The sequence below is a fragment of the Podarcis melisellensis genome (genome assembly GCF_964234715.1).
Source record: "Podarcis melisellensis genome assembly, chromosome: 6".
NCBI classification, from domain to species: domain Eukaryota; kingdom Metazoa; phylum Chordata; class Lepidosauria; order Squamata; family Lacertidae; genus Podarcis; species Podarcis melisellensis.
The window spans coordinates 21,728,757-21,848,740 of record NC_138538.1 but is presented as its reverse complement, the minus strand read 5'-3'; the positions used below and the strand labels follow the sequence as shown (position 1 = coordinate 21,848,740).

Here is a 119,984-nt window from a genome sequence, read left to right as displayed (position 1 = left end):
AGTTAAAGAAGAGGTAGGGTTTTGTCTTTTTTTTTATTAAAAAAAAGGATCGCAAGTGCTTTGAAACGATCCTTCTGTATTTTTTTTATTTCATTTCATTTCATTTTATTTATTTTTATTTTTTTAAAAGCAGAAAAAGAAACTGGCCAAAGGGCAATTCAGGAAAGACTCCTCCAGGGCACTTTTATTGTGTTTGCTCGTCTTTGTACTTCGCACCTTTAAAAAGTTAATTTAAGGGCAGGGTTGGATATGTTGTCCGGATTCTGCCGCAGGGCTTTGAAACATGACCTAAGGCTTTTAATGTAATCATGCAATATGCACGGACTCAATAGGTCTTATGCAAAAGGAAGCTTCTCTTGTTACATTAAGGCTCAGTGCTTGTTTTCATTACCCCTTAAAGCATTCTTCTCCACCCCATTTGTTTTGGACCACAACTCCAGAACATCTGGTCCATCAGATTGTGGGGTGAAACATCTGAAGTCAGTGGAAGACCTACAATTCTGGGTCCCTGAAGCATGGGCGTAGCCAGGATTTATGTTGGGGTGGGGGCAGAACCTCAATTAGTTAAGTATTTTTATTTATTTATTTACTTGACCCCCTTGGCAACGCCCATGCCCTGAAGCTTGAACTGTTATGGGGGGGGGGCCTTCGCAACCAGCAACAAGGTCTGAGTAGCCACTGTTATCTTCAATTGGGCCTCCCCATGTCAGGTCACCACAGTTTATTTCTTTTTTAAATTAACTACTACATTTCAGATTGTATTGGATTACCTCATATTACATGAAGCACATTTTACAAAATACTCTTTTTTCTGGTTTTTCCTAGCAACATATTCAAGTACAGTTTCATCATATGAGAGCTTTCCTGCGATGTCATTTTCTAGAGACAATATACATAAAGAATTTAAGCACTCTTTAGCAGAACAGCCAACTTACCGTGACATCCCACCTTTGCAACATCTGTGCTACTGACTCTCAATCGTCGGGGTTGTTGAACGATATACAACCGAAAAATAATCAGTTTGATTTTGTTAAGTGATGTGGACAGTGGATTAAGGGCCTTGAAGCTTAAGCTTCCTTAGACAGGGCTGCCATGCATCCGGAATTTCCCGGACATAGATGGTATTTTGCTGCCGGAAACAGTGTCTGGGCGGAAATTATAGGAAAATCCAGACGTGTTGTAAGTGTAGAATTTGCTCCCCCCCCCCCCAAAAAAGAAGCAGCAGCTCAACAATTCCCCCCTCCAAAAGGGGAAAAAAATCTCAACAACTTGGTTTTCACTTTTTGAAATATGGCAATCCTACCTTAGTTTCATACAGTCATACCTTGGGTTGCTAATGTGATCCGTGCGGGAGGCACGTTCGCAACCCGCAGCGTTCACAACCTGCAGTGCTGCATCTGCTCATGTGCATGACGCAATTCGGCACTTCTGCACATGCGCGTGACGTCATTTTGTGATTCTGCGCATGCTCGAGCGCTGAAACCCAAAAGTAACCCATTCCGATACTTCCAGGTTTGGCATGGTCCTCAACCCAAAAATGTGCAACCTGCAGCGTTTGCAGCCCGAGGTATGATGGTAGTAGATTCAGCCCTGTCTGGAGAGCATCATGGGTGGCAACGCCAGCTGTAATCTGTTCCAGTTAGTTCACTTAAAACATTTGACCAGCAGAGGGTGCCAAATGCACGTCACAAATTGAAGCAGAGCTGCAAATGCGAACAATTCTCATACAGTATATAGTGGTACCTCAGGTTAAGTACTTAATTCGTTCCGGAGGTCCGTTCTTAACCTGAAACTGTTCTTAACCTGAAGCACCACTTTAGCTAATTGGGCCTCCTGCTGCCGCCACACGATTTCTGTTCTCATCCTGAAGCAAAGTTCTTAACCCAAGGTACTATTTCTGGGTTAGCGGAGTCTGTAACCTGAAGCATATGCAACCTGAAGCGTATGTAACCCGAAGTACCACTGTAGACTTACTTCTTCCTGTAGGATAGATTTAAATTCGCTTTTAGGCTAATCTAAAATAATGAATGACACCATAATGGCAGGCCTAGAAGTAACCCAGAGGCCTGAAGAGCATAACGTAAAAATGGTGTTTAGTAGAGCTGGCCGATCCTCCGTTTCATTGTCTGTAACTGGTATGGCGTTTACATCACGATAACCGGTTTCAGACTTTTTGAGCTGCCGATACACTGCGGCTCCCCAGCTGCTGCCAGCTCAGCACACTTCCTTCTCCCTGCCTGCCTGCACTGTGATGGCGGCAGCCAGGGAGCTGCAATGTATCGGCAGCTCAATTCACCTTCGTCCAACCAGGCAGGCTGCATCTTTCCTCTTGGGGCAGTGGCCACTCCAGGAGGAAAGAAGCAGCCCACCAAACAGATGCATAGAGAACATGCTTCTCAGGCTCTGAGGCTTGACTGCCGCTTGCTTGCCTTCACCCGGGAGGAAAGACTGCATCTTTCCACCCAGAGCGCCTGACCGCCCCAGAAGGAAAGTTGAAGCCTGCCTGCTTAGGCAAAGGCAGACACCTTTGAGGGAGGCCTGATGCATTTCTGGCTGGAGGGGCGTCAATAAATCCTTGAAATGCTCAGCTGAGGAGAGGGAAACCTCTCGTCCCCCAGCTGAGCGAAGTTCTGGTGCTGTGCTCCCCTGTATTCGCTGTGGCAGGGAATCGTAGAATGGCAGAAGTGGAAAGGACCACGAGGGCAACAATGCAGGAATATTTTTTTGCTCAGTGTGGGACTCGAACCCAGAACCATGAGAATAAGAGCCCTGTGCTCTACCAGCTGAGCCATAGAAGATATTTGATGGGAGGGGGAAAACTGGCGCAATCCAGATTGATTGTTGTGGGGGTACTTTGTGATTTTTAAAAGGAGGACTCTCAGATACACACATGCACTTTGCGAGCAATGCTACAGGAGAGGGGTCTTAACTGTGTTTGATGAATGCGGTGGTTACGGAATACAGCGGTCCCTCAGGTTACATATGCTTAAGGTAACAGACTCCGCTAACCCAGAAATAGTGCTTCAGGTTAAGAACTTTGCTTCAGGATGAGAACAGAAATTGTGCTCCGGTGGCACGGCGACAGCAGGAGGCCCCATTAGCTAAAGTGGTGCTTCAGGTTAAGAACAATTTCAGGTTAAGTACGGACCTCCAGAACGAATTAAGTACTTAACCTGAGGTATCGAGGGCAGAAATGCGATTGTGTGTATGTGATGGCAAACTTTTTTTTGTGGCAGCAGGTCAGCAGCACTGAGCGCTGGGGGAGAGAGTCCTTTTTGGGAGTCCTCCTGATGTTCCCCGAAGGAGCAATGTGCATGATGGTCGTCTGCTAATCACACATTGACTTGTGAACCTTCTGAGTCAGCAGTCAGCAGCTCTGCTTAGTGTGGTGTGGCAAATGGTGTCCTTGAGGTCTTCTGATGCTGCCCTGGAAACCAGACAGGATCCTAAACGTTTCCAAAACATGGCAGCAGCACTCTGCAGTTTCAGACTCCTTCACTGACCGCAAAAAAGTAATCATAAACACCAGGACAGAACTGAAGCCTGACTCCGCAGAAGCGCCACCGCCTCCTCTTAAATAAACAGGAGCATTAATGGGGTTTGGCTGAGTTGCTTTGATTAATTTTTGAACTCAGGCAGACGATTTGGACTTTTTCCTTGGGTGAAATTTTATCACCAAGGTCAGCTTTCTTATATATAAAAAACCCCCTCAAAATATACTTGTAAATACATTCAAATGATCTTCTGTCTGGTCCCAAAGTAATCACATTTCATTCCATCAGTAAAGACATCCTGTTAAAACATCCATAAAACGTTCAATTACTTTAAACAGATTTGTTTTCTTTTTCCCTGCCACCAAGGTAAATTCAAGCATCTGAACACAATCCATTTAAATCCACGGGGCTTGAAAACCTGGGTGTGCACATTTTAGGAGAGGCAAGCCAGTCGTTGGTGTGTTCAGCATCATAATTTGCACACCTGATACCCACAAATCACATACAGAATGTGCCAGTCCCCTTGCCAGTCCCCATTTATTATTAACATTAAATCTCCTGTCAGTCCTTTCACCTACAGCTCTCAGGTCAGCTTACAACTATTTAAAATTCAGAATCAAAAAGAATTTAAAACAGATTAGTCACAGAAATGGAGTGGCCCTTTTTATTTATCATGGTTGTTTATTTCATTTATGGATTGCCTGCAATAAGGCATCCCAAAGTGATTTACGATACAATAAAAGTGTGCAGGTCACAATTGCACGTACAAAACGACTGGGCAATCTCCAGTGCACTTGTGCTGTTCGCTTGAGGATTTATACTTGTGCAACAGAACTTCCCATCACCACTCTCCTCCCTTTGCGCCTGCCCCAAATCTGCTCTGGAGGAGGGGGGAAGCCCAGAACAGATTTATGGGGTGTATCGTATGTGGAGACCAGGGAAAGCTCCTGTGAGCAAGCGTGACTTCTTCCACTAACAGAAAGAATAATAGATTTAAAGTCTCGTGCTCTACCAATTGAGCTATTCCAACTGAGCAAGGGTTACCTAGCGCTCCATTGTTTACAACCCAATTAGAATATTTGCATAAATAAGTGTGTGTGTGTATCTGTAGCACATTTACAACACCACCACCACCACACATATAAAATCAATTTAGTTCCAATACAAATGACGACTAGAACAATTCCTAGTTTCTTTTATTGGGCTAAGAATTGGCTATTTCTCTCTCATTCCATCTGACAAAATTTCATGAATTCAAAAGTCCATGGGCCACTTCATTTACCTGAGCCACCAGGCGGTACCATCCTATGGATGCTATGATGATCTTAAATACAGAGCAAGGCTATAGACACACCACATGTTTAAAGTGCATTCTTCCACCCAAACTATCATGGGAAATGTAATTTGTTAAGGGTGTTTGGAATTGTAGCTCTGTGGGTAAACTACAGTTTCCAGGATTTAGGGAGGTGCCTCAAAAGTATGGAATATTCAATACCAAATATTATAACGAGAATTATCTTAGTTACAGAAAACCCTGGAAGGCTGCCACCAAACTCAAGCCAATTCTGAGCCTCGACCTGCCCACCTTAGGAAACAAGAATTCAGGACTGGCCCCTTCGCTCTCTGCAATGCATGCTGATTATCTTTATTGCTGGACTTGTTATGTTTGTTCAGTTTTGAGATTAAATATCTTCCCCAGGCTTTCTCTGTTTGAAGATATGCCCAGCTTTCAAATCAACCACCTCCCTATGGTCGTAAAAGGTTTTATTGCTAATGGTGGAGAAGCTTTTGTTTTGTTTTTTAATGAAGAAATGAAAACGGAAGATAATTTTCCCAGGCTGAGAACCTGACGTGAGTCAAGAAGTGAAGACCATTACATGGAGCCCATTAAATATAAACCAACTCTGGCTGCCCTTCGTTTACAGCGCCATTCATCCATATGTCCCAGGGCTGATGTACAGCTCAGAACGGTGAGCTATATTTTATAAAGGCCTGGCAACAGAACATGAGCGGGAAAGATTTAGAATGGGAAGCTCCCAGAATCACATCCATCCTGGCAGGTCATAAAACAGTGCTTTCAGCCCTAGCAAATGAATTTGGCACAACTGGAAAGATGGTTGTAGCTCAGTGGTGGAGCACATGTTCTGCATCCAAAAGGTCCTGGGGTTCAGTCCCTGGTCTTTCCATTTGAGGCTGGGGGAAATGGATGCCTGAAATGTAGGTAAGCCATTGCAAGTGAGTGTCAACAGTGCTCGGACTTGCTTTGCACACCAAGTGATCCATGCAGGGTGCAAGTGCCGAGAACTATAATGGCCCATAGACAAAGGGGCTATAATGAGCCATAGACAAGAGCATGGATTAAATAAGGCCACAACTTTTTTGGTAACAGGTTAAGTGTGGCCCAGAGCAAGGATCCATCAATCAGGCGATTCGCCTGGTGGGATAACTGGAGGAATTGGCAGCACCTTCTGGGGCTGAAAACGAAGTGTCCATCAACAGTAGCACTTCAGTTGGGTGTACACGAAACGTTGCCTATGTTTCCTGCAGTCTGAAGCAGTGCTAGATATGAAAGCTAGGAGCTAAATCAATGGTGCCTTAAACCTAAGTTATGGGTGCAGCAATGGAATGTCTAGGCACGCTTTCTTATATATAGCAAGAATTCAAAGCTGAAAATGAATAAACTGCAGCTAAAATATTATGTCTATTTTTTACATGGTCTAGTCCAGGGCCGGATTTAGGTTTGATGAGGACCTAAGCTAGTGAAGGTAATGGGGCCCTTTATATGTCCAGCTGTCCTTTGTCAACAACAAATTGTTGCTGTTTTTTGTGTTGAATATATGCTATATGGTAATTTATGGACCTAATAGGTATCTAAAGCCATTTACACGTAACAAAATAATGTATTTTATCAAAATAATTGTAGAACTGAAATACAATTAAGAAGGAAGTATATTAATAGTGGGAAATTTTGGGGGTCCCCAAGAGAATGGTGCCCCAAACTATAGCTTGTTTAGCTTATAAGTAAATCCAGCACTGGTCCTACCCCTGCCCACCTCCCAAATATTTTTAAGAGGGTCTCTCTTCCAGTTTCCAGAGAGTAGCTGGAAGTGGTGAAGCAGAAAAAAGGTCCTCCTTTCCTTCCACTCTGCAGTTTTAATCAGAAATCTTTGGCGCAGTACTGTGCCCAGAGCTCAGAAATTGCTTGCACTAACGAATTTCCCTGTCACAAAATGCGCCTAGAACAATGGGAGTTTAGAACACTGGATTGAAGTGATATAATTTCTTCCACCTCATTCTGTTCCATTCTGTTCCACAGCCACAGTAAGGCTGTGTAGACGCAATAAATTTAAAACACATTCAAAGCACACACACACAGACACACACACACACAATTCTTGGGAACCATAGTTTACCCCTCAGAGCTACAATCCCCAGCACCCTTAACAATCTGCACTTCCTAGGATTCTTTGTGTTCATGGGGCGGGGAGGGGAATGTCCTCTGAATGTGCTTTAAAGGTATGGCATGTCCACAGTGCAATTTTTCTAGAAAAAGAGGTGCCGGAACTCACCACGAACACCTCTTCTGTTCTCTTACAATGGCAACGGTGCCCACCTGAGAGGTGCCGGAACTGAGTTCCGGCGAGTTCCGTCTGGAAAAAAGCCCTCCATATAAACAGGTTTCAGATATGGAAGTAGACTGGAGCTGGATTCATGGGTGCAGAGGTGGCCCATCCCTTGCAAATGATAGTTTTGGCCAGCAGCTTTAAACAAATCTAATCCACAAGCTGCTTGGCATGAAGAGCCCATTTTAGTTCTCCAATATTTTATGGCCTACTGCTGTAGCATCAGAGACCAAAACGCAGAGTGTAGGAAAACATCTCGTGAAAGAAGCCACAAACACAGCGCTGACAGTTCTTCAGCCCAAAGGCCTCCACAGGCAAACCTAAACACTGCCAGCCTCTGTTTTTACAGTGTTGTCTTGCAATCACATTAATGTTTGGCTTCTTCTTCTCCAAAAGGCAGACCATTTTTATTTTTTTTGCCCTCTGCAAAAACTGGACCTAACAAAACACATCTGGTGAGAGAATGTGCTGTTGAGCTAATGACTTTCCTTCTGCAGTAATTTGCAGAGTGTCAATTGACTTGTTCCCAAGGTTTCCTGGAAGGATTATTAGTTAAAAGGATTGGGGGAGGGGGGGTTAAGTTGAACCAAAATGAACATGTCTTTATTGTCAGCAAAAACGTGTTCCGGTTCTTTTTTCTTTCCATGGTGTCATTTCCAAGAAGCAGATTGCATTGTATTTCAGAAAATGCCTCCTAGCTTCAAATACTTAGGTAAAGGTAAATGGACCCCTGACCATTAGGTCCAGTTGTGGCTGACTCTGAGGTTGCAGCGCTCATCTCGCTTTATTGGCTGAGGGAGCCGGCGTACAGCTTCCGGGTCATGTGGCCAGCATGACTAAGCTGCTTCTGGCGAACCAGAGCAGTGCACGGAAACGCCGTTTACCTTCCCGCCGGAGTGGTACCTATTTATCTACTTGCACTTTGCCGTGCTTTCGAACTGCTAGGTTGGCAGGAGCAGGGACGGAACAACGGGAGCTTACCCCGTCACAGGGATTCAAACCGCCAACCTTATGATCGGCAAGTCCGAGGCTCTGGTTTAACCCACAGCGCCACCTGCGTCTTCAAATATTTAATGTCACATAAACAAAGTTGCTTAGGACAAAGGGATCCTTCTTCACAAAATACATCATCCTGAAACTAGGTATCAGAATCATCATGTTGTACATATGGACACTCACAGATCTTACAGATGGAACTGAAATGTATCAAAAGACCTTTGTTGACATGGAGCTCTTAGGACTTGGCAGTTAGGGAATGTCAGATAATTCTGACAGAAACAGGGGTGGAAATTGCTGCTGTTTGCTTATTTGTCTCATGTCCAGAATGGAAATCAATCCAGTGACTATGACTGGCATTTGCTGCTGTTTGTTCTTAATCCAGAATTGAGGACACAACCCAATTTGCACGGCATTTCCGTTGCACTGAAATGAATGGTAAGGGATAACATAATAATGCAACTAATTAACAAATTCATTCACGGAAATTCTTTCCACAGCGGACAGCAAGACAAATAATGTTATTTGACGTGCTTTCGAACTGCTAGGTTGGCAGGAGCTGGGACCGAACAACGGGAGCTCACCCCGTCGTGGGGATTCAAACCGCCGACCTTCTGATCGGCAAGTCCTAGGTTCTGTGGTCTAACCCACAGCGCCACCCATGTCCCGATAGCGGAGGTAGAGCATAGCTATTGTGATTATAAGTCACAAATAGCCTTATGTACATTTCATCATAGCTGCAAGCTTTAAGTAAATTCTGTGGTGTTCTATGTGAACTCACCCTTAGGTTCAGAAAGTAGCCATGCCCTATCACCCTTGTAGAACTCTGACGGGTCCTTTGCATCTCCCAAGGAATCCTGGGAACTGTAATTTGGTGAGCCAACGTGAAAGATCTCTAACCCCAGGGTACTGATTTGTCAGTGTCAATATGCCCTATAAATAAGGTCTGTGGTTTAACAGAAGTCAGCGTTATTATATATGACGGTGCTGCTGCTGCTGCTGCTGCTTGCAGCGTACACACCCACAACAAAGCTGGGAATCTTGTGCTGTGATTTTATGGGCCTGAGTTTTGATTTGCAGTCCTAGCCACAGTGTTTACTCTTGAAGGTGAGTCTCACCTTTCCATAAATATGAGTTAGACAGGAGCTCCAAAACTCATGCACAGAACTTCCTCCTTAGCGTGGTTCCTCGGAAAGGAGGGAACACCCCCCTTTTCTTCTCTTTTTTACAGAAGGCAGCCCATTGTCACCAAACGAACTGTACAAAAATTGAACTGCATTCAACCTTGAAGGAACTGAGCAGGCTGGCCCACGTAAATGCCTGTCTCAGCACTGCCACGTCTCTGGGCTGTCCCCAAAGCCTCTCAGTTTTATGGCCATCAGGCCTTGGAATAGGTGTGGGTTTTTATAGCAGTAATAGCTGGTGGATTTTTTTAAAAAGCATAATATATGGGGTTATAAAATGCTCTCAGCGGCACCATATTCCACGAAGAAGTTTTAAACGATCATAGAGGTGGTGGAGAAAGTTCTGAAGCCTTTTAGAGGAGCTCACCCAGGAATACTTAAGGGAGAAAAGGAAGAAACGCTGTTCACGTCACAGTAGTGTATAATCCTAAACACCATGAGTGCAATCTAGGTGAAATATTACAACTCATAAATTTCCATGCAGGGTTCCCCGATTTCCCACTGAAATCAGAGAGACTTAAGTGCTTAACTTGACCTGTGCTGTGCCTCATTTTCTCTGATAGGGAATTTTTATGGATTGCTGTATATATGTGATTAGGGACGCGGGTGGCGCTGTGGGTTAAACCACAGAGCCTAGGACTTGCCGATCAGAAGGTCAGTGGTTCAAATCCCTGCGACGGGGTGAGCTCCCATTGCTCGGTCCCTGCTTCTGCCAACCTAGCAGTTCAAAAGCACGTCAAAGTGCAAATAGATAAATAGGTACCACTCCGGTGGGAAGGTAAACGGCGTTTCCGTGTGCTGCTCTGGTTTGCAAGAAGTGGCTTAGTCATGGTGGCCACATGACCCGGAAGCTGTACGCCGGCTCCCTCAGCCAATAAAGCGAGATGAGCGCCACAACCCCAGAGTCAGCCACGACTGGACCTAATGGTCAGGGGTCCCTTTACCTTTTTATATATATGATTGCTATTCAAAGAAGCTAAAGGACAAATGATATCAAATGGCAGTGGTCCTTTTAGAGAGAGAAATGCTATCCCTGGTAAATGGAAGCGGAGAGATGAGAGTGGGGATCCTTAAAACGTACTTGAACGCTTCAGGGTTGTGGGTGGGTGGGTGGAGCCACTGAGGGGGACAACTTGGAGCCAGGAATTATGGGAAGGGCTATGGTCTCCCTCTTTGCCCGCTGCTTCTCCATTCCTGATTGCACACATACCTGAAAGTGGCTTGTCTTCTTCAAGAATGCTTATGGTCACGTCCACACCAGACATTTAAAGTACCATGATTCCACTTTAAACGGTAATGGATTTCTCCTTGAGAATTCTGGGAGTTTGTTAAGTGTACTGAGAGTTGTTAGGAGGCTCTTACTCCCCACAAAGAGCTACAGGTTTCCTATGAAGAGGGATGGAGTGTTAAAACACTCTGCAGTTCTGGGAGGGGAATAGGGAGTCCCCTTACGCCTGCCAGCACCTCTAAGGGACTACAGTTCCCCGAAGAGGTACTTTTAAATATCTGTCCTGAATCTTCCAACATTAATCTTCATTGGATGGATGGTCACCAATTCTAGTGAGAGGGAGGAAAACTCTTCTCTGTCTACTTGATAGTTTCATCAACTTCACCTCTTACCTTTCTCTTAACTATGAAGTCACAAACAAATGCTGTAGCCTTTTCCCCAAAAGGGAGTTGCTTCATTCTGGACCTAAGTTGAAAATGGACCCCCACCACCCCATTTGCATGCCGCTTCACTGGGGTGCCCCTATTCCTTAATGCTTTAGCCCCCATGTTGAGGCTAAGGGGTCATTCCGTTTCTTGAAGAGGTCATCCTTCCAACCGTTCATGCCCAGAAAGACAACCAACTCCACATGCAGCCCCTCTGTTCCTTTTCAGACATCTCCAGTGAAATTGTAGTCACTGCTGGATCCTTCTGGAGCACCAATGGCTGCTAGTCTCTCACGGGCAAACTCTCAGTAGCAGTAGGACCATGCTGGTCAGTGATGCTTTGTCCTTGTAAATTTGCTCCCTTAACCACCACGTCTGCATCTCTCTTCTGTGGTTCAGTGCACATGTTTTGCCATGTCCGACCGACGGCACACAGAGGTCTTGTGATTGGCGAGGAGGGGGTGAAAACTGTTTACAACCTTTCCTAATCTTCCCTGCGTTTCTTCACTTTTACAACCGGTAACAAATTAACTTTCACTTTATCTTCCTTTTGTGCTTTGTTGGCTCTATCCTGCCTTGGCGTCATCCACTTAACCCAACCAGCTATGCGAAGGATTAAGGCAGGCACAAAACCTACTTGGCTCAGGTTAGTGGTCCCACAGGACGGGTGCTTCTGTCTCAGCCATGGAAGAACAGACGTCCTTGGAAAGGGACACTATCTCATCACTTTTATATCCCACTTCTCTTCAAGCGAGCTGAAGGTGGCATGCTAGGAGGCTTTCCAGGCGATCTGATCCAGGCCCAGGCCATCTGCCGAGCCCAGTCAATGCTTTTAGACCATTCCCTGGTGCCTCAAAGGTAGAACCCACCAGTGTGTTCCAGGATCTCAGCTATAATGAAGAATAAAAATACAGTGGTACCTCAGGTTATGAACTTCGTTCTGGAGGTCCGTTCTTAACCTGAAACTGTTCTGAGGTACCACTTTAGCTAATGGAGCTTCCTGCTGCCGCTGCACCACCGCAGCGTGATTTCTGTTCTCATCCTGAGGTAAAGTTCTTAATCCGAGAGACTACTTCCTTGTTAGCCGAGTCTGTAACCCGAAGTGTTTGTAACCCGAGGTGTTTGTAACCTGAGGTACCACTGTATCTTGTCACACCAAGAACCCTCCTAGGTTGCCCCGTTCTAAGAAACAACAGAGGCGAGGCTGGCCCTACCATTAAACAGAGTGAGGAGGCTGCCTCAGGTGGCAGACACTGGGGTGTGGCCGCAAAGTGTTGGGAGGACGCAGCTGTGTGTGCCGTGCATGGCCCTTGCCTGCTGCCCTTGGGTACAGTGGAGGATGCTGTCCTGATGCAACATACAGAAGAGCTGCCATCTAGTGCTTTGTGAGAGCCAGTGTGGTGTAGTGGTTAAGAGCAATAGACTCGTAATCTGGGGAACCGGGTTCGCGTCTCCGCTCCTCCACATGCAGCTGCTGGGTAACCTTGGGCCAGTCACACTTCTCTGAAGTCTCTCAGCCCCACTCACCTCACAGAGTGTTTGTTGTGGGGGAGGAAGGGAAAGCATAATGTAAGCCGCTTTGAGACTCCTTCAGGTAGTGATAAAGTGGGATATCAAATCCAAACTCTTCTTCTTCTTCTCAAACAGGAAATGCCTGAGCAAATGCATGATTGATCCATGTCTGGGTTGGTCTGTAGCACCCATGGCTGAATGCACTTCCATGCAAAATTGTGGGAGGGGGAGAAGGAGGTGTACTATTTCCTGGCCTTCTCCCCGATATAAACAGTTGGGGGACAGTCAGTCATATGGGGCCTACCGCACAAAGTGGTGGAGTCCAGATCCAAGTTGACTGCCTCTGCTGCTGATTTTGAGAGTCAGGCCACAGAAAAAGCTTTCCCATTTCCATGAAAGGGAGAGAAAAGGGAAATGTCCATTCTAAGATGACATCTACTGGCTATGGTTTATTGAGGTGTATTCAATAGGGTTTTTTGGGGGGGCAGGAAGTATTCCCTAATTTAATTGTGGGAGCACCGCTTTCTTCGGAACCATAAATCTGCCTATAATTTTTGCGCACTTATCCTGAAAACCTCTGAGCTCACGGGATGCACCTCTGGTATTTTGTAGCCTTTTAGCAACACCGCATCCTTACACATACAGATTGACCTGGGAACAAGCCCTGTTGAAAATGGAACTTGCTTCTGAGTAGACAGGTATAGGGTTGTGTGTTAAAGATCTGTCTGTCTGTCTATCTATAGCTACATGTCTCTTGTCTTTCTGGTCTAAATCCACTGATTTACTCAGACCTTCCAAGTGTCTTAATTTTCCAGGGGCAGTCCTGGATTTACAGAAGCCGTCCCGGTTTCTAATTTGATCCTGGAACGGCTTGCTTTTCCTTAGGCTGTCCCTGTTTTCGTCACAGAAATGTTGGAGGGTATGGTGTTTTGCAACCCTCTAGCCAAGGAGATAACTACAAATTTAGAAGACATCTGAAGGCAGCCCTGTATAGGGAAGTTTTTTAAAAAAAAATGTTTAATGTTTTATACTGTTTCTATATATGTTGGAAGCCACTCAGAGTGGCTGGGCCAACCCAGTCAGATGAGTGGGATATAAATAAAAAATATTATAAATCTTAATAATATTATTATTCTTAAATAGGATGTCCCTATTTTCATCAGAGAAATGTTGGAGGATATGTTTACTTACTGCACTACATTGGCTCACAATTTTGGGGGGGGGCGGCGGCGTGGGAGAGGCAGGGAATCAATGTAAAAAGTTTCATGTTACGACACCTATCTGTGAAAGGTTAGAAAACATTTTGTATTTATTTTTCTTTAAAACACTAATAAAAGAAATACAGCCCTCTCTTTTCCATTGGAAGGCAGTAGTCAACAAACATTAATGTACCATACTAAAAGATTTCTGGCATGTAGTAAATCTACACCCCAAATACCTTCTTCCAACTATCCCTACGTATAGGAAATGTTGCTGCAGCTGGAAAAACAATCCTGTAATTTACACTATTCACATTCAATTTTGCAATTACAAATAATCAATATGATTTACACAATAATTTAGGGGGGTATGATTTGATCCATCATTACAATAAATTACATAGCATAACACAGTCGTGTCTGGCAAACGTTAGAATACTTTGACACCCGAGGTCTGCTGGCAGGGTGTATATTTTTGCATATGAAGTAAAGGGACCAATCCCTAAGCAGATGTAAATGAGATGACCTCAGTTAATATCCACTGGTCCGTTTATTCCAGTCAAGGATCCTGACTGAAGTCTCTCATTTTTTTGGCAGTTAGAACTATTCTTACAAGGAGACTACTCCACAGCATTCAAAACACAGCTAATATTTTCCCCGAACTATAATTCCAGTTCTTGAATTCAAAGGGATGGCACTCGCTTATTATCTACCTTCTACAGCAGTGTCTTTCCAACTCTTCCAAGGAACCCCATGATACTTTGACAAAAAAATATGCAGTGATGAACATAACTTCCACGAAAGAGGGATGGCACCTTTGGTCATAGCTCAGTGGCTTGGGCCCATGCTATGCAATCACACAGAGAGGTCTCAACTTCAATCTTTGGCACTGTCATCTTAAAGAATCTCAGAAGCAGCTGCAGAAAAGCAATGTCATTACTTCACCCCTTCTGATCTTTCCCTGTCCTGCACATCGGAGGTGGATATAGGGCATGTTCTCAATTCACATAGGGTGATAGGCACAGTAAGGTCTAGTCTGTGGTGAGGAATCTCCAATTTGCGGGGCAGTACAGTGGCACCTCAGGTTAAGTACTTAATTCGTTCCGGAGGTCCGTACTTAACCTGAAACTGTTCTTAACCTGAAGCACCACTTTAGCTAATGGGGCCTCCTGTTGCTGCCGTGCCACTGGAGCCCGATTTCTGTTCTCATCCTGAAGCAAAGTTCTTAACCTGAAGCACTATTTCTGGGTTAGCGGAGTCTGTAACCTGACGCGTATGTAACCTGAGGTACCACTGTATTCGGCCTCCAGGAGTTAAACTTTGGTCTGTGAGACTACTTTTAAAAAACCACATCCACCTCCCAATCAGCTGGCACCACTCTGATGAGGGGTAACACCCAAGGCTTTTTTCAGCCAAACTCAGTTCCGGCACCTCTCAGGTGGGTGCCATTGCCATGATAAGAGAACAAGGGAGGCATTCATAGTGAGTTCCAGCACTTTTCCCCCCTAGAAAAATAGCACTGGTGAAATTAGCTAGAAAGTGCAGGGGGTGTTGGTTTTAGGAACTGCTGCAAGACTGAAATCCTTCTCAGTTTGGTCGCCTGCAGACCAGAGGTTCAAAGCAAAAAGGCTTTCAAATAGCCTCAAACAGTGCTTTAAAGCCCCAACAGTTCAGGCTAGTGTGTACCCTATTTGATCTCAGTTTGCACCCTAGGGAGTTTCCTGATTCTTCAAACCCTCTGCAATACACAGGGATTCAGTGGCAGATGTACAGAGAGTTCCTTAGCAGAAGGGGTTCCCCAAAGACAGAAAATCTGAAATCCACCAATGAGTATATATCACAAACAGTTCTATTTCCCAGTCAATGCCCTTTTTGGAAAGTTGATCTTTCTTTTCTCAGCCATGGCATGTGATAATGAAGCAGATGATCAGCAGAGAGCGCTGTGCTCATCCTTCCAAGGGAACAGAGGAAGGTAACCTTTTATTGAGTTCAGGTCACTGGTCAATCTGCTTCAGTATTGTCTACACTGGCCGACAGCCGTTCTCCAAGCTTTCAGATATGTATCATTTCCATGTCTACCTGGGGAAGTTATGGATGTGCTCTCCCACTGAGCTACATAAGTTCAGCCCCAACATTTGAAGATTATTATGGGCTGCCTGCATTCTGGACACATTAAATTGGATGTTTCTTCTGTAAAATTAAGGGACATGTCAGTATCTATGAGGGTTTCAGCAAGAGAAAGCAGATGAGGGCAGGACATCATTGGATAATGAATATTGAATTTGGACTCTGGGAAAGGTTCTGGTTTACAACTTCTTTCTCAAATCCAACACTTCAGAATATCTGTACACTCAGGCCTTTTTCTCAGCAGGAACTTGCAGGAACTCAGTTCCGGCACCTCTCAGGTGGGCGTCATTGCCATTATAAGAGAACAAGGGGGGAGTTCATGGTGAGTTCTGGCACCTCTTTTTCTAGAAAAATAGCACTCTGTACACGTTTGGAGATGGTTATCCCAAGATAAACTTTACTCTGGTCTGCACGTACTCCAAGGAATCCAAATAAGTTTCAGACACCCTTCCTTGCTAGCTGCCTTGGCTCCTAACCTTGAGAGGCATCATATCTGGTGTTGCAGAACGAGACTTTAATTATTCTGTTTCCATTAACTTTCTCTGGCTGGAACAGTTTCCAGCTGAGGACTCAGGACAGACAAGGACACGGAGTGCAGTCTATTCCCTGGTGCACCATGAGAGATGGAGAGAAAATGGAGACTCTGGCAATGATATGCAGCCACACAGAACAGAAGTCAGAAAAACAGCTGAAGGAAGAAACTTAATCCTGGATGTTGAGAATAAGGCATTCAATAGAGGAGGCTCTGTTATCTGCATGGCAGGCAGAAGTTCAACAGATGAACACCATACCACATACAATAGTAAGGCAAAGAGCCTTCTCTGTGGTGGCACCTTCCTCACCTTGGAGATTAGGCAGGTACCAAGTGTCAGATGCTTCCAGCATGCTTTTAAAAGTCATTGATTTGCTCAGGCATTTCCAGACTATTATTGCCAGTTTTTAGATTTTAGCACCTTGTTCGTCAAACTCACAGATGACACCAAATTGAGAGGGGTAGCTAATGCTGCAGAAGACAGAATCATAATTCAAAATAACCTTAACAGATTGGAGAACTGGGCTCAAGCTAACAAAATGAATTCCAATAGGGATCAATGTAAGGTTCTGCACTTAGGCAGGAAGAACCAGATATAGGATGGGGGACACCTGGCTTACTAGCAGTATGTGTGAAAAGGACCTAGGGGTCTTGGTGGACCACAAGCTTAACATGAGTCAACAGTGGGATGCAGCAGCAAAAAACCCTAATGCTATTCTAGGTTGCGTCAACAGAAGTATAGTGTCCAGATTAAGGGAAGTAATATTCTGCCTTGGTCAGACCACACCTGGAATTCAGTGTCCAATTCTGGGCACAATTTAAGAAGGATGTTGACAAGCTGGAACGTGTGCAGAGGGCAACCAAGATGATCAAGGGTCTGGAAACCAAGCCTTATGAGGAGCGCTTGAAGGAGCTAGGTATATTTAGGTTAAGAGGAGACTGAGAGGAGATATGATAGCCAACTTCAAATATCTTAAGAGCTGTTACATGGAAGAGGGAACAAGCTTGTTTTCTCCTGCTCTGGGGGGGTTGGACTCGAACCAATGGCTTCAAGTTACAAGAAAGGATATTCCAACTAAACACCAGGAAGAACTTTCTGGCAGTAAGAGCTGTTCAGCAGTGGAACGGTCTCCCCTGGGAAGTTGTGGACTCTCCATCCTTGGAGGTTTTTAAGCAGAGGTTGGATGGCCATCTGTCATGGATGCTTCAGGTGAGATTCCTGCATTGCAGGGGGTTGGACTAGATGACCCTTGGGGTCCCTTCCAACTCTACGATTCTATGATATTATTTGACTGATATATTTTATTACTACGTTATCTTTTGTGGTTGTCAATTGCTTTGGTACTCTCTGGAGTGAAATACCATGAAGAAATAGTTCTATAAAATAAATATTTTCAGCAGCCACCCTGGGCCATTTCACATGAGTGTTTCTGAGATGGAACAAGCACCACAAGCCACCAATGTGGTATCTGCATGCACTAGTGTGTCCACCAGAACTTCCTATGGTGTTTTTGGAAGGCCTCAGTGAATATCCCCTCAAAAATCCAGGACACAAAGGACCGTTTGCTCTTCCTGCCTCTCCTACATCGAACACACACCATTAAACATGGCCACATTTCATTGGATGCCGGGACTAGTCACCCACCCTCCCACTTGTTTGAAATTTAAGAGACTGCAAAGGACTTCCCTCTGTGTCCGAGTGTGGCAATGGCAGATGGAGGTGCATTTTTTCCATTGATGGGGCAGGGACAACATCACATTACTTTGTGGCTCTGCCACTTTTTCTGTTCTTTTAGCTGTGGGTGCCACTTTGTGTGACATTTCACACCCTTGTGAATTTTGCAATCGGCACCCACAGCGCTTTCTCAAAATTCCCAGTGTGCTCACTAGCACCAAAAGGCTGGCAACTCTTAAGTTTCCTTTAACGAATTTGTAATCTCACCCTATAGTTTACCACATAAACACTGGGCAGGGGAAGTCACTTCATGGGGATTCTTGCATCTCTGAAATTGTCCTATGGATGAGGCCTGCCTTCTCCAAGAAACAGGTAATTTTACTCATCAGAGAAGAATTCAACTATTGTTATGCTTATCCTGAGATAAAAGAGAGGCAAATCACGAGCCCCTGATCTTTTCAGTAGCCTTTGATTCTCTTTCAACTTCAGTTTCTTACTTGCTCCTTGAATGTGCTAAATGAATCAGTCTGAGCAAAAATCAGGGCTTCTTAACTGAGAATAACTGATGGTGTAAACATGCCCCCGGGGTGTGGTTCAGTGTGCAGATAATGACATTTCTCAGCTGTGTTTTAAATGCCAAGGAAATTCCACAGTAGTCAACATACAGTGGTACCTCAGGTTAAGAACTTAATTCGTTCTAGAGGTCTGTTCTTAACCTGAAACTGTTCTTAACCTCAGGTACCACTTTAGCTAATGGGGCCTCCTGCTGCCACGCAATTTCTGTTCTCATCCTGAAGCAAAGTTCTTAACCCAAGGTACTATTTCTGGGTTAGCAGAGTCTGTAACCTGAAGCACCTGTAACCTGAAGCGTCTGTAACCCGAGGTACCACTGTATATCACATGTGATGTCGGCGTGACTTTGGCCTAACTGCTTAGATTGAATTAAAAAATTATCCTCACACAGAACGAGTCCAAGCCCTCATGCTTGCTGAGGTAAAATTTTAAAATGGGAAAGTAAGTTAATTTCCTTTTGACATCTCATCGGATCTACGGCATTTTTAAAATATTGTCAGCTGCATATTCACTGGAATGAGGTCCCCAATCCTTGTGTTGAGGGAAGGATCGATGACTCAGTGGCAGAGCACATGCCTTGCATTCAGAGGGTCTCAGGTCCAATTCCCAACATCTCTAATTAAAAGGGTCTCTAGCTGTGGGATTGGGAAAGATGTCTGCATCAGGCTTGCAGCATAATACTAGGCTGGAGAGGCCAATGGTCTGACTCTGTATACGGCAGTCTATGTTGTGTTCCTATGAGCTGCCACACACAGGGGGTGCATCAAGATGGCTGCCACTCACAACTGGGAATACTACCCAAGGGGCACGGCAGCAAGGGCTTAAGATCAGGTACAAACTTTGCATCTAGAGGAGATGGTTTGCATCACAGTGCAGTCACAGTGCACTTGGCCCATGCTGACCTGGCTTATCAACCTTCTTGGCAGCGCCTAGGAGAAAGGTTCGCTAGTGCCAGCCCTGAACCTGCGTCACCTTCAGATCTTCCCCTCATTTGTTCTCCATAATTCCCAACAACGTAGCACCTGGAATCATTATGAATAGGGACGAGAAATGGACGAGACCGGTAGTAGGTCGCTTGATTAGGAGATTCACTGAAGCAGAGGAATCTGGCATCATTAATGCAACTGAATTATCTCTTGAATGAAGGATGACATTGAAATCGACATTTGTGTAGCACTTCCACATACAGGCATCCCCTCAAATAAAGGGACCCTTGGCACTGTTGCAGCAAGAAGGCAAATCTTACAGTCTCAACAAGGACTAGACAAATTCAAGGAGGACTACTTTATCAGACATGGGACCTCCATGTGCAGAGACAATGCGCATGAGTAGCAAGTGAGGAAAAGAAGAGCAGAGTCAAGAGAAGACCATCCACTTTCATGCATCACTTGTGAGTCCAAGAGGCATCTGGCTGACTGTTTGAAGGAGAGAATGCTGGACTGGATGGATCTTGGTCTGATCCAGCAAGCCAATGCTTTGTTCAAACAAGCTGCTACTTCCTCATAGAAATCACCAGTCACCAGGTGGAAAAAGCACCACCAACTACTTTGGCCACTGAATTTTGTTTATTTCTGAAGATCACCAGAAGCATCTTGTCCTGGCCCCTGCTTCTGCTACTGCCCCAAGGCAGTGAGTGGAACTGTGGAGAAGGCAATAAAGAGTCTGTACTTCTGCAACATCCGGGTCAAACTTTCTGCCTCTTCTGTAGTGTGGACCACCATGCCTGCTTGGGATTGTCACGAGAGGGCTTGTAGCTATTTAGAGTTCTTGCAGTGAAGGTGTTCACCCCACCCTTTCATTCAGATGCCTTTTTTAAATAAAAAAAGTTAAGATTTGAAGTGAAATAAACACAATAACATTGTGTAACTCAGTGGCAGTGATGAAACAAGCATGTCAGTGCAATAGTCGGCTACGGATCTGAAATTTGGGATCTGGCTCTATAGGATAAAGACTTCCACCAAGGCTAGTTCATTCATTCTGCAACGCTTGGGTGCAGATGTTCTCCACAGCCACATGAAGAGTCAGCTTTGGGAAGATGGCTTTCTCCCCATCCAATTTCCAAATAACAATTTGATGCGTTTGTGCCCTGGGATGCCTCTGTGAATAGTCAACCTCCAGAGTGATCAAAACGGGAATGAGAAAGGCTTTGTCTCCCTCATCATGGTCTTTGTGGCATCTGATACATTCATTTGGCTGGATGCTAGATGACCTCTTGCTTCGTGATGGCGGGTTGAGGGATTGAACTAGGCTGCTTGGCCACAGTTGCAATGGCCCCAGGAAGCAGTTTGTATTGTTCAGCTCCTGAGCCAGCGGGTGGGGAAGGCTGGGGAGTTTCAGGAGTGGCTGTAGAAAGAAAAAATTGATGTTTTATATTATATATAAAAGGCATTGTACAGGATCAGTTAGAGTATAAAGGATCACATCAAAAGAAGGTTAACAGTGCAACCCAATGCATGTTTACTTAGAGGTAAATTCTACCAGGTTCAATAGCATTTTCAAAAGTCTTTTCTTTACTTTTGATTAGATGTACATGCCAAATGTTGTTATGTACCTGTGCACTCAGGTAGCCTCTTTAAAAGTGGGGAAATAAAACATTACTCCCTTCTGCTCTTGTCCGATCAATATTAGAATGCTTTCCTTTTAAATATTTCTTCTTCTTTGAAGGCTGTGTGTTCTCCCTCTTCACGTACTCATGTAATCATGTATACCATCCTATGGGGTTTTATTGTGTTTTCTAAAAAGTCTGACTGAGGCTCCTTCCTCTTCCTTTCCTACTGGTGTTAGGGAGAGCAGAGCATTATGGGAGATGTTGCTCCCAGTACTCCAGCAAACTGATAAATCTGCATACTATCTCCACTTACTCAGAACACACACTAGAGAGCTGGTTCTCTTGTGCAGGAATACTCACACAGCTGCCCGTTGTGCATCTGAGCAGGCATTGTGTTGGCCACAATCACGTTTGTCCCCAGGTTCTCCTGGATCAGGTGTGGGTGAAGAGCATGGTGATGAGCGTGAGGAGTGTCACTCAATGACCCTAAATTATATATATTATTCTAAGTATTGCATAATATATGGATATAGGTCTTCTTTTTTAGGAAATAAAAATGCAGTAAAATGGTTACATGCAAAATTCGATGAAACAGAGAATGCAGCGCAAAGCAATACATAGTGTAACGATACCAGTTCCAAAGCGGCTCAAAAAACCAACAACCCAGCCAGTTTAATTGATTAAAAACCTGAGAAAATAATATAGGTGTGTTTCTTTTAACCACCTGACTACAGTGGTACCTCAGGTTAAGAACTTAATTCGTTCTGGAGGTCTGTTGTTAACCTGAAACTGTTCTTAACCTGAGACACCACTTTAGCTAATGGGGCCTCCTGCTGCCACCGCGCCGCCACCATGTGATTTCTGTTCTCATCCTGAAGCAAAGTTCTTAACCCAAGCTACTTTTTCTCAGTTAGCAGAGTCTGTAACCTGAAGCATCTGTAACCTGAAGCGTCTGTAACCTGAGGTACCACTGTATATTATATGAAGCAGGCACCAGGCAAATGTCACTTTACATGCTGTAAAAACAATGGCAGTCTGTATAGGTTCTCCACAGCCAGGTCTGTGAGGCTGGTGGGAGAGCTTTGATTTGGTGGGAGATTGTGACCTCTGAAATGGAGACTCAGCAGATGAGGGTTGCTTAACCTGTCTATCCCCTCTACTGCTATTCCCCTGCAACTCCTCGCCCACTTTGTTTTGAATCATGTCCATCCTCAGCACTTTGGCAGACCCAGTTCCCTACAGTACATCCAGCTTGTCCCTAACTGAGTTAAATGCACAGGATCCCTGTACTAAATGGAATTGGGCAACACAAAATGCTTGGATTTTCCAAAGATCCTGAAGCCTGTTAAAGAGAGGTCCAGTAAGCAGATCAGGATGGATGTTCGTTGTCATATAACGGCCTCATAAATTGATTGTGACCAATGCTCCATAAAAACCGGACGTATAACCACCGTGTAAGTTTTGTGTATGCTAATCAGGATAGATGCTGAATAAGATGGTCATCTGGAGGAGCCCCTGAAATTCAATAGCCAAAAGACCCCGCTTCCTGTAGGGTCAACACTCACCTCCTAGCAGCATCTCCTGCAGAAGGTTGTCGATCTTGGCCATGCCAAAGAGCTTGACGAACTGGATCTGCTCAATCATCTGCCAAGTGATGCTCTGGAGGGTGGGCAAGAGGAGGAGGAGTTCCCCAAAGCGTCCCCGTGAATCATACTGCCGGTCATTGATGTAATCTTCCAGGCTGACCTGAACTTGGTACCGCATTCGCTTGATCTTGATGGGGTCGCTCAGCCCTTTAGCATCTGGGGAAAACCGTAAGAAATTACGGACTATGGCATTTCTCAAGAAAGATGCAGTTTCAAGTGGGCCAGTCTGGGTGGTCTCCTGAAGTTCCTTACTTTGCTCAAACTCCACTGGGGAAGGTGTGCCAGTTTCATTCCTCATCCTGCACTAACACAGACTTTGCATGAGTTCCGATTGTGTAAGAGCAAATAGAGGGACGCTGCGACAACTCTGGCTTATGAAACAGGGTGAACAAATGCAACACAGGACACCTGTGCCTCAACTAGTTATCTATCATCCTTACCTAGTCCCATTTTAGAGCCATCCAAGATGGCAGCCATCACTACATAGTCCAGATTTTAACTATATGTTGTGTGAAGAATTATTTCCTTTTGCCTGTCCTGAATTTCTCCCATTCAGCTTTGCCAGATGTTCTGTGTTCTAGGAGAAAAACACACACCTCTCTATTCCCTTTCTCTACTTCCCTCACCTGCACTCATGTTGTTGGGAACCTTACTGAATGGTTCTTATTCGTGAATAAACATTATAGGAGGAACTTGGCAACGAGGAAGGGCATTGCTAGACAATACAGTCCTATATTCTGCGGAACCTTCATTTAAATTTTGTTCCCCACACATTGTAGAAAAGCAATTCCCCAGCCGTGTTAAAGGGGTTGGGGCATGGAAGCAGCCTCAGATGCCTCTTCCAAGGTCCTGAAAAATTCGGCACCTACCTGGATCAAAGAAGATGATGGCTTTCAAACATGCGTATTCGTTTTCGTCAATCTGCAGCTCTTGGAACGTGAGCACTAGCTCATCCAGGATGCGTACAGCCACACGGCTGATCTCCAGCAACTCCGGACAATTACGGGGGATTATGTGGTCATTTCCTGCAGGAGAATTGTTTGTTTTAATTAAAACCCAATTCTATCAAAAATCGTCACTGTTCACTATTTGTAATCCACAACCCATTCTTCTTCTTCTTCTTCTTCTTCTTCTTCTTCTTCTTCTTCTTCTTCCTCTTCCTCTTCCTCTTCCTCTTCTTTCGATTTATATCCTACCCTTCCTCCCAAAGGAGCCTTGGGTGGCATACATAGCAATAATAAAACATTTTTAAAAAACCAAAAGAAATTTCAAAACATTCTAAAAACACTTTAAAACATTCTCAGCCAGCATCTCAGGGTTTCCAGGAAGAGTGTATTTCAGCCATCAAGTGCCTGGGTAAATAAAATATCTCACTAGAGAGGGTTTTGCACAAACAGAACCACTACTGAAAAGGCCCTACACAGGTCACTGCCAATTAGTGACGGCAACATCCACAAGGCCTTGCCTGCCAATTGTACCATCCAAGATGTCTGGAATTGGAGAAGGAATTTGTTGAGCTATGACATTTTTGTACTGCACCACTATTTTCTTTCAGAGGACAAAGAAGCAGAAGTAGAAAATTGGTTCCCCAGTCCACAAAAAGGGTGCTCAGATTCAAAGAGGGCAGGACTTCTGCACCTTTGCCAGTAGTGTAGAAAAGGGAGCTTCAACAGATGTAACTGGCATGATACGGAACTTCTGCACTGTTTCTGAAAATACAGGAGCCCTGACTTCTTTTGTATCCGGCCATCCTGATTTTTGCTTCCTCTCCCACTGCCCAAAAATGACTCGGTGATATACTTAGGAGGAGTAGCAGCATGTTTTAAGTCTAAACTGGATCCTAAACATGTTTCTCATCAGCAATTCCACTCTATAAATGGCTTGCGTTGAGCAAATGGATTTTCTACTTCCAAAACCCACCCAAAACATTTTTTTAAAGTTGGATGGGGCCTGAGGTGGTGGGGAGAGTCAGTTTTCAGCCAGTTCAGTCTTTGTAAAGTCCCACTGCTGCAACGCTGTGTTGCTTTGTGGGGGGTAGCTCAGGCTGGAGACAGAGGGGAGATGGTTCTCTATTTTCCAGAGCTGAAGGCAGGAGAAAGGAACTGCAACTCAAAATGTCTACCTATGTCCCACTTTTACCTCTGGTGAAAAGTTCTTACAAAGTTGGACAAAGGAGTGATGCCTTTTGCAGCACACATTCAGCTCTTAAATCACCCTGCCTAAATATACCCTCATGTTATAATGTTTGCTTACAGAACTGTAGAGATAACTGAAAGTCATCAAATCAGGCGTTGGGAACCTTTTTGCACTCGAGGGCCACGCTCCCTTTTAGGGGGCCGCATCCCAGTGTTGGATGGGGTCAGAGGCAACAGTGGGCATAGCAACAAATGTGCCCCTTACACCTTTGTGTACAGTAGGCTAGTTTCCACACACACACACACACACACACACACACACACATCCAAGCAAGCAAGAAGCATTATCAGAGTTCAATGACACATTCCAGCCTGGCAAAAACATCCAAGGGGGCGGTACAAAGCAGGGCTGGAGAGGGGTGTGACTCAGGAGGGTGTATGGCCTGGGAAAGGTCCCAAGGGCCAAACAGGGAGGGCATTTGGCCCCTGAAACTCAGGTCTCCCACCCCTGCGGTAGGTGACAAGGAAACCTGACAGATTACCGTATTTTTCTGTGTATAAGACTATATTTTTTCCCTAAATTTTTGAAGTTTAAAATAATGGGCCGTCTTATACACAGACAGTGCATTTTCTTATTTTGAGTCCCAAAACTCAAATAGGGGGTGTCTTATACACGGGGGCATGTTATACATGGAAAAATACAGTACATTGCCTGCTTCCTTCCAACCCCCCCCCAGGCTGAAAAAAAGCAATACAATACAGTATTTTTAACAGGAGGAGATGGGAGGCATGTTGTTATACGAGGCACTTTTACCTAGGAGTAAGATGTCTTTGTACACCATCGACCTCTTAGCGGCTCCCAGTAGCAGGTGCTCCCCTGCATGGGCCCGTAGCAAAGCCACCTGGAGGAACAAAGGCCTATTATTAGAGGGCTGATGCAAGAGGAGGGCAGATGGCAGGGCAGAGGGAGACAGAGAGATGATCACCTACAGAAGAAGAGCGCAGAAATTGCAGCTTGCTGAACTACTCCTTTGAAGACCACATGATTGAAAGGATCACAATATAAGCCGGGCATCTATGACCCATATGGAAATTTGTTTTCTGTGAGCGGGAACACGACACGGAGGAATAGCAATTCCTGTGGAACTTGCAGTCATCTTAGCTCCTTCCCCTTTCTCTGCTGATGTTTGCCTACACAAGCATCCCAGGCATCACTTACAACAGTAGGCTGGTGAGCACTTCCTATAAATTCCCATATGGGAAGTACTCACCCTTCTGTTTTTCAGGAACTGGCACAGTATGTCTCATGTTCAACAGGATATGGGGGGGGGGCTCTAAATTGCTTGGTAACGTGGCTTGATCTTTCATCAGCTTCTGGGGACTAGTTGTTGTTGGCACCCGTCTGTCTTGATAGACAATGGAGTGCACCTCCAGGGGTGAAGTCAATCTGCTGCATTAGCAGCACTGAAGTGCCCTCCCCTGGGCGTAAGCCTGGGCAGTGTGTATGGAGATCCTACGCTGCCTAGATGACAAGACACCCACACCCCACCTCACTGATATGGTCCAAAGGAAAGCAGAGCAATACGTTTGGAACCAGCTTGGTTGCAGGAGTTGCCGGAAGGAGGCGTACATGGCGCCATCCAACCGTCTTACGGACTCTACTCCGGATTTGTGTAGGGCTTACTCCTTAGCCTTTTCTGCCCGCAAAGCAGTGGAGGTTGAAGACTAACATAACAATGATAGATAGCCACCTTCCTCACTCAGTGCTAGGATGTTTGGGGACCAGAGTTCTCAGAGCAGGAATAACTGGTTGGAACAAAGGCCCCCGGAACAGAGCAGCAGGCAGATGCGTAAGTGAGAGGTGCTCAACCACCCCCTTTGCAAGCTTGTTCCCATGGTCCAGGGAACCTGAGCCTATTGCAGAGGGGGAAATAATGTTCTGTTGAGCCCTACGCTGATCCTACGCTGAGGGCACACATGTGCAAAGGTGAAGGTGGATTGTGCCTAGTTCGTAAACAAGTAAAATAATGCTGGCCCTCCAATCCAGAGGTTGGGATCCAGCGACATTAGGGCTCTCTAAGGGAGCCATAAGGTCGCTCAAATGGCCACATGTTGGACTACTTTCCCCAAGTCTAGCATTGTAATTAATTTCTCTGCTGACTGTGGACATCTTGCTGTGATGAGCAACCTGTGGTTGTTGTTTTTCTCTTAAACCCTCTACTTTTGCTCTGTTGTTAATGATTGCATTCTGTCACTTTATGCCCTTCAGTGATCCTCAAGAATGTTCTGTATCTCCTGTCCCACTTCTGTTTTTTAAAAGAAGAAATCTGTGGAAACTAAGGTTAATACTAAGACGCAGTGTGGCATGGATGCTTCTTAATGTCCAACCGGGACTTCAGCTGTGCAGCAAACAACCACTAAACATTAACCAAAGGATTTGGGAAAGGGTGTCTTTATAGGGATGGGCCCATCTGTATACACTGAACAAACATGAAGAAATATCTTGCGATGAAAGAGCTGGAGGAAAGAGGAGAGAACATTATTTTCTGGAGGTTTAGATCTCACCACTGGGAAGGAACGAACTTAAGGAAAGGAAACCTGTCCAAACAGAGTTCTGATTTAAAGGTACCCTGATGTTAAATGGACACAGCTTTCAAAACAAAATGGGGGCCCCTATCAACCCACTTTGCTCTGCTGTGCAACTGTAAATGCAGGCGCCGCTGGCAGTAAGGACGTAATCCTTGCAGCCCAAATACTCGACAATGTCTGCTTGCCTCACAGCTTGTTTGCACCAGTCATTTTCAAGGGCTGGTTCTGCATTAGTTCAGCTTTGACGTGCATGCAGCCCCCGTGAGTCACAGTTCATAAGTATTTTATCAACTTAGGTTGTACAATAGCTGCACCCTTTCCTGGACACGGATAACTCCGCCACAGTCATTCACAATGGGCCTTGCACTGAATTATTAGAAATGGAACAGGAAAACCAACGTTTAGTTTCAGCTAGGATAAATAGGACTCACCTGATCATCTAGAGGAAGCTCACAGAAGGCCGGGATGTACTTGGCCCACTCCACTAGCACTAGCAACTGCTGCTTCATGGACTCGCAGACGTCTGCAATATTCGCGATCTTCTTCCCTCTGATATCACCATTGATCACTGAAATTGGTGACGATGATATCTGCAGGGGGGAGAAAGAGGTTTTACCTAACATTGCTCAGAGGGAGAGGTAAGCTGTAAGGAAGCTGCACAAACGACCAAATAATAATCGTAATCTGTGCGACAAATTTATGTGAGAAACTGTAACACCTTTCTTTTTTGCTGTAGAGTTTGCTATGTTTTTGCTGCAGAATTGCAAAGGCTCTTGCCCTCTAACCAAGGTCAAATCCGTTCTCCATCAAATACCATGATCCACAAACAAGGTAGGTTTTAGATTTCCTCTCCCCCACCTCCCTATTTCTTCAAAATACTCTGCTAGCTAGCCTTGTGGCCAGCAAATAAGAGATGGAAAGGTGGGATGAGGAAGCCGTGGCCTGCATGGCCAAGGTGGATGACAGGTGGTTGAAGTTGAAGTCTAGCCAATATCTGGAAGGTCACATCCCTGCTCTAATGCTAAACCCATTTAAACTGAAATGCCGCTGCATTCATCTGTTTGGGATTTGGCTCCGGTTGCAACATCTTAAAGCCAAATGTTCTTGGAGTACTTCTAGATGGTCCTAAAGGGAAGTTCACACAGAAATGTTTCTCAGTTGATGAGCACAGCACGGCATCCAGTGATGATGTGTGTTGTGTTTGTGAAATGGCTGCTGAAGATTGCAGACAGAGCCTGCATAACATTTGTTTGCATCACTGATACACAATGCTTCCCAGCAGAGGCAGTTCACATTCAGCAGGGAACCAGTTGAGCCATAACTGCTACAGTGATGAGCTATAAAGTCATGCACATGATGTACAGATCTGCTTTTATGATGGGAACCAGAAGTGCAATTCAAGTTCTAGACGGATGCTTTGGGCTATGCTTCCTCCCTGTTGGGTGCCTTCCAATCCTGGCTAGCCCTGAGCAGCAAATACCCAGATACGAGCCAATATAGTTCAGTATTTAGAGCAGGGGTGGGTAGAATTCAGGATTGCACAATCTGCTTTGGTTTTCCCTAGAGCTCTGAGATCCATCAGCCAATGAGAGAAAGAAGGGAGCTGAGTGACAGAGAAAGCACTGTGCAAAGTGGCCATCAGGGGAGTGTGAACGTGCATCTTCTGACAGATACATTAAAAAGTGCTGAGTATCAATCTCAGTGAAGAAGAATGCCCTTTTTCAATGTGTCTGCTTGCAACAAAGAAGTCTGCCTGCATGCATGGTTTGCAACCCCTGCAAAACACTCTGAAATCCAAGCCATCCTCCCCAGGCAACTGTTCTCTTCCTGTCAGCTATTTCATTTGCTTGTTCTCTCCTCCTTCCTTGCTCTCTCAAGACCATATTTGTGCTATTCCTTTTCCCATGTTAATGCAAAGTTCCCAGCTCCGTTTGGAAAAAAAATGTGGCTCCGAAACGACCTAGAAAGCAATCCCCGGTATCACCTTAATCTTTCCCAAGCAGTTTTATCTGCTGCAATCTTGGCAACTCTAGAAATGTCATCAAATAAGCAATGCTTTACGATGCGATGCAATACGATAATCTTTATTGTCATTGTCCCATACAGAACAACGAAACTGAAAAATCTACATCAGACATTCAAAAAACCAACAAGCCTGCTATCCCAGCCTGGTTAGCCCCCTCAAAACTCTGATACCCCATAATTAATACAATATACTCCCACAGAGACTACCTTACACTGCGTTTAAAACGGAAACCGCATTTGAATAGAAACTATTTCTCAGGTGGCTATACCTAGTCTTTATAACCCTGTACCTTCTTCCAGAAGGCAGAAGCTGAAAAAGATCATTTCTGGGGTGCGCACTGTCCTGCACTATTTCTGCAGCTTTCTTATGGCACCTGGAAGCATAGATTTGATCCAAGGTGGGAAGAGTGCACCCAATTATTCTCTCTTACAGTCTTTACAACAAACAAAAACCTGGCTGTTTAGTATAGTGAACCTGCAAGATTTAATACAATAATACTGATCCTGGATGACCCCGGGCCAATGGGGAAGAAGTCCCTCATCGGTATCTGCCCAGTTTGGGGGCCTTTCCTAGAGTTCATATTTTCGGTGCAGTCAATGCACAGTTGTTATTTGTTTCACACAAGCTAAGCACCTTCCTTCTCTTGAGGCGGCACTTCTGTTACATTTTCTCGGACTTCACAGGGCAGCATTTCGCACCTTGGAAGCTGCTGACAGCATATGCGATGCTATGACTGAGATGGGAAACGTGGTTGTATGAGTACTGTGTTGATCTGTTGGGTATTCCCTCTGTCATCTGCAATCCATCAAACTGGAAGCTGTCCGGCAGAGACTAATCTGTGCAACTCAATACTTTTTTTATTAAGAAGTAAACTCAACTGCAGGCATAGGCAAACCTGGCCCTCCAGATGTTTTGAGACTACAATTCCCATCATCCCTGACCACTGGTCCTGCTAGCTCGGGATCATGGGAGTTGTAGTCCCAAAACATCTGGAGGGCCTAGTTTGCCTATGCCTGCTCAAGTGTATGCAGTGGTGCTTATTCCCAAATAAATGTACACAGTACTGCAGCCCAAGAGGCTTATGATGCCTGAAAGTGGCTTTCAATTTACAGGTGTCTGTCGAAGAGACCACAGGCTCCTCCAGACAACCTCTTTATTCAGCATTCATCCAGATTTGCTTGCACAAAGCTTACATCAGCTTTCTCAGCACTCCATATGTTTTGAGACTACAATTCCCATCATCCCTGACCACTGGTCCTGCTAGGTAGGGATCCTGGGAGTTGTAGGCCAAAAACATCTGGAGGGCTGAGTTTGAGGAAGCCTGGCTTACATGGTGACTAGACTACATCTGGCCTTTATAGAGCACTCATTCCAATTTTATGGGGAGGTTATATAACAATGAGCATTCATCCTGATTTGTTTGCAGGGTGTTTTTACATCTTGCCATTAATCATTCATTCATCCCACAGTTTCCCATGTATTTCCACTCCACTTTCCCAACCAGAAAAGTCTCATTTTTGAAAGCAGGTTTGTTCTGCTGGGGCAACAGAGCCCTTTAATCCACTTTAACTGTGTGATACTAACATCTGGGTATGTGTTTGAATCCGTCCCACAAAATACTGGTGGTCTGGAGGCAGCCCCCAAACTGGAAAGAAGACTAAAATGATTATTATTTCACTACATTATAAAATAAAAGACGTACCTGTTGTGAGAGAACTTCTGCTTGCAGTAAAACGTTAATGGAAGGCAAGCTGCTGTCTTCGTAGCTGGATCTCCGAGTACTGATTCGGTCGCGTTCGTTCTGTACAGCTGCAAACCCAAAACAAACCAAAAACGATGCCAAAAATGAAAATGCAAAACACTTCAAATTACTATCAGAAGCACAAGACAAAGCAAGAAGCTGTCATCACCTCATACATTTTTGTCATTGCTTTTATACAACATAATAACATTTTAATACAACATAATAACATAACAATTGGTAGAGAATAAGACTCTTCATCTCAGGGTTGAGTCCCACATTCAGCAAAAGATTCCTGCATTGCAGAGGGTTGGACTAGATGATCCTGGTGATCCCTTCCAGCTCTACAATTCCATGATTCTAGATTTTAATTTCTGTAGTTTGGAAAAGTGCAAAGGAAAGCAGGGGGTGATGGTGGCGATGCCATCCTCTGCCCTATCCCAAGAGCGATTTAAAGTGGGTAAAAGTAAAAGAATGGAATATATGTATGAAACATCCAGATAAATGCATGCCCTTATTCTAAGGAAGTCAACTCAATGGGAATTGTCTTCAGATATTTGAGTTCTTAGTTTAAAAGAGCTCTCTTCATGCTGCACGCTATGTTATAAACTCCTGCCATCTCCAGGCTACGGTCAATTTCAAGCCATGCATTTAATCCACATGGTACCCCAACCAAAGAATCGTGGGGACCATAGTTTACCCCTCACAGAGCTACATCGCCCTTAAGAAACTGCAGTTCCCAGGACTCTTTGGGGAAAGCCATGTTCTTTAAATGTGGATGTGACCATAGTTGGCTTTCTTTCCTAAATCAATCAACTCCAAGCACCACTTCCTTTGTAAGTGTTCCAAAATGTTTTGATCATTTTAAGCGCACCAGGGAACTGTGTTCTAGGATCTTTTAAGACACGTAGTCCACTTGCGACTTCCTGGGAGGTTAGCCAAGTTTGCCGAGTCATGGAGTTGCCTAAACTATCCCCTATGATAACTCCACAATTAATGGAGATACCAAACAATATCTGATTGTTACTGGTACACCTGTGCCTCTCCAGATTTATTTCCTAGTCATATCATTCTGCTTGATAATACGGCTATAATGAGGCTGTGCTGAAATTAAAACCCTGCAGTCAGCGGCTGTTAACAGAGGCGCTCAAGGTTACGCCATGCGTTATCGGGATCCACGCAGCTCTGTCACGGCATGATGTATTCTGAATGTTTACTCAGTATTTAGCTGGTCACGGACCTAATGTAACTTCTATTGAATATTAACAGGCAAATACAAGTTGAGTAGGCACTCCAGAGAGAAAAGAGAAAATTCCCCAGTCCTTTGCACAAACCACAGTAATGCTCGAACCCACTGATGCAACTATAATAACTAATGTTGTGGAAGGAACATGAATCTCCAGGGTTTGGGGTTAATGACATTAGTCTGTTGCAGCAAAAGTGACAAGAGAGCCTCCTGGCACCTTTAAGACAAGACAGATTTATTCCAGCCTAACCATTTTATGGACTGGGGCCCAATCTAAAGCACAAAAGCCATGCCAAAAAAAAGTATCTTGTGGCTTGTGAAAGAACTAACGTATTTATTACGGCATAAGCTTTTGCAAGACGGAGCCCCCTTTATCAGGTGCGTTTGGGCCAGAATCATAACAAAATAAAAAGAGCCCTGTTGGGGCAGACCGAAGACTAACTAGTTCAGCATCCTGTTTCTTGTAGCGGGCAACCAAATGTCTTTGGTGAGGCCACAAGGAGGACATGCGAGGAACAGCAGTCTCCTACTATTGCTCCACAATGGTTGGTAGGAAGAAGCATAAAGGTAAAGGGACCCCTGACCATTCGGTCCAGTCGTGGCCGACTCTGGGGTTGCGGCACTCATCTCGCTTTATTGGCCAAGGGAGCTGGCGTACATGTCATGTGGCCAGCATGACTAAGCCGCTTCTGGCGAACCAGAGCAGCGCACGGAAACGCCATTTACCTTCCCACCAGAGCAGTACCTATTTCTCTACTTGCACTTTTACGTGCTTTTGAACTGCTAGGTTGGCAGGAGCAGGGACTGAGCAACAGGAGCTCACCCCGTCATGGGGATTCGAACCTGCCGACCTTCTGATCGGCAAGTCCTAGGCTCTGTGGTTTAACCCACAGCGCCACCCGCATCCCCAGGAAGAAGCATAGAGTCGTCCTTTTAAAGCATCTAAGATGGACTTCATTGCATTTCGTGGGAGCAAATTCTACATCTGAACTATGCACTGTGTGAAGAAGTAGTTTCTTTCTTCCATTCCTAATCTGTTGTCAACCGCGCTGTGATCTTCAGATGAAGGGCAGTATTAAAAATTTAATAAATAATGAAAAATTATACTTGGAACTTTTTATATAGTAGATATCAAATGTTCAAACCACTTTGTCTGCACCATATTAGTAATTCTCACAATAGTCCACTTCCTCTCGAGAATTGAGTTGATATATGTCCCAAAATATTGCATGCTCCCCACCCCGCATCCTCAGAAGTTGACAAAGGTTGAAACAGTGATTTGGGGAGCTTCTATTGGAATTGCATAACAATCCCTTCAGGTGCGAATTGGCATGTGTGTTATTGTCTCAGTTGGTTTGGAGGCTCAGTTTGGAATATGCTGGATGATGGTTGTGAGCAGGGAAATAGGTTTCCCTAACCTTGAAGAAAACTATTCATTTGCTGATTAATAGTTGTTGAATAGGTCAAATGCTAGTGTAGCATCAAGGAGAAAAACTGCTATCTTGCCTTCAGGTTTTGTTGAAAACTGAGCAGCAGCTGGCACAGCAAATGGTCTGAGAACACCTGGTGCTGCAGCACTGCAGAAGTTAAGCAGCTGTGGGACTGCAAAGACGTGTAGGGAAAGGAGTAGGCATTTGTTTCATAACCCAGTGGCCTACATGGCTGGTTTACAGACTACGATGCCTGCAGTTTGGGCACACAATAAGAGGAAAGCTGCAGTCAGTGACACACAAAGAGACCTCACCTTCTTTCTTCATTCCTGCTCGAAAACATTTCTTTAGCCTGCAGTATCGACATTGGTTTCTTTTGTCCTTGTCTACAACACACTGCCTGTTAAACCTGGTAGGGGTGGGGTGGAGAGAGGAAGGAGACAGAATCATGAGTTTAAAAGGGAAACACCATTCAGAGTCTTAAGAGGGTGAGTTGAATTAGACGCTATAATTGCCCGAGTACTGATCAGCACCCCAAGGAATGAATAAGCAGGAAAACTATAGTGACTCTGGGCTCATCAACACTTTGGCTTGAACTGAATTTTGATCATAAAGGGACCCCTGGCCATTAGGTCCAGTTGTGGCCGACTCTGGAGTTGTGGCGCTCATCTCGCTTTATTGGCCGAGGGAGCCGGTGTACAGCTTCCAGGTCATGTGGCCAGCATGACTAAGCCGCTTCTGGCGAACCAGAGCAGCACATGGAAACTTCAAAACAAAAAAAACTTTGTTTTCAGTGTGTATCTGAAGAAGTGTGCATGCACACGAAAGCTCATACCAAGAACTAACTTAGTTGGTCTTTAAGGTGCTACTGGAAGGAATTTTTTTTGTTTTGACTATGGCAGACCAACACGGCTACCTATCTGTAACATGGAAACTTCGTTTATCTTCCCGCTGGAGCGGTACCTATTTATCTACTTGCACTTTGATCTGCTTTCGAACTGCTAGGTTGGCAGGAGCAGGGACCGAGCAATGGGAGCTCACCCCGTCAAGGGGATTCGAACTGCCGACCTTCTGATCGGCAAGCCCTAGGCTCTGTGGTTTAACCCACAGCGCTACCCGTGTCATACCCTGTACTGATTAATTCCCCGGGATCTGAGAACTTTTCTCATTGTTCCGTGGCTGTGCCTTGCTAAAATCAGATATTGCGTGCCAGTAGAGGGCCTGCCCCCCACACTCACAGCAAAAAGGGAGGGATAAAATAAATGGACAAGACAACCGTCTGGGATTGAAAATGGTCATAACTTTATTGATTTCAGATATAGGGAGTCTTGGCAGAGGCACTGGGCGTGTATCCCTCTCAGCCCCCCGCCCCCAGCTGCTTGGTCTGAGACATGACAGGCTCTATTTGGGGGTTGATCCATTCCAAAACGCAAGTTTAAGTGGATGGGCCCCAAGTGCTGAGGGAAGCTCTATGGCCCAGTAGCCCTATGCAACTGGCTTTTTGGACAGAGACGTCCCTCCAGACCCCTCTAACAGGGTACCCTGTTATCGTCGCCACAGAGGAAAAAGGGAAGTGCAGGGGAAATTCCTTCCTGGCCCCAAATATGAAGACCGTCAAAAGACCACAGCGAAGCCCTCCTAGCTGAAAAGGAATTGGTTAAAGCAGCAAACAACTGGAATGAAGGGAGGGAGAAGGGTGGGTGACACTCCTGGCTGACTGGATGAGGAGGGCAGGGTCGGCCAGGAATTACAGTTGCCGAGCAGACCTGAGTGAAGCCTGCCTCCCTCAGGTCTGTTCATCAAGCCACACGTCCCCTAAGGCTACTGCAGTTTCGCTCATTTGAACCAGCGGGTTTGGCGGGAACCTGTGAGCCTCCAATGGCGGCCGAGGGAGACGTGCAGCACTCAAAATGGCGCGTCAGCATCCGAGCAGCCGGGCCACAAGCACCGGTCACCGAGGAAGTATGGTAAGTGGCCATTACCCGCTGAATTGGATCTTATCGCATGTGCAAAAAACCCAAGACAATCCCTGCTCCAAAGCATGAAACTTACTAGACCAAGAGTTACCAGGACTTAGGAATCACCCACACGTCTGCTTTCCCTGCTGCTTTCCCCCTGGGGAAAACTGCTGCTTACCAAGGAATCAATTAACTGGGTTTTCTCCTGATTGATACTTGCTCTGATTTAGCGCTAAAAAGAGGGTTTTCTGGGAGAAAACAGCAGGGTGAAGGGAAAACTGCTTGGACCCAGGTCTAGAAAGCACAGGACAAGCAGAAGTGTGGGCAAGCCCTGACTCTGAAGCGATTCCTCCGCTGCAATTTTGTGGAGTGCTCAACACATGTACAAAAAGCAGCATATTAATGCACATAAAAGGGTAACTGGAATGATAGGGGACAGGCAGGGAGAAAAAAACAGTAAGGTCAAGTAGGACAGGTTACAACCTAAGGAATGAGCCTGTCCCTTTAAATGTTTGGAGAAAGTGAGAGGTAATGTAGATCCAGCTGCTACTGCCTCTATTCTTCACCAGTCCCTTCAGCTATCTTCCTCTTTTTCTCCTGCCCTAATGAGCAGGACTCCACTACCTTCTACTGCAAAGAAGAGAGAAGTGGGAATAAAGGACAGAGGGGGGAACTGGGCATGAACACCAGGAATTAAGGCTGCAATGCTGCATCCACACATACTGACAGGTCTCTGCTTTACTGTCTGGTCGCTTTTTTTGCCCTGACACTTTACCCGTGAAAACCTGCTCTTTAACACTGAATCGGAACAAATGGCAATTCGAGTTTCTGTAGATTTCTGTCTGCTCCAGTTCAGCAGTACAGAGTGTTTTTTCACAGGGAAAGCGCAATGGCAAAAAACAAGAACACTAGGACACAGTGCTTTAAAGCGCCTAGAAATACACCACAAAAAGAAGTCTGGATGAGCCCTTTTTTCCAAGGAAATGTGTGGGATTGCTCTGTCTCTTGCCTTCCAGTTCCTTGTAGCACTTATAGGTAAGTTCTCATTCCCTAGGTTATAACCTGTCAACCCAAGCTGGGCTGTCTCACATATTTTAAGGATCTATCAGGTAACATCCCGCTGCCCCCACCTTCCCCCCTTTACCTGCAGGAATACATGTGATTCTTTCTGACGCTTCTCCTGAAAAACCCTTTGCAGCCGTCACAGCTGGAGGCCCCATAGTGTTTCCCCGTTGCACGATCTCCACAAATGGCACACAATGCACTGGCCCCGATGCTGTTGGACGCATTGAGGTTTGCTGCTTCAGAAGGGGAGGTGTCTGTTCAAAGGGGAGACAGGGAGGGCAACTGTGAAACAATTGGGAATGGGTTCAGATCGAAGCAGGAAATTACAAGGGCAGGCCTGACAAAAAGCATTATTATCCCAACTGGGCAGGCGGTTCAGGCTGACAGAGCAACTTGCCTTGGGCTGCTTGATGAGCAGAGGTGACATCTTAATCCAAGTTCAATCTTTGAAGCCCGCTTTTCCTTCCAAAGGGAAGCCCATAGCATACCAAAATAAATACAACAATACCAAAAATCAATACGATAATATCAGGCAGCAAACCAAACGAAAAGCAATGCTGTAACAAGGCATAAATAAAATTTCAATTCAGTATCCATGGCAGTGGTTCTCAAACCTTTTTTTTCTCTGGGCCACACTTTCAGAATAAAAATTTGCTTGCGCCGCACCTGATTTTTAATTGATGAGAAATGCATTGGAAAACAAAAAGAATCAACTCCTAGCAGCGCTTGATTTATAACATAGAATGCAACTACTTTATAATATGATCGTGGGACATCCAGAAAATACAAAGCAATGCTGCTACGTAAGTACATGAATCATTCCCAAAATATAATATTGATTGTCTTCACTCTTCCTGCCGCACATGCCATCCTCTCTTGCCACACCAGTGTGGCACAACACACCCTTTGAGAGCCAAATCAAGGAATCAGATCAACTGAATCCCTGCAATATGGACATTTCATATTAGTCCTCTTATCCTTGCCTCTGTCCTTCTTCCCTTCCCCTAATTGTCTCTCTCACTGTCAAAACATATGACTGTAATGTCCTTGGGGCAGGGCCCTTTTATTTTTATTCAGCACTGAAAAACACCACATATATTGGTGGTGCTAGATACACACGAGTGCCAATACTCCCAATAATTTACTCCTTCTGGGACCAATACTTCTCACTAGCTTTGAGTTGGCAGTTCCATTATGATGGCTAACCCAACACTCACTCCCTTCTGTACAGATTTGTTATGGCATATTGGGCTCTTCCAGAAGATTCAAAACCCATTCATTTTCCCTTGACTACTGTTCTTGAGCTCCTGCTGATCTAGTATCAATAGGTTGTGATGCCATCCCTGTGGCATGGAAAGGGGAGGCGGCCCTAGCTCCTTGGGGGGGGGATATTTGCCTGTCTCCCCACCCACAACAGCTCATGCAATTTTACATCTGTTTACCAATAAGCATCAGGATGGTGAAGATGCAATTGAAGACGGCAGGCAACAGAGGAAGTTAGGGAGGGTTTAGCTGTGTTACGGTAAAATCTGGGTGCGAGGCTGCTCTGCCACCCAGCTCGTTGGACTAAGTCCGCAGGTCCCTGCGAAGGAAAATGAGCTCAGCCGGAGACAGGAGCAAGCTGCAGAAGATCCAAGTTTATTGCGCAACAGGTTCAAGGCGAGATTGAACAGCGAGAAAGGGGTGACATGAACTTTTGAAACTTCCCTCCATGCCCCAGAATACAGTGCAAAACACATCCCAGTTACATCATGAATACATTAAGAAGAGGTTGGGTTACACAGATTACATTAAGAGGTTGGGTTACACAGGTTTAACATATGGAGGAGGGAGGGGGGAATATGCAGAGCTGGAGATATGCGCAGATAAGCACACCCTGAGTACCGGTGATGAGAAGACAATGGTCCATGTACTGGCATTGCATGGAGGAAAGGCTTGGCAGTGTGATTTGACAGGATTAGGGTCTTGACACCTTGCTTGAGGGATTATGGAGGACAGGGGAGGTGTCATGGAGTCCTAGAGAAATTGAGCAAATTGGCACGCTGATTTTCTATGAATTTTACAGATTTTAGTCCCTTTTGACATTGACAAATGGAAATATGGATATATTGGATATATTGTAGCGAAGAAGAAGGTGAAGAAGACATGCCCCCGCCCTTCCATATCAGCTGGCAAAACTGAAATCCTGATAGCCAGCTCCATTACATCTGAACTCTTTAATCTAGAAATTAAGCAACTGATTTCACCAAGTAATCTAATAATACAGTACTGGTACCTTTACCTTTTTACCAGGAAAATACAGAAAGATAAAGAGGTTTGTATAATAAATCATAACATTTCCTCTATTTCCAAGACACTACCCCACAAAACAAACACGCACAGCTTTGTGCCATTTTATTGTTTTGCTAGCATATAATGCATGTTGTATTTATTTGTATGAAACATAATATTTAAAAATATGATATCTAAATGTTAAATAAACATGTCTTCTAGGTGATAGGAAGCTGCACATTTTGAAATTAAAGTTTTTTACAATCTCGCCACTCCATGGCCATCTACGGGAAAAGTTATGTCTTCATGTAATGCATAACAACCAGGGTCCTTATTTTTATCCAACAAACACTGCAGGGGTCAAAGGAGGCTCTGAAATGGTTCAAATGATTTCTGTTACTGGACCAACATTTCTGATAGGGAAGCAAGCTTGCGAGGGCCACAAAACTAACTTCTCGCCTGAACAGCAGCTTTGTACAACTTGAGAGCTTGCTGCCATAACAATATCATTTGCCTGTTGTGATGCGTTGTATGAATTAGTTGAGATACTTGGTACTGCGGCAATTCCACCCCCCCACCTCCAAAAAAAAACCCTTCTCTCAAAAAATTTACAACGAGGCTTAGTTTTCTAGCCTGAAAGAGGTTAAGATATGAGCTATTTGCTGATGGGAAGTTTTCAGGCTTCTGCCGGATAAGTTAAGCCAGGAAAAGACAGACTTCAGTCTAGTGGGACTTAGAGCCCCTGAGTAGTCCCTGAGCAAAGGATTTGTTGTAAGTACTGGAACTAAGCTGACCTCACACAAAAACCCATTCCTAGTTACCCCAAGCTTTGTTCATCCCAGCAGCCTAATTTAGAGTGTGCACATCATTTTGTTGTTGTTAGAATTCGGACTGACTGACAGAAATTCCTGCCAGCCTGCTGCAAACTACCTGGAGATCAAATTGTAGATCCCAATATAACTTCTGCCCACCCTGACTTAGGCTGTTCTTGGAAAATCATTTCTGAAGCATGTTGGGAGCCACTTTCCTCAAGGCTTGGGTCTTGATCCAGCCTTGCTAGCTTGATCAGAGCTGTTTTATTATTTATATTTCTAAGATGTTACTGGAGTCTTCCTTACAAAGTCTAGAGAAATATGGCTTGTTGTAGTGCCACATGAAGCAGGCAGAACATCCCCAGAAGATTTAAGAGTGCAAGGAGATTCATATTTCTTCACTACAGGGGGTTGGACTAGATGACCCTGAGGATCCCTTTCAACTCGACAATTCTAAGATTCGTTTATTCTATGATACGGGAGCAGGTGGTCCCCAAAGCAATGAAGAGGGAGCACCATCTGCATGTGTCAGGAAGAAAAGGAGGCCTATTCATTTTCATGAATAGTGGTCACTGGAAGTGCTCACTGGAAGGACAGATCGTGAAGTTGAGGCTCCAATACTTTGGCCACCTCATGAGAAGAGAAGACTCCCTGGAAAAGATCCTGATGTTGGGAAAGATGGAGGGCACAAGGAGAAGGGGACGACAGAGGACGAGATGGTTGGATAGTGTTCTCAAAGCTACCAACATGAGTTTGACCAAACTGCGGGAGGCAGTGAAAGACAGGAGTGCCTGGCATGCTCTGGTCCATGGGGTCATGAAGAGTCGGACACGACTAAACGACTAAACAACAACAACAACAAATTCATTTTCATCCTAATTCTTAATTCCAGCCTGCAATGAATCTGAACAGCGCTTGCGGCCGTTGCTGTTGTGACTGGAAACCGTATTAATCTTGTTTTAGAGCTCCAACATACTCAAACACACATGCACACTTCTCTTTGTGCTTCTAATGAAGCAGATCTCACAGTCCTCAAAAGTTTATGTCACAGTAAATCTGCTTGTCGATGTCACAAGGTACTTTGTTGCTTCTAATTACATCAGTTTCCTGGGGGGTGGGGAATCCACATAACTGAGAGGGATGGCAGAGGGGTGGGGTGGTCGAAAATAACTAGAATCAAGTTCACTTCTGAAAGAAAGTTCAGAAACAAACAAGTGAGCAAGCTCCCTGGCTGTTGGTGCATTACTGCGAGAAAGAGAAGGTTTGTGCTGCACTGCTTTCCTATTCTTAAAAACACAACTCCATAGAATTTTGGAATTGGGAAGGGACCTTGGATGCCACCTAATCCAGCTGATCAGTGCAGGAATCTTGGAAGCACAGCAGCAGCTGTAACAACAACAACAACAACAACTAGCTCCATGGTGGGTGGAGGTCTGTGGGTGAGGAGAGGACTGATTTCTTTACCGTAGCCACCTTGCAAAAGCGGCCTCTGACAGTCACACCCAAATGTCAAAATGTATTTTGGAGAAACCTGCAAAAGTTTAACCAGAGACCATGCTCTTGTGCTTCATGCTTCCTGGGGGTGGGAAATGAACATACGTAATAGAAGCTCACTGTATGACTGCTTTTAGTTGTCTGAGAAGCTGGTCTGCACACAGTCCTTAAAACACAGTTTTTTCCATCACTACAGATGGACAAGTCAGTCAAGTTCAGTTTCTCTCACTTTTTGTAAAAAAAAAATCCCAAAACTCCTGTACATATTTCTCCAAATACACCCATCTTTGCAATATTTTTTCTGCAATATAATGCATTTTAATATGTTATTTTAACTAATGCTTTCCCCTTATATATGCAATTCTGTACACACAGAGGACAGCATCTCAAAACACAAAAAAGTGTGAATTTCAAAGGACAGGATGTCTTTTGGTTTGTGTGCAAATTAGGTAGGTTTGCAGAAAACCAAGTTTCTCCCCCACCCTTACTGGTTGTACGCCATTAGCTTGTAATATGACATTAAGGGCAAGGGTTAGGAATGCAGAATTTTGGAAAATATAAGAATGTTGAAAATTAGGGGCATAGGACAAGAAGAGAAAATTTAGCATTTAATTTAAAGAGAGTGCAAAGCTCTGTTGTTTTTTTAAAGGATGGATGGCATGTCTTTGCCTACACTGGAATTTTGCTAGGATTGCATAATTTATCATACAGCAGCTTTCTCTGCTGGGTTTTAGAGGGAGCATTTAGAAATGGCTAAGACACCCAAACTAAGAAAACCCTGTTGGTTATCGCTGAGTGGAAACTGCAGGACAGTAATTTTCTGCGAAACATAAAAATAAGTCGTTTGTATATGATGCCTTTAAAATGCATTGTAAACTGCTTGGAGGTTCTCCCACCTCCTAAAATATAAGTGCTATATATGATATTGTCTAAGGAAGTAAGTATTTTGAGAAACTTCCTAACCGGCAGACGTGGTTGGCAGTGAAACAGCCTCAGGCAGTGGTGTGCTCTCTGTTTAATCAGAGGCTAGATGGACACCTGTCAGGGACACCATAGCTGCATCCTGCATTGTAGTTCTTGCACTGAGTGGGGGTTTGCCTTCATGAGCTCTGTGGTCCCTTTCAACTCTGATCCTGCAACAGGGGTGGGGAACAAATAGGAAGTGTGAGGATCAAGATCCCAGTAAGGGGATAGGCAGGGCTGGCACAGGGATTCTGCACTGCTGGTTATGCCACTGCCACACCACCCAGGGCCAGACTTAGGTTTGATGAGGCCCTAAGCTACTGAAGGTAATGGGGCCCTTTATATGTCCAGCTGTCCTTTGTCAACAACAAATTGTAGCTGTTTTTTGTGTTGAATATATGCTATATGATAATTTATGGACCTAATAGGTCCATAAAGCCATTTGCACATATCAAATAGGAACCTATACAACACAAAGCACTGTTGCTGTGTGTAGGTTTTATTTTATTTGTTTTTTTATCTTATATTTTGGAACTGTACATCCAGTTTCTTTTCCCTTTATTTTTTTTTTTGGGGGGGGGGCCAAGAGAGTGGGGCCCTAAGCTATAGTTTGTTTAGCTTATATGTAAATCCGGCACTGCACCCACCCACTTCCTCCTCTTCTTCTCCCCCACTAACAACAACGCTCCTTCTCCCCCCTCTCTTTTTCTCTCCCTCCCTCCACCCCCAGCTTTCTTATCCTTCTGCCATTGGTTTAACACAGGTGTGAAGAACCCGTGACCCTTCAGGCGCTGCTAAACTACAACTCCCATCATCCCAGACCATTCGTCATGCAGGCTGGGGCTGATGGGAGTTGGAGTCCAGCAAGCTCTGGCAGGGCACAAGTAGCTCATCCTATTTTACAATATCCCACAGTATTATGTACAGGTTTGAATTGGCTCATGGCAATTAAATTTCACGCAGCAACTGGGGGGAAAGATGCTCCAGTATAATGTTGTTGTCCCAAACAGGGTTGGGTTATATTCCAAGGCTATGATATATTATTGTACATTTCAATAATTTACGGTATATTCCACCCTCAGAAGTAAAAATATAAAATAAAAAATCCATGATAATATTGCCACCTTCCCAGTGTTAAGACAATCAAAAATAAAATGTTTTTAAAAAAAGACAACCAGGGAAATATTCAATGCACGCACTATAGAGGAGACCTGTATGCATATTCAGAGAATTGGTATTGTGCTTATTAAATAATGACAAGTGTGAAGTATGAAATCCTTTCTCCTTGTAAAATCACTCAGTAAAGACCTAATAGGTCTTTAAGAAAATTTGAGTAGAGAAGATATCTTTCTGAATTTCAGAATCAATGTAAGGCATGCTTCTGAATTACACTAAGATTAGCCATTAGCCTGTTTAGAGAATCCACGAGTAAACATGCCAAAACACAAATCTTGGATCTTGTGAACAAAAACAAATCCCCAAACATTTTAGGAGTGGAATAAGCTAATGACTCCTATGGGCTAAAGCAGCTGAAGGAAGCAGAAATGTCAGCCTGCAGTACTTCTTCATTCCTTGCTATAAAACATGCTGAAGTTGTTTGCAGTTTGAAAAGCTGCAAGGCTATTATTTTGGCCTCACAGTCTATGCACACACTGGCATTTTCCACCGTGAAATGTGACTGGCAAAACACCCCAAAAGGCTACATACACACTTGACAAGGTAATCCAGGAATTTGTGAGGTATCTTACGCATTTGATCCGTGAGGAAGGAAGTTTCTGGATCAAATTTGGCCTCGGCCACAAAATCATTAGGTGCACTTCAGCCAGACAATGTTTATTAGCTCCAGCCCTGCTACCTGCAATATGGGAATAATAATCTGGGCCAACGGTGCAGCACTGCTCTAAGGATGAGCTCTTTGGCCTCTCAAAAAGCGCTGGATATAAACAGCAAATATTATTATGTGAAATAAGCACACAGTGGCCCATCTCTATAGCACAATTCTGTGTAAATGTACTTGCAATTAAGTTCTAATGTGTTCTGTGGGGCTTACTCCCCGGTTTGTGTGCATAGGATTGAAGTAGCAGATTTTTCCAATCCTTCCTGAATTCTGAACCAATATCCCTCTAAGTCAGTAGTTCCCAACCTTTTTTTGGCCATGCCCCACCTAAGCATCTCTAAAATCCTGATGCCCCCTCCCCCCGGGACATTTTATTCAAAAAGTGAACACCTATTCATGTGGAGGAAGCCTAAAAGGCCATTACCTATTAATAACTCACTCTCAAATCCCCCCCATTCAAATTGCCCCCCTGCACTGGCAACATGAAGAAATGTATTTGGCATAAAGACAAATTCTGTTCCTAATGAGTCCTTGTACCGCAGAAGTGCCTCTAGGCAGGAAAACTATACTGCATTATCTAATCACATCCCTTCGAAGCCAATCCCTCCAGGAGACAATCACAGACACGAGTTGGAAGGGATGCCGATGCAGGAGCCCTGCTGCCAAGTTCTTTCCGATTCTAAATTATATTTTTTCTTAGAATTTAAACCTCTTTGTTTGGGTCCTACACTCCGGAGCAATGACCTAGCTCTCTGCTTTGTTCCCTTCCCCCTATATGCTCACTATTCATGCAACCTTCTGGGGTTCTTTCTATGCCTTCCTCTGACAGATATGTCATATGGGAGAAAACCCGTAATACTCTACAAGATTTCTACGCCGCACCCATCCCTGGAAAAGTTACCCGGTTCGAGCTAAGCACTGGTCAAACACTGGTCAAACAAAATCTTGCCATAAACAGGCAGGGAGTCTGGAGAAGAGCCTCCGCCGACAGGGAAGGTTTTCCTTGGGACAACAAGGAAACAGACATGCAGTGAAGCCTCCACACCATCTGGCCGCCGCTGCCTGTTTGCAAATGCGCCTCTGAAGGTCAGCTGTCCCTTGCCCAAAATTTAACAGAGAAGAGCAAAGTTCCGAGTCGGACTTACCGTTGCCTATTGCCAAGACTTGCATGTTCTCAAACTCCAGAGTCGTGTATGCCGGGTCTAAAGCCGCACTATAATCTGCCATCTCCATGTCTATCAGGGCTTTGGAAAGGCGCATTATCATCAGCAAACACAGGCCAGATTGCAGTGATTCTGCAGCCAGAGGTTATTGGCCCCTCAACCTCTCCAACTGATTTTGCCGGCGTCCCCTATCTGTTGGCCTTTATTTCAAATATTTCTCTGAAAGGATCTGCTGAGCTTCAAGGCCTATACAACCCAGAGGGGTGGAGGCAGGAGGCAAGGGGGGTTAATCTTTAATCATCTCACTGGTGCGGACTGCTCTGCTCAGCTTCTTCTGTCTTCCTCTCTCACTTCAATTTTGTTTATTATTTCTTATTTGTCAACGGCACAATGCTGTTCAGGTTTGAGACAGGTGTAATAGGTATGCAAGTGATCTATGCCAACCTTTCTCAGGGTCTTCTGTACCTCATGCCCAGCTGTTAGGATTACCCAGTGCTATTTTTCTAGAAAAAGAAACTCGCCACGAACACTTCTCTTGTTCTTTTATAATGGCACCTCTACCTGAGAGGTGCCAGAACTGAGTTCCAGCTGGGGAAAAAGCCCAGGGATTACCTTACTTGTAGTTAACGTGCCAAAGAATTGGACGAACGGATCTGGAATATTAAAAAAGCACCGATTTCTCTATTCCTAGCTTGCCGCCATTTCACCAATCTAACCCTTTCTTCTCTCACGCCCTGTTGTCTCTCTGTTTGGTGAAGGTCGGCAGAATTGTAATTCCTGCTCTGTCATACACGGGCCTTTCGTTTTACTTCCCTATAAAACGATGTTTTACAGGCTGTGACTTCACTGTAAACAACTCCCACCCCATGGCATTTTTTTACCACACATCTTTCAGGGCCAAGCGAGCCCTGAAATGTCAAAGTGGGCTCTCTCCATATTCCATCATGTGATGATACTTCGCTTCGACAAGTAAGATCTTCCTTGTGGTCCCCTCCCACAGGTACTGTTTAGCATTGGGGCCAAATGGCATGTGACACTCAAAATCTACGATCGGATTGCTCAATGTCTTTTTTAGAAGCTTGGAAGCTCCTGTGAGAGGCTTGGAGCAGCAGTGCTGGGGAGGGGGCTCTGCTTAGCCCTCCCCCCTGTGCCATTTTCCTGATTGAAATTCTATCCACCCTCCTCAACCTGACTGCTAATAGCCTTGGCAGGTACAGTGCAGACACCTGCACTTTTACTCCAACCTATCAACAGCCGATTCAGATTCCAATAAATATGCACAGAAGTTGAGTTGTCTACATACGAACATGTGTTTTCTATCATGCAGGGAAACACAGGTTTTGAATATTGGGGTGGGGGCAGGTTATGCCAAAAGAAACTAGAAAGCCCACGCAGTGCGGTATTGGACTAGGACGATCTGGATGCAAATAATTGTTCTGTAATATTACCTATCTGCACCATTGCTCACTTCAGAAGCATAATCACTGCATTGATTGTGAAAAGCAAATGAATAAGACCTTTGGCTATTTGGCTTGATCACTATCAAACCATGACCTCTTCTGCAATTGTACCCAAAGTAGCCTTTACAGACCCTCCAAGTGTCCCTGTTTTAGAGAGAAGTCCCTGTTTTAGAGAAGTCGTCCTGGTTTCTGATTTGATTCCGGAATGTCCCGCTTTTCCTTAGGATGTCCCTGTTTTCATTGAAAAAATGTTGGCGGGTATAATGTCATCCAACCCCTGAGCCATCTGAAGCTAAACCTGTATAGGGTAGGTTGTTTTTTTAATGTTTAATGTTTTATTATGTTTTTATATATGTTGGAAGCCGCCCAGAGTGGCTGGGACAACCCTGTAAGATGTGTGGGGTATAAATAGTAATATTATCCTTATGGAATGGGATGTCCCTATTTTCATTGGAGAAATGTTGGCGGGTATGCCTTTATGCCCCATTTAATGTTTGTGGATATTATGCTGCTTATGCATCATTGATTTGACATTCAAATGCTTATTCCTGCATTTGGGGCAGAATCAACAACTACTAGATTTGTACATGTTCTTTCTCAGACTCATAAGACGAGACCCTGTTTTACATGTTTGGATCGTCTATATTTATGCTTTATTTGCTTTTATGTGTTTTTATACTGTTTTTCTGTTTTAGTTGTGCTTTTTAAATATTTTAATTATTATGGGCTGGATTTAACTAACTGATGCCACTAGGACCTCCACTAGTGCAACAGGATTCCTCTTGCACTGACAGAGCAATCTCCTTTGCACTACGTTAAATTCCTATCATATTGTTTGTTTTTTAGACAGTACACAATGTAGAGATGTTGTCCTAACCCAAAAAATAATAATTAAGTGGTATATAAATGATTTTAAATAAATAAAATTTCTCTCAGAGTCTTCACCACTCAAATCAATCTACCGTACATTCCCATGTATAAGACAAGGTTTGTTTCCTTAAAAATAATTCAAAAAAGTGGGGGCTGTCTTATACATGGGTAGTGCATAGGGTGGACGTTTGATTGGTTGCTGCTGCGGCTGTCAGCAACTATTGTGTGTGTTATTGGTTGCGGCGTCAATGAGTGGTGTTGATTGGCCGACGCTGCGGCAATTGGTCGGGCTGACAAGGGGACAGATGGGAGACAGATTTTGCCATGTGTGCGGGTGAGCGATTTTCGGCATTCCCCACCCTAAAAAAAGCTCAGCAACCCTCGGTAATACCCCCCCCCCAAAGCTCAACAACTGAGCAATCCTCCACAAAAAAGCTCAACTTACCGTATTTTTTGCCCCATAGGGCGCACCGGCCCATAGGACGCACCTAGTTGTTTTTTTGGGGGGGAATTTATTTCCCCCCCAGGCGCGGGGCTGGGGCGGGGGATGCCCGAGCTTCCCCCTACCCCAGCCCCCAGAACAGGCTGCTATCCGCAAGCCTAGGGAGCCCGGCGGGAAGTTGCGCTGGTCTCCCCAGGCTTGCGGATATCTGTCCCCTGAGCTTGTGGGGCTGGAGCTGGGGAGAAGCATGCTTCTCCCAGCGCCAGCCTCCAAACCAGGTCGGGGAACAGCGGGATGGCGGCGTTGCGCCTCCCCGCTGTCCCCCAAGCTTGTGGGGCTGGCGCTGGGGAGAAGCGCACCGACCCCTCTCGCTCTCCAGGCTTCAACGAAAGCCTGCATTCACCCCATAGGACGCACACACATTTCCCCTTCATTTTTGGAGGGGGGGAAGTGCATCCTATAGGGCAAAAAATACAGTACTATTTTCCATCACCCCTTATTTTCCTAAATTTCAGTCCCCCAAAATAGGAAGCGTCTTATACATGGGGGCATCTTATAGATGGAAAAGTACAGTACATATATTTTAGTTAGAGCTATCCAAAGTCCCATTAAAGGCATTCACAGTTTCTTCGCACAGCTGACTGGCCTTGTGCACAAGTTTCTGATTAGCAAGTATGGAGGGAACCCCAAAATTAATTGCCCTTTCTCTGCTACTTGTTTTCATCTCAAGCTTGGAGAGATATCATTATATGCAGTGAGTTGGTTTTCAGTGGCCTCAACTGGGGAGGACTTTTATGACCCACTGGAAATTCTGTTGTGTAACCACCACAGATTAATAACTGTAAATCAATTTATTGTTTAACAGCATCAGCTGAATTGCACTGAAAAGCCAGTAATAATTAATGATTATGGCAGTTTTGTTTATTTTTTTGCAACCATTTTTATGATTTAGTTTCCATGGAATAAATTAATGACCCTGAACTAGTTTTCAGCAACTCTTTGCTAGGTAAACCAGCCACTGATTTAAATCCTTGGATAAATCTGGTTTCCCAAGGGGTATTCTCCAACCTAACAGCCCCCCAGTTACTGACACCGACTCAAATGAATAACATGGCAGGACAAGTGGCAGTGGCCCTGAGATTGGGGAGGGGGCAGTGAAAGAATCTGAAAAAGCAGCCATATACTAAATGGAGAGATTCTACCACCTACATCTGTTTGAAATACAAGTTGGTTGGTCTGGGACCGTGACACATATTTAGGGAACAAAGCCCCACCTAGAAATCTGATGGGGTCAGGTCTGAGACATTATGCTGCAAACCTCTACCTATTCTCAACCTCTATCTATGTGTAAGTAAACCATATATCGTATTGGCCCGAATATAAGCCGCACCTGCAAATAAATTGCCCCTTTACAATTGAAGGGTAAAAGAAAAAAAGACAATACCCAGGCTGCTTCCAGGGTGGGGGGGTGGGAGCTGTGCCGCTTTTCCAGTAGCATAAGGTCTCGAATACACATTAAGCCGCACTTTAACTTTTCAGGGTCTGAATTGGGGGGGGGGAGTGTGGCTTATATTTGGGCCAATAAGGTAACACAACATGCCAGTGGCTCTCCAGTAAAAAGGTAAAGGACCCCTGACTGTTAGGTCCAGTCGCGGATGACTCTGGGCACTCATCTCACTTTACTGGCTGAGGGAGCCGGCGTACAGTTTCTGGGTCATGTGGCCAAAGGAAACCAAGCCTAGGTAGCCTTCGAACCCTGAACACGTCTCACCATTTGAAGAAAATGTGTTTGCATAGCACTTGTGTGTAGTGATATATTGGATGCAAACAAACTAAGTGAGTTGCTTTCAGTTAGCCACAACTGAGATCGATGGGACAGGTTAATCAAGACTTAGGTCCTGTTGATTTCAGTGAGAACTATGGACAACTAACGTAATCTGGATCCAAACCATGGGCTGGATGAAGTAGCTCATGGTTTTCAATGAGAACAGGAAGCCTATGATTCAAGGTGAGGGTCCTCCCACACCCAGACATCCTTTTTATTGGGCATTCAAGAATACTTCTGCTCATAGTGCCATTTGGAAGGTTCTAGGCCAGGGGTTGTCAACCTGGTCCCTACCCCCCCTAGTGGGCGTTTCAGGAATCTAGGTGGGTGGTAGGGAGTTGTAAGGCGCAAGCTGAATCCTCCTTCCATCAAGCACTGGTGGGCGGTAAGGAAATTTTACCATCCAGAAAGGTGCATTAGTGGGCGGTAGGTATAAAAAGGTTGACTACCCCTGTTCTAAGGGACACGGGTGGCACTGTGGGTTAAACCACAGAGGCTAGGACTTGCCGATCAGAAGGTCGCGGTTCAAATCCCCGCGACGGGGTGAGCTCATGTTGCTTGGTCCCTGCTCCTGCCAACCTAGCAGTTTGAAAGCACGTCAAAGTGCAAGTAGATAAATAGGTACCGCTCTGGCGGGAAGGTAAACGGCGTTTCCGTGTGCTGCTCTGGTTCGCTAGAAGCTGCATAGTCATGCTGGCCACATGACCCAGAAGCTCGGCCAATAAAGTGAGATGAACGCCGCAACCCCAGAGTCGGTCACGACTGGACCTAATGGTCAGGGGTCCCTTTACCTTTACCCCTGTTCTAGGCAAACCTACTTTCAACACTGTTTATGCACAAAAGTACCACAAGGGATAAGCAGCTTGGTTTCCAACCAGTGCATGTTCCATAACTTCACACAAATGTTCTGTTATTATCCGCCCCCCACATTTTCGTTGGGCCATAGTGAAAAGAGTGCCCCTCCAGACAGCAACAATGCAGAAACATTAAGAACATAAGAAGAGCCTGCTGGATCAGACCAATCTAGTCCAGCATCCTATTCTCACAGTGGCCAACCAGATGCCTGTGGGGAACCAGTGAGCAAGATTCAAGCACAAGAGCACTCTCTGCTCCTGTGGTTTTCGGCAGCTGGTTTTCGAAAGCATTGCTTTCCCCAACTGTGGATGAGGCAGAGCGCAGCCATAAATAGCCCTCTCCTCCATGAATTTGTCTCAGCTTCTTTTAAAGCCATCCAGGATGTGGCCATCATCACTGTGTCCTGGGGAACTGAGTTCCATTGTATATGCACTACCTGGAAAAGTGCTTTCTTTTCCCTGTCCTGAATCTTCTAACATTCATCTCTGTTGGATGCCCTTGAGTTCTAGTGTTATGAGAGAGGGAGGAAAAAGCTTCCCCACGTCCAGTTTCTCCATGCCACACAAACTTTTATAAAGTTCTGTCATGTCACCTTGCCTTTTCTCCAAATGAAAATGTCCCAAACACTGCAACCTGTCTTCATAAGGGAGTCACTGCACTCCCTTGATCATTGGGGGAGCATCACAAAACCACCAATAAAGCAGAATGATGTGTTGACGGTCTAGTATAAATCCACCACGAATGCACTACTATTGTGACAATGGCATGTTGCAGAATACGCCAGCAAAGTAAACAAACAAACAATGGAGCGCAGACTGCCCATGGGAACCACACACAAAGCACAAACATAAGCTACACTCTTACCACGGTCACATATTTCTTGAATGTAGTTCCTAAACTAAAAGCAGCAATACTGAGAGGCCTGGTTAAGAATTACTATCTTCCTCGTGGGGGGAATTAAACAGAATAGCACTGCATGGCCCCTGAGAATGCAGGTCATTTGGAACAAACCAATGCTTTCCGATGGCTATTTACATGGATCATTTTAATACCACGCACTCTATGTGCACTTAATGAGTATGCAAGACTATTGCACAGTTAGGAAGTTCCTGTGTTCGTGTGTTCCACCCATCCATGTGACCTCACTGAGAAGATAAGAGCCTTGCTGGATCAGACTAAGGCTAGGGCTCCTTTCCTTCTCTCCAGGTGCTGATATTCAGGGGCATATACTGTCTCTAGAAGTTCACAACAACAACAACAACTTTATTATTTATATGCCACCCATCTGACTGGGTTGCCCCAGCCACTCTGGGGGGCTTCCAGAAAAATATAAAAACACCACAAAACATCGAGCATTAAAAACTTCCCTATACAGGACTGCCTTCAGATGTACAGTGGTACCTCGGGTTACAGACGCTTCAGGTTACAGACACTTTCCGCTAACCCAGAAATAGTACCTCGGGTTAATAGTACCTCTGCTTCAGGTTGAGAACAGAAGTCGTGCGACGGTGGCACAGCAGCAGCGGGAGGCTCCATTAGCTAAAGTGGTGCTTCAGGTTAAGAACAGTTTCAGGCTAACAGCGGACCTCTGGAATGAATTAAGTTCTTAACCCGAGGTACCACTGTATTCTAAAGGTTTATCTCTTTGACATCTGGTGGGAGGGCGTTCCACAGGCAGGCGCTAATACCGAGAAGGCCCTCTGCCTGGTTCCTTGTAACCTCACTTCACTCAGTGAGAGAACTGCTAGAAGGCCCCCTGACCTGGACCACCTGGCCACTGTGGTTGGTGCAATTGCAGCGCACCATGGTTGCACAAATCATGACTTCTGCCTCTCTGTTGGTGATGGCATCTGGTGGGTGACTATCAAGGACATAAAGGTTGCTCCTTGAAATAACACGGCCAGGTTATTTCCCCTTCAGCTAGGAGCCTGCTAAGCCAATAATTCATTTGCTTGCTAGAAAGGAACAATGGAGTACAAGATGGTCAGGGAAGTGGAGAAAGAGCTTTAGCAGCCCCATTGAGGGATCTTCCACCTCAATCTGGGCTCGGATAGAGTGATCCCTATGATTAGATAAACGCGTACAGACATCAAGTTAAATATGTGCAGGATTTGCCGTAGTGTCTAGTACAATATCGTAAACCTCCGGCCTATTTTGCTCCGTTCAGCAAAACAAGCCTTTTGCTCAAATAAACTCCTTACGAAGGAAAGCAAAAATAGCTTCTTCACCCCTACAAGGTCTGCGGGAACCAGCTCCGGAAGGATTAAGGATGCTAGAAATAGCAAACGAAAGAAGTGTATGCACAAGGGTATCGGGGTGGGGCGTTTCTTAAGGGGAACAGAACGATTAAATACCTGGAAATTGCCAAAGGGCCATATTTAGCCTTTCTCCTTTAGTGCTGATGACTCAGATGTATTATTGCTAGTGTTTTCAGCCTAGCTTCCAGGGAACAGGCAACTTTCCAGAAGTGGAGGCTGCTGGATTAGTGGGAGGGGGGCACAGTGTCCACCAACCTCATATTGTCCTCAGTGACCCCCCAACCCATCCACCTTCTTACTTAGAACCAGTCCATTGGGGGGCAAAGCCTGCCAGCTTCCCCTTCCTTAGTTGTTGCTCTTGTAGAGCTCAGCAGGGAGGGAGACAAAACTAGAACTGGTTGGCTCTGACACCACCTACTGTTGGTCTCCCTGCCTTCCACACTACCAGGTGCAGCGGGGCACCAACCAGTTAACTTTTCTCAGCACTATGAGGCAGTTTGATGCAGGAACATGATCCTCTGCTCCCATACTATGGAAGGGAGCACATAGCTGTACCTTTGTTCTCCACTCAAAACAATAACAACACGGGAGACATGCATTGTCTCTGATCTAGATGGAAATGTGAACAATGCATTTCTACAGAGTGGGTAAATGGCTGCTGATCTATAGCCTTGCCTGTGTTTAGTTGTGGTGTGTGCAGTGACATTACAAGTTCTGGTACCAAATAGAGACAGGACAGGAACATGGCTTAGGTCACCTCCCAGAAAGAATCTTGGGAACTGCAGCTTGTTAAGAGTGCTGTGGTTCTGGTGGTAGTAAACTACAGTTCCCAGGGTTCTTAGGGGAAGTCGTGTGCTTTAAATGTATGGCGTGAATGTGACCTCGGAAGAAGTTCACAATTCAGTAGGAAGACAGTGAGCAAAGCTGTTTCCGGAGGCCCTGCGCTCTCCTCAAGATTTTGAAATTTTAACTACCATATACAGTGGTACCTCAAGTTACATATGCTTCAGGTTACAGACTCCGCTAACCTAGAAATATTACCTCGGGTTAAGAACTTTGCTTCAGGATGAGAACAGAAATCGTGCTCCAGCGGCGCTGCGGCAGCAGGAGGCCCCATTAGCTAAAGTGGTGCTTCAGGTTAAGAACAGTTTCAGGTTAAGAACAGACTTCTGGAACGAATTAAGTTCTTAACCTGAGGAACCACTGTATGGAGTTTCCAGACACAGTTTTTAACTGATAGGAAATGGCAGGTCACCCAACTGGGGGTGGGGGACACAGGAAGCGTCCTTGGGAGAAGAAAGAAGCATTTCACTTGCTTTTAAAATGCAGTATTTAAAGCTGTCTACCACCAACACTTTAAAAGGGGCAAGACAAATTCATGGAGGAAAGTTCTACCAATGACTATGAGCCATGGCAATGTCTGTACAGAACTTCTGTATGCTGCCACTGAATATCCAGCTGTTGTGGAGCAACATCAGCACTGAATGGGGTCTTTGTACTTCTGCTTTGTGGGCTTCTTTGAGGCACTTGGTTCACCATTATGGAAAGCAGGAATATTGCATTACATAGACCTTTGGTTTGACCCAGCAGGGATCTTTTAATGTTCTAATGCAGGGGTAGCCAACTTGGTGCCCTCTAGATGTTGTTAGACTACACCTTCCATCCTCCCTGACCATTAGCTATGCTGGCTAGGACTGACTGGAGTCCAATAACTTCTCGAGGATGCCACGTTGGCTAACCCATTTCTAATGGAAGTCTTGCCATGCAAACTACATGGGCAATGTGAAAGTGGGAGAACTGACCCTTTTCACTAAGGTGGGTGTTGGAGTCTGCTTCAGAGGCATTTGGGAGAAGTTCGTGTCACTCCTGATGTTCCATAAAGAGGCCTTCCTTGCATTTAAAATCATTTGGATTTTCTCTTGCTTCTGCAGAGATGAATGTTTAAGTGTACATGTGCAAAAGCTGCCTATTTGAGGCTATTCAGTCTTCTGTTTACTATCCCATGTGGTAAGCCAGTTTGGGCAGGAGTACCTGAGTTACAAGAATCACGCCAGCACAATCATCTCAAACCGTCCCTTCTGCTTTTTCACACACACACACCCCCTTTGAAATTTCAAATTCCAGTTTGTGGACAAAGTCCTATCTATCTGAGAATATAGATCTCCGACCACTGACCAAACTCCATTCCAAGCAACTACCTAGTTATGCTTCTCCCCAGGCTCTGACATTCAGTGCTTGGAGCTGCAGGAAAGGTTTGAGAACCAGCTATTCATGCCTGAGCAGCTGTGCACCTTTGAAGAGTGGATCTGGGGGCCCATTTTTTGTGGCTATGGAAGAGGATAACCTTCTGATCACCAGTAACCAACCAGGTAGGAAGATCCTTGTCGCCTGTAGTTCCAAAAAGCCTCTAATTCAAAGGAAAGAGCCGAAAGCGTCTATTGTGCTTGAAGTATTCATTTTGGGCCACTGGTTAAGATTAAAAAAGGAAAACAATGTAGAAGGGTTTGGCTACTGAAAGCCAAAGAGATAGGAAGGAAGGAACTCCAGTTGGAGACATTTGATGTAGTTAACAGATAACTCTCCAGAACAGCTTTCTCGCTCTCATCCCTTCTGATTCTCCCCAGATTAGTTCAAACTTACTTTTGTGCTAATCATTTCTCGGCCTGTTTATCTTGCATTAAAAAATTAACAGAGAATAGTTTACTGCATGACTTGCTAACAACTGCAAGAAATGGCACACAAAGCTGCCAGGCTGAATTCTGAGCCCTTGTGCAAGATCTTGCTTTGGATCTAGGCACCTAAGTTTTCCAAAGTTTTTAAAAAGAATGATTATTCCCACCCCTCTAAAGTCAATATTTTGTTCCTGCCCCTTTTCCATGACCTGAGTATATATTTGCTCTCCGGCTGTTTCCAAATGAAGCAGATAAAGCCCGCAAAGGCTTGTATTTTGTCAGACATTAGTAAACAGGGATCTTCTTTCCACACCATCAAATCCCGTTTGCCTTTTGCCTGAATTCATGTCTTAAATGATTACAGAGCAGTTCCCCCCCTTCCCCCACGTGTTAATAACCACCCCTGTGGAATTCAGCTGAATCAGAAGGATGAAGCACATTTATGGATTACTAGCCAACTGGAAGAAAAGGAAAAAGCAGCAGATATAGGTACATCCATGCTGCAGCTCAGAAAGGGGTCAGGTATGCAACTGGTGCAGAACCCGGGCAAACAGTTCAGGCAAACAGAGGCTTCAACCGCACTGGTTTTTCACATGACAGACAAGCAGCGCCAGCCCAGCAGAACAAGTTCACTCACCTCAGGCAGCTGCTCTTCAGTGTTATGAAAGGGCAGCAAATCGTTAGTTGTTGGATTCACTTTATTGCATTTTTACTCCCAGGGTGCTAAAACAACTTGATTAGCCTTGGGTGACATGCACCATGACTATGACACTTCCTGTTTTGTTCCCGGCAGCAAAATATCTTTGGCTTGTCTTACAGATAGGAGCCACTGCAAGGCCAGTGTAGACTCCTCTACAATTTTTATGCCTGGCTTCCAAATGCTAGTGAAAATGCATGTAGAAAATATAGGTCCACCTTTCCTGGTGATGTTCTGGATTAGTACTCCCAAAGCTGAACCAAGAACTCGGGAATCTGTTCTATTGATGTGCCTAAAATCAGAGAGCACACACAGGAGGTCCCTTTGCACCCCCAAAATATTTGAGGGGTCCGGGAGTCCCCAAATTTGATGGGTATTGCCATTTAAATGGTGTGTGCGTGCCACGTTATGCGATCGATTATGTGGGGCGGAGCTTACCTGCCCTCCCCCAGTTTTATTAAAGTTGGCACCCCTGCACACACACACCCCACACACCCTGCCAATGCATTTCCTGCATAGACCTTCCTCTATCAGAAACAAGCAAGGCTACCAACTTTTTATCTAGCAGGGCTCCTGTGACTAAAACAACTGCATGACAAGCAGGAAATCAGCAAGCAAAGCTTTCCCTTTCACTGCAGGGTTGCCTCCAGGCTGTCAGCATTTTGCAGGGGGGAGTGAAATGAATACCCGGCAATTTAGGTTTGCACAATTCAAGTAGATTCCATCTGTCGCCCTAGTGCAACAAATCCCCTTAGAAATAAATGATGGAAATAAATGATGGGGATATGCACTGAAAAAATTGGGAGGGGGGAATCAATGATTAATAAGTCAGGATGCATATTCATTGTCAAATAACTTCCCTGAAAACAAACAAATCAGAATAAATGCTCAAGAAAGACCGGACATAATCTAACCACTGCATAAGCTTTGTGCAAGCAAATCAGGATTGAATGCTCACTCAGTAGGTCATCTGGAGGAACCCTGTTAGAAAAAAGCTTCACCAAGTAAATGTTGTGCTTGTCATGTAGTTGTTGAAGAGCAGCCCTGCTAGATAAAAAAAAGAAAACAGCTGGCAGCCATGAGATGGAATCCCCTCCCCTTCTATACTCCATTTCAATGCAAGGTCAACTCGAAAAAGTAAGGAAATATTTAAGTGTAAATGCATTTCTGATACATGGGACATTAGTTGGTTGCTGGAAACTTGTGGGGAATCCACAGTCAATTATCCTGACGTGGAATTGGATTTGCATAGCCATTTGACTATGTACACAAACAGCAAAATCACCATACTTTACTCATACGGTCATTTTCTATGGGAAGGATGAAATCACTATTCACAGTCAGCCCCGACAGCTGAGTTGCTGCTGCTTAGCAGGAGGGAGAGTGGCGAGTTCAGTGTGGCGCAAACGGAGCGCTCCTGCTGGTGTGTTTTCACTATGCTGACCTCCCACTAAGCAGCGACTCAACTGTCAGGATGTAAAGTGAGCATTGCTAGCTCACAAAACCATCTGTTACTGAGTGTGTCGGCTATGGGGGCTTCCATGCTGTTTCTAGCTGGGATTCTGATGCAAAATTAGCATTTGTTCTATTTGTTCTTTAGATGTCTGTTTGCACTCTACCTGCTCTGTTTTTATGGTGATAAATATTACAAAAGACATGGTAAATCTACGATGCTCATTTCATCCAAAAGAACTCTCTACTTGAGGAAGACAAATATTTTGGAAGCTTAAGGCATGGCCACATGCATCATCTAACTACAATAACTAGGTAAAGGTAAAGGGACCCCTGACCATTAGGTCCAGTTGTGGCCGACTCTGGGGTTGCGGTGCTCATCTCGCTTTATTGGCCGAGGGAGCCGGCGTACAGCTTCCAGGTCATGTGGCCAGCATGACTAAGCTGCTTCTGGCGAACCAGAGCAGCACACCGAAACGCTGTTTACCTTCCCGCCAGAGCAGTACCTATTTATCTACTTGCACTTTGACGTGCCTTTGAACTGCTAGGTTGGCAGGAGCAGGGACCGAGCAACAGGAGCTCACCCCGTCGCGGGGATTTGAACCGCCGACCTTACGATTGGCAAGTCCTAGGCTCTGTGGTTTAACCCACAGCGCCACCCGCGTCCCTAACTACAATAATATAATATAAAATAACTACAGCAACCCTATAAGGCAGGAGTGAGGAGCCTGTTTGGCTTGGTGGACCAGAGCTTTCTCTCGCCACCCACACTGATGACATCAGGTGATTGATAGGTAGGGCTCACCTGTCATTATCGACTCACGGGGTGGAGGGAGGGACCTAATTCGCCACTTTGTTCCACACAGGGAACATGCTGGGAAAGCAGCTCCCAACAGGATCAAACTCTTGGGTTGTCAGTTGATGAATGAAGACTTCCACCCTGCTTCTGCAGGGGTAGGGTTGCCGTATTTCAAAAAGTAAAAACCAGGACACTCCAAAAGTTGACTTGCCTAAGTTCCAGGACAAAGCACCATCAATTCCACCTTTGAAATCCCAGTAACGTCCAGAAAAACCTGGGCGTATGGCAGCCCAATGCAGGTGACAGTTTTGCCAGCACCAAGTGGAAGGTGCATCATTCTGTTATCACCCTGCATTTTAGATGGAGGTGAGAGAGACCGGCTTGATGAAGGCTGCATAGCATATCCCCTCCCCGCAACATTTCAAGAGGGAAAATTGGGGCAACCCCCCAACACTGTCGCTCACCCACTTCCCCCCTACTATCATTGTCCTCTGGCCTTCACCGTTGCCGCCTCAGGAGATGCTGTGCTGGTCCGCACAGCCTAGGGGAAGACACAGCCGCCGTCTCTGCTGCTGGCCCCAGCTTCCAGAAGTGCCGCAGCAGAAGGAGGAAGAAAAGTAGCAGGGGCAAGTTTATTCCCCCCCCCCCGCCCGCTTTTTTCAGTGTTAACTCACTGACTCGTGCCACAGTGTGGAACCAAAAACCACCTGTCTTTTGGCCCTGCGTTCTGGCGTGGCCAGAGGACAGGAGCCAAAACAGGACATCCCCGGATTGGAATTAAAAGCTGCTAGGGCAGCTTTTATAAATTTGGGGTGTCCCGCTTGGAGGGCATAGCATAGTGAGTTCATTGCAAATGAGAGATTTGAATCTGACGCTTCCCGATTTGTAGCTCAGCCTCTTAGCCATTACATTACACGCCAGCTCTTGCCTCAGTTGTATTAAGGCTTGAATAAATGAAAATCCTTGGGTAAATTAAATTAAACATCACCCATCTTCTTCAAATAGATGAAAATGGTGTTGTGGTAAGGAGAGAGACCACACTGAACCAATTAATCAGTTTGGTAATTGGCCCGGGCAGCGTATTCGGGAATGGAGCACTGACTCCTTGTGTGATAGTGATTCCCCACCCCCCACCCTTCAGGTCATATGACTGGTCACTATCCTCTGACATAGTTGTTTGTTCCAGTGTTGAGTTCCTGTGCATTATCTGCTGATCTAGCCTTGGCTGTCTAGACCAATTCTTTCTAGGAGATTCCTGTTTACCTGAAGAGATGTGGTGTTTGCATCTCTTATAAGCAGGTGACCAAGGAAGTGTCAGTGCTACCACAATGACCTTAGCACTGTTTCTTGCAGAGGTTACAACGGCATTGCAAACTTAAACCAGTTTTATGCCTCTTTGACCATCACTGTTTGCTGAAAGTAGGGTTGCCAACTTGTGATTTCATCCTCGTTTTCTAAAATACTGATAATGACTTCTCTGGGCTCCTTCAGAGCACAATGCAAATTGAAATATTAATAACAGTAATAATGTCTGCAGGGTCTGGGTTTCTGTAAATAGTTCTCTCATTTTGATGACAGTCTGGTTTTTTCATTAGAGACCATAATGCTCAGCTGCCATTAGTTATAACTAAAAAAAAAATTCATGCACAGAAAGACCAAGAGTAATTTTAGATTTTAGCTGAAAGCCATGTGTGGAGAACCTGAATTCTGCCACCAAATATACAGCCTTCCCCATAAAATTTGATTTATAGGCCTTTTATAAATCTCATCTGAATCCTTTCTTTCTTGAACTGTTCTGTTTGGAAGTTCGTATAAACACACAAAAGATGCCCTTTTTGGCTGTTCATTACATTATCAGAATCAGCCTACGAAGGGGAACTAAAACATCCTCAAAGTGCTGGACGTAATCAAAGGCCCAGAAATAAACAAACACTACCTGAGAAAGGAGAAAGAACGGGAAGTGTCAACCTTGAAAAATATAGGCCCCATTCACACATCACTGTAAGCCATTGTTAATTCTTAATGGTTTATCCTGGAAATGCACAGTGCTGTTTTCTAGAAAAAGAGGTGCCGGAACTCACCATGAACACCTCCCTTGTTCTCTTATAATGGCAATGGCCCCACCTGAGAGCTGCTGGAACTGAATTCCAGTGATTTCCAGCTGGAAAAAAAGCTGGAAATGCAGATGGCTTCTGATCTCCTCGCCTTTAGCCAGCAGGAGCAGCAAACCACAACTGATGACTTAGCATTTCGTCTGAACCAGAGATTGTAGTTTGCTTTACTCAGACAAACCATGATCAGGAAGCCAAGATGAAACGTTGGCTTTGCATCATGGTTTGCTTGCAGCGAAACAAACCACAACCCATGGTTTAGTCATAACGGTATTCAGGAGTGGGGCATTGTTCATGCTGCTTAGAGGGAGGTGAACAAAGTGGGAGCCATCCTTGGTTCTATGGGAAACCATCAACTATGGTTTACTGCAGGGCAGGAGAAGCTCACCTAGTGGGGCTGAGCTTACAGCAATAGCCTCCTGGCAGCAGCAGTAGCATTGCTGTCATTTCTCAGCAGGAGTGAGGCGGCAGCAAAGTTGGGGTTCCACTGGCAGGAGTTCCAGATTGGCTCCGCCAGAGCATTGAAGAGCCCCCAACCTCACTGCCTCCTTGGTGCCCCCTCTCCCAGTAATCAGCAGCAATGCTGCTGCTAGGAGATTACTGCTGCTATTACTTCCCCCCACTGGGGAAGCAGCTCTTGCACCGGGGTAGCCAACATGGTGCCTTCCACATATTTTGGAATTGAACCCCCATCATCCCGTCCTGGGATGTTGCCTGGTCTCCTTTGTACTGCCCAGGACCCCTGGGAAGAAGGGCAGGACAGAGATCTAATAAGATGAATCTCAAATCCTTGGCCATGCTACCTGGGGCTGATGGAAGTTGTGGTCCACATTGGCTATCCCTGGTTTACCATGAGATAAGGTGGTCATTGTGAACAAGCTGAGTAGCAAACCATCTTTTACAATGGATACACCTTTTCAACACTGCCTTTCAAACAGCTTATTAATGCTCCATTACAGAATTTTGTAATAACGATTACAGAAGTACCGTATTTTTCGCCCTATAAGACGCACCAGACTACAAGACGCACCTAGTTTTTGGAGGAGGAAAACAAGGGAAAAAAATATTCTGAATCTCAGAAGCCAGAACAAGCAGTGATCCCTCTTGCTGTTCTGGCTTCTGGGATAGCTGTGCAGCCTGCATTCACTCCATAAGACGCACACACATTTCCCCTTACTTTTTAGGAGGGAAAAAGTGAGTCTTATAGAGCAAAAATTACAGTATCTTTGATATGGCTACCTTCTTGCTCAGTTACAAGAAGATTTAAATATTCTCTGGTGGCACGTAAATAATAATACTCCTGGTCCCCCCCCCCCACTGAAAAAGTGAAACTGCCAGGCTGATTGCAGCTAATGTCACCCAAACCTTTATTTCCAGGGACAGAAGGCCAATGTTGAAATCCCTGTGTTCAGATATTTCATCCAAGCAATTCATTCCTCTCTTAGCCTATCCACCCAATAAAGTTTTGGTAGGGGAAAAGAGGAAGGGGATTTGAGGGGTCATGGAGTGTGGACAGATATAGTGTAGGTTAGGCCACAGAAAAACAGAGGATCAAGTACAGGCACCCAAAAAACACCCAATATACCCCACAAAAAAGGCAGCTCCACAGACTGATACAATCCCCAATGCATTTCAACAGAACCCTTTGTCAATAGAAAATTTCTGTATAAACAAGAACAAAACGATGCTTCCCGGTTTGGGGGGAAATGGCCGTGGCTTATTTCCAATCCAAATCTGACAGGAGCCAAATTGTGGGCCGTGGGCAGGAGTCTCCCCTCACTAACTGCAATGCATCTGTAAAAGGGCCAGTGTGATTACAAATCATTTTGGAACTCTATGAAATTGTTAGCCCTGGGCCGAAGTAAGCCTGCGGGACTTCAACCATCATTAACCTCCAATGTGGAAGAATAGTGAAGGCCGAAATAATTATATGTTTATTTCACTGAAGACAGCCCCTTCCTCTGAAGCATTGGCATATGCTGTGAAGTTGTTTAATCTACTTATTTTTCCGGTTTTCTTTCCAGGGTTGCATGGAGGCCGGGATGGTAGATTAAAACCTTCTACCTCTTCTAACTACCGGTAATCACACAGGTGTGAATGAGCTATCCAAACAACTTGCAGGGGGGAAAAAGCCCACGTAACCCAAAGCTGCTGAGCCATCTTGAATGAAAGAGCATGTTAGTAGCATAGTATTTTGATCATTCACCACTTGGTTCTCCCAGAAACCATCCTTAGTTAATGCCCCGTTCTGCCATAAAATAATTAAATTATATTACAACCATAAAGTGCATAATTTAAGTCAACCAAGCATTTCAACAAATTGGAATATAGTGGCAAGCTGAAGCCATGAACCTTTATAAATCAATCATCAACTGATAAACGCAGCAATGATTAACTCCCAGAACTGGTGTCCCCAAAGTTGGTTTATTGAAAACATGCTGAGGGCGGATGATATTGGGTAAGTTAATTGCGGGAGGGAGAACGTTGGCGGGGCATAAACCTAGCATGTGTTTGACGTGATCTGGCGGGGGGGGGGGAAGCCTAGTGTGAACTGTCCAGAGATCTCCAGTGTTTCTCCTTCTTCTTGCATGAGAATAGTCACTATTACTTGGCATCTCTTACACAGCCTTCCCTGACATTACTCAGCAGTGTGGTAGCTACAACATCAGCACAGTCCCTTCCTGTACAACTAGGGTGCCATCAAAACCTCTGGATCATGTGGAAAGTGCAACTCCAAAAACTGGAGCACCATTCCCATAGGAAACCGACTCCCTCATGGTGTTCCGGAGCTTCTAAACAGTGTGGGAAGCAGTCATGCCGTCGTAGTGGCTCCCTCTACCCTCAGGGAATTGCTGTTGCTCAGTAGTAGAGCATCTCAAATTCAATTAGAGCTGATTCAATGGTGCTGATAATGCCAAAGTTGTAGGTTCAGTCCCCGTAAGGGACAGCTATATATTTCTGCATTGCAGCGGGTTGGACTAAATGATCCTCAGGGTCCCTTACAACTCTGCAATTCTGTTATTCTACTTGGAACACTAGCACAACAGGCAGAGGTTTAGGTTCAGCTAGACTTATTACCCCTGGGGTCTCTGTTTTCAAACTGCAGGAATGAAACATAAGAGATTATTTAAATATGTAGCCTGAAGCAACTATACCATATGGATATTCTAAATGTGTTTCTCTTCCCTTAGGGCATGCCAGCACATGATTCATTCTGAGGATGATGTGCTAGAATGAAATCCTTACACTCTGTAGGTACGAAAGGAAATTATTACCAGATTGTTACGGGATGCGCAGCCGATGTAGGCCACAGAATTTGGATCCTGAGTCATAAGAGCAAAGGATTACCTGATCTTTCTAGGGATGTGCCCTGTATTTTTGGATTGTACGCTATGCCAAAAGCACTAAAGAGCAGGAAGGCATCAGCAAGAGATATGTCATGGAATCGGACCATGGAAAGGAAATTCATTTAAAGAGACAGCTACATAGGGTTTTTTTTGTTATTTAAATGAAGGCTCTGGTTCTAAATTTGCAATATTTGGGGTGCATGGGTGGATAACACGTTTGCCCTGAGGACTCACTCATGAAGCCTCTCAGCAGCCTTGCACAAAAGCTGCTGCCATGGGAATACCTCTTACAGAAGAGGTAAGTTTAGATCTACTCCCATGTGGTTTGGGTTCTCGTCCCACTCAATTGAAACTTTCTAAAAGCTGAGAATTCAGTCACATCCATTATACAAGCAATGATAGCTTTAGGGCAAAGAGAAGATGCTTGTTTCAGTGAGCAGTTCGAAGGGGGTTCTGGGAGATAGAGACAAAATGGGTGAGTAGCTTCTCCACAGTTCCAGGAACCTCAAACATCTAGAAGAATCTGAAGGCCAAATGGGTTATTGTGATATGTTGGCTTCAGAGAATGTTTGCCCAGAAATTACCGGACAATAAAGGAGCAAAGAAAACTTCCTGCTAATCAGGTTTGAAAACTCAAGAGTACTAATCCTCACAAAAAAAAAAGCACCAGGCTTGACTCTTCTTTGATAAGTTTAAAGCTGTTAACATGTTTGAAAAAACAATGAATCTGGGTGCTGTTTTCTCCTATGGGGAGGGGGCTTTGAGAGGGAACCCCTCCGGGTGTTTCCACATGTAGCATTAAAATGCAAAACATTCCCATGCACTAAATATTTGGGGGCATGTGTGAATGTTGCTGATGTGGGTGGAGAATGAAATTTTAAACTGAAAGATACATTCTAACCAATCAAGATTTTACTTTCACATTTCAGATTCTGGGAGCCTTTCAGTGACACGCACGGAAGTTAGATGTACAACTTCAGGCAACCATTTGCGCAATTTGCTTGGTTAAACTCTGGCAACACTTGAAGGAGGGAAAAACACCCAGTAATACTTTTTCATCCCCAAACAGGCTGATGGTCAAAATTAAAGTCCTAGTAGGACCCAGTACCTGGTGTTTCCTGAAGGAAATCATAGCCATTCATGTTCCAGATGGACCTGATGGTTCTCCAAAGAGAGAAAGAGAGAGCTAGAGGAGCCTCACACCCCGAGAGGGACTTCTGCCCAGCAAGCAGCATAGGGGTTCTGAGCAGGGAGCCATGTTCTGTCTGACTAAGCAAAAGAGAAGCCAGCTGGAGTGTGGGCTGCAGGGCTAAGATAATCCCCTTAATGCCAGTCACAATGAGATTTGATTGGAGGCAGGAGTTCATGCTGTGGAGTTTAAGGAGTGCTGCTGAGTGCTGGAACAGGTTTCGTAAGGTAGCCCCAAGAGCTGTGCTACTGTGGCCATGTCCCATGACCATCCTGTGCTGAACAGACCACGTTTCCAAAGTGGCTGCTGCTGAATATGCACTCGCGTCTGCATGTGATTCGTGTGGAGTCAAAGAGTTTAAATGTAATAAATACATAGCATGTCTGCAGCACTTTATCTCAGAGAACATCCACACCAAACGTTTAAAGCATAGGGTTTCTCCCAACGAATTTGGGTCTGTTAAGGGTGCTGGGAAGGTTAGCTCTGTGAGAGGTAAACTTCAGTTCCCGGGATTCTTGCAGGGGGAGGCATGTGATTTAAATGTCTGGAGTGGATGTGGCCAGTTATATTTACATACCTTCCAACATTTCTCTGATGAAAATAGGGATGTCCTATTCAATAAAACCAAGAAGTTTATTATTTATACCCCACCCATCTGGCTGGGTTGCTCCAGCCACTCTGGGCAGTTTCCAATATATAAAAAAACATGCTAAAACATTAAACTTTTTTTTTTAAAAAAACAACAACTTCCCTATACAGGGCTGCCTCCAGATGTCTTCTAAAGGTTGTATAGTTACTTATCTGCTTGGCTCAGGGGTTGCATAACTCCATACCCTCCAACCTTTCTCCAATGACAATAGGGACATCCTAAGGAAAAGTGAAGGGATGTGGGTGGCGCTGTGGGTTAAACCACAGAGCCTAGGACTAGCTGATCAGAAGGTCAGTGGTTCAAATCCCCGTGACGGGGTGAGCTCCTGTTGCTTAGTCCCTGCTCCTGCCAACCTAGCAGTTCAAAAGCCCGTCAAAGTGCAAGTAGATAAATAGGTACTGCTCCGGCGGGAAGGTAAATGACGTTTCCGTGCGCTGCTCTGGTTCGCCAGAAGCGGCTTAGTCATGCTGGCCACATGACCCGGAAGCTCTACGCTGGCTCCCTCGGCCAATAAAGCGAGATGAGCGCCGCAACCCCAGAGTCGGTCATAACTGGACCTAATGGTCAGGGGTCCCTTTACCTTTAAGGAAAAGTGGGATGTTCTGGGATCAAATCAGAAACCAGGATGGCTTCTGTAAATCTGGGACTAGAAAATAGGAACACTTGGAAGGTCTGATACTGCTGTTTGCATGTTCAGTAGGTGTGCAAAGCCACTCTGTTGTTTGCACATAAAGGCTTCTCACATGCTGGCAGAATGAGTTGCAGGTGAGGGAGCTAGACTGTGCAGCTGAATTGCACTGATGCAAAAGGATGCTCTGTTGTGAAAATGGCTTAACTGGTGTGTCTTTTAAGGGTTGGGCTTATTTCAAATCCACATCCGTAAGGTTTCCCAGGGCCCACTGCAACCACACTGTATATTATTGTTCCTAGTTTCCCATCCCAAATGCTTTTTGACAAGGGGAAGAATTTGACTTGCGTCTCTCGGGCATCAGCACTTCCAGTTTTTGATGATATACAACAATACCGAGAGCAGATAAGGCAGTTCCTTTCTCGCTTACTGGAAAGCTTTCTGCTGGCATGGAGATGGAGATATGCCACCCAAGCCAAACACTTCCTTGCAGGTGTACATGCAGGTGGGGGTGCCATGGAAGTTTTTAAGCAAAGGCTGGATGGCCATCAGCCATGGATGCTTTAGTTTAGTTGCTATTCCTGCATTGCAGGGGGTTGGACTAGATGACCTATGGGGTCCCTTCCAACTCTACAATTTCTTGATTCTATGAACCCTCTTTTTGCACAAGCAAGCTGCAGTCTGCAGAAAGGAGAATTGAACGCTGTTGGAGTGTAATGATTTGGAAATCAATAAAATGTGGCTTCTGTGCAAGGGGATGAATTGATACTCCAGAAGGTGTGAAAAAGGAATTATTCGACTGAAGACACCAACAGTGCAAACTTATGCGCACCTAGTCAAAAGTCAATCCAATTGAGTTTAATGGGGCATGCTCCCAGCAGGTATATGGGTCTATGACAGCAGCCCAACACCACAGTTCTTTAAATCCCTATTCAACAGTAAGTCTCACTGAATTCAGTGGGGCTGCTCCCAGGTAGATATATGCACATTCCATGAAGCCACATTGCACTAAATGGGACTTACTTCCCAGTAGGCATGCATAGGATTTTACTGTAAGGCTGCAATGCTTTGCACACTTACCCAGGAGTAAAGGTAAAGGGCCCCCTGACCATTAGGTCCAGTCGTGACCGACTCTGGGGTTGCGGCACTCATCTTGCTTTATTGGCCGAGGGAGCGGCATACAGCATCCAGGTCATGTGGCCATCATGACTAAGCCACTTCTGGTGAACCAGAGCAGCGTACAGAAACGCCGTTTACCTCCCCGCCGGAGTGGTACCTATTTATCTACTTGCACTTTGACGTGCTTTCGAACGTTAGGTTGGCAGGAGCAGGGACTGAGCAACGGGAGCTCACCCCGTCGCGGGGATTTGAACTGCCGACCTTCTGATCGGCAAGTCCTAGGCTCTGTGGTTTAACCCATAGCGTCACCTGCATCCAGGAGTAAGCCCTATTAAACATACTCAACTCACGTACAAAGAGGTAAATCCCGCTGAACACAACGTGGCTTCCTTCTGAGTTAACATTTAGAATTGCAGGCAGAAAACTCTTCTTATTCCAGTATGAGCTATGTAACTATGCAAATGCAATTACATTTTTAATATTAGAGTTACTATTTTGCAGTTACCCATGAGTGTGCTTTATTGTATTGTGATTTTATGTTTTACTGTTGCAGAAAGATGGGATAGACATTTTAATAAATAAGGAGTGCAGAAATCCATGGATATTAGTAGGCATGGTCCTTGCCAAATGTATGCAAATATTCATTTAACGTGCCTATTGGCAGGAATATGTTTTAAGTTAAATGCTACTAAAAAGTAGCTGCTAGGGTTCCTCTCTCAGCTTCCTTTTGTTGACTTCTCATCGCCCCCTAGTGACAAGTCATTGAATCCAAGTAACTTTCCCTTTTCCATGAAAGGCGACTTCAAACTGCAGGTACAATACAGAGCCACCCCACAGTTGCCTCTTATAATAAACTCAGGGATGTACAAAATATGCACAGATATGTCAGGTGCGAAGATGGTCTGCAAGCATGTGAGACTCAATATAGTTCTGAGTCTTTCCTGCTTGTTGCTCACATTTTTATGGCGAACATAGCAGGTTTTTTAAAAGTAAATCCTTAATAGCATGCGTGTTATAAGTGTGTGGTTTTTTCCACTGGATGCCCATGCACAAAAAGCATAAACAAGCTGCTGTCAAGTCCTACTTATTAGTGTTATAAAGTAGCCATGAATTTGCAACCGTAAAGCCTCTTACACTCGCCTTGAGCTGCTGTGATGTCATGGAATGTTCACAAGTATTTAAAGTGCTCAGGAAACAATCTGTTGGAATATTCATTGTCCATTTTGAGGAAGGAAAGGGAATGCCAGTTTTGCCTGGGGAGATTATTTGTGGGCCATGGGGAGGATAGCAAAGAGCCCCCAGACAGTAAAGAATCTAAAAAGTCATTGAGTGGTGCTGAATTTTACATATAAATTTTAAATGGCCAGCCAATTCTTTGGCTACAGACTGGTACAACACATTCAGTACTGCTGTTAATTAAGTTTAGTTTTTTTCTGTGAACGCAGGAAGCTGCCAGTGCCCTTTTTCACATGTAACGCTTAGCCAAAGCATGGCTCAGCGAATGTTCAGGCTCCCACAGTGGAGATTGTGACTGCTTTACTCCTCCTCTGGTCATTCTACTTCTGCACTGAACTCAGCCATGCTTTGGCTTAGCGTGTTGTCTGAACTTGGCTCTCTCAAACAAACCACAAACTATAAGCCAGGGGTGGGCAACCTAAAGCCCATGGGCCACAAGCAGCCCACAGGGGTCGTTTAACTGGCCCACAAGCCGCCCCCAAACCAAGCCACCCACTCAGCAAGTCCCCCACATGCTGCACTAAACTGGCGCAGCGTGGCACGGGGACTCACTTCCGCAGACGCCGGAAATCGCGGGTGCGCGCAATCTCGCTCACTGAGGGATCTCCACTGGAGTGAACTGGTCCAGGCAAGGTAAACCTTGCCAACCCCTGCTATAAGCGATAAGACACGCCTTGTTTATGGCTTGTGGTTTGTCTGGCGAGAGTTAAACCACAAACCCGGGTTCAGATGCCAAACCATGGCTTCACACAGTGCAGCACAGCAGCAGAGCCACCAGAGAGGAGCAAAACAACCGTTATTTCCTCTCTGGGAACCCACATGTTTGCTCCTTCACATTAAGCTATGGTTTGGATTTACGTTACACGTAAACCGGGCCAAATGCTGTCAACTGCTTGATAGTGACACATGGATTTTGAAATAGGTTAGAGCAGTTCTACTTGCCTTAATCTTAAATGATCTCCAAAACTGAAAAGGTGAGCAGATATAACTCTCTCAAAACACACTGGGAATAATGTCTTTTCTTACACAGGTGACTGCTTTTTCCTGTATATATATATTTTTTTACAGTTGTGATGTCTCTCTCTCTCTTGGAGTACCGTCTGCTGTTATGACTCTCAAACGCTCAAGAGAATCAATGCCGTCACCAACAAAGCCAGTCCCAGCTATGAGGCAGGGTGAGGTAGTTGCCTCATGAGGTGGAAGCTGAAAAGAGAGTGCTCCTGCGGGAGCCCCACCTGCCCTGCCAACTTTGCTGCCAGCAGAGAAGTGGAAGATAGCGCTGGATGGCTCCATCATTGGTGCTGCTCTGCAGGAACCACTGCACAACCCAGGTAAGGAAGACTGCAGAAGGGCTGCATGTTCCCATGTTAGCAGAAGGGGACACACTGCCCCCTGTTCACCAAGAAAGGAGAAGTTCAGGTTTGACCTGAACTTAACCTGGTGAGACTACCATTATTATTATTATTATTATTATTATTATTATTATTATTATTATTATTATTATTATTATTATGGCCTTTGTCTAAAGATCTCAGGGCAGTGTTCAACACATTACGAAACATTCATAATAAAAACCTGTCCATTAGTCTGGAGTCCCAATGGATATTGGAGGTTTAAAAGGTAAAGGGACCCATGATCATTAGGTCCAGTCGTGACCGACTCTGGGGTTGTGGTGCTCATCTCACTTTATTGGCCGAGGGAGCCAGCGTACAGCTTCTGGGTCATGTGGCCAGCATGACTAAGCAGCTTCTGACGAACCAGAGCAGCACACGGAAATGCCGTTTACCTTCCCGCCGGAGCGGTACCTATTTATCTACTTGCCCTTTGCTGTGCTTTCGAACTGCTAGGTTGGCAGGAGCTGGGCCTGAACAACGGGAGCTCACCCCGTCATGGGGATTCGAACCGCCAAACTTCTGATCGGCAAGTCCTAGGCTCTGTGGTTTAACCCACAGCGCCACCCGCATCCCTATTGGAGGTTTACTGCTCTGCAAAGATTTCTTCCCCCAGCCAGCAGAAGTAAAATCAATTATGCAAACACACACACAAAAACAACAACCCACAAATAAGCTGAACACCTCATTTAGATCACAGAGATGGGCTTTTCTTGGTAAAGAATTTTGGTTTTCCCTCTCCACACATCACTGAATAGCTCCAAACTGCCATTTTCTCTTACATCCTCTGCATCCCAATTCAGGAAAGCAGTTTTGAAAACGGACCAAGGAAGAAAGGGGATTTACGGACCATGAGACTATTCACCTCAGGGTCATGGGTTCGAGTTCCACGTCGGGCAAAAGATTCCTGCATTGCAGGGAGCTGGACTAGATGACCCTCGTGTTCCCTTCCAACTCTGCAATTCCACGATTCTATGGGACATCATTCCTCCTCTTTAATTGGCCTTGCCTTTTCAAAGTGTATTCCAACTGACAACCACTGCCATGGAGTATATTTGCTGCGGGAAGAGATTGCAGCTACACCCAGCGAGACATGCAAGGCACTCAGACATGACACGTGCTCACAAATCTCTTGCCGTGGAGCTATAATTTTCCAAAGACTGTAAGCAGAAGCTGGTGACTGATTAGCAAATGCACATGGAGTCAGTCTTGGGAGGAAGGAGGCTGGTAGGCCCCAGCCGACAGTCTCCATTAGGAGCTTGGGGCTTTGAGCCATAAACCCGGTGAACCAATCTGTGGCGGGTGTCATTTATGTGTCGGCAAACACTCTTAGCGAGGTCTAGTTATTGATTTGGACAGTATAAAAAGGCTGTTGTGCCACTTGTTCAGGTTTGCGCAGGTTTTATGACTCTTGTTCTGAGGAGTGTCAATCTGTTTGGTTTTGCCTTATTCGCTCAGGTCTCTTGTTGACATTGGCTGAGCTAAGTGGTGTGTATCCACGCCACTCCAGGAAGCCAAATGTTTGGCTGCCTTGTGCTCTGCCTCTGCTCCTCCATCCTCCCAATTCCTTGGAGGTTACCTACTGTGTGACACACCCAATCCCCAACCTCAGGTTTTCTGGGCGGAAGGTGGGTGAAAGGTACATTTTCCTTCAGAGTATGAAATGGTTACTCATTCTAGGCATTCAACCAATGATAACTGATCAATGGAAGAAACAGAGGCTTTATTAGACCCAGGACATGGAACATCAGGATGGCAAAATCCCGGGAGAGAAGCAAGGTCAGCAGCAGCAGTGAGCCAAAAGAAGGAAGGGGAGAAGCAAGGCAAGGCAGAGACTAGGGAGGGGAGCATTTACTCACAGATTTTTTCTGACCTGTGAATAGCATGACTACTTTTTAGTAGTTTCTCAGGATTTGAGCGTCTGTGAGCAGGGTAAAATATTTGCCCATTTGGAGAGATGGCAGAGGGCATTGCCCTCACTCTGAACTGGCTTCATGGTGTCATAAAGTCAAATCTGTTTGATTCAAGTAGGTAGTTGTGTTGGTCTGAAGTAGTCGAAATAAATTAAATTGATTCTAGTTAAAGGCTCTTCCTAAAAACCTAAAAACTCCCTAAAAAGAATCAAGTCTTCAAAAAAGTTATATGATCTAAGAAAGTCTTTAAAAGAAGCCTTCCAAAAGAGTTTTAAAATTATAATGTAGCACCTTAGAGACCAACTGAGTAGTTTTAGGTATGAGCTTTCGTGTGCATGCTGAAGAGTCTTTTTAACTATCTTCTAAAAGAATTGTTTTAATCAAATCTGTTTGGTTATGTGGTGTCGGTACAGCAAAAGAACTGCACTGATTGGTAAACAAAGAGACAAAGAGTAAAGAGAGGTGAAAAAAGGAAAAAGGGAGGGGATGAGAAGGTGCTGTCAAGGCATATTTTGGAACCCCTGAGAACCCACATTTTCACATGTGAACATACAGTACGGTCCTAGCAGAGACTGAGTAAAGAGAAAACAGGTGCTGGACAGGACCAGGATCAGCAAAAGCATCTCCTCATTACTCAGAGACAAGACAGCAACCCTGATGTGAACACTTTTTGTTGATGCTAGACCTTGCAAGATGACCTGCTATGGTCTGCTGATACTGCACAAGAGGCTTTTTTTACTGGTCTGACTAGCTACCCTGCAGAACTTGGCGGAGGGGCACGGCACAGAGTGACTTCTTCCCTGGCCATCCTCCAGTTTCACGTTAAAGTGATTCAAACCCTAACAGAATGGCTGTTTTGCTGGGAATCTTAGGTGAGATACCCATATAGTGGAAGTTGCCCCCAGTTCCAGTCACCACACAGAGGCAGCTTAAGTTCCCAAATAGTTTACTGCTGCAGAAGAACAGGCTTCAGTATTCCAGTTCTGGATGTTGATATATACAAACAGCTTGTAGGCTTTGGAGATACAGATGTATGTATATACAAGTACAAAACATTTCATAGAATCTTAGAGTTGGAAGGGACACTAGGGGTTATCTAGTCTAGGGGTCAGCAACCTAAGGCCCATGGGCCAGAAGCACCCCGCAGAGGTCATTTGACCAGCCAACGAGCCACCCCCGAATCGAGCTGCCAGCTCTCGCGCTGCACTAAACCGGCACAGCACAGCGCAGGGATTCACTCCCGTGGTGCCGAAAAGCGCATCTGTGCGCTTGATCATCTTGGTTGCCCTCCTCTGCACACGTTCCAGCTTGTCAACATCCATCTTAAATTGTGGTGCCCAGAACTCGACACAGTATTCCAATTGTGGTCTGACTATGGCAGAATACAGTGGTACTGTTACTCTATTACTTCCCTTGATCCTGGACACTATACTTCTGTTGATGCAGCCTAGAATAGCATTAGCTTTTTTGCTGCTGCATCACACTGTTGACTCATGTTAAGCTTGTGGTCCACCAAGACCCCTAGATCCTTTTCACATGTACTGCAAGTAAGTCAGTTGGAAGGGACCCTGTTGCTCCAGCAATTCAAGACGCAACACACACTTCAACTCATGGATTGACCCTAACACATAGACAAAGAACCCGGCACACTAATGAACTGAAGTGCCTTCATCACTTATATAGTCGGCACTGGCTGTTGCCCCATAGCAACTGGCTTGGCTCACATGCACCTGTTGGCTCCTCTCATACATGGGACCATTTGTGCTCATGAAGGAAACCCTTTCCTCCATGTCCAGTTCCTCCAGGGGTCAGCAAACCTTTTCAGCAGGGGGACTGTCCAGTGTCCCTCAGACCTTGTGGGGGGCCAGGCTATATTTTGAAAAAAAGAAGTACAAATTCCTCTGCCCCACAAATAACCCAGAGATGCATTTTAAATAAAAACACACATTCTACTCATGTAAAAACACCAGGCAGGCCCCACAAATAACCCAGAGATGCATTTTAAATAAAAAGACACATTCTACGCATGTAAAAACACGATGATTCCTGGACTGTCCGCGGGCCGGATTTAGAAGGCGATTGGGCCAGATTCGGCCCCCGGGCCTTAGTTTGCCTACCCATGCTCCAGTCTATTTGACAGCCCTTAGTGGTTTTTGCAATTATACAGATGAACTCTTTCAACTGTTGATAAAGGGGACCTTTCTATGCCAGCTTCATCATCGTGCACCCAATCAGTTGCTCAAAAGAATTGGTATCTTGGATTAGGCTGGAGGTCCATGAAAACGCAGTGCCAGACGAGCTTGCAAGCAGGACAGGACAGATATAGCCATCTCCCATTACTGTCGCCAGCATCTCACACTCCGAGAAATAAGTTGGACCTGCGACAATTTGCTGTGGTGTTCAGTTCTTTGTTCATTGTGCCAACCCATCAGCCATGCCATCTGCAGGATACTCCGTTCTTTCCACCCTCTCTTCTAGTTATTCAACACTACTCAGTAAGCATTTGTTGGCCACTGAGCATGCTTAGTCCTCACTGACCTTATTGAGGGCCACCATCTGAGTGACAGACTTGTTCATCTGACGGACCTCCTTTTGCTTGTTCTTTTCTTCCTTTTATCCCTATTTTCACTTTTAACTCTTGTATAGCTGTGGCCTGTTGGCTTTGCTAATAAAGTTTTGATTTGAGCCTCACTGACCTTTTTGGGGCTAGCCCATCCTTTAAGGTTTCCCCGAAGCCTGCTGATGCCTCTCTCTTGTGCTTGGGTGGTGCTGTTTGGGCTACCTAAGGATCTGTATATGGAGATGAGTTTGCTATTAGCCTAAATCATGATACTATTTCTGAAGATGAGAGGCTCAGTTGTAGTGGTCAAGACTTTGATAGGCATATCCTATTTGAATTTGTCTCATCTGAGAGAATGACATCCACAGCAATGGCCACAACATCATCCTATGTCCCCCAACACTACATCAAACAGGGAGATTTTGACATGAGGGAAGTGTTTTGAAACAAACCACATCCCATGTGGATTCTGATGTGGTACAGTCCTGTGAAAGGATTGTACCATGTGGAGCACCACATATTTGAATGAGCAGAAATAGAAGTGAAATAATAAATGGGAGGAGGGACTGCAAAGAGAATTAACTACACAGTAAATACAAGTTTTCTGATATATGCCTCTCTCACTAAACGTAGTACCTTAACACTGCAGCAGCTCTTATAATTTCTTCAAGATACTGATCTTGCACACTTTATCGCTACACCAAGCTCTCTGTGCTTGGCAGATGCATTGTTGCTGCACTGATAAACATCTGCAGTTAAGGATCAATTGTATCATTGGTTTTCAAAAGGACCCTTCCTAACAGGGTCACCATTTGTTTTGAAGTTCCCAAAATTACTGAGTACTATAAAGGAGCTATCCTTCCTGTGCCATTTGTGTATGTACCTGTGGATTAACCTGCAGCAGGCACTGTATAAGGACTTTATTGACAATCGCTGTGGGATTAGCAGCGTTTACCCAGCGCTTGGGTTGTGGCAAGTGGGAAGGACATGTCTAATCCCCATCTCCTTGTGTTGCTTGCTCTCTTTCCCTGAAGCATGCAGATTACTGCTGAAAACCACAAGGTGTGAGAGACGCTGAAGACAACATGGTGGGATTTGTCCTCATTGTTTATGTCCCCCTCCACCCAAAGCATTTGAATAGCTTGCAAATCCTGTGATAGCCTTGCAAAATCCACAATGCCACCGCCAAGCAGCGACACCCACACACCCCACAACAACAAAAGTTACTAGGCCAAGAACATTTTACTTTAGGATTTGCTCCTGGCAAACAAGCCAGGCAACTCTTTTGCCGCTAACAAACCAGCATCTCTCCTGGGTAGGGCAGTCATTTGATTACACCATTGCTTCCCCACACATCCATTTGAAAGTCAACTCACACTTGTTACTCTGCAGCAAAGCATGTTGAGCAGTGAATGTGGTTGAGTTATGCGCTAGATACATGGCAAAGGCATCCTTTGATCCCTTTCATAATGGATCCAGTCCGTCCATGATCCCAGAATACCAACGTAGTTGTGTGAATTAGCTGGGGATAGAGAGTGAGAACGGCAAAAGTGATGAACATATGATTCTGCCTTCAGAATATGAGAAGAGCTGAATCAGACCAAGGATGTATCTAGACCAACATCTGTTTTCTCATAGCGGCAGATTAGATGGCTGTGAGAAGCCCACTTGCCCTCTTCCACTGTTTCTCCCCAGCAACACGTAGTCTAAATCATACCCTCCTTGTCCATCAAGCTTGGTATTGCCATCTCCTCTGACTTGCAGTGACTCTTTGGGTTCATCTGAGATTCTTTCAGCTGGAGTTGCTGAGGATTGAACTTGGGACCTTATTGGTGAAAAGCACATGCTCTGCCACTGAGTTATTGCTCTTCTTCATATGGGTTTTTGGTGTTAACATGGGTTTTATGGTCTGTTGCTGCTGCTGCTTTGCATCCTGGGGCAATTAGCAATGTCTGTCTTGCAGCTGCTCAGAAATTGGTTCCTCAATAGCACTCTGAAGAGTTCAGCCTGACATTAGCTCATGCAGAACAGAGAGGTTCCTTAATCCTTTTCCAAATTCCGCTGGGCTTTAGGACTTATGGAGTCCCTGAATCCATCCTCTGTTTTCCTTCGTCTTATGTTTGGATAACTTTGTAACCTAGCTATTTAGAAGGACTGCCCTTCCCTCTGCCAACAGGCGGTTGCTCTTCTGCATTTGCTCCCATTTCCTCTTTGTTGTTTCCTCCCTCTAAATCTTTAGACTCTGCTAGACTTGGCAGGCTTTTTCTCGTGGCCAACATTTAAACAAGAAAAGTCTGGGGAGGAGAGCGCACCCTTTGTTTAATCACTTAAAACAGATGGGGAAGACGTGGCTGGCTGGTGGCGCGCAAAGCAGTCGTTCTTCCCCAATCCAGCGGATAGAAATGACAGCTGCCGCCTGAAGAGAGCATATTTCCATCTGGGGTGGCAGCTAGATTCAGAACATGCACCTTAAACATACAAGTGTCCTGATTTTCCAGGGACAGTCCCGGAATTATGAAAGCCATCCTGGCTTCTGATTTTACCCTGGAATGTCCCTTTTCCCCCTGCCAGTGCTGCCACCGCCAAACTCATGGAGGAAGATGTGCTTGTTCTGAACGGCAACAGCAGTGAGGGAGCATCCCATTGCCTCTCCATGGCTGCTGCTTCCGGTCTCCTCACTTGGGCAGCTTTTAGCAGCTGCTGGAGCGCAGGTGAGGAGGAGGCGAGGCTGCCACAACCATTGCCCAGTCCTGTGTGCCATGTCAGCTCTGAGGGGCAGACAGAGGTCGTGAAGAAAGTGGGAGCAGAGTGGAGCGCAAGGAGTCTTTTTTTAATGCTTTGTGCATCTGGATCTAACCTTGTCCCTTTCTAAAATTTATTTTTTTGGTGTGTGTTTTTCTTTTCGTAAACCAAAGAATAAAATTAAATAAAATTGGGACTGAGGGATTTTCTCAGGACAGTGAAAGGCATATGTGGTGTGTCCCATTGGTGAAGTGGTGGTAGAAATGATCAGAGGAAGGGGACAAAAAAGGGGGCGGGGTCAAGGAGCATCAGTTGGGGGGAATGAGAAATGTTCCTATTTTCATCTGAGGAATTTTGGAGGGTATGACTTAAAGAGGTGTGCAGAATGCATGACTACAGCAGGTGCAGTTTCCTCCCCCATGCAGTGCACTGAGTGAAAAATCCACATGTGCAAAACCTTTCCCTTCCACGCACCCCCTAAAGCTACAGTAACTCAGCCCGAAATTGAGCCAGCTCTTTGCTCCATGGGCCACCCCTTTCCTCTCCTGCAATCCAGGTTTAGAGCCAGTTCGGAAACCGGTGATGATACCACTTAATAAATGGTGCTTCAGCCCCAGCAAATCATTTTTATGTTGGAAGCTGGCGGACAGCTGCTTCCTTTAATTCAAACAGAAGTGGACATGGTGACCTGACCATTTATTATTTCACAGATCATTCAGGTGTTTGCAGCAGCCACTGCCAAATGGACTTAAAAACAAGGCTGGTGCTCACTGTCAGAATGTGTCTATAACTGAGGATCCATTCCACTCATATAAAATGCATGCAATGTTAAAGTCCGCAGGCCCTGACACGTTCAGTTGACAGAGACTTCCTGCTACCTGATGTAAAATTCCTCTGCCTGGTCACCTAGATGCAATTAACCACTCCTGTATTGGAGTCTGGTCTGTTAACCCCTTTTTGTCTTCACATCCTAATTTGAGGGAATCAACAGTAGCATACAGCTGACATTCAGTTGTTGCTGCTTTGTTATATTGGTAGCGTCTCATATATTTATTGGTTTTGCTAATTTAGTGAACGTTGCTCTAGCTTAACTTAAGCCCATTAATTTTGATGGTTCAACTGTGAGTAGAATTTAGATGGAGATTTGGTTTCTGTGCTGGGCAGGGAAGAAGGGGTTTCTCCTTCCCTCACTAGGGATGGATAAATCTGTCAGTTTTGGTTTCTCCCAATTTTTCATTTTTCCACTATTTAGTTCTTCACATTTCCACATCATGATGCAATTTTTAAGCAATTACAGTATCCTGAAAATTAATCAGCTTTTTAGTGCACGCTTCTTTCAATATTCACTTTTTTAATGAAATGGTTCCTAATGCACATATTTTTGCCAGCATTTCCCTCTAATATACTACATTTTTAATGTTATTTTTCATTGTTGTTATATGTGCTTTTATGCAGTTTCCTTTAATCCGTGCATTTTTGTAAACATTTGGTTGGAGAACTGCATTGAAAAATTCAGAAAGGTGTGAATTTTGAGGGAAAGATGCATTCCTGTTCACATATTGTTTGGGGACGTGCGAATTAGGTAGATTTGCATAGAAATGTGAACCAAACCTAATTTCTCTCCCAACCAGCATAAAAGAGCAGTGGAGTAGCAGAGGATGGACAGAATATTCCATCGCTCTTCCAACCAACCAACCAGCCACTCAACTCACCTAAATGAAATACATCTGGTGATCAGCCGAGTGGTTTAAAAGAAGACCGACTCCTTATAGGCATCTTAACAGGCTGAATAAAGCAGTATTGCAAATAAAAAATTCATAATTCAAACCTATGCTGAGTGATCAATGCAAGCTTTCGTCATAGCTAAGTATAACTGAAGATAAAATGCTTATGCATTAACAGAACATGGGGTTTATAGCACTAAATATCAGGAAGTCTCTCTGTAAAGTACAGTGGTACCTCTGGATGTGAACGGGATCCGTTCCGGAGCCCCATTCACATCCTGAGCAGAACGCAACCCGCGCCTGCACGCGTGTGCAGGTCGCGATTCACCGCTTATGCGCATCTGTGTGACATCATTTTGAACATATGTGCGAGCAGCAAAACCCGGAAGTAACCCATTCCATTACTTCCGGGTCGCCGTGGAACACAACCTGAAAACTCTCAACCTGAAGCTACTTTAACCCGAGGTATGACTGTATATGCATTCACAAAATGCTGGGGATGACTTTGCCTACAGGTTTGCCAGAACTTTTAACGTCTTTGTGTCCCTACACCTCTGTAACAAGACTGTTGAGATCTACAGCAGACATGACCTTTTGAACCCATGGGAGGTGTGACTTTTTAATCAGCCTATGCTAACTTCCACCTGCGTTGCGCCAGACTGAGTTGGTTGTGTACATGTCATTGCTGATACCATCCCCTGAATTCGGTGGAAGTCAGATTTGGGTGCTGGGTTGCAGCCGTAGCTTTTCCAAGTGGTTGCAATCTGGTATCAAAACTGAATCTGTGCTCTTAAGCATGCAATAAGCATGTGTGTGATCACCATCTTAACCTATGGCAGCATGAGTGAAAGCGAGGGCTGGCTAACAAAACAAAACAAAAAAAACCACAGCTGCTGCAGGAAAGCACGATCAAATTAATATGGATCAGGCAATGCCTATTGTTGAAGTAAGGGGTTTTTTTTGCATTGCACAGAACTCAGTCTCCAGCTGGAGGTCTGGATGCTTTAACTGTGGTCTGCCTACTGTAATGTTATGGTGAATTCAAAATAACACTCCATCCATATATAATCTTGTGTATATTTCTTTTAGCTCGTCACAACAATCACCCTTAAATCCTCAGAAAATTATCTTTAAAACTTTGGGAGCCAGTATGGCGTCCTGGAGAGTGCTGGACCAGAACTGGGGCGACCCAGGATCAAATCCACACCCACAAAGCTGGGTGATATTAATCCCATCACTGTAGCTCATCATAATTTACTTCATAAAGTTGCTGTGGAAATTAAAAGGGAGAGGGAAAAGAATCATGCATACTACCTTGACCTCCTTGAAGGAAAGATCATGACCAGCTTGTCGTTATAAGAACTAGTGTGTAACTTAAAAATAAGTGCCTGGGTTTGCTTGTTTCCTCCTCCTTCCTCCTCCTTTTTCCTTTTGTGTGGTGTCTTTTAGATTGTAAAATTTGTATGCAGTAACTATTTTGTTTTTATTGATCTTATGTTAAGGTCACTACCATGGGTGATCTGTGGTTGAAGTGTTTCTATACTCAAGACTGGAAATAAAGAAAAGTGTGCATCTGTGGGAAAAACATGCAAGAGTCAATTTTGAAATACCTAGAGGTTTTTTCTGCACTTTCCCTTAAGAGATATTCTTTGTTAGGGGTAACCTGGCCAGGCATCAGACGCTTAGTTTCTCAGGCCCTCAAGTTTCAGGACCCAATGAACCAACTGCTCTTTTGGGTGTGTTGAATTTTTCAACAATCAAATTCCCCAAATGAGGGGTGCTAAAAAGTTGTAGCATGTCTTGGGAATTCAAAACATAATTTGGTTAAATTAATGTAGTTTAGTTATATTAAAATTTGACTAAAATTGCATAGAAACTGTTAAAAATTATTTTGAAGTACTCACAGTTGTATTAGATCATATTTCCTTATTTCTTTAGCATTACCTGATATTTTCAGAAGGTAAAACTAAAAATCTTTGTTTTCCGAAAGTAGCTTATGTGCTTCTTCATCAAACATAGACTTACCAAGCTAAATGCTGTCCAGCTACAAAAATAATATCAGATTTGAATTCCTCACACCCCAAACCGTATTTTTAAGACCAGTTTCAATCCATCTGATAAAAGGGATCTTCACCTAGATTACAGTCTGGTATGAGCTGCAAACACAGGATGATGTCTGCAGACATAGGAAAATATGCTGAGAGAATATTATGCATGTGTTGTATTTGAAACAAACCCATCAGCTCCACAATGTTGGTAGATGCTTTCTAGCTCATGGATATATGACTGAGCCCTAGATGGGTGTTTATATTTTACCACCACTAAAAATATTTTCCATGCATACAAATATGGGGATCGCCAACTCGGTTCTGCAAAATGCAATTGGGGGAGCGGGACTTTGGCCCAAGGCCCTGAGAACACTTCATGCCCCTCCAGAAAGTATCCCTAATTGAAGATATCTACTGAAAGGTTTCTACCTTTATGCTGACAGAACTTACAAAGGAGTCTTAGAGCTATCTCACTAGATCCCTACAAAAAACCAGCTGCCTCCCATTCATGAACTAAACTTGCGTCAACTAAGATATCTTTTGGCATTACTATGTTCAGCCACTCTGCAAAGCTTTGTGAGTGATGGGTTTGGGTCAAGTCCTTCTGTTTAGTATCAATTTCAACTCTTCCCTTGGAAACCTCATTTCTCTCTCACGCATCAGACTACACAAAGAACGAGGAAAGAGCCTCCTTTTCCGGTTTGCATGTTAAAGGCTCTCCCAGGCCATCCGTTTGAATCAGGCCATTTCAGCCTGAAAACTTTTGCTCACACACATAATCGAAAAGAGAGAGGTTGTTTTCTCTTTTTTAGGAAGGGTAACTTCTGACTGAAGACGACACAATAACCTGAGGGGAAGCACGTTACAATGAAACACACCGCGTGGTTAAAGCGTTTAGAGACTGTGGGGGGCGGAATAAGGCTCCCCAGATCGACAATGTGTGACTGGCATGCCCTCATCATACACAACGCTGCCCATAATCTCTCAGCTTCTCTTAAGGCTCTCTCTCATCAGCAACAAGGAAAGAAGATGGTAACCTGCGTACTCACCATATGGCGCCTCCATCTTCGCACTTAGCTGTGTGATTACATTGACCATTTCTCATCAGTATAATTCTGGAGAAAACAGAGAAAGTGTAAAATTACAAGAAAAGCTGGGTGAAGGAGGCGGGCGGAAGGGTGAGCAAACCTGCCTCCTCTGTTATCTTATTGATTCACTTAATCAGGCCTAATGTGGGTGGAGATGTTAAATAGTAACCAAGCTCATATGGAAACCAACCTGCAAGGTGCTGTCTGCCACGGTAGCTATAGTAACTGCTTCCAAGCTTGAAACTCAAACATGACTTTATGGCACACTTTTGGGACTCCTACCGACACCTAGTTTCAGGCCTTGGGTGACCCCATTGCCGGGCGATTACTTTCCTTCTTATTCCTCCAAGACGAGGCTAAAGGGAAGTAGCCCCGGAGCCTGGCAAGGTAGAGAACTCTCCTTTGGGAGCTGTGAACTAGGTCAGTTTCACAGCTGCAGAGACACGGGGCATTTATTGCCCTCGCCAAGCAAACACAGAGAACAAAGGCTTTGTGTCTGTGCGTGCACGCGCTTGAGGCCCTGCACGCCATCATTGTTGATGTGCTGTGCGTACATACCCAGGTGTACATTTGATTATATGTAAAAGCATAGAGGGTTGTGTATTAATTCATGGCAGCGCACATGTACATTGTAAACAGAGAGATCTGGGTGTGTAGTAAATGTGTGTGGTTGAGGATAGGCATTTCTAAGGACCGGGGCTTATGTGTAGGTGTATGTACATTCTATATATATTTATTTTAAAGTATATTTACTCAGGCTCCCGAAGGAGTCTGCATCAAAACATTTAAGAAATGCAAATGACACACATGTACCAAAAAATAATAATACCCCCCCCCCAGTAAACTATAGCAGCAGGGGAAATAATTTAAACACGAGAATAAAAATGTCTTTGTGTGGTTCCGAAATGATAGCAATGTTGGTGCCAAGCAAATAAAACAAAAGTTAAATCCCAAAGGAATGCCAAATGGTTAGGGCAGTCACAACTGTGGATTAGCTAAGTCCTGGGGATGCTTTTGCACTGACAGTTATACACAGATTTACTGGTGGAACTCTGGATACACATTTATTGTTGTATATTCCATACTTGACAAGTCGTGTTCCTGGTGTTAAATTATTCCCAGTGGAAGATTCAATTTGAGTATACTGCTTTTATTTTGGGGGGTGCAAGAAAAATACGGCATAGATGACAATTTGTTCTCTCCTACAGGGCAAACAAGTTTGGGTAAAGGTGGCCATTTAGTGTGTCACCAAAAAAGAGGAAATGCATCACCCCCCCCCAAAAAAGTCAAAGATTTACATAAAATTTGTATATGCTGATCTATAAAATGTGTATAAAATGTGGGGAGTGCCTGGCACTGCCTAGGAATGACTAGAAACCAAAAAATATTGTGATTTTTAAATGGATATGGCAATTTATGAGTTTGAACCCATCATGCCAAGCATTGGGCAAAGTCATGCCGAAGTCATGTTTCGGTTCACCATCTTGATTCAAAATGGTGCCTGGCATCCAAACATCAATGGAGACAGCTGTCCCCACCTCAGGAACCCTTCTGCTGAGTTTGACGACAATATCTCTGGAGGCAGCCGAACCTACGCCAAAGTCATGTTTCAGTTTGCCATCTTGATTCAAAATGGTACCCGACATCCAAATGTCAACAATGACTGCCACCCACAACTCATGCCGAGTTTGGCGGCGATATCTTGTGAGGTGACAAAACTTTGCGAGAACAGACAGGCCAACAGGCGGACCACTTACCAAAATATATAGTAGATAAGAATTTGGAAATTATTACTACAAATCAAATATAAGTGCTATACATCTTGTGAAAGTTGGGAAGTCTGTAACTCATGTGCTGCATCCCTCCCCTCTGCCTCTGACCCTCCACCTGCATCCGGTTCCTGTTGGGTTCCCTACAGGGGAATGTAGCCCTTTTGCTGAAAATGGTCCCCCTACGACATTTTTCATGGTGTGCCCTCTCTGGTACCAGTACAGATTATGGGTGGTCTTTAAATATTTTTAATAATAAACAAGCACATATATCAATTACGGCTGAGATAGAAACACAATAGTGAGGCCTGAGGAGATTATGATGATGCCTCCTCAGCTGTTGCTGTTGGTTATGGACTACTTGTGACATCACAAAAGCCTGAGTGGATATAAAGGTGGGCCTGTTCCTCTACCCTAGCAGAACACAGCAGACAACAGCTGTGACCTTCAGCACTGCCTGGTCTTCTTCCACTTGAAGAACAAGAAGTGGCAGATGGACAGAGGCAGTGGAGTGCTATGGAGTGACAGTAAGGCAAGCTTACGTCCTGAGCAGGATCGTAGCTTGAAGAAGATGGCTGATACCCACAATTGGAAGCTGGCTTATGTCTAGTAATGGACCTAGCAGAAGCTGGCAAATGTTGGTAGGTAGAAGCCGGTGGAGTTCACATTAGTGAACCAGCGGGTGCCACAAGGTTGAAGCAGGCTGACGTTGTGGATGTAAGCTGGTTGACATTCATCATTTGAAGCTGGTTGACAAGAAGCCGGTGGATATCTGTGGGGCGTAAATGTGAATGGAGAGTGAAAGATGAGTGAATATGTCCATTGGCATTCTTCATGGATGTTGGCAGATGTCTGCTTGTGTATATGAATGGGAGGTTTCAAACGTGGTTCAGGCGAATGTAGGGGGGAAGTGGGGCACATTGATACACGGGGCACATTGATACGCTAACAATATTTCAATATCGAGATTTCTTTTAAAATAATTTTTATTAAGTATGTGATAGGAATTTTATGGTCTTAGATATATGGCAATGTTCATAACCACACATACATAGATCAACACAGGAAGGCCAACCTGGAACCATTTTGATTCTTAAACTGACCAAATGTTTTCTCTGCAAGGTCAAACTGGAAAAGTCTCCCCATTGTCTCTTTCCTCACAAATCCTGTCTTAAGGACACATTTAAGATATGAATAAGGTGTGAGCCTGTGACCTGGCCCAGGAAATAAGTATTTTACCACTACAAAAGAATGGCCAGGCTCCCCAGGAAATCCAATCAAGTAACCTGCCAGACAAGAGATAAACAAGGACAAGAGAAAAACATTTAAATTTCTGTGATGTAGGTGGGATGTATCTGAGGGGTGGTTTTAGGTTACACCCCTTCTGTGATGTATGCATAATGTTTCTAGGGGTGGTCGTGATCTAGAGGATGGGAATTTCAAAAGTCTTTATAAGCCCTTGCACAGCATTCTTGGGGGTCCTCTGCCTCCTGCGTGTGAGGGGAGCACCCTGTTGCAACAGATCAATAAAGATCAAGCTTACTAGCTGCTTTGCTTCTCAATATTCTCTGGTTGGCCTGTTATTTTCTCCTACTAATAGGGAACCTATGTAAGGACTCTATATGGGCTCTTGGATACCCCATAAGGGAAAAGGGCATATTTTTATTTACAACAAGTACAAATTAGAAAACATACATATTTACAACAAAGGAAAATACAAAAGAAAAAGAAAATACATATAACCAAGGGGAAAAAATTAGAGAATACTTTGTCTCTTTTCATTTTTACAGTTATTTATACCTCTATAAAATGCTATTCACAATAAAGGAGTGAAATGAAAGATAAGATATCAGAAAAAAAGGAAAAAAGAACAAAGAAAAAATAAAGAAGTAAAATAAAAATATCATAGGTGAAAACTTTTAAAAGTAGATAAGTATTCACTATACATAGCCATTTCCCATCTATATTTATATTCAATTGTATAATTTCATCTTGTCCTTATCTACCTTAAATAAAGTGTTGTTTTTTAAAAAAAATGTTATTTGTGTCGCGACCTCACTAAAACATGTGTGAGTACAACAGTTGTGACCACGCCGACCGCCAGTTAGCCATTGGTGTTTGACAAGAGTAGGTGTGTTTTCAGCGCAGCCAACTAAAAAATTACGTGAAATGTAAGAGTGCTCCAACGCTGTTTTACGTCATTTAGTTAAGATTTAAAAATACCGAAGGTAAGTTATTCCACTCTGTAATCAGGATTACACGTGATTTTTAAATAAATTCAGTGGATTTATTAATAATTGTTAGTATTTTTGAAAATGTCCATTGGGACACTTTGATACACTGAGACACGGGGCACATTAATACATATAAAAGTGCCCTGCTAGTATACAATAGTGCCCCAATATACAAGTTTGCATGAAATCTCTAAACCCATTTAATTTGAAAAGAAAAAAAAATCTGTTGTTTACTATGTGGCCAAAGTCATTTCTAAATATAATATGGCCGATTATCAAGTGTCATATCTCAGGAAAAAAACAGGATTTTGTATGTTTGTCTTCCCCATTGTAGAAGATAAGGCAAGCGTTGATTTCAAGGATGTTGTTTTGCTGTTGCCAAAACCAAATTTCCCAAAGGGCACATCTCGAACATCATCTCTTTATACTTTTTCTATTGACTTAAGTGGATATAATAATGTGCAACAGAAGCTAAAGGTTAAGTAATTATCTTATTTTTTTTATAAGCATTTTGTTTAAATTACTAATCTTTGACTACCTAATGTGAGTTCTTATACTTTTTAAGTTTTTCCAAAGTTTTTTTTAAAATGGATAGGTGTTTGAGGAAAGATAATATAAGTTTTGATGCTTTGTTAAGAAAACCTGCCATAAAGTCTATGATATGTGTGAAACACTGTTAGTTTTGATATGTAATTTTGATTTTAAATAACAAATTGTAAGGCTGATTATGGTCTCTCACAATAATTTTTTTTATTAAACTTTTGCAAAAAATAACCATTCTCATACAATTGACACTTTGTATCAAAGTGCCCTGTCCAATGTATCAAAGTGCCCCGTAGGTGGGGCAGAATGATACAAACCCCTTTTTTTACTGAAGTTCATTATATTCTCATTATCTTCTAACTTTAATGGTTCTTTTGATTGGTATTATAATATTGATTAGTTATGACATGCATCAAGCAAAAAAATTTATTATTTGACTCATTTTTGTTTCATAAAATATGACGTTGAATTTTTCTGTTTCAATCTGCCCCACTTCCCCCTATGTGAATGTGATGTGTGAAAGGAAACTGGTAGATATTTTTGAATAGATGACACCTGTGGAAGTTTGCAAGCTGAAGTTAGTGGTTGATGTTGCCAGGAAGAAGCTGGTGAAGGTGACTGGGTGATGCTGTCAGATAACCCTCATTTTGTGTTTGGAGATGTCTGAAGTCAGTGAAGCTTTCTCAAGACCACACATAAAAACACTGAAGAGAATCACAGGGCTTTCTGAAGTGAGATAGGCTTTCATTCTCCTAAGTACATCTACCTGTACTGTCCATTCTTCAAGAACAGATAATGGAAGGTCAAATATATGAGTTTATGGGATGACCCCCCCCCCCATTAGTACACATGAAGCATGGGCTGTAAATATTGTTAATAATAAACTAATGGCTGAGGTGCCCCCACAATTGTCAGGCCTAGGGAGGCTGCGCTGATGTCTCCCCAGCTGTTGCCATTAGCAACAGACTGCCTCTGATGTCACAAAAGGACATGGCAGCTGGGGAGAAAGGCAGTTATTAGGCAAAGCAGGGAGGATGGCAAGAGCCCAGTAGAAGGAAAATCAGGGTTGGCTCCTTCCTGTCTACTTGAGTTGCCAACTTTTTGCTCTCTCTGGACTCCTGTGCCTGTCACACCTAAGGTAAAGGTAAAGGGACCCCTGACCATTAGGTCCAGTCATGACCAACTCTGGGGTTGCGGCGCTCATCTCGCTTTACTGGCCGAGGGAGTTTCCGGGTCATGTGGCCAGCATGACTAAGCCACTTCTGGCGAACCAGAGCAGCGCACGGAAATGCTGTTTACCTTCCCGTCAGAGCGGTACCTATTTATCTACTTACACTTTGATGTGCTTTCGAACTGCTAGGTTGGCAGGAGCAGGGACCAAGCAACGGGAGCTCACCCCATTGTGGGGATTCGAACCGCCGACCTTCTGATCAGCAAGTCCTAGCTCTGTGGTTTAACCCAAAGCGCCACCTGCATACCTTGCCTGTCACACCTACATAGCTGTAAAAAATCAAACAAACCCTAATTTTTGTTACCGAAGCCAAATAAACATCTTAGGACCCCATGGGTTTTAAAAGTTATATTTTAGTTGAAAGAAGCCTGCTGGATCTTGTAAGGTGTTCACTTCAGGATCAATGTGAACTTTTATTTATGTATTTAATATAATCTAATACAGATCTGGTTTGTAGAGCCAAAAAGTGTTCACACACACACACCGACAATTGGTTCCATGGTCAAACTGCTCTCAGCATCAATAAGTTTCTCCTAATGTTGAACCCAAATCTACCCTCCTGTAAATAAAGCCCATTAGGTTTAGTCCCACTTTCTGTGTTGTATCTTGTCTATGCAACATCTCTTTGGGAATTTAAAGAATGCAATTAAGTCCACCACTCCACATAGGACTTACTTTTTAGATACCCCTGACTATCATCATTGCCATCCTCTGAACACTTTCCATTTTGTCCATATCATTTTTGAAATACATTGCCCAGAACTGAATGAGAGTACTCCAGAAGAAGTCTGACCAGTGCAGACTGAATTGGAACTATTATTTCTCTTGACTTGGAAACTATGGTTCCATTAGCAAAGCCTGCAATCCATTAGTCTTTTCCTTGCAGCCTCATTGCACTGCTGACTCATGTTCAGCTTGTGATCATATGTCTTATGAATGAAGGTACCTGCTTGCAGTTGGTGTATAGGATTATTGAGCTACATTTTCAAATAAAGAAGAAATATGCAAGTGCTTTGGGAACCAAAGAATTTATTGCAGTCTTGTGAAGAAGAAGAGGCCTACTTATGGAAGAATGAATGGGATGTTTACAGTAGAGATTTGAACATACAGAGAGATTTGAGCACCCTGTTTCCTTAACCATCCCCACAAAGTGGGGCCAGAGTTATGCCAGCCCCATAGTTTTTATAGTAATGCCATCCCACTGATCGCTTTCTGAGTTGTTTAACAGAATAACCAAAGAAAGAGGCTTTAGTCAACATTTGCTAAAGAAACTTTGACTATAGTAAAAGCTTTGGGAGAAGGCAATAATCAAATTTAACAATTATGATGGTTACATAGACAGGGAAGATTTAATCAGATATGAAAATATGCTAACAGTAGGAGGAATAAATTATGAGAGCATCACAATTGCTTTAGAACTAGTCAGGAAACTGGATGAGGGACGCTGTGAAAATGGTTCATGTGGTGCCTAAATCAGGGTGAAGGACCTGTGGCCCTCCTGATGTTGGACTAGTATTCCTGACCATTGGCCATTTTGGCCGGGGCTGATGGGAGTTTGATAACATGGAAGGGTGTGTGTGTACTACAGGGCCTAGATAGTGGTGAGTTGGGGTCAAAAACCACCTATTTTACCCAGTGTTAGAAACTGAGATATGAAAGCTAGGAGCTAAATGGCACCTTAAACCTAGGTTATGGGTGCAACAAGGGAATGTCTAGGCGCGCTTTTTTATAACGAGAATACAAAGCTGAAAATGAATGAACTGCAGCTAAAATATTATGTCCATTTTTCACATGGTCTAGTCCTCATCTGAAGACTGCGAAAAGAAAAGAAAGAAAGAAAGAAAGAAAGATAAAAGCCATACTTCCAGTCTTCTGAGAGTGGCTGGAAGTGGGGAGGCAGAAAAAGATCCTCCTTTCATTCCACTCTGCAGTTTTAATCTGAAATCTTAGGCGTAGTACTGTGCACTAATGAAATTCCCTGTGACAAAAGGTGCCTAGAACAGTGGGAGTTTCCAACACTGCTTTTACCTTGAAAATGTGCTGATTTGTTTTCTAGCTGCAAACTGAGAGAAGCAGCACCAGAGCAATTAGTTGTTTTGACATAAACAAAAACTGAGAAGCCTTAAAATGGGCTTCCATGTGGTGGCTAAAATGTAAAAAATAATAATGGTAAGAACACACAAATACAGCAAAGTTTAAGAACCTCTTCCCTATAGAAAACTATTGCAAATGCAGGCCCTTTATATATATATATAGATACCTGTATATAGTCATGAGAAGAAATATACTTGAAACTTTATTAATCTATGGGAGAGGTTCCAAATGAAAGGGAAAGAGCAGCAGCCAAAGACTTCATGTGCATAAATAATCAACTTATTTTACAATTTGCTGTACACTGTGCCACGCTTCTGCACTTCTGTCATTTCCAGAGGATCTGTGCTGGCGCTCAGAGCCCACATGCCTGGTTCAGAACCAGCTCACTTTGTTGGATTTGAGTCCTGAGTAACACATGTTGTTGCTGCAGGTTCCTCCGTAACTAGGTGGGCAGGCTGAGCAAGGTCTCCCCATTTTGTAAGGTGCTTCTCCTACCCAGTTTCCCCTGGAAAGAGAAAAAGAGACATGAGGCTTGTTTGTTTCATTGCTGGACACTTGGATGTCACACGTCACTCTTAGCACACCCTCCCAAAGGGCTGCCTACCCACCATACACCCGGCTATCTATTATGTTCTTATGCTTGTTTCGTTATTCAGTTGACTAAGAGTTACCTGATCTCTGAGGAGTCCACCTGCAGCTCATAAAAAGAGCCCTAATCAGACCAAAAGTTCTCCTCATCCAGCATTCTGTTCCTACAGTGGCCAACCAGATACCCCTAGGGACCCAAGCACCAAAGTGTTGAGGCTCCAGCCCTCTTCCTTTGTTGATGCCCAGATTCAAAGAGGTAAACTGCCTCTGATTTTGGAGGTAGCATATAGCCATCATAACTAGTAGCCACCACTGATAGACCTCACTCAACATTAATTTGTCCTATCTCCTTTTAAAGCCCTCTAACACAGCTACTACGGTAAGTTCCATAAATGAATTATGTTTCTGCATGAATCACTGATCTGCGCATGCCTAGAAGAGGAAGCCTAGACTAATAACTGAAGCAACAGAGAGTCATGTCTGGGGGTAACTGAACCTGCTGCATTCAGGTAGGTAGCCGTGTTGGCCTGGCACAGTTGAAATAAATAAATAAATAAATTGTCCAGTAGCACCTTAGAGACCAACTAAATTTGTTCAGGGTATAAGCTTTCATGTGCACAAACACTTCTTTAGATACAGTCATACCTTGGGTTGCGCGTTTTTGGGTTGTGTACCATGCAAAATCCAGAAGTACTGGAACAGGTTACTTCTGGGTCTTGGCGCATGCGCAGAAGCGCCAAATCACAACCTGCGCATGCTCAGACATGGTGCTGTGGGTTGTGAATGCTGAGGGTTGCAAACATGCCTCCCACACAGATCACGTTTGCAACCCGAGCATCCACTGTACACTGAAATAGAAGTCACCAGACCTTTATATATAGTGGGAGTGTGGGGTGGGGTATTTCTCAGAAGGGTAGTAGGAGATGGGTGATAGACTCAATGCGTATGGTAAATCTGTTGACGACTGTGTGGCGTTTGCCCTCCTAGGTGTGTGACATCATACTGGGTCATAAGGAAAGGGTTAACTAAGTGTAAAATGATTAACCAATAGGAACCCAAGGGGAGGAGTTAGAGTTGTTAAGAAGGCAGTCTGGAGTTAGAGAAGGGAGAGGGAGGATGTCTGTGGGTTGGGCTAGTTTGATGTGAGAAAGTCTGTTAAGAGGAGTCAGTTAAACAGTTGGGAAAATCAGTTAGAAGGTATAGGCCAGTAAAGAAACTAAGGTTAAGAAACTGACAAGAAAAAATTATCTGAAACCATAAACTTGTTAGTGCTTATAAAATAAACTTGTTTATTTGGTTTAATGTTAACAACTGTCTGGACTCAATGTGTACCCGAGAGAAACGGGTTGGTGGTGGGGGGAAGCGATCACAGTGGTGGCACAGGGAGCAATAGACCGTCAAACGTCCAGGGACCCTGTGCGACCACAATTAGTCCTACAGGAAAAAGCAAGGGATAGTATGCAGATGACCAAAATCAGGGGTCGGCAAGGTTTACCTTGCCTGGGCTGGTTCAATCCAGTGGAGATCCCTCCTTGGCCAGATCATGAGTGCGCCCGCCCGCAATTTCCGGCACCTGAGCTTGCACAGACACAATTTCCGGCACCTGAGCTTGCACAGACACAATTCCCGGCACCGCAGAAGTGAGTCCCCATGCTGTGCTGTGCCGGTTTAGCGCAGTGTGCGGAGACTCGTCGAGTGGGTGGCTCAGTTCGGGTGAGGCTCGGGGGCTGGTTAAACGACCCCCGTGGGCTGCTTGTGGCCCATGGGCCTTAGGTTGCCTACCCCTGACCAAGATGAACCTGTTGCATGTCTGTATCAGAAATGGTGCAGACACACAGCAGCATTTACCCAGATTGACTTGAAGGAAGCACAACAATAAATCAGGCAGAGATGCTGTGATCAGCCAACTCTGGGGAAGGCTGCATTATCTAATGTCCTGTATCTGGTGCACAATTTGGAAATTTGGGCTTTAGGGTAAATTAATGTGCACAGACATCTACCCAGCTATACCAAAGAACATACTACGTATCCCTCCTTGTATTGAAATAATGCCTCAATGGGTATCTCTTTAAATTAAAAGAACCTTTGGGAACCTTTTTCAAAGAGGAGTGGCAAGGGGAGCGGCGATTCACCCTTTCTCCTCTGGCCAGCTCTTCCTATCCAATATTGCACGTCACGAATTGCTTCTACACATACCCCCCACCCCACCATTGGAACTCTCGTGTGAAGTTTCAGTTTCTCTATACCAGAGATGGGGAGATTGTAGCCCTCCAGTTGTTGCTGGACTACAACTCCCATCATCTGTGACCGATGACCATGAGGGCTGGGGCTGTTGAGAGTTGGAGTCCAACAGCATCTGGAGAGCAGCGCATTTGCCAGCCCTGCACTAGACAGTTCATCAGAAAATGGCCCGCAGTCCACCAGTGGACTTTCTGTCCTAGGTAGCTTTCCAGCTTTCCACCTCTACTCTGCCCCAAAGTTGCTGTGTTTTCCAGGATGAACCCCCTGCCCCAGTTTACTTACTTGATGGCATAATTGCACACTAAGTAGATTGCTCGGGGCCATGTGCTGCCCCACACATTGATGTTGGTGCACGTATGGAGGGCACAGCCAATTCGGTTGCTAGAAGCCCACACCATCTGTTTGAGACACATTAAACCAGTTATTATTTTTCTTTTCTTTTTTAAAAAAAATAATTTTTATTAAGTTTCTTACAGATATAACACACATCACAACAAAAGAAAAACAGGGGGGGAAACAAAAGGAGAAAAAAAGACAAGATCACAAATATAAACAAAAAATAAAACAAAACCAAGGAACCGGTAAATACCTAAACAACCTAAGCAACACAAATTAATTAATTATTTAGACTTCTATCCTGATAAACATATTTTGGGCTTCCTCTGAGACCTCCCATCTGAATTTCCTTGTAATTAAAATGTAGCAGTTTTCTGATATCATTTTTTAAAAAACACAGTATTCCAAGTAAAGTAAAATTTCTTAACTTTCCTTAAGGTTCTAAATCTTATTTATTTAATTAACTCTTAATTTCATCCTAGGCCTATTTATGTACTTTCAAGTAATTTCTAATTTTTAATATCACAGAGAATATTTGTCCTTGTTAGGGCACACCCATGACTATGGGATTTTGCCTTAAGTATATGAAGGCATGGTCTACCAATGGCTAAAGGATTTAAGTGTCAGAGCTGCATGTGTGTCACTCAGGCTTCACTAGCTTGGTGCCTTCCATATGTTTTAGACTACAGCTCCCATAAGCCCCATGCAAAACATCTGGAGGATGCAAAGGCTTGTGTAGCTGGACAGTCTGTAGCAGACTGCATTAAGAGAGAAAGAGTTAAAGACCACCCCAAACCAGGGTCCCAACTGTCCTGCATCTGCAGGTTTCTTTTTGAAAGCCACTCACAAAATTGCTAATTGCATGAATGTAGATATAAAGCTGCCTTATACTGAATCAAAACATTGGTCCATCCAGCTAAGTATTGTCCACACTGACAGCAGATCTCTAGGGTTTCAGACAGGGAATCCTTCCCAGCCCCAAAGCAGATGTGCTACCCCTAAGCAGCTGAATATAATTCTTAATTTTTTAAGAAGCAGGTGTTCTTTTTTTCCTTCTTCCTCTTCTTTCTAGTCTGCCTCCTGTCTCTTCGCTGCCATTTCTCCAGACACAACACACTGGAAATGAGACAGATCAACTTTCAGGAAAATGGAGAAAAAGGTGTCTAGGAACCAGACAGACACCCAGACAAATATGTGGGGCTGGGTATTTCCAGAGACAAGAGCAGAACGTTCTGAAGCTGTGAGGAACACTGTTCATTATGGGTTGGAAATGCTTTGCCGCAGACCAGGTGGGAGAAGGCGGTTTTCCACCTTGGGCTGGCCACTCATACTTGGGGATGAGCAAATGAAGGAGATGTATTCACCGAGGTGCCAGATGTTTCAGAAACATCTTGTCACCACAGAGATGACTCACTGCGAAGGAGGCAGGAAAGGGCTTTCCCTTTCCTTGAGGTGCTGTTTGTTCAACACCAGCTACTCTGTGAGAAGAACCAGGAGAATCGGGCAGGCAGGCAAAGGAGATCTCAGAGCCCCAGGTGGACCATTCTCTCCATCACCCAGGGTCAACTGATATCAAGGGCACCTCCAGACTGAAGGAAGTTTGCCTTCCCAGGTGTATTCTGCAACATGTCATTGACACAATCAAAAGTACCGTACATTTAGTGGTGGATTTACATATACTGGTCTGTCTACAGATCATTCTGCTTTAGCAGTAGTTCTGTAGCATTTTTCCAATGTTATCACATTATTGTGATCTGGAGAAGCACTCTTGAACACGGGCAGACCTACAATTGGGTGTCTCCTTTGCAACCAGCAAAAGGTCTAGGTAACCACTGTTATCTTCTTCAGTGGGGTTGTTCAGTTGTGACAGATTGTCACAATTTTAAATATATATATATACATTTCAGATTTTGAATAAAATTGCTGTACTGGGTTATTTCACATGTCAGTGGTGTGAACAAAAACCTCCTATGCCTTATAGTTTTCAAGTTATGAAATGGAAATCTCCAGCATGGAACCGCTGAACTATCAAGAAGTTCAGTTCTATCACTTGCAACCTGCCTCAAGTTAACAAGTTTTTATGTTACTGTATGTTAATTAACTTTTAAGAGGCCAGGACGTTTGTGACATCATCGCCACTGGTTTGTGAATGGTCACTGTAATTACTTTATATCCATTTAAACTTTAACACAATCGCCACAGTCTGTATTCTTGCATTCCATTTCCCTCGCTGCTAACATTTTCATGTTTATATAACTGCAAACTTAGGATAGAAGTCCAGGCATCTGATGAAGTGGATTCCAGACCATGAAAACTTATGCTATAACAAATCTGTTTGGCTACAGTTTGCCCAGACTATATTTTGCCCTTTGCGGAAAGGATTCAGGCACAGGCCAGAAATTTAGGTTTGCACAATTGAAGTGGATTAATTTGCACTGTCGCCTCAGTGGAACAGATTGAGGGAAAAGCACTGGAAAGTGTGAGGTGAAAAAATGATCAATGGGAAGACTATATGCAACCCGGGATGTCTGGTCCTCAGTCAGGACCAGACATAGTCTAACCTCCGCATAAACTTTGTGCAAGCAAACCAGGATAAATGCTCAATAAAACCCCAAGGAAGCCCTATATGGTGCAAATATATTCATTGTCATTTTTGTTTTTTTTTTAAAAAATATATATAAAAAACCTCACAGATACTTGTGGTTTGTTAGGAAATGACAGAGGCCATGAGATGTTAAGAAGGATGCTCCTGAGTCATGAAGAGAAGCTGTTTGTCTAAGTAACAGATCCTCATCATAGTGACTTAAAACATTCCATGTCCCTGTGTGGACGATTTCTTTTTCTTCTTCCAGCCATCTAGCTGAGCTGCAACTGACAGCCTTTCCTGTGCTGGATGGGACAATGGAAAAAACAGGCAATACTTTCAGAGAAGAAGCTGAGGTTTAGGCAGTACATTTGGATTGTTTGCAGACAGTGGTGAGTGGCAATATAAAGGACCAGGGTTGGCAACGATGGAGATAGAAATACTTCTCTTTAGTATGAACCAGCAGCCATAGAACAGGGTTGGGGAACCTGTGACTCAACCTCAACTCCCATCAGTCCCACAAAGTGTCTAGGGATTGTGGGAGTTGTGGTTTAACAACATCTGGAGGGCCAAAGGTTCACCACACCTGCCCTAGAGCATGGCTGAAGACGATCTCTTGGGAAGCTGTCTTGTTCCTGAACCTCTGCCCCATCCCTCTTGATGAGATATGCACCGCTATGTTGGTGCAGCATCACGGTTAAAAGCAGGGGCTATTGTCCCTGGTCCACATCAAATCTCTCCCACCAACTCTCTTGGTCTGCCTTAGGCAAAACATTATCTTTCCTTCTCAGCTCACAAATCTTCAGTATTGGGGGAGGTGGAGATTGTTGGCCTCATTTAGGTTTGTTGTAGTGATTCTTGAAACAAGGGGTGTGAAGCATCTAAGGAAAGTGCTATTAAAAACAAATACGATTTGTTACCTGAGCAACAACCGCTGTTTCTTTGTTTCTTACAGGACTATACTGTACCTGGGTATAATGGCTGCAGACAGGGCCGCTGCATTTGGAAGGAAAGGAGTAATGGTGCTTCTCATAATACCAAGATTTCACAAGGTCCAAAGCTGAACGGTACCTATAGAGGGTCACACACAGCGCAAATGTGAAGAAACCTGCCTATCCAAGCACAGATGCCCCAGGCCCAAACTATGTGATGCAGGAAGGTGAGGAGATACCTCCAACCGTCAAAGCTTCCCACCCCTTCCTGCTAAGCACAGAGTTGAAAAGGATGCATGACTGACCTGCTGGGAGCCTGAAGGGCCCCGCCCTGCTTCTCCCCTCCTGGCTTGGGGCAGGGCCTGACAGGCTCCATAAAGGAGTGCTTCTACTGCTGCTGGGCAGAGAGGGCTCCGTTTTTGTTTTTAAACTCCTCTTACAGTGGTACCTCGGGTTACATACGCTTCAGGTTACATACGCTTGAGGTTACAGACTCCGCTAACCCGGAAATAGTACCTCGGGTTAAGAACTTTGCTTCAGAATGAGAACAGAAATCGCACGGTGGCAGCGGGAGGCCCCATTAGTTAAAGTGGTGCTTCAGGTTAAGAACAGTTTCAGGTTAAGAACAGACCTCCGGAACGAATTACGTACTTAACCTGAGGTACCACTGTATTTTTTCTATATGTCCTTTTAAATAGTGGCTGATATTAATGCTGTATTCTTAGTTTTAGATTTTATGATTTATGTGGAAATTGTTCTCCATTTGGCTGTGTACTTTTTTGATGTGTTTTATTTATTGTTTATGACTTTTGACATGTTGGTAATTATGTAAATCTTGTCATGTTGTAAACCGCCTTGAGCATTGTTTTAGCTATGGAAAGGCGGCATACAAATAAAGTGATGATGAATGACACAGAATCATAGACGTGTAGAGTTGGAAGGGACCCCAAGGGCCATCTAGTCTAACCCCCTACAATGTACATGTCAAAGACAATGTCTTTGTGTTAGTGTCTCCCCCCTCATTGCAAGAGGCAGCCACTGAAGTGGGGGGAAAGGGCAGAGGAAACCTAGGCATTGATATTATATGACATGTATTTATCAAAAACACAGGTGGACACACAACACACTGGTGTGTCTAGGAATCTCTGGTAACATGTACCTTGGACCTAAACGACTTTTTTTTTTAACCATGGCTGTGATAAAACAGCACTTCAATATGTATAATCAATGTTAAGGGAAACTAGTGCAAAAAGGGGTTCCTCAAACTTGACTTCCTCTACACACTCCCCATGCCTCCCTCAAATCCACTCTAGCAGGAGGAGAGAGGAGATCACTCTGTCAGGCAAGTAGAAATTATTTCACAGATGCAGCAACCTCCTTAGTGCTACACTGAATTCCACCCATAATATTTGAGTGAGATGGAGGCAATACTGAGGTTGATAGCATGCTTGCTTCATTTGCAGTACACGTGCCTATTTTTTACATTGTGCACTGTTTAAGGTAAAGATAAAGGGACCCCTGACCATTAGGTCCAGTTGTGGCCGACTCTGGGGTTGCGGCGCTCGTCTCGCTTTATTGGCCGAGGGAGCCGGTGTACAGCTTCCAGGTCATGTGGCCAGCATGACTAAGCCGCTTCTGGCGAACCAGAGCAGCACATGGAAATGCCGTTTGCCTTCCCGCTGGAGCGGTACCTATTTATCTATTTGCACTTTGACGTGCTTTCGAACTGCTAGATTGGCAGGAGCAGGGACCGAGCAACAGGAGCTCACCCCGTCGCGGGCATTTAAACCACCAACCTTCTGATCAGCAAGTCCTAGGCTCTGTGGTTTAACCCACAGCGCCACCCGTGTCCATGGTGCACTGTTTAGAAATCCCTTAAAACAAATATAGCCCACTTGATCCATGAAAAGAAGGGCAGGACAAAAGACTGTCTCAGCTGCTTAGAGGTATACTTGCAGTTGTGTTCATTTGCACAATCAGTGCAACATCTTTAATGCAACATCTATAGACCTAGCATTCCCAGAAGACACTGCTTACCTGCCCGAGTGAATGGCAAGGTTTTGACCAATGAATTTCATCAGTTGTGGAGGTCCATGGTCCCATATACACTGTTTTGCCCAGGCTTCTGCAGATCTGGCAAGCCTCTCATCCCACACCTAGTTGATATGAGGCAGGGGGGTGGGAGGGAGAAAGAACACACAACAGACAGTGAGTTACTGCTGCTCAGTGTAAAACAAAGTGCTCAGTCAATCTCTCAAACACTTAACAAGATATATGCCATACAAGCAAGAGAAATATCATAAGCATAAATGTTTTTCCTTGGAAGATATAGTGTCATAGGCTAGTAGATTCAGAAATAGCAAGTCAAACAGCCCAGCTTCATTTCAGACTAGGAAAGTACCTGCCTAATAGTACTTCATCTGAAAATCTTCCAGCACTTGGAAATCTAGCATGTCAGTCTGACATGCCCAGCTTTCTGCCTGATATGCTCACTTTCCATGCACAGGTGGTCTTCTCACATGGGGGAGCATTCAAACATGCTTAGCCTCTGTTAGTATTGTTTTTTTTTAATTTATGCACTTTCATAGATGTTCAAGGTAATTTGCAACCAGACAATGAAAACGAGTCAAAATAGGGTTTAAAAGAACACAAATAAACACCCATGGCGAACTGTCTGAAGTCGTACAATGCTATTTGTGCACATGTCAGTTCTTAAGCGCTGCTTGAGTTCTTAGGTGGTCTGTTTAAATCCGCCCAATGGGGATATGGCAAAGGGGTCACGACTACAAGTTACACCCCCTGGCCCTGCATGCCTGTGGTAGCAATACCGAGAAAGAGAGGCTATGCACAGAGATATCCTGGACAGCAGGGGTTTAGAAATCAGGGGTTGCAGGAAATTGTAGACGCATTACTTTGGGGGAAGGAGGGTTCCAGCAGGGTCTCCATGCAGAGGCCATGGAGAAACTGTCTCCAGAAATCTGTCTCCAGTTATCTGTGCAAAGCTGTGAGCTTAGACAAGTGCAGGGGGATGAGAGCCAGGAGAAATGGCAAGGTGGTGTGAAGGTAGATTGCTAGAGACCATGGAGTTGTGACGTATATGTCTGTGATGACAGGCCACTGCTGTCACAGCAAGATCAAATGTGGGAGAAGCTTCCCGTCCTTCTTGTACTGTAGCACAAAGGGGTGCATTTTTTCTGTCCGTCCTTCTCTCCTTCCCCTCACTCCAGACACTTCAATTACTTGGGATGCATAAAAGGTAGTAATTTCTAATGTGGCTATTGCTGGGGCAGCTCCTTGCCAAGGCACCCTAGAGACGCCTCTGCCCCTATATCAGCGTCCTATGTCCCTTCTCATGCACTAATTAGATTCAAGCATGCTAGAGTTAGATGGATTTTATTTTTATTTCTTTTATTGCATTTATATAACACCTTTGTCTTTCAAGGATCCCAAGCTGTTGTACATGGCTCTCCTCCTCGCAACAACCCTGTGAGGTAGGTTAGGCTACGAGATGGTGACTGGCCCAAGGGCACCCAGTGAGCTTCATGGCTGAGTGGGGATTCGAACCCCACTCCCCCAGCTCCTAGTCAAAAATTCTAACCATTACGCCACACTGGGACCCCACACTATGAACCTGGCTCCCAAAAAGTGGTGATATGCAAGTAGCTAAAGAACAAGCCTAATGCGGAATTAGAGGGATGCGGGTGGCGCTGTGGGTTAAACCACAGAGCCTAGGACTTGCCGATCAGAAAGTCAGCGGTTCGAATCCCCGTTGATGGGGTGAGCTCCCGTTGCTCGGTCCCTGCTCCTGCCAACCTAGCAGTTTGAAAGCTCATCAAAGTGCAAGTGGATAAATAGGTACCGCTCCAGCAGGAAGGTAAACGGCGTTTCCGTGTGCTGCTCTGGTTTGCCAGAAGTGGCTTAGTCATGCTGGCCACATGAACCAGAAGCTGTATGCTGGCTCCCTCGGCCAATAAAGCGAGATGAGCGCCACAACCCCAGAGTCGGCCACGACTAGACCTAATGGTCAGGGGTCCCTTTATCTTTTTTAATGGGGAATTATCTAAAACACTGAAGATCTTTCCCTCAGGCAGTATTGCAATTTTGTGCCGGAACTGTTGCTAAGGGCATTGCCAAGGACACTCTGGGCTATCTGAAGACTCTGCTCTCTGCTGCCTCCTTCCCTCCCCCTCCTTTTTCCAGAGAAGAGCCTGAAACAGGCTTCATTGAAAGGTAACTTGCTCTTAATTCAATAAGGACCTTGATATTTTGAAACTGTGGGCTTTTCATTTCATTTCTCTGTGTTGTAACTTTAAAAAAGGATGCCATTTGTGGGCTGCATTATTGAAACGCAGGAGGATGCTTTACTGTGCTCTGTAAAAACAACAACACCTTTTTCTCTGAGTGTGTGTGCCTTGCTCTCATCTCTCAGCGAGCTGTACTCTCTGCAAAGAAACCTTTTGCTTTCTCTATCGTTGTCTTTAGGTGCTTGAAACTCAGAAAGACATAACTTCATCCTACATTCGCCGCTCAGCAGAACACCACACAATCAATAATCTAGTGTGCCACTTTAAACAAATTCCTGTGGAAAAATTGCTCTGCTTGAGGTACATTCTTCACAAATACTTAGCTGCAAGGCAGCCCAACCACTTCTCTGACACTGTTGCTCCTTTCCTCCTTCAAAGTATATGTGGTAGATTTTCAGAAATATGAATGACAAGGGAAAAGCCTTAGTTCATTGGCAAGAGCATCTGATTTGAATGCAGGAGGTCTGAAAAACTGGAGAACCATTGCCAGTTGGGGTAGACAATACTGAGGTAGATGGACTAACTGTTTCACTCAGTATATAGCAGCTTTGTATGTTCCTGTAGCATTGAGGTGCTGATGGATGTATAAGCATCAAAGGAACCAAACACATGCCATATTTACTTTGCATAACATCTGAGTGGTCATTGTTCCTTCCCACCCACCATCAGAAGCAAGCACAAAGGAAACTCACCATATATTCCATATTAGACGCTGGTGGAGACACTTGTGCCCGCACTTGGTTGTGGTAGTCCAAAAGCGCGCTCATATCCCGGGGGGAAATATAACGTTTCCTGCGAGTCCTTGGTACACCCAGGCCAGATGTATGGCCTGCCTCAGTGCTACCCGTTGGGTAAAGGACCTCAGTAGTATTGGGCAGCATGTAGGAACTGGATTTCTGCATCATCCAGAAGACCGAACCAGTAAAATATAAGTGCACATGCAAGAGAGTCATTTTAGGATTTGCACACTTTTTCCTTCTGAGTCTCTAATTTTGATTTCGAAGGGCAATCAATATGGCAAATATTTTTTCCTTCCGGCTTCTGTGTGTATACAAAGAAAAGAAAGAGATTCAGTTTTATTTGTTGTCTTTCCTTTGGGGGGGGGGAAGGAATGTCATCGGAGATGGAAAAGGCGATTAGAAAGACACCCAGAGAAAACTTTACTCAGAGCAGGAGTGAATGAGTTTAGCTAGGCTGCATTTATACAGAGCTAAATTTCTAAGACCAGCTGTGAAATCTCCAGAGGTATTTTATTTATTGCTGGTGTTCTAGAAAAGAAAAGCCCCCCCCATCTTTGCAGGAAAAAAATCCCATTCCAAACATATGCAGGGACCTGTCAGAGGGGTGCTAATTAGTACCATTTTCTTATGGTAGCTTCACCAACTTCCCACAGTTTTTGCAGTTATTCAGTCCATCAGGCAAAGCTATTGCAATAAGTAAGCAAGAAGAAACCAGTAATACATTAAAATAAAAAGTTGATTAAGGAAATCAAAAGGCTAAAGGATTCTTTTCCATTTGCTTCATTTCTATTCAGAAAGAGGACAAAAATAAAAATAGCAAAGACTTTTTAATCTCTTTTTTTTAGTCCTAGAAAAGCCTTCTAAGATAGTCCTTAAAGAAGCTGAGATGACATTTCCCAGACTACATACCTTGAAGGCTGAGCCAAGAACAGCTGAGAAATGTTAGTTGCCGCTGCAGCAGTAAACTCAGAGACTGACCTTTGCAAGCAACCTGCTCTCAGGGACATGTGGCAGAGAGATTTAACACAACCAAGCCCAAGGAGTCTTTGATGGCAATCTGACGCAGAAATCCGCATCTGATCTCTTCCCTTCGGGAACGTCCTCAAGTTTGAAAAGGGTCCAGCTGAGCAATTTATGGCCTTTCCCCTGTGTACACATGGCTCCGTCTCTCCCGAGTGTCTCTGCTTGTTGGGAGCTTCGAGGTAGGGGAAGCTGCAAAGAGCAAGTAAATGGAAGCCTATGCCCTGAAAGTTGAGAGCAGTTTTTCTCCAGGGGCAGCATGCATTTAATTTAGGAGAATTTCTGCACTTTGGGACAAGGCTCATTCGGTGACAGAGTCTGTGAGCAAAAGGTCCAGGGTCCAGTCTCAAGCATCTTCAGGTAGAGCTGGGAGAGAACCCTGCCTGTAACGGCACTGCCAAGAATACTGAGCTAAATGGATCAATAGTATGACTCGTTATAAGGCAGCTCCCTGTGTCCCTAGGGTTGTTTTCAGACCTAATGCAGGAGAACGTGCATGTCTCCAGCAGTGGCAGGTGACACAGGACAGAGTGGCAGCAGTGTCCTCCCCAGTGCCAGGCCTTGGTGTCTCACATTTCAGAGGTGCCATGTGCCACCTTCAGAGGTGCCACCTTCCATTGGACTTCACAGTTGAGGCACCTGTTACAGCACTCCAGAAGCTCCGCGACTGAACTAATTGCTTTCCCCTAGATCTGCACTTGGTCATTCCAGCAGTAGAGGTATTGCATTTCCTGGGACGGGGAAAGGCATTGCTGCTGATCTGCCCCTTCCTTCAGATGCTGCTGTTCCCACCATGCACATTGCCAGGACTCCTGCAGAGACATCCTTTTCATTGCACTATGACGATCTGTGCTCAGGGTGCTTGTGGGGTGGTCATGTTGGTCCCGCTTTCAGTACAGTATTTGCTTGGAAAGAAGGAAAGAAGGAAGGAAGGAAGGAAGGAAGGAAGGAGAGAGAGAGAGAGAGAGAGAGAGAGAGAGAGAGAGAGAGAGAGAGAGAGAGAGAGAGAGAAAGGGGAGGGAAACAAAGACAACATCTTTTGTTTCATTTTGGTAGGATTTTATTGGATACATTTAAAAGAAGAAACTTTGCCTTTGTCTCTTCCACAAGACTCTCAATAAATTTGGTATAAGTAACATCTAATCAATTGAAAAAAATTATTGGCGTAATGTAGGGCCTTTTATTCTTCGTACTCCTTGTGCCTCTGATGGTTTCGGTTATAGGTCTGTGTATCTGTATATCTTGCAAGTCATGTGCGGCACACCTCTTTCTCATTTCTTATGATGGTACCCTCCACACACCTGCCTGCATCTTATCGCAAATATCTGGATAAGCAAATATATAATTTTCTTCTTGTGAATGTAACATCCCATGCCAGCCTCAGTTTGGTTCAGTTCAGTTTTTATGTGTTTGTCTCATGGAATTCTATTTTGTTATTTGGGTTATATGGATAAAATAAAATATAAAATACTTCAAAAAAATTCTTTGATTTTCACAGCCTTCTTGGACACCGCTTTTGATTTTTATAACTCTCTTGGACAGGAATCATTTTGGACTTGTCTGCTAGCCCTCTCTCCTGCATTTTATACATTTTGTGAACCTCTGTTTTAGTTCTTTTAAATAACCTCCAAACTTCCTGAAGGGACTGGGCTCTCTAACTGTATTTAATGATTTATAGTCCCTCCTGGAAGGAGACAAAATGAAGCCCAGCACATGTCGCCACTGAAGCCTGCAATATCACAATGTTATGTCCATTTAACCTTCCAAACACATTACGTTTGAGAAGAGACTTTTGGTTTCTGTTTGACAGCCTGAGTGGTCTGGATCCACTGGGCTCCAGCTGTGGATGTCAGTCACTGCCATAAAGCAAGCTAACTTGAAAGCATCTTATTATGGGGCTTTGTCTTGGGCGCAGATTGAAAGGGCTGCTTAATCAGCACCCTGCCAGACAATCTACATTCCAGGAACTGGTAGGTTTTGTATCCCTGCCAGGTGTAATATCCTGCAGCCCAGACTGTCCTGTTTGCCAAAGCACACGGTATCTGCAGAGAGCGCTTTGCGATGAGCCAAAAAGCACACACAGTTTGACTGGAGTCAGCAGCTGTCCCCAACCAATTTTCTTTTTTAATGACCGGAGAAAGAGAGAAAGAAAGGAAGAGGAGATAAATCTTCAAACTGGCTAACCATGCCCCTTTCACATTGGCCAGTCACCACACCACGAGGGCTCAGTGGTTGACACACAGGCAGAAACAATTGGCTTCTAATATACAAGGTTGTCTGCAGACCTGGCAAGATGGTACGTCCTGCCCTGAAGTGTCAAAGCAAAAGTCTGTCTAGTCCAGCCATTTGTGTCCAACAGCAGCCAGCCAGCGGTTTCTGGGAAGCTCACAAGCAAGCAGAGAAACAATAACCAGTGCTGGATTTACGTATAAGCTAAACAAGCTATAGCTTAGAGCCCCACTCTCTAGGGGGCCCCAAAAAAATTTAAAGGAAAAAAAACCTGGATGTATATTTCCAAAATATAAGATAAAATAAAATAAAACCTACATATCGCAACAGTGTTTTGTGTTGTGTAGGCTCCTATGATGTAAGTAATGGGCACCGCCTGCTAGCCTGCTCCCTAAAACCACTGGTTTGCTCATTTCTATATATAGGGTGCCTACCTTCTGCATGTGCAAATGGCTTTAGATACCTATTAGGTCCATAAATTACCATATAGCACATATTCAACACAAAAAACAATGACAATTTGTTGTTGACAAAGGACAGCTGGACATATAAAGGGCCCCATTACCTTCAGTAGCTTAGGGCCTCATCAATCCTAAATCCGGCCCTGACAATAACTCTTCCCTGTTATTTGTCCCCAGCATCTGGTACCCTAATTCTGTCCCTAAAGTTCAGTTTTAAAGCACTTATCTGCCTGCTGATTATACTAGTACATAATGAGACCATTTTTTATCCCTTCCACCCATTGGTTGGCATCCGTCTGTCATGGGAGATATTGGAGAAGTGTGCCTTTGGGTGTGAAGACAAACCATTGGAAGCTACAGCGCCTGCTCTGGCTGTCGAGACCGATGCAGGAGAGACATGTTTTGTTGCAGCTGGGGCAGATGAAGGTGTCTGATTGTGCTGCTGCAGATGCACCATGGCGTTTCTTCTCTCTTCCCCCCTCCCAGGGATCATTCCTCCTCTGGCCACTGCTACGGGTGTGCAACCTGACTGTCTGTCTTCAGGCACTGCAGTTGTCAGCATGGGATTCCCACACAGTGGGGTCAATCTTCATGTCACATTTGCAGGCATCTTTGTAATGCACATTCCCTTCTTTAATGGATCCACTTTGAGAAACTTGAAACTTTGCAGTGTTTGCACATACAAACGAATGTTTGCAGGGAGGACATGTTGTTGGAACTCAGCCCACTCAGGTGTCAAACCATGAAACTAGATGAAGCCCTCATGGGATTAAAGTTGATGCTCCCTGTCAGAATCAGGGACTGTGCTGAAAATTGTGGCACTGGGCCTCTACAGTGAAGTTGAACCAATATGTCCCGAGGGTATTTGCTGGATCTCACAGGATTCTGTGGACAGGCAGAGTCCCCCAAACCCTGGGCTGCCCCCCTCATGTGGAATAACAACTCAAGACAACGTGCTATGGGATTAAAATTGGCCACAACTTTATTATGTTTCAGATGTGGGTAGACCTTGGCTCAGGCATTGCGCGTTTATCCCTCCCAGTCCCCTGCCGGGGATCTGGGGAACATCAGGGTTATCCAGTGTGGGGGGGGGATGGGCTGGCTCTGGAGGACATATGTTCAAGCAGAGATAGCCGCCCCCGTTACGCCGCTGTCACAGGGGAGAGCAATGACAACCTCTAGGCGTACGGCCAAAGCCTCCCCTCAAAACCCCTTTGATGGGGATCCCTGGTATCGCCGCCACAAAGAGGAAGGGGGCGTGGGTCACCACTGCACGCCCCCCCATTCAGGGAAGATAGACTAAAGGATTCCGCCCAAGGCCTGATACCACCAAAGTTGTGACGTTTTGCTACAGGAAAGGCAAAACCTGCCAATGCAGGGAAATTCCTTTCTGGCTCTTCAACAGCGACCCTGATGTAGCATCGCCCACGTACCTGTGGAGAAAAGGTTAACCTGCAAAAGAAATCTTAACTGAGGGTAGGTAGGGTGGGAGAAGCTCTGGAGCCAACTGAAGATTCCCAGGTAAGATCCTCCCTCTATTATGTGGGCAGGTAGTCCTTCCCCTTACCTGGCCTGGTCACCTTGGCAATGCTTCCCCAGGCGGGACTGGACAACTGAGGTAGGCGGAGACTTCCAGGTATTCCACCTGGGGGAAGGCGAAGCCAAGCCTATGCTCAGGGTCCAGGGGCTGTGCACGACCATACAAAGGGAGCCCCCCGTTTAATGTGGGGAGTGATCATTGTTTTAGATACATTTGTTTGTTTAATTTTTTATTTAAATATTTATTGGTTTAAAATACAAACATACAACCATACAACGAAGGTAAGTATTACCGAGTTAAATACAAAAAAGGGGGAAAAAGAAAATATATTAAAAAAAGAAAAGTTTGAAGCAGAGACAAGAAAATGATAAAAAAGAGAAAAAGACCAAAGATTTATACGACATTATATCTATCAAAATAAAAAGATTTTTTTGCAAAAAACTTCCAATCTTTCTTGTTATACTTTTTCTGTTGTCATGATATTATTGCACAGTTTTGTTTTATATCCTTTTTCTTACATTCCACTATAACGTTTATTTCAGTTATCTACATTTGTTTATTGATTTCACATGATTTCTTTGCTGGCCCTCCGCCCCACGTTGAACCTTAAATCTTGTTAGTGGTCAGTGTTTTCTAAACCACCAAGACAGAAACATGATGTCTCCTGGCCAGTGTTTCTGTTACTCCATGCCAACTGGCATCCTGTCATGTGGTGTATCAGGTATGGAAGAAGAGACTGCAAATGTGAACATTTCACCTCTTCTGTGGCTTAAAAAAAGAGTGAAGAATGTCAGAAATGGGGCAGGCGAAGGTGAGTGGGGCTCAGCAAAGGAGTCAAAAAATCCCAAATCTAAGGCACCACCACTCGATACCTAATGACCTATCAGACATGATTTGTCTGTGACCCTAAGTGGTTTGGTGCCTGATTTTCCTCAATTTATTGGATTAACTTTATTGGATAAGGCCAAATTCACATGGGGGAGCATTGAGATTAGTGTTGTTTCAAGGTAGCATGATGTGGACTTCACAAATCAAATGGGAACACAAACAAGTGTGAACACACTGTAAACTCCGGAGGTGACAAGCTCCGAGGTGAAATTCCCCTTTGGTAGATATACTCATTCAATCTTCTCTTCAATCTAGTTACAGATAGGTAGCTGTGTTGGTCTGCCATAGTCAAAACAAAAAAAATTCCTTCCAGTAGCACCTTAAAGACCAACTGTGTATCTGAAGAAGTGTGCATGCACACGAAAGCTCATACCAAGAACTAACTTAGTTGGTCTTTAAGGTGCTACTGGAAAGAATCTCTTCAATCTAGAAATTGATTTTCTAGATCCTTTTCACTTGTTTAGGCCATTTTAGCACAGCAACTGCTTTGGTCACCCTGTACGATGACCTCTGTTGGGAGAGAGACAGGGAAAATGCGTCATTGTTAATCCTCATTGACCTCACAGCAGCTTTTGATACCGCCGACCATGGAATGCTTCTGGAGTGGCTGTCCGAGTTAGGGGTTGGGTGGCACTGCTTTGTGGTGTTTCTGGTCCTATTTGGATGGTCGTTTCCAGAGGTTGATGCATGGGGAGTGTTCTTCTGCCCTGTGGAGCTTTCAATTTGTGGTTCCATAGGGTTCAAGTCTATCCCCTAGGCTGTTTAACATCTATATGAAACCACTGAGTTGGGTTATCCAGAGTTCTGGACTATGTTGTCACCAATATGCTGATGACACACAGCTCTACTTCTCCTTTACAGGTGTGGCAGTGGATGTGCTGGAACCCGATATGGATGGGATGAGAGCCAACAAACTGAAGTTCAATTCAGCTAAGACTGAGGCACTGTTACTGGGTGGTTACACTCCTCTGAAAAAGCGGGTTCATAACTTGAGAGTACTTCTGGATCTTTTGCTGTCACTTGAGACTCACGTGTCCTCAGTGGTGTGGAGTGCCTTCTATCAGCTTTGGCTGGTGGCCCAGCTGCAATGCTATCTGGGCAGGAAGAGCCTAACTACTGTTGTCTATGCTCTACTAACCTGTAGGTTCGATTACTGCAACACGGTATACATAGGGCTCCCTCTGAAGATGGTTTGGAAACTTCAGCTGGTGCAGAATTCGGCTGCCCACCAGGGCAAGACGGTTTGAGCATATAACGGTTTGAGAGCCAGTGTGGTGTAGTGGTTAAGAGCGGTAGTCACGTAATCTGGGGAACCGGGTTCGACTCTCCGCTCCTCCACATGCAGCTGCTGGGTGACCTTGGGCTAGTCACACTTCTCTGAAGTCTCTCAGCCCCACTCACCTCACAGAGTGTTTGTTGTGGGGGAGGAAGGGAAAGGAGGATGTTAGCCGCTTTGAGACTCCTGAAGGGGAGTGAAAGGCGGGATATCAAATCCAAACTACTACTACTACTACTCTTCTTCTTCTTCTTCTTCTTCTTCTTCTTCTTCTTCTTCTTCTTCTTCTTCTTTTTCTTCTTCTATAACGCCAATCCTGGCCTGACTACACTGGCTGCCAATTAGCTTCCAGGCCCAATTCAAAGTGCTGCTTTTGACCTATAAAGACTTAAATGGCTCAGGACTGCAATACCTCAAGGACCACCTCTCCCCATACGAACTGACCTGGGCCCTGTGATCATCATCTGAGGCCCTGTGCCTTCCCCGCAAAAGGTCCAGAGGATGGGCAACACGAGAACTGGACTTTTCTGCAGTGGCTCCTCATTTGTGGAATGCTCTCCCCAGAGAGGTTCACTTGGCACCTTCAATACATATCTTTAGGCATCAGCAAAAATGTTTCTCTTCAACCAGGCCTTTGGCTGATTAACACACTATGAACTTTTAAATTCATGGCAGTGAGGTTATTGGTTTGTGTTTGTTTTTATTGCGTTTCTTGTGTTCTCATTTTGTATTTAATCTTCGGATGAAGGGTGGTATACAGATTTAATAAATAAAACAAGAATAATTATCTATAATCTTGCAAGGAAAAAGAGTTCACAGTTTATTCCATTGCCGAACTGTTCCTACTCTTATATCTATCTCTACAGTGGAACCACGGGTTGCGGATGTAAGCCGTGACGGAGGCACATCCGCAACCCACAGCATTCACATCCTGAAGCGCCGCATCTGTGCAGGCGCTGGCATGATTTGGTGCTTCTGTGCATGCGCAAAGTGCTACTTAGTGCTTCTGCGCGAGCGGCGAAACCCAGAAGTAACCCGTTCCAGTACTTCCGGGTTTCCCGCAGTCTGCGACCCGAAAACACATAACCTGAAGCATCTGTAACATGAGGTATGACTGTATATCCTTTCCTGGCATTTGCTACAACTTGAATTTTCCTGAAAAAGGAGAGGCAGAAGTGTTGTGTGGACAGTGGCTAAGACAGCTAATAAGTCTTCTGGCTACTTGTCTGGAAACTCGGTCTGCAGGAACTTCTATTTTATCTAGATCCACCTAATTTCTACTGCCCTCTTGCTATATTTCTGGGAACCATTTTTATATAGCTTTTCTTCCCTACTCAGCTATTTTCTCTTTTCTATTTATTTCCACTTTATTTCAATTATAGTCTAGCCAGGAGAGATCTTTTCAAAAGACCCGGTTCAGTGGGTTGGTTCCACTGAAATTTCAGGGCAAAGCTAAAATGCTCAGCTTTGGCTGGATTAATCCCTATATATGCACTAGTTGAATACTGTCCTGATGATTCTAGTCGCTCTCCCCAAATCCATTGGTCTCACCTGATGCCTGTGGACTGGAGTCAGTAAATCGTGCACACCTAGGGCACATTTTTGACCTCGCTGTCAAGTATTACTTCACAGTTACAGCCCTTCCCTCCAGGTGTCCTGGCACACAGCAAAGGCATCTACTGCTGAAAGTCCCCACCCCCCCCCCTTAAAAAATTTATATTTTCACTTAGTATAGAGTGTTCTTGCTGTTGTGTACTGACAACAGCAAGGACCACCATAGCTCACAATTGGAAGGATTTTCATGAGGTGATATTAGATCTATGGTATCAGGGAGTGTGGCAGGTTGCAATTTTGGAAAAAATAATAATAATGCAAAAGTTGAGGGTTGCTGATGGGCCGAAAAGAGGGCACTTTTGAATCAAGTTGGTTTCCATTTATTAACTTTGCTAATGCACTATAACATGGTTGATTTCTGCTATCAGCATAGGCTCACCAATGGACATACTGATTTTTGCTACTATTTAAGACCTACCGTATGTACACCTAAAAGGAAGGACAAGAGAAATTGACTGTTGTGTTTTTTTTAGCAGTACTACTGTATTGAATTTTGAAACAATGCATTTTCACTTCTTTGGGTGCATATTTTTCATTTACTGCCAACTTACCTTAATTGTCTGTATGTGCTGTTTAGCTGGTGATATATCGCGATATTGAAAACCAGTTATCGCCCAGCCCTACAATATATAAAGATATCTGTGGAAGTCTTATAGCAACCAGGATGCCAAAATATACTTTAAAGGTGAGATCCCACCCCCATACAGTCTGAAGAAATAAATACTTGAAGGGAGATAGATACTTCTTTTTTGAGTTTTCTTTCAATTTTGTTTTGTTTTGTTAGCATCAATAAATATTTTGCATGACATTAAAGGGAGATAGTTACCACATGCCATAGAAATCATCCTTTACTGTTTGCTGTTTATTTTTTGAGTCTACCAAGTTTGGAGTTTATTCATTCTGTCAATAAGAGAAAAATCTAACAAGTTCAAAATAAGAAACCACCAGATCCTGAATCATTCCAAACATTTTTTTAAAAAAAAAAACTGAGCCCAACTTTTTTACACAAAACTATCTAAAGGTGGCCGTCAGCTGACCTCAAAACTTCCCCTGTATTTCTCTCCCTTCACAGACAAAAATATTAATAGATTATTTCATTGACTGCATCCAAACCATGACTCTTATAGGCAGTGGCTTAGTAATAAAGCTCAGCAAAGCATTTGACAAGTCATGCCTAGAATACTCTGCAGAATTAGCTGCTGGCTTCGTACCTTCCTGATCAAAGGCTAGTTTGGTGTCCCAGCACAGACTCAACAAAGTGAAATCAGGACACCCTGGCAGCCTTTAACCTGCAATTTTCATGCTTGAAAGGAAGTGTGCCTCAGCTTGCGCTGTGACCGCTGTATAATTAATTTGCTCAATTTCTTTCCAAACCCACAATTAAGACAGAAAGTGACCCGCAGGCACCAGTTCAGAAGCAGGGTGGCTTTTTTCGGGGGGGGGGTGTTGTTCTTTCACAGTTATGCGCTTGTTATAATTGATTCTCTTTTGGCTCCCGTCAGCAACCATGCAGGTTTCTCTGTATTTCTAAAATTCCTTTGCCCTAGACAACTAGGTACCTGAAGGAGTGTCTCCACCACCATCGTTCTGCCCGGACACTGAGATCCAGCGCTGAGGGCCTTCTGGCGGTTCCCTCACTGCGAGAAGTGAAGTTACAAGGATACAGGCAGAGGGTCTTCTCGGTAGTGGTGCCCGCCCTGTGGAACGCCCTCCCATCAGATGTCAAGGAAATAAACAACTTTTGGACTTTTGGAAGACATCTGAAGGCAGCCCTGTTTAGGGAAGTTTTTAATACTTGATGAATCATTGTATTTTAATATTCTGCTGGAAGTTGCCCAGAATGGCTGGGGAAACCCAACCAGATGGGTGGGGTATAATGAATAAATTATTAGTATTATAGGAAATCAGCCCTGAGTGCTCACTGGAAGGACAGATGCTGAAGCTGAGGCTCCAATACTTTGGTCACCTCATGAGAAGAGAAGACTCCCTGGAAAAGACCCTGATGTTGGGAAAGATGGAGGGCACAAGGAGAAGGGGACGACAGAGGACGAGATGGTTGGACAGTGTTCTCGAAGCTACCAGCATGAGTTTGACCAAACTGCAGGAGGCAGTGGAAGACAGGAGTGCCTGGCGTGCTCTGGTCCATGGGGTCACAAAGAGTCAGACACGACTAAACAACAACAACAACAACAATTATTATTATTATTATTATTATTATTATTATTATTATTAAGCCACTGAAGAGTCACATCATGCCAGGCAATGCCCTTTGACCTTTGCTACATTTGTATATCACACTGCAAGCTGCAGAATTTTCTTTCTCTAGCTACAATGGCCTTTCCTCACTTGTAGAAATAATTCTTTATATTTTGTTCCTTTGTAAAACAGTAGTGCTGTGGAGATACTTAGTGGCAATTCTTCCTCCTTTTAAAACTTCAGAGAAGCGTGGGCCGACTAATTGTGTTGTAAACCTGCCTCTGTCTCCAGCTTTCAGCATCAGCCAAACCTCACACAGGCATACTTCCCTATTGGCATATTGGTATCAGTCCTACTAGGACGGTCCTAGCCTGACATTACATTCAGCCAGGTGAGGTGCAAAAAGGCCTGCCCAATTGTCTCTAAGGCAACAGGACAACCTCTTTGAACATGTGACTGGCAATGCAGTAGGTTTGCATCAAAGTGTGCAAGTTGCGATCCTACTGTACTTAACTGATGAGCTAAGGATATTATCTTACAAGGAAACTGCCTGGTTGGTTCAGTGGCCATTTCTACTACATTCTAAGTCTCATTGGGACGGAATCACAGGCCTGGAAGAGACCCACAGATATATTCCATACTGACCCCCCCCCAAAAAAACCCTATGGCAATATAATCAAATCCAATCAAAAGTCAATAAAGAGGCAATCAACAGGAATACCAGGTCTACACTGTGAACCAGAAAAAACAGTAAGGAAGACACTTTGGTAAATAAATGGATGCACATAGAGAAAGTGTGATCCAGAAGTACACAGAGACAGCTGCATTTCAGTGACTTTAATGCAAGTTTTTCAAACCAATGCAGTCATGGAAATAAACTTCTCTTGATCTGTAGCATCCAGTCAACTCTAATTTTTCTCTGTTTGGTCATGTGCTCACGCATATGATTGAAAAGAAAGTAAGTGTGCCTTTCATGTATGAATTGGCCCTTGCCTCTCATTGCAGTTCTGGCTCGAGGAAACATTTTGTTTCCATGACTTAAGCTTCTGCCCTGTAGCCCTTGAAATGTGGCAAACAGCCCAATCCTATGAATGTTTACTTGAAGCAAATAAGTCCTATTTTATTCAGTGTGACTTCCAAGAAATTATGCATAGGATTGCAGTCAAAGACCCTGCATCCTTTTCTGGCAAATCCCAAAGTGTTTCTGGTGTCTGGTACTTTTGCAGACATGACATCACTCTTTCTATGCCAGCATAGCCATCGGATCGACGTCCTCTGCTTTCAGCATTTGTACACAGCTGGGAAGAATATACACACACTTTTGGCTACTGGAAAAAAATGCTGTTTAGGATATCTGGAAGCTATGGAACCAGTATATTTTGTGTCAGGGTGATTTTCTGGTGATGTAGAAAATAAATAAACCCAGAGCTGTCAGCCTATTTAAAAAAAACGTAGTAGATACATTGTAAGTTTAAATTGATTAATCAATAAATCTGTGTTTTAATTTTTTTTAACCAATTATATACTACTCATGATTCAATAGTTAGCTACCCAGAGTGGCTGGGGAAACCCAGCCAGATGAGTGGTGTATAAATAATAAAATTATTGTTGTTGTAGTTGTTATTATATTTCTTCATAATTCATCATGACCTAGTTGCTCATCTGTTGGCAGCCAATGCAAATCACAATCTCTCTCTCTCTCCCCATTTGCAATATGGGAGACAATAGCACTTTAGAGGGTTGTTGCAAGCATGACAGCTAGATAATACACTGAAATATACTCAGAGTTGCAAAGTGATTTCATGCTCTTTATTCAGCTCATAGTGGTGAGGAGGAATGAATGAATGTCCCCTCAAAGTATCTGCTTTATATACATTATTTACACAATGGGCTGCACATGATTGGCTAATTCTGGAATTCTACTGTAAGCCAATCAGGTTGTGGATTCACTTCTATCTGGACCATGATTGGGTGGTTCCTGCCAACCAATCATACTGCTGCATTGTTCTAAGACCAATCAGACTGCTGCATTCTGAATCCTATTGTTCTAGGACCAATCCGACTGCTGCCTTTTGGATCCTATTGTTCTAGGACCAATCAGACTGCTGCAGTTTGGATCCTATTCAACTCAGTACATAACATACACATAAAGTGCTTTGGGCATCTGAAAGCTCTATACCTGTGTTTTATTACTTACGCCAAGTATTATTATTACTTACACATTTGCAATGCAATTAAACATGATTTCCAAAGAACGCAATGATACTGTTTTAAAACATAGTTTGAATGAGTGTTGTTTAACTTCTCTCGAACAAATCTTCAAACATGCTACCAAGATGTTCTATTGGGATTTCACTGTTTGTTCCTATCAGTAAATATGTCAATACTGAAGCACGAGCACATGATGTATGGGAGAAATTACACAACCCTAAGAGCAAACAGATAGAAGTCAACAAGTCATGAAGCAAAACACATGTATGCCTGACATGACCTTAAACGAATCTTAAGTAAGCCTATGTTTGTAAAAAGCAAAATAGGATTCATCCAAATAAACCCATAAAAACAAATGCACTTTATGCATGTATACATAGCCTGTCTGATTTCATGCTCTAATCGGTTTACGAAGTATAAAATTGTGTAGAATCAAACACCTAAAAACTAGGTCTTTTTTCAGCTGGAACTTGCCAGAACTCAGTTCTGGTATCTCTTAGGTGGGCACCATTGCCATTATAAGAGAACAAGGGAGGTGTCCATGGTGAATTCCAGCACCTCTTTTTCTAGAAAAATAACACTGCTAAAAACAAAGATACAATAATCCCTTGAAGGTGTTACTAAATTATCTGGAGAGCCGTATTGGGAAAAAAACCCAAATGTTGAAATTATGATTACTGTGTTATTGGCAGCAAAAATGTTTATAGCTTATTATCGGGGAAATGATATGAGTTTTACTCAACTAACTTCTGCTTAGGGAACTACTTCTGGGTCACAGATGATGTGTGCTCCTGACTGTCAAAAACAGTAGCCCCCAATCTCCACCTTTCTCCTCACCCTATAAGGTCTTCAAAAAGCAGTATGTTGCTTTGCAAATGTCCCTCTCCCTGTAGTCAATGAAGTGAAGGTGAAGAAGCTTGCAGAGAGATGATGTCATGTCACAAGTTTTGTAAGAGCACAATCCAAAGATCTGCAGCAGCTTTGAGTTTGGATTTGAGGCTTCCCCAGAAGTCTCTCCCAGTCCAGCAATGGTTGTAGTTATCATTCCAGTTGGTAAAGGGTGCTTTGAGCCAATGAGGCAACAGGACACTAGACTGGATGGGCCTGCAAACATATCCCCTTATTTTGTGCACCTTCATCTCTGCTATGTATGCAACTAGCAGACCCTGTGTAACAGTTTCCGTCATTTATGGCACTAATAATAATAATAATAATAATAATAATAATAATAAAATAATAGAAGTAAAAGAGGGACAATGGAGCTGGGCTGTTTTTCAAACAATGGAAGATGGATCTGATAGCCAAATATGGAAATATCACTGTTCTTCACCAAATTGCAGTCTAAAATGACATCAAGTTGGATATGCTGTGATCTCAATTTAACTGCCTTTCAGAAAACAAAAAATAACTCTTTAAAGTTTATGGAGCAACTGGGTTCATGCTAATGTCAGCAATGATGCTTAGTTCTTCTCTTTTTACTATTAATTCCTCCTCTGGAAAAAAAGGAGTATTTTTCAACTTTGAAAGATGTCAGGCTAGAGCAAGCAAAGTGATATGCTTATTTCTCCTTATAGACTGATATGGTCAATTTGAGAAAGGAAAATTCCACTTTGGGTGCTAATCTGTCATATCTTTTAAGGTGTGCAAAAAACTTCAAGAAAGTTGATGGCCCAGCAGGGTTGGTTTATAAAACCCAATGAATAATTCTGTTCACCCATCTTGAAATGACAGAAAGGGTTGACCAGCTCTTGTAAACATTTACATATTCCTCTCAGTTTAAATAAAAATCTAATTTGAGCCCCCAGCTTTGAAGTAGAGTTCAAAGCCCCAGCACCTCTGAGATCTCTGGAAAAGCAACTGGCTCTCACAAGCATGCAAATATGTTGCTACACAGGGAACAGAGCCATCCTGCAAACCTGGGGATTTGGCTGGAAGCCTTGAAGCATTTTCTGGCACTCCTGGCTGAGGTAAAAACAGAAAAAAGCTCTCCCAATCTTCCAGTTGTTTAGAACCTGAAAAATAACCCACAGAGGAGCACAACACATTCATGTATTCCCTATTTACCAGTCTCTGTCTTCTGGAACCTGTATTTGGTAAAACACAGAAAGGTGCTTTAAACTGAGCCAGCCCTTAAAGGTAAAGGTAAAGGGACTCCTGACCATTAGGTCCAGTCGCGGATGACTCTGGGGTTGCGGCGCTCATCTCGCTTTATTGGCCAGCATGACTAAGCAGCTTCTGGCGAACCAGAGCAGCGCACGGAAATGCAGTTTACCTTCCCGCCGGAGTGGTACCTATTTATCTACTTGCACTTTGATGTGCTTTCGAACTGCTAGGTTGGCAGGAGCAGGGACCGAGAAACAGGAGCTCACCCCATTGCGGGGATTCGAACCTGCTGACCTTCTGATCGGCAAGTCCTAGGCTCTGTGTTTTAACCTACAGTGCCACCCGTGTCCTGAGCCAGCCCCACAACACCATCTAATTCAGTACTGCCTACACTGACAGGCAGACTCTCTCCTGGGTTTCAGACAGTGAGTCTTTCCTAACCCTACCGGGAGTTGCTGGCAGTTGAACCTGTGGTCTTGCAGGACCAGGCATCGGGCTTCCCATACTCAAACCCATATGAATAAGAGACCAAAGAGACTGGTTTTGGTTCAAAACAGGCCACAGATGAAAGAGGTCTGGCTTCCGCATGGGGTAATCAAACTACTTCTGGCCCACCGGCTGGAAGTGACGCGTGGTCAATCCAGGTGGGATTTCTAAGACCTACATCAAATAGGGTGACCCCAGCAGCGACCGCCATCTGGGGGAGTGCCGTTGGCCTTGGCCCCACCTGGGTGCTTCGACATGGCCACTCCCCCAAGATCCTTTTAATGGGATACCCCAGCGTTTGGAGGGGCAGGCGGAGACTGCAGCCTACAAAGGATTGCCCCAGTGCCCAACCAGTTGTGACGATTGCTATAAGCTAGGCAAAAACCACTGGGTCAGAGCCAATAAGCCCAGTGGGCAAATTCCTACCTGGCCCCATAAATAATGGCGATCACCGTAGCCACAGCAAAGTCATTGACTATCAGTTTAAGCCAAGGGTGGGTGGACGGGGAAACCCGATGGAGGAACCAACAGGCAGTGTCCCAGGTGTAGGCTACTTAAATGGGCAAGGGGCAGATCTGAGGGAAGCTTACCTGCTCCGTCAGCTCCGCCCCCTGGCACAGCCCAAGTCCCAGCCTGCATCCCCATTTGCCAAAGCAGGGTGCAGGCTAGGATCTGGTTCCAGATAGGCAGTGGGGCCTATCAGGAAGGGCACTGAAGTTCCAGCTCCCTCATCAGGGCCCCAGTGAAGCCTCTTCCGTCCCACAATGGCGCCACACCAAGAGGGGTGAACGGATTTATGAATGGCAAGCAGCTGATGTAGAAACAGAACAGAAAACTATCGTGCACAAGCATGCACTAGATTATGCCAGATTTCAGCCCCGACCAGAACATGATGCCTTGGGCTGATGGGAACTGTAGTTCAACACATTTTGGGAGGGGGTACCAGGTTGGTGTGAGAAGAGAAGACTCCCTGGAAAAGACCCTGGTGTTGGGAAAGATGGAGGGCACAAGGAGAAGGGGACGACAGAGGACAAGATGGTTGGATAGTGTTCTCGAAGCTACCAGCATGAGTTTGACCACTGCGGGAGGCAGTGGAAGACAGAAATTTGACCACTGCGGGAGGCAGTGGAAGACAGAAGTGCCTGGCGTGTTCTGGTCCATTGGGTCACGAAGAGTTGGACACGACTAAACGACTAAACAACAACAACAACCAGGTTGGTGAAGGCTGACGTAGGATGGCTTAGACTGTGGGATGATGACATAATTTCTTTGTGACTCCCATCACTGATTCACATCATTTGCTGCTGCTGCTGCTGCTGCTGCTGGGGGCAGGAAGGAGCCCCATTTGATGATGCATCAAACATGGGTTTAATGATCCTATATGCCAAGATGGAGAAACACAACATGGGAGTGTTGCTTTTGGTGTAAGGTCCATGATTTGTGTAAACTGTAGGTCTACCTGGAGCTTAAGCTTGTAGAAGTATGTGAGCTAAGAAACTGTTTGTTCTTAGAACAGGTCCATACAAGGAAATGCTCATGAGATATTAATTTGTGGTTCATAAAAACTGACCATCGAGCAGCCCATTCATCATTCCTTAACTTGAGCCATTAAATACCAGGCAATGCAAACATTGGAATTTATCCAGCTACTATTATTGGAAGCTAGATTATAACCTTGTATCAAAGGAGGTGAGGCACAATCAGTTATTTTCCAGATATTGACTGTGCCACCACTGTCTTCAGCTCTGCTCCACAAACATAACAATAATAATGTTTGTTCATATCTACAACAATATT

General features: G+C 44.4%; 2 protein-coding genes and 2 long non-coding RNA genes across 10 annotated transcripts; 2 read left to right on the top strand and 2 right to left on the bottom strand.

Moving 5' to 3' along the window:
• Positions 1 to 19,837: 19,837 nt before the first annotated feature.
• HNF4A (hepatocyte nuclear factor 4 alpha) lies at positions 19,838 to 82,659 on the bottom strand. 2 transcript variants are annotated; one of them, XM_081917049.1, is made up of 10 exons: positions 82,529 to 82,659; positions 37,032 to 37,206; positions 34,244 to 34,338; positions 31,215 to 31,321; positions 27,918 to 28,076; positions 25,712 to 25,799; positions 23,632 to 23,787; positions 22,682 to 22,918; positions 21,477 to 21,602; positions 19,838 to 20,911 (listed from the first exon to the last, which is right to left on the bottom strand). In XM_081917049.1, the coding sequence occupies exons 1-10, from the start codon at positions 82,575 to 82,577 to the stop codon at positions 20,769 to 20,771; spliced, it is 1,335 nt and encodes a 444-aa protein (XP_081773175.1). In that variant the 5' UTR covers positions 82,578 to 82,659; the 3' UTR covers positions 19,838 to 20,768. The 2 variants fall into 2 exon arrangements, with proteins under 2 accessions (XP_081773175.1, XP_081773174.1); XM_081917048.1 differs by lacking the exon at positions 82,529 to 82,659 and adding an exon at positions 45,475 to 45,709.
• LOC309373193 lies at positions 55,398 to 71,784 on the top strand. Of its 3 annotated transcripts, XR_014169817.1 has the most exons (5): positions 55,398 to 55,571; positions 63,025 to 63,110; positions 64,125 to 64,188; positions 70,230 to 70,432; positions 71,296 to 71,784. It is a non-coding gene; the product is annotated as an uncharacterized lncRNA (long non-coding RNA). The 3 variants fall into 3 exon arrangements; XR_014169815.1 differs by lacking the exon at positions 63,025 to 63,110 and having other exon boundaries at positions 64,125 to 64,184; XR_014169816.1 differs by lacking the exon at positions 63,025 to 63,110.
• A 5,485-nt stretch (positions 82,660 to 88,144) lies between the features above and the next one.
• Positions 88,145 to 103,133, top strand: LOC309373211. Of its 3 annotated transcripts, XR_014169844.1 has the most exons (4): positions 93,672 to 96,579; positions 97,143 to 97,346; positions 101,602 to 101,723; positions 103,009 to 103,133. It is a non-coding gene; the product is annotated as an uncharacterized lncRNA (long non-coding RNA). The 3 variants fall into 3 exon arrangements; XR_014169845.1 differs by lacking the exons at positions 101,602 to 101,723; positions 103,009 to 103,133 and adding an exon at positions 88,145 to 88,251 and having other exon boundaries at positions 94,676 to 96,579; positions 97,143 to 97,870; XR_014169846.1 differs by lacking the exons at positions 101,602 to 101,723; positions 103,009 to 103,133 and having other exon boundaries at positions 93,672 to 94,843; positions 95,872 to 96,579; positions 97,143 to 97,870.
• Positions 88,660 to 103,203, bottom strand: R3HDML (R3H domain containing like). Of its 2 annotated transcripts, XM_081917315.1 has the most exons (6): positions 103,073 to 103,203; positions 102,116 to 102,464; positions 99,157 to 99,275; positions 97,156 to 97,258; positions 93,550 to 93,665; positions 88,660 to 90,943 (listed from the first exon to the last, which is right to left on the bottom strand). In XM_081917315.1, the coding sequence occupies exons 2-6, from the start codon at positions 102,374 to 102,376 to the stop codon at positions 90,811 to 90,813; spliced, it is 732 nt and encodes a 243-aa protein (XP_081773441.1). In that variant the 5' UTR covers positions 102,377 to 102,464; positions 103,073 to 103,203; the 3' UTR covers positions 88,660 to 90,810. The 2 variants fall into 2 exon arrangements, with proteins under 2 accessions (XP_081773441.1, XP_081773440.1); XM_081917314.1 differs by lacking the exon at positions 103,073 to 103,203 and having other exon boundaries at positions 102,116 to 102,991.
• Between the last annotated feature and the right edge of the window lie 16,781 nt (positions 103,204 to 119,984).

What these genes read in the sequence shown, in the direction of transcription:
- HNF4A (XM_081917048.1), bottom strand. Translation starts at nt 45,595, where the DNA reads ATGATAATGCGCCTTTCCAAAGCCCTGATAGACATGGAGATGGCAGAT. An exon ending in AGCTTCCTCTAGATGATCAG is followed by an intron (nt 25,800 to 27,917) that starts GTGAGTCCTATT and finishes TTGTTCCTCCAG; the next exon opens with GTGGCTTTGCTACGGGCCCA. An exon ending in GATGCACAACGGGCAGCTGT is followed by an intron (nt 20,912 to 21,476) that starts GTGAGTATTCCT and finishes TTCTTTCTACAG; the next exon opens with CCACTCCTGAAACTCCCCAG.
- R3HDML (XM_081917315.1), bottom strand. Translation starts at nt 102,376, where the DNA reads ATGACTCTCTTGCATGTGCACTTATATTTTACTGGTTCGGTCTTCTGG. An exon ending in CGTCTAATATGGAATATATG is followed by an intron (nt 99,276 to 102,115) that starts GTGAGTTTCCTT and finishes CATATCAACTAG; the next exon opens with GTGTGGGATGAGAGGCTTGC. An exon ending in CTTGCCATTCACTCGGGCAG is followed by an intron (nt 97,259 to 99,156) that starts GTAAGCAGTGTC and finishes GACCCTCTATAG; the next exon opens with GTACCGTTCAGCTTTGGACC.